The sequence below is a fragment of the Tachypleus tridentatus genome, chromosome 12 (assembly GCF_004210375.1).
Source record: "Tachypleus tridentatus isolate NWPU-2018 chromosome 12, ASM421037v1, whole genome shotgun sequence".
Taxonomy (NCBI): domain Eukaryota; kingdom Metazoa; phylum Arthropoda; class Merostomata; order Xiphosura; family Limulidae; genus Tachypleus; species Tachypleus tridentatus.
The window spans coordinates 70,885,530-71,029,708 of record NC_134836.1 but is presented as its reverse complement, the minus strand read 5'-3'; the positions used below and the strand labels follow the sequence as shown (position 1 = coordinate 71,029,708).

General features: G+C 33.8%; 4 protein-coding genes across 6 annotated transcripts; all 4 read left to right on the top strand.

Moving 5' to 3' along the window:
* Window positions 1-6,627: 6,627 nt before the first annotated feature.
* Window positions 6,628-21,028, top strand: LOC143233552 (uncharacterized). 2 transcript variants are annotated; one of them, XM_076469887.1, is made up of 5 exons: window positions 6,628-6,683; window positions 8,911-9,017; window positions 10,298-10,984; window positions 11,971-12,168; window positions 17,485-21,028. In XM_076469887.1, the coding sequence occupies exons 2-5, from the start codon at window positions 8,952-8,954 to the stop codon at window positions 17,488-17,490; spliced, it is 957 nt and encodes a 318-aa protein (XP_076326002.1). In that variant the 5' UTR covers window positions 6,628-6,683; window positions 8,911-8,951; the 3' UTR covers window positions 17,491-21,028. The 2 variants fall into 2 exon arrangements, with proteins under 2 accessions (XP_076326002.1, XP_076326001.1); XM_076469886.1 differs by having other exon boundaries at window positions 15,145-21,028.
* A 4,548-nt stretch (window positions 21,029-25,576) lies between these two features.
* Window positions 25,577-54,357, top strand: LOC143233551 (SPARC-like). Its single transcript, XM_076469885.1, has 8 exons — window positions 25,577-25,710; window positions 39,588-39,676; window positions 43,899-44,064; window positions 47,650-47,765; window positions 48,949-49,087; window positions 49,990-50,200; window positions 52,177-52,325; window positions 53,862-54,357. The coding sequence occupies exons 2-8, from the start codon at window positions 39,611-39,613 to the stop codon at window positions 53,912-53,914; spliced, it is 900 nt and encodes a 299-aa protein (XP_076326000.1). The 5' UTR covers window positions 25,577-25,710; window positions 39,588-39,610; the 3' UTR covers window positions 53,915-54,357.
* Window positions 54,358-63,923: 9,566 nt separating this feature from the next.
* LOC143233548 (uncharacterized) lies at window positions 63,924-107,094 on the top strand. Of its 2 annotated transcripts, XM_076469884.1 has the most exons (20): window positions 63,924-68,624; window positions 69,710-69,792; window positions 80,554-80,749; window positions 81,599-81,789; window positions 83,015-83,090; window positions 85,639-85,735; window positions 86,376-86,499; window positions 87,951-88,000; window positions 89,040-89,329; window positions 90,325-90,401; window positions 93,413-93,492; window positions 94,337-94,465; window positions 96,434-96,548; window positions 97,209-97,307; window positions 97,818-97,938; window positions 99,196-99,247; window positions 102,508-102,592; window positions 102,793-102,890; window positions 104,092-104,259; window positions 106,140-107,094. In XM_076469884.1, coding segments are annotated over exons 1-20 (6,003 nt in total). In that variant the 5' UTR covers window positions 63,924-64,753; the 3' UTR covers window positions 106,141-107,094. The 2 variants fall into 2 exon arrangements, 1 of the variants encoding a protein (XP_076325999.1); XR_013018207.1 differs by lacking the exons at window positions 94,337-94,465; window positions 96,434-96,548; window positions 97,209-97,307; ... (4 more) ...; window positions 104,092-104,259; window positions 106,140-107,094 and adding an exon at window positions 90,521-90,622 and having other exon boundaries at window positions 93,413-93,491.
* A 6,482-nt stretch (window positions 107,095-113,576) lies between these two features.
* rempA (intraflagellar transport protein rempA) lies at window positions 113,577-124,243 on the top strand. Its single transcript, XM_076469883.1, has one exon. It carries the CDS (start codon window positions 114,499-114,501, stop codon window positions 119,140-119,142), a length of 4,644 nt encoding a protein of 1,547 aa, XP_076325998.1. The 5' UTR covers window positions 113,577-114,498; the 3' UTR covers window positions 119,143-124,243.
* Window positions 124,244-144,179: the final 19,936 nt, after the last annotated feature.

The window sequence follows — 144,179 nt, the reverse complement described above, 5'->3', positions numbered from 1 at the left end:
CTCTTCTGGTGCTGTCACTGCTGTGCCTGTTCTGTATGTTGACTACATTGCTGTATTCAAGATTCAGCTGAGTACCAGTTGGCAGTCATCTTGGAATGAGCAATGTCATAAGTTTTTCCAAATCTGTTTCTGTTTTTCTTTAGCCATCTTGTTTCAGTAAGGATTGGAAGGAGGAAGTTGTCCTGGCTAGGCTATGCACTGTCACAGTTTAATAATCAATAATTTTGTTTTATTTGGGACTGAACCACCAATATGTGGCTTTTGTGACATTCAAGTCTTAGTAGCTTACACTTTACTGTTGAGCTGTTATGAATCTGAGTGATGGTGCAATTTTAGACATGTATTTTCACGGGTTTATCTCTGACCATGGACAATGTCATTATCAATGGTGACACTGTCAAACTTGTTTGTGTTTTCTAATATTTATGAGACATTGGCCTTTTTAATTCTATTTAAATTTTTTAGCTGCCTTTGGAACATTATTTGGTTTTTAACTTTATTTTTAACTTGTATAATATTTTAATTTAGTATTTTTACCACTTATTTACACAGATAGTGTTGTTGCTTTGTGTCATGAACCACCAATTGGCAAACCAACCAATGAGAAACTACAGTTATGAAAAATACGAATGAATTTATGTACTTTATCTATAAAACCTTTTAATGATGGACAAATTCTTCTCTATCAAATAAGTAAACGTTGTAATATAACTTGTTTGAAATATTCCTATTTACCAATGAAAATATTATAACTTTAAAAGTTTAACACAATTAATGATGGTGACATCTAAATCTAATTGGTTTGCTTTATTTCTATCAGAAAAGTTTTTTCTAGAGTGAGCTCTAGTCAATATAAAGAAAGCTGTGCCCAGAAAACCTTAATAATTTTGTATAATATTATCTGTATATCTGTAAAGCTTTACTATAGTCTGACTAATAAGGTTTGCAATGTAAGAAAATTTAGTCTAAATAAATAAAGATCTGCAACTTGTAGACTGAAGTTAACACTCATTGCAGTTTCTTGTACCAGTTTGAATACATGTTGACTAAATTGTATAAATGTATTATCAAGTAGAAATTTCATGGCCTGTAAAAATGTACTTGACTGGAACAGTGGTAATTTTCATCAGGCCATATACAGTTTTGTGTTTACAGAAGCAGAAAAGTCATAAACTTAAGTAATCCAAAAACTAAAGTATTTCATCAAACTTTGTAATTCTATAAACAGGAAAACTGGTGTAAAGATTACTGAACTTAAAAGTTTATACTGTCATGGCTTCAAAGCTTTTAATTTTTTGTTAACATTAAACTGAATTACCATTGATTAATACTTGTTCTCTCTCACTCTATTTTTTAATAACATTGTATTATTTCTTTAAAAGTTGTTTGATGTAATTCAGACCTATAATAATTGACGTTTCCTTGGTTATAGTTTTTTATTGCTGTAATAAAACCTGCATTTTTATGTAATTTTAGAATCTAAAGTAATGTAGGTTTAACAATATTTGTTCTGAAGAAATGTATACTAAAATCTAATGAAACAGAAATTTCAGTTTTATTGTTTATGAACTTTAATACCTGGATATTTTAATGTTTTAATGTATTTAAATTTGCTAAGCTTTGTCATATTTTACATCTGGAAGATATACAACAAAATGATATTTTAGGTGTTATAAAGCGATTTCAAAATAAGTAAGTATTGTGTTTTTGATTTGATAGTTATTTAAGTTGACTGGGAAAAGTGGTTCAAATAATTCACTGTTATTTGTGATGAAGTTGTTCACTTTGTTATTTTAAACAGGATTAGTTTTGATTTGAATTTTTGCGCATAGCTACACGAGGGCTATCTGCGCTAGTCGTCCCTAATTTAGCAGTGTAAGACTAGAGGGAAGACAGCTAATTATCACCACCCACCGTCAACTTTTGGGCTACTCTTTAACCAACGAATTGACCATCATATTATAACGCCTCCACGGTTGAAAGGGCGAGCATGTTTGGTGTGACGGAGATTCAAACCTGCGACCCTAAGATTACGAGTCGAATGTCTTAACCACCTGGCCATGCCGGGCCTTGTAATTTTAAAAAGTTAAACAAGAACTGAACAGTACGTGAGACTGAAACGTTTAGGAAACACTGTTTCAGACCATTGTTTTGTAACGATTATGTGAAATGAACGGGTGAGAACTCATCTACACTAACTTTCTAAGCACCCTGGTGCTAAATTGTTTCATGTTATGCAATACATTAAGTTTTAGGCTATTAAAAGGAGCAAATAAAATGTAATTTGGTTTATCTGAAATTTCGCGTAAGTCTACACGAGAGCTCTCTACGCTAGCCGTCTCTAATGAGCAACAAAAGGTGCGATTGACCCTTACAAAATAACCCTCCTACGGACGAAAGGACGAGCACATTTGTTGGTATACAGATTTGAAGCTACGATACTCATTGCGAGTCAAGCAACCTAACCACCTAGTCGGAAAAAAAGTATAAATAAAGGTAGAAAAAAACCTTGAAATCATCAATTGAAACGTTGATTTCAATAGTAACCTTGTGTTAACTTGCTTTTTATATTACATGGTCAAAGTACTCACGCGGTCAACCCAATCAGTCGCTATCACAAAATTTACTAGTCGCTGACTAGTGACCGATATAGCTGAACAATAGGGTAACAACGTGGTCATATGTTACACAGGACTGCGAATTTGAACTTCGTAATAGTTGATTTGGTTTAAGTAAAGAATTTTCCGTAATTCAGCTATGCAGGTTTCGAAAATAATATTCTTTGTTTTTCCTGTCACGTAAAGGTTTTTACAAATCGGGAGGAATAAGAAAAATTCTTACAGATTAATCACAAATATAACAGAATATACTTGGGTCATTTAGATAACCACTTACTGCCATCGCGAAGAATGCTACCCCGCCCCTGTAGCAGTATGTCTTCGATTTACAACGCTAAAATTAGGGGTTTGATTCCTTAAATGGTAAAGAACCATTTATATTTAGGTATCTAACACCATGTAGAGTGTCCCAGAAGTTTAGACAAATAGGGAAAAAGTATACAATTCTTTATTTATTATTCAAATTGCATGCTATTGACATACCGAGCACAGATAGCCCTCGAGTAGCTTTGTGCGAAATTCCAAAACAAACAAACAATGAACAGTTCGACATAAAAGGGCGCGAACCCACGACCCTTAGATTACGAAGCGCACGCCTTAACGCGCTAGGCCATGCCAGGCCCTACTCAAGGGCTAGCCGTCCCTAGTTTAGCAGTGTAAGACTACAGGGAAAGCAGCTAGTCATCACCACCCACCGCCAATTCTTGGGCTACTTTATTACCAACGAACAGTGGAATTGAGCTACACGTATAACGCCCCCACAGATGAAAGGGTGAACATGTTTGGTGCGATCGGGATTCGAACTCGCGACCCTCGGATTGCGAGTGGAACACCTTAACCCACCTGGTCATGCCGGGCCGCTTGAATGTTATATTGGCCTCTTCTATGGCATAAAAGAAGCAATTACTAATTTATCTTACTTCAAAATACATGCAAAATTGGAATTTAATGACAATTTACAGTCTGAGTATTAAATTAGTTAAATCGCTAAAAAATGTAAGCGAAATAAATAATTTATAGAAATAAGTTAGCGTTTCCTAATTATTATTTTATAAATAAATATGTACAATAAACAACTCAAATATAAGAAGAAAAAATAGTTAAGTTTCCTGCGATATTTGTAAACTTTTGTTTTTTTCATGACCGGCACCCCGCGCTCATGGCTGTTTGTTACCTATATGATGTCACATGATATGCAGGTGTTTTATTAAACGATGCTGTTATTTCTGTATGCACAGACTGTTTGTGTGAAGTGTCATCCTTCAGATTTGAATATGGATTCAAAAATAATAGGAAAATTTGTAGCTGTATTATTGAAAGCTTGTTAGTGAACAAGTTTGATACGAAGAATTTTAGTGATAAAGATTGTTTGTTTGTTTTTGGAATTTCGCACAAAGCTACTCGAGGGCTATCTGTGCTAGCCGTCCCTAATTTAGCAGTGTAAGACCAGAGGGAAGGCAGCTAGTCATCACCACCCACCGCCAACTCTTTGGCTACTCTTTTACCAACGAAAAGTGGGATTGACCGTTACATTATAACGCCCCCACGGCTGGGATGGCGAGTGATAAAGAAAACATCATCAAAAGCGGTAGACCGATGCCAGTTCTAAGCCTGACTGGTGGAACAAAGCAATATGTTCCAAAATGCAATGTAAACTAATGTGACAGGACATCTTGCCTAACTACTTGTTATAACTTATAGAAGCCTTTCTACTGGCCGTGTTTATTATTTAATAATAAATTTGGGACATGGAACTCAAGCAGGTTTGATGATTTACATAATATGCATAAGACAATTAAAAGATAAAAAATTGCCACAGTAATATATTTTCAACTATAAGGCCTAGCTGTATTTTGAAAATCATGGACTGAATTTTAACTAAATAATCAACATAAAATAAACGTTCAAATGCAGAATGAAAAAGTGGAGAGGAATACAGTCATTAAAAAGATTAATGGACGTAGTATGACTTGGGTGAGAATAATTAGCATTTACAGGTCATAATGAATCACTAGAGTCTGCTAACCGAGGCAGTTTTGTAGAATTGGTAAATATGTACTTAAAATATGATCCACTATCGAAATCCTATTAAAATAAATCGAGTGTTTCTTCTGGTCTCTCAAATATAATCCAGAATAACCTCATTAATTGTGTAGTGGAAATATTGTTAAATAAATTAAAAGCAAAATAAGTGATTCTTAGTTTGTGACTGATGCATCAGTAGGTTCCTCTTAGGTAAGAGTCACAAACGGAGAATCATTTATTTTGCTTTTAATTTTATTTTTACTCAGCTTTCTAATGTTCTGTGATATGTGACTGAAGATGGCGAAATTTGCGATAGATTTCTGGGGTTTACAAATGTTAGTGCAAATTGAACAGCTCTAGGTTTATCCAAGATAGTATTTAATTTAGTCGATGAATTAGATATTTGGTCAAAATCAGATGTGCAAAACTATGATGAGGCAAGTCTGATGTCCAGTGAGCTGAATGGGCTTCAAAAGAAAGTTAGAGATAGGTATCCAAAAGTTATTTTCATTCATTGTTTGGCACTTAGATTGGATTTAATGTTGTTATAATCTATGACGAAGATCAAGGTGTTTGACAGACTCTTTGCAAAACTTAAATCATTCCCTTTGTTTTTGCGAAATCAACAAAACGTGTGCACCTTTTAGACACTGAACTGACGAAAAGGTTCCCAACAGTAGCCCTGACTGTTTTGAAATAAAAGGAAGAACTCGTTGACTTATTTCAAAATAGTGTTGATAATTTTGGCAACTGGGATACTGAAACCTATACCTGTGTTCAAGCACTTTAATCGAATCTCAGAAATTTTGAGTTAAGTTTTTTATTGAATACATTTGCCAGTATTTTATCATAAACAAATGTTATATTGTATGTTCTACAGAATAGGATATTTGACAATATCCTATTGTATGAAAGAATTAAATAAAATAGTGACTATTCTACAAAAAAAAAGAAGAGATAGAGAAACGGTTTTGATGAATTTTTATAGCAGTCGATGGATTATACTCTCGACTAAACAAATAAAAAATGATCCCGGAGAAGACATTAAAATAACATACAAAACGTTATTTGATAAAATTTTGGATGCAATTTGCGGCCAAATTGAAATTATGTTTCAAAGCTTGAAAACATAGCATTCCTTGAGCTTCTTGACGCTGCAAAAACAGGAAGAAAACAAAAAATATTTCCTGAATTAGTATTAAAATCATTGGGAAATAATATGGAGAATACTTTGCTATTCATCACTTGAAAAGTGAACCTTCGGTTTTTTTTACACTGACGCTGATTTGAAATGGAAAGCAGTGAATGAATTACTTTATTGTTTACGAAATTCCAAGTTAGATGCAACCCTGCGGCAATTTCAAGTCTGTGTGAGTTAATCTTAACTCTTCCAGACACCAATTCTTCGGTTGAGTGTTCTTTCTCTCATTTAATAAGATTGCACAGCTACACGAGAAATGCACAACGACAAGAAGGACCTATAAGTTTAGCGTTAATCGCAATTGAGAAAAGCTTCTTGATTAAATAAAGACCAATAGTTTCTATGAAGATGTAATACATTTATAATATCAAATTGAAAGAAGATGGAATTTACATTCAAATAAAGTAAGTAGCCGAATATGTCTTGTTTTTATTTTTATTTGGAATTACTTACTCTTAAATATAACTAAAAGTAATTGATTTTATTAATGGTTCTGTAATTTTTTAATTATATTTTATAATCCAACTTTTATGCTTTTATTTCCTCCCTCAGGACAAATCGTCACACGCCTCTGATACTGTTACTGTTGCACATAAAGTTTGTTTGTTTTTGAAAATGTTATAAAAAATATCATTAAAAAATCTTTAATTTGAGTTGGGTATTCAACAATAACAAATCATGACTCTAAATAAACCTGAAATTATGTTTATATGATTGGATGTTCGTATGAGATATTATTATAATATATATAATAAATATTTATATTTCCCCCCTTGCGGAAAAGTAAGAAACATTTGTGTAAAGAAAATAGTATTGTGGTAGATGGTGTACAAAAGAAGGTAAAAAATAGTAATTATTTATAAATTATGTAGGCCTAAATGTTTGTTATTGATTTATATTAACGCTGTATTATTTTGCTTTTAATTAGTTTTGCTAATAACACTTAAAAACAGTTATTACACATACAATTATTAATATATTGTAGTGGCATGATAGTATTACAACAATACAAGTTATTTTAATAGTACGACTACTGTTATAGTGTTATAGTATATTTACAATTTAGAGACGTTCTACGAACAACTAACTAACATTTATTAATAATTAAGAGGTTATTAAGATGAGAAGTATAGAAGAGTTTCAACAAATGATCTAATAATAAATGTCATCAATGTAAATATGTTGCAAAGTAGCAGAGCTGAACTTAATTAGTTAGGTTTAAAAAGTGAAAGTGTGCATTACTGTTAATATTCAAATGCTCAGATAATTGGCTAATAAGTGAAAGTGAATTGCCAATTAGTTTTACCAAAAGGGGACGAAAGGCCACCTGAAGTATTTACCTGTATTAACCATTTGCACCACATTAGATTAATATGTTGACTGCCAGTCAGTCAATAGGCACTAAAATTGTCACATGAGGGATACTTAAAATTGCTCTTTGTGCTGTTGTAACATCAGTAAAATGTGCACATGCCATGAATCATGAGAAGAATTATAAACTCTGTAAGCTACGACATGGCAAGACATGAACTTTAGAGGAAAAAATTGTCAGTGTTGTTTTTATTTACTTTAAAAACAAACCACTTTTGGGGATCTTGCAGTAGTACATTTAGTAATATTTTTAAATTAAACTGAGATTGAAAGAGTTTCATTTGAGTGTTTGAATATTTTCCATATGTTTATTGGCTTCTAAGTTCTAGTGTTAAGGAATTTGAAAATAAGCTTAGGTTATTTGTATTACATTGTGAGGCTGTGCTTTACAGTTTCATACAAAATTAGAAAAATATTTGAATGGGCAGTGTTGAACTTTGTTGAATGTTTAAATGGCATATTTGATAATGGGCTTTGTGTAGTTTTTGTTAACATTATTACTTTTATTTTGAAAGCATATGTAACCTAATGTAATGAGTTTTTAGTACTAGTAAAGTGAGTAAACCTAATAGCATTTTTAAAAATATCAGTTACAAATCAGAAGAAGGAATTATAATAATCATTACTTAGTCATCACTGGGATTATTATGTGTAACCTAGATTACTATATCCTAGAAAGGATATTGAGTTATTACAAAATGTTCCGAGAAGGACAACTAGGATGATTCCAGGGATGGAAGGGTTATCTTATGAGGATTAAGATCTCTTAATTTGCTCAAACATTTCTTGAACTTGTGTCTGGATGTTTGGCATTGGACTTTACAACATACAAATTAATCCTGACATATGATACCAGTCTGTACAACATACAAATCAATCCTGACATATGATACCAGTCTGTACAACATACAAATTAATCTTGACATATGTTAGCAGTCTATACAACAAAGAAATTTTAACATAATACCAGCATACACAATATACAAATTAATTTTATCATATGATACCAGTCTATACAACATACAAATTAATCCTGACATATGTTACTAGTCTATACAACATACAAATTAATCCTGACATATGTTACTAGTCTATACAACATACAAATTAATCTTGACATATGATACCTGTCTATAGAACATATAAATTAATCTTGCTATGTCATCAATGTAAATATGTTGCAAAATAGCAGAGCTGAACTTAGTTAGGTTTAAAAAGTGAAAGTAGGCATTACTGTTAATATTCAAATGCTCAGATAATTGGTTAATAAGTGAAAGTGAATTGCCAATTAGTTTTACCAAAAATACAAAATACAATAAGGTCTTAGGTCTTATATATGTATATGTAATTAATCTTGACATATGTTACCAGTCTATGCAGCATATCATTTAATGAGGCTTTACATTGTATAAGTTAATTTGGACAAGTGCTACCAAACTATGTAACAGACAAATGAATCCAAACATTTACTACCAGTTTATTCAACATAAGAATTAATCCTGATATATAATTTCAACTTATGCACATTAATAAATCCAAACATATGCTAATTAATCAAACACTATGTAAATTAACGTGTCATGTTTGATAAAACAAAAAAGTATTCCATGTTTGTTCTGAAATAATCTGTGTAGGTACATAACTAGTATCACAGTTTGAGGTTTCATATATTTGTTTATGTTGTGTATCCTGCAGTGGTTTGGAAGATTGACAAACTATTGTTTGACTCTCTGAAGATGGGAAGTACAGACCATTTTGGAAATCTTTCTTATAATGAAAATGGAATAGATGGCTACAACAAGGTAGACCAGAATAAGATCCTACATGTTGTAATTAGAATCTAAGTCAGTTTAAGTATTCTCTATTTTTTAGGTGAACAAACAGTCTTTGAACAATAACATGTTTTAGTTCTTTTAATACGTCTTAGGTCTTTCCTTTTTCATGTGTATATGTCTTAACGCATCTTATTTCTGTTAATACATATCTGTGGATGTACAATTTGAATTTAGTGTTAGCAACAATAAAATATCTTTTGAATGAACAGTACATGGGAACATATTTATTCATATTAATTAACTAGCACTGGTTAAATGTGGTGACATTTGTTTTTGGTATGTTGTAAAATTTAAATGAGCTTTATTTAGTGAATCACCATTCACATGTATCATAATATTAGAAAAACTTGTTCAATTAACTGTATATTGATATTCTAATTGTTAGAAACAGCTTTCTTGTGTTTTCAATAATGTTTGCTAGTTTGGTTATTATGGTACCAGCTAGAAATGGTATTTTCTTATTAACAGTGGCTTATTTTAAAGTTTAATTTGATGGTGATGTATTGTTTGTAATTTTGTGTCCATGCAGTGGTATATGCTTCTAATTAGCTACTTCAGAAGATTACTAAAAATGTCTGTAGATATAATTTTATATGAACTGTTCATAATGATAGAAGTAAAAATGGATGTATAGTACAGCTGCTGTGAAAGTACCATATTTAATTGTTATCTCTATATTCCACAATGATAATTTATGGTCGTGGCAGCAGGGTTCATGAAATTGTTTATTGGAAATGGGTGGTCAAAGCTAGTTTGGAATGTGTGTAGAATTTATATAAAAATGATAAAACTATATCTCAAATGGAGGTGGGGCACAGCTCTTCAAACATATCAAAAACATTTTAAGATTTGTTTAAGAACTGCATTTTGTAAAGTATGTTATGACAAGGTATATGTCTAAATCAGTAAAAGGTAATTTACTGACACAAGTTAAGCTATAAATTATTGTATGTTTAATCCAGAGAATAGCAGGTAGTCAATCAAATTATTGTTTTTTATTGAAAATAGCCTTTTAGGACAGTGACATGACCATGAATATGAGGTTTTAAAAACGTACAGGAGTTCATAATACAAGATCATGTAAAATTTGTTTTTTCTAAAATTGATGAATAATATGTTTTTTTAGAATTATTAAGTTAAGAACCTTTGAAATAGTAATTTCTTTAAACTTAATGAAAGAAAAAGTTTACTTAAATCATCAGGTTTTTAGGTAAAAGAGAAACGTTTGTATCTTCATCTGATTACAGATTTTTACGGAAGTAAAAGCTACCTTTTCTTCCAAGATCTTAGAAAAGTCGTACGAAAAAGTTCAAGAAATTTTGAAATCTCCTGAATTTTCAGATTTAAATGTTATGAAAACAGATACAGAACAGACAATCTGTGGTAGTTGGCATTCTGTTGTGGGTGTGTACAATAAACTTTGTCAAGTTTTTATGACAGAATTTAACTCTGATGTGGAGCGTGGTGAGAATTTACAAGTAACTGATACAGCAGTGCTTGCATCGTACGTTCTAACAAGTAATCATACATCATGTGGAGCTAATGAATTGTCTCAATTCAAACAGCATGATGAGTTGGTACCACTCAGTGAAACTATAGTTAATGTTCAGACATCAGAAGAAGATTTATTTCTTGAAGAACTACATTCGAATGATTATCACCAAAACAACTCAGACCAAAGCCCATTAGCCATTGATTCAATTAACCATCAACTACAACAAAATCATAAGCCACTGAGAGATGTTACAAAACATGATGACACTCTAGAATCTCAACTTCCTTCGAGGAAGCCCATCAGAGAATTTCAGAAAGGAAAGAAATCTCAATGGAAGCTTTATGAGCTCACCACCCCCTTTAAATACTTCTGTGACGTGTGCTCGTTTAAGACAAAAAGAATGAGCCATTTCAACAAACACAAAGCCATCCACGAAAAGGTAAACACAAACCAGAATATGGAAGAGTTTGAGTTATGAAAAGTTAACTCTGATTGATAGCAATCAATAATTATCTGAGTTACTCAGTAGTTATATCATGTTATTGGTGGCATTAGACAGTAGTGAGATCAGTAATTAAATGTTAATCAGATTAGTCCACTTGTTAATCATGTTTCATGCTTTAAACTTTGAGTATTTTTAAAATTATATTGTTTCTGTAATTAAATTGATTTAATGTTTTTTGTACTACTCATAATTACTGGAAAGTTAATTGCTACTTTACCTCCATAACAGAATTATTAGAACTGCATAAAAACATAAATTTCTAATATATTCCAAAAATAATTTTAATTGTAACATTGTTTCTGAAGGTTTAATTTGATAGAGGGTCACCTTTCAAGATATTTTCAGGTCTTACTAGTACACACACACACACACAAAAATTACCACTTCATAAGCTTAGATTGATATTTAGATATATTTTCATTTTATTTCATTTTTACTTGTTTCAGTGAATGAATTCACAGCATCAAGTTTGTGCCTAACACGTTAACAATACAGTACTAAATTAATAAGTGACAATTTGTGATGACAAGAAACCCTCTTGAAGTAAAAACATATCTCAGGATGACTGGTATGGATATTAACACATTTACTAATAAAGCAGACAACAACGTTTCAACCTTCTTAGGTCATCACCAGGTCTTAACGTTGTTCTCTGCTTTATTAGTAAAAGTGTTAATACCCATACCAGCAGTCCTGAGATACATTAATAAGTGACAGTTTGTAAGTGTAGTGGTATTTATTGAAGACTATATAATACAAGTTTTTTTTTGATACAAGAAGACTGACCAAAATACTCTTGAAACATGAAACATAGGAATACCATTCTGCTTACAAATCATGTTGTGAATTTAAATATTATTTATACTAATTACATTTTTGGACCATGCACATCAGTCTAAGGATGATGTTTCTTTCCCTAGCTGAAGACTTTGTACAAATGTAACGAGTGCTCCTTTACCACTCTTCGTTTGAGCCACCTGCGACGACATGAAATAGCTCATAGCAGTACAATACACAAGTGTAGCCAGTGTACTTATCAGACTGATGAACTGAAACTTCTTCTCAGACACTGTAGACTTAGACACTGCACAGTTAGCCAGAAGAGAAAAACAGCACAGGTAAGGGGAAAAAAAAAAACTTTTCAAATCTCTTTTCTGCTATTATCAATGTTTATATTATATCTGTATATACAATAAAATCGTTTATTATAGAGGTAATTATTTTTCCACATAAATAAAATATTCTGAAAATTAAAGAAGTGTTTTTTTTTATTTATGAAAAAAAGACAGAAAATGGAAATGAAAGGAAAAATAAAGATGTTATTTCATGGCTGTTGGGTGTTTCTCAGGTGCTGCATTGTTGACTCTCAGACAGGGTGAAAAATTAAATAATTTTTGGATTCTTTATTGAGAGTGCAAAAAAAAAAATGTGGGTGTTTGGAAAAATATTTGCCTCTGTTTTATTAAGGCAAAATATACAGATTTCTGTGTTACCCATAAAATCATAATAATTTTATTTTACCACTTTTAGGGGGCATGTTCATAGTTCCTAAACAACTCTTAACCCAGCAGATCTTTATCCTGAATAAGTTCATAGGATGTTTATAACACATATAGTAGTTTAATTTTTGCACCAACAAGTGGCAAACTCTCTAACTGTTTTTGGTTCTGCTAGTTTTCAAATGTATTTTGAGTGTAATATATTAGCCTTCCTAAGTTATTTCCTCTTGTTTTTGCCATTTTCAATATTAACCTAATTTTACTGTGGTTCATATAAGAAATTTGACATATTCTCTCACAGTTTGTACCAGCTGTTAACACAGTATGTAGACTAATCATCATCTCCTTTCACCTAATTTGTACAGTGTTTTTATCCAATCACACATAGTTTCCTCACAGAATATTAGCAAGACAAAACTCTTTCTTGATGTCTGTGTATTGATGCTTATTACAGTACATTCAGCTTTAGTAAGCTTTATTTACACCTATTCAGGAACAGTTTTTGTCTTCTAGAGGTTTTTGTGTTTTATAATTTCAATAAATTGTTTAAACAAAGTCGTAAGATTACAACTGTTTTCACAATTTCAAACAATAAATTGTTACCAAGAAAAAAATGTGTGTAAAGTTTTTACTCCTAAAGCAGCAAGTTTCACATAAAACTTTATACAGTCAACAACTTTTTTAGTTATGTAGCATTTAAGAGATTTATATCCAACACCTAATTTTGAGTAGGTGATGTCCTTTAATTTATTCTAGTACCTTGAGAAAGGTTTAAAAGCCAAATAATTGTGTTTCATTACTATTTATACAAGGAACTCTTTTCCTTGCCATTTAAACAAAACTGTGGCACTGCTTCATAATAATATGCAGATATTTGATATTTGAACGTAATATTTTGTCTTTTGTCATGTATGTTTACATATATATCTCCTTTTTATTATATTATTTTTAATGAAGTAATTGCATATTTTTTCAATATTATTTGCTTTTCAATGCCTTGTTGAAAGACTCGTATCTTTGTATTTAGTTTAATGGGAACATACTTAACATGTTTAGCAAGTTGTGTGATTAATTCTAATACTTTTTCATAGCCAATTTTACAGTCAGATATAAAACAAGTTTAAAGGGTTAAGTAATAATTACCAGAAACAAAGCAAAGTAACTTTTCAAATTAAATCATAAACAAGAGATCAAAATGAAAAAAACTGAAAATTCATTTGCTGAATTTAAATTTGTAGATGTTGGTACGTGTATGGATATTTGTTTGTGTGTTTATTTATATGTGATTGTAAATATATACTTATTGTCGTGATCACTAGTCTATAAATTTAATTATTAATTAGTTACTAAATTGTTAGAACGTAATTTATAATTAGACTTAGGTTACCATATGAAAATGGTTTATATTTTATTGCCATAACTTTACTCTAAGTATGCCTATTTTGCCTACATATATTACTATAATGTAAATATTTTCTTTTATGTAAGAGTTATTTTCAAGTTCCAATGTGGTAAATTTGTTAAAGAATTTAAAAGCCTGAGTACACATCCATAACTTGTTCTAGTGCTATCTTAATAATAAAGTTAATCTATCGAGTTCTTATCACTCTGTTTGAAAATGTGACAACAAACTTGCTCAAGGCAGTCCAAAAATAATGATGTATTTTTCATAAGAGGATAATTTATGAATTATAGGAGTATAAATATTGTTCGTATACTTAAATTTAACTTCTCTATTGCCATGTGCACATAATGCCCTTTTATAGGTCGCTGCCATGTGAGTTTGTAATTTTTTTTAACCACCAGAAATACAGTATCCATTTTAAACTTGTCCTAGTTCTCCAGTTTTTACTGTATATCCAGGGAGGGTTGTTTTTTTATAAATATTACAATGAAAGAGTTAATAGTAGGATATGTTTTTGAAACTTTCCATAAAATGGATAGATTATGATCAATTCCTCACTGTTGAGTAAAACTATTGTTTTACTAATAATTTTCCTTAATTAACTATGCTTCAGTATACCTACATGCAGCTTCCACCATTGCAAGGTGAAAATTGAAATGGTGTTCCAAGTGTGACATCTCCATTTACTACAAAAATGAGCATGTATCTATGCATGTATATTACAGGTTCATTAATTTAAATATATATATGCTACTATAGCATTAAATACAGGATAATCGTAGACTTAAGATTAGTTGTATCGGTGATGGTGGCTGGAGCTATTGGTTCGAGAGCAAAGTTTCTTACTAACACTTCAAGCAGTGAAAGAAGTTTGTTTATCTCTTGAAATTGTTATCACTGATGTAAAGATATTTTGTGTAAATGAATGTATAAATTTTTTAACAATTGGTTAAAGAGATATTTTAAGAATTATTACTCAGATTATTATAGAAGATTCTTCCAACCGTATAGGTAAATATTATTATTCACTACCATGTTTTAAAAGTACACAAAGTAACCATCACTATAACAAAATGCATTTTAGCTTGTCTCAGCATAAGTCAGTGTGTTATTAACAGAATAGTTAGTGTGTGTGTGTGTTAGTGTGCAAACAACAGTTTCATGGCAAATGCGGGTTTCCTCTTCCACAGGTTTTGCACTGTTCTCATTGCTCGTATCGGACAAACTTTCCTCACAGATACGAACGACATGTCAAGACGCACGTCTCACAGTCCAGCCACAAGTGCGAACACTGCTGTTACAGAACCTGGAGAAAAGAACATCTTGTACGTCACGTGAATAACGTTCACTCTCACAAAAGGCCATACCTGTGTGACCTCTGCGGGAAGGCCTTCAAGCGTGGGGATGCTTTGCGACAACATCGCTTGACTCACGACGCTCGGGAGACGAGGGCTAATTTCCATTTTAGGTGTTCCATTTGTGACAAGAGTTTCCGTACACAGTCCCACTTGTTCGAGCATCAAGCTGTGCACACAAATGTTCGTACCTTTCTGTGCGAAATCTGTGGTGCATCTTTCAAAACTCGATCAGTACAGAGAAAACACGTACAAACAATTCATAAAAATCCTCGTGCTTATTCGTGCGATACTTGCGGGAAAAAATTCAACACTCAGTACACTCTGAATCGACATCAAAAGGTTCATAACAGTGGGAAAGATGGCAAGCCTGACATTCAAAATGTTGAACAGCCTAAAATCAACGAGGGGAGATTCAACCATAGTAACCTTAAGCACTGCATTACCCTTTCAGTTGGAAGAATTACAGACCATTTCCATGGAACAACTCTCAACTGCAGGAGTAGAAGCTGTCACTGTAACGGCTCAAGAAGTTGTCCAACAAGGAACGCATACCATCTTACAGATGCCTGAAACAACATTGTTGTATCTTACTAATGCCTGTTCTTTACCACAGATGTGTAATACCCAAGATGGAGGGCTGTAAAATAATTATCAAAAGAAAACAAAGATGTGATAATTTTCTCAATCATGAACAACTTGGTACTTTACATTTGCAAGCACTTATTTTTACATGGTTTAGCAGTTATTGTATAATGTGTACAAACAGAAATTGGACTTGTGATCTAGGAAGTGTCGTAACTTGGTAATTAGGTAGAATTGAACAATGTATAAACTTAAGAGTACAAACTGGGAAATTTTAAATGAAAAAGTAAAAAAAAAATGAACGTAATTTCTGGAAAATAACATGCAGTTTCTTCTTTGGGGCAGATCTTCACCTTCAGGATTGGGTGTAACTCAGATACACACTGTGTGGTCATGTATGATAGTCTTTATTTTAATGCACTTTCTAACATGACCAGAATAAAAATGTACTGTCAGAATTTCTTATAATAGGAGTATAATACTCTCACAAACAGAAATAGACATTTGAAACACGTACGTCATTACTTATGTTTAGTAACAATGAAGAATACATCAGTTTTGCTGTTCTTGAATTTTCAGATTATGACATGTAACCATAACATCTCATAACTAAAAATTATTACTAACTTTTGGGTAACCTTGCACAACTGTGATTGTTTACAAAGTACTCTCATCAGTTTCTCATGTTCATAATTTTAAAATTATTACAAAATAAACCACTGATTGTTTTTCATATACCTGTGGATTCAAACCAACTTTACAAATGTTGATAAAAAAGTGAGGAATCATCACAGCCACAAGTTCTCCTAGTCCAATGAAGGATGAAACGATATTTAAATTAGTTATTCCTAAAGTTCTGTCAAGCCATGCATGTAAATACTTATAAATCTCATTCTGAATGGGACATGCTTTTAATCTTCTAAGCTCTGAATAGCTCATTTTGAGCTTCATGACATTAAATATTTCAGTTGATCATACCCCCTTGTGTTTTTTTCTGCATATTACTTGATTTATTTACTGCCACATTTAGGGTTAGCTTTTTGTTCTTAACTTCGTTTTTACAAGCTAGGGAGATCTTCTTAGTTGTATCTTAAAGATTACTGTATGTTTGGATGTTCATAACAACATAAACCTATCCATTCAGTGACATGTAGATTATTCATTGGTAAATGATTCATTTGCTGAATCTTTACATGTAGTATCTTTAAATTTTAAAAACCTATTTGGCTTAGATTTTATTCATATTTTTAAGACTTTCTATAGGAGTAGTGGAATTAACCACTTTATCTAGCTGAAAAGCATTATATATATATTTTCAAATGAAAGAGCTGTCAAAATAGACTTACAAATTATTTTATTGTGTTTTTCTTTTTAGCGACCTTAGTATTTCTGTAGTTTTTGTCTTAGTATTATTTCCATGGCTAATGTACTAATTATGGGATACCATACATAACTAATTATTTAATTATGTAGAAAATATACATCATAATTAATTTAAGGCACATCTTACATGTAGCTTCTAATCATGTTAGAATATACATACAGTATTAATGGCAGTGTGTAATTTAGATTTTTGTCTTTTTTTTCAAGGTTTGAAATATTAACATCACCTTCTGACTTGTTGCTTTGCACATTTCTGATTGGATTGCAGCCTACGTGATGTGTATTTTGATTGAATTTTATAATTTGCTGTAATATTGCATAGAAATGCCATTATTTGGTAAAAAATGTAATGGAAACTGTTTTTACTGATAAGAAAATCTTGTATTTTTCATGTTGAAGTATAAAAACTACTTTGTAGATGACAAACAATACAGAACAAATTAATTCTGTATGAAACTGACACTTTAATTAGATGTTGTTCTTGTGTTTGCTGCTGAACTTTTGACTTTTGAAAAGAAAAAGAGGTGTTATATGAAGATTGTCATTAGTTTTCAGTGCATCTGCCCCCCGGTAAGTGAGCAAACATGCTTAAATATGGGGCTTGATTCCCATAACTGAACATAGTGTGGATGGTATAATGCATAGTTTTGTAGTAAAATCCCATAACTCATCGTAGGAGTTGAGCGTTTCTTTGTAAGCAGAGCTAGTTTTGTTTCTTTAACGTTTCTTCATTCTTGTTAAATACAAATTAAGGATTAGGATACTGTGTGGTTTACTATATGTTTGATATCCATTACTTATGAATACGTGAAGTTTTGATATATATGTATGTATAAATACATATATTTTTTTTCATATTGATATAATGTATTTCCTTTTGATTAAAAACATTGTTTAGTTTTAAAGATTGCACGATATTTTTAGTCCACTTTTTAACATATTGTGCATAATTCTTTTATATTGTTTGCAGATAGCTTGAGACCTTTTTTATGTTCGTACATTCAGCAAATTCCATGTCCCATAAAACTCGTTCATGTCAAACACATTTAGGAATATTCTAGAATACTTTTTTAAAAAGCTTTGATTGGTTTGTAAAGTTTTACTGGTGATAACTGCAAAATATCCAGTTGTTGTGTTGTCTCAGATGTAACGATAGCTTTTGTAACTTGCAAAGTACATTGCTTAAAGTGCCCGATCCAGAGCAGCTGTTAATGGATGTGTGTTGCACCATATAAGGTATACCTCAGCCAATGCATGTTGCAGAAATTGCACCATTAAATTATACATCAGTCAGTGTTACCCTTAAACGATGTAGTTAACGCAAACATGCATCAGTTTATAAACTTTAATAATATGCCATTACATTCAGAAAGGTTTGTGCTTTTATTGTTTGGACTTGTTTGAAATTATGCATCTAGTTTTATAATACAAATAACTTCCGATCAAAAACAGATAATATCTTATAATTCACAAATAAAATTATTCTAGTAACAAATTTAATTAGTTTTTCGTGATGACGAGAAACCCACGTGAAGTAAAAATGTATCTCAAGACGTTTGGTATGGGTATTAACATATTACTAATAAAGTAGACAACAACGTTTTGAACTTCTTAAGTCATCTAAACATTGTCCTCTGCTTTATTATGCCCGGCATGGCCAGATGAATAAGGCACTCGACTCGTAATCTGAGGGTCACGGGTTCGAATCCCTGTTACACCAAACATGCTCTTCTTTGCAGCCGTGGAGGTGTTATAATGTGACGTTCAATCCCACCATTCGTTGGTAAAAGAATAGCCCAAGAGTTGGCGATGGGTGGTGATGACTAGTTGCCTTCCCTCTAGGGACGGCTAGCGCTGATAGTTACTCGTGTAGACTTGCGCGTAATTCAAAACAAACCAAACCAAATTGCTTTATTAATAAAAGTAGTAATACATGTCCGAACCGTCCTGAGATAGATTGATTTATTGGTTAAATTATTGTGATTGTTTTTGTCTATAATCCTAGTATTGTAGTAGATACACATGAAATATTCTACAAATAGCTACTTTCAATAAATATATTCCAAAATTAATATTTGTAATTTTTCATTCCACCAAAATGTTTGCTGTTTCATTCTTGACTGTTCAGTATAACTTTTGTTTTTCTTTTTTGGTGGAAATGTTTAACATACTATTTCTAAACTTCTATAGTAGGACAAAATGTATTGATTTTATTGATATTGAATACTAGGTATAGTTTTCACCGAAACAAAACTAGTTTTAATCTCATTTCTCTTCCATTGCCCCCAAAGTGTGCCTCTGAACTTAAACTGCTAAAAACTAGGTTTCACTTCTCGTGGTGGGTAAAACATAGATATCCCACTGTATAGCTTTGTGCTTAATTTCAAACGGACCAAATTTCTTCCTTCATCAGATAATACTTGGCAAGATCGCTTTCTTCTTTTCGTATTTCATTTCTTGCTTTGATAAGATATGCCAGATATGCTATCATATCAGTTAATGTCCTTTGTACTGTGTTAAAGATTAGTTTAACCAGTTGATGTTTTATTTCATTTGCAGTTAAAATTTATTAATTCTTTTACAGGAACACAGATTTAACAATTTTGTAAGACTGTTAGTCCAGCATGCCCAGGTGGTTAGGGTGCTCGACTCGCAATCTGAGGGTCACGGGATCGAATCCCTGCTACACCAAACATGCTCGCCCTTTCACCTGTGAGGACATTATAATGTGATGGTCAGTCCCACTATTCATTAGTAAAAGAGTATCCCAACATTTGGCAGTGGATGGCAATGACTATTTGCCTTCCCTCTAGTCTTACACTGGGTAAATTAGGGACAGCTAACACAGATAGCCCTCGTGTAGCTTTGCGTGAAATTCAAAAACACTTAAACTTCTAAGACTGTTCAAAGATTATTCATGAAAGAAGGTATATTAGTATGCTTATGATTTTAACAGCAATAAGTTACGAGTTCTAATATTTATTTCAGAATTATGCAAGTTAAATGTTGGTTTTAATTTTTTAACACAAAGCCAGTCTTACTTAACCCTAATTGTTTTTGAATGCTTGAACCTAAAAAAACATTTTTGGAATTTTTTTATTATTAAAGGGACATTTTATGGTAAATAAGTTTATTATACAGGGTGTTCGGAAAGTCACTGTGCAGTTTTGTAATCATATTTTATTCAGTCTATTTCAAGCCAGCTACTGCTAGCAGTGTTAGAAACAAAATAATGATCCAGGCCTGAATTGATGCCAACGGGGGTCACTTTCAACATTGTTTATAATTGTCATTCATATTTACCTTTTGTATTCTATATTGAAACATGTCTGTTAATAAATACATAAGTGCACAAGGACTTTCCGAACACCCTGTATAACCAAGAGAACTTTGAAAAGAAAACATTTTGTTTCTCATATTTGATAAAATAAATTGTAACGTAACAAATGAATGCAATTGGATCATTCATTGTGTAATGCATTGTCAGTTGTTAAATATATTTGAATATGTTATATTATTGTGAGGAAAGTTACTGAATAAAATATTACGAGTCCACTCGGTACCCATATTTATTATATACTTTAATCTGTATAGTTTTGTTTCATCTTTTTAATAACAGTTACTTTTTTAAAATGTTCAATGGTCTGGTGTAATTTTTCATTATGCGTACGTAATATGTTAACAACGACAAGGTACATTATTGTCTGTATACATAAAACCATGTCTACAAATAAAATAATTCTTTAAACTATTTCATAACTTTTTATTTTTTTCAATGATAGACCTACTTCAGAAAATGTCGGTGGAATAAAAACTGGTTTCTATTGAACAAGGCTCTCGGTATTTATTTTAATAGAAATTCAACTAAAATAACCTTCTGTACACTGACTAGAGTTATATTTAGGAAATATTAGGTTTGCCAAAATTTTAACACGTTGTATCCAATGTTGAGTACCTTTTAAACCGATCTTGGCAGAACTAATAACTACCTGGCTATGTCGGGCCTGGTACCCTTGTGTATATTATATAAAGAAACAATGATTTATCTGATTTTTCCACTGGGTGCTCTTAACGAAAAAAAACCATAATATTAATGAATATGATTCAATGGTAAAAATAAGTTGGATATACGCTCGTAATTTGAGAGATAATTCATATTTGATGCTGCAAATAACCACTTTGTACCTTACAGAAAAACATGTATGCGTATGTATTTGTAATATTATTGGATATTTAGCTTCACTATTCGTTGGTAAAAGAGTAGCCCAAGAGTTGGCGGTGGGTGGTGATGACTAGTTTCCTTCCCTCTGGTCTTACACTGCTAACTTAGGGACGATTAACGCAGATAACTCTCGTGTAGCTTTGCGCAAAACTCAAAAACAAACCATCCCCAGGCGGAAACACCATCCATTTGACTGAGGGCCACTCTCGTGTCAACAAGGAGTGGGTCATACCTCCTGGAAATCACGTTGACTGCCATTGAACAGATCATAATCTTTTTTCTTTGTGTCATTCATACTACTATGACTTTCTTTGAAAGATACCACATGCAGTGACCTTGATAACTCATGGAGTCCCGTGAATAATTCTGAAGAGAGAAATTAAGTATTTCCTTTGATCAGTGTTTTATACTAATAAAAAACCCTGAAACACGCTGAGTATTAGTTGTTATAAGAGTTAGGCCACCAGTTGTTATAAAACTTTGGCCACAAGCAAAATTATCAACTAAAGCAGACATAAAATGGCGAAAACATCAGTAAACTGAACTTTAAGCCATCGATTAGCCTTCTCACTGTGCCTAGTGACGCCGTCATTACTACAACCAGAAGCGTCGCTTAGTACTGATAAGATTCGAGGCTTGAACTCATAGGCGCAGGAATTTTCGGCGTTTCAGTGTGATATCGACTTTGGTTTTCTATTGATTTTTCAAGACATCAGCTAGGGACACGGGTTCCGTGTACTAACGTCTAGCAACGCTTCTGGATACAAGAAACTGTTTTGGAAGTTTGTTTTCTTTGATTAGTGATAATACTCTGACGCTTATTCTCTCAAAACTAGTTCGATTTTGTACGAAAAAAAAAATTATAATGACATATTTATGAAAGATGAGGTGACCAAGTGGTTACTGTTAATTCATTGAGTTTTGTCTGTGTAGGGTTCGAATCCCATCTTCAGTGAAAGTTTACTTCTTACACTTAAAATAAGTAGGTTTAACATACATTTTTTTTACTTTCATAATTATTTAATACCTATAATAAATATTCTAACATTTGGTCGTATTTGTACTACACTCAAGTTTGTAAACAACTAATTTTTAATGTTCTGGCTTAATATTTATTTAACAACTAAGTACTCATTTACATAATTTTAGGCCTAGCGCGTTAAGGCGTGCGCTTCGTAATCTGAGGGTCGCGGGTTCGCGCCCGAGTCGCGTCAAACATGCTCGCCCTTTCAGCCGTGGGGGCGTTATAATGTGACGGTCAATCCCACTTTTCGTTGGTAAAAGAGTAGCCCAAGAGTTGGCGGTGGGTGGTGATGACTAGCTGCCTTCCCTCTAGTCTTACACTGCTAAATTAGGGACGGCTAGCACAGATAGCCCTCGAGTAGCTTTGTGCGAAATTCCAAAAACAAACAAACAATACATAATTTAAATATTTTTAAGGTGAAAATTTATTATAATTTATAATTTTCAACAGATCATCACAACACTGTATATTTTATTTAGCAAAAATAGAAGAGTAAATACAAGATAAATAAAAAGAAAGGAGTACAGTTGTGAAACTTGTGTTGAAAATAATCAAATAACGCAATTTAAAAAAACGTGTTTACAAAGAAGAGAAAGACGGTCCGGCATAGCCAGGTGGGTTAAGTCACTCGACTCGTAATCTGAGTGTCGCGGATTCGAATCCCTATCGTACCAAACATGCTCGCCCTTTCAGCCATGGGGTCGTTATAATGTACGATCAGTCCCACTATTCGTTGGTAAAAGAGTAGCCCTAGAGTTAACGGTGGGTGGTGATGACTAGCTGCCTTCCCTCTAGTCTTACACTGCTAAATTAGGGACGACTAGCGCAGATAGCCATCATGTAGTTTTGCGCGAAATTCAAACAAACAAAAGACAACACCTAGAATCTGATATAAAAATTAAATCACATCTGAAAAATGATACTTATTGAAAAGCCTGAAATGTTAAATTTTTTCTGCCCTATACAATTTGGTTTTCTTTTAAATAACCAGTTAAAGGATATTGTCTGACTAACCAATATTAATTTTGAGCTTTGAATACATTCTTACCGGCTGCTATGATTGTTCATGTGTTGGTTAACACGCTTGTGTCAAAAAAGCTGTTGAATCTAGAAACCATGAAATTTCCAATAAATGTTAATAATATCAGTGATTTGTTTTTAAAAGGCTAGTGACTGATTTATTAAGATATATTTATTTCCTATAGGTATTTGTAGTTTTAAATGTAGTAACTTGTGGAGTGGTTCTTTATATAGTTTCATTCGCAGTGAGCCAAAGATGACCATCCCATGAATTTCACTATGACTGCTAAAGAACCAAGATAATATCAACTAGGATATTAGAACACGTTCTACTCCCATGGATTGTCGAAGATGACTACATACTTGTATAGTATGGTTGCACTCGATGTACACGGCCATCATTCAGTGTAGCCATGTTTCATTTGTCATGGTGTGAATACCTTTTAGAAACTGGCGAAGCATGACTGTAATTAATTATATTTGTCATCAGACATTATGTTACGCCTGTTATATTTTGACACTATATTTTCAGTAATTTGTCTTTTATTATAAAGACCGTTTTGTGTTGTTAGCTAATAATTTGTATTTAGAACTAAATCTCCAAATCTAGCCTTACTACTTAAAATAATATTGGATTTACGGCCGAAAGCATCGTTAACAGTGACGCTATTCAACTAACAAAACAATGTATTACAATATATGCAAGAAAAGAATATTTAACTAGCTATACTGACACCCTAGTTGGGTTTTAGTTTCGCTCTAATCTCACAGCTAACTCTGATTATGTCTATTAGACGCTGCCATCTTGAATTCAAGAGCCACCTATGAGATCACTCCCACCCCACAGTCAAACTTGGTTGATCGTAGCAACCATACTGCTCTTGGCTACTGTTGGCCTCTTTCAACATTACTGGTAGTGCAAATAAGTCGGTGAAAAATAATGAATTAAATGTTCAAACGTTGCTACAAATTCGTAAGGCCTGGCATGGCCAGGTGGTTAAGGCGCTCGACTCGTAATCTGACGGTCGCGGGTTCGCGTCCGCGTCGCGCCAAACAGGCTCGCCCTCACAGCTGTGGGGGCGTTATAATGTTACGGTCAATCCCACTATTCGTTTGTAAAAGAATAGCCCAAGAGTTGGCGGTGGGTGGTGATGACTAGCTGCCTTTTCTCTAGTCTTACACTGCTAAATTAGGGACGGCTAGCACAGATAGCCCTCAAGTAGCTTTGTGCGAAATTCCACAACAAAGTAGAACAAAGCTATTCGTAACTTTTAATTGAAAGTTTTGTTTTTCTAACATTATATCGTAGTGAAAACGACCTTCAGAAGGTTTGTTTTTTTTTACTTTCGCGCAAAGCTACACGAGGGCTGTCTGCGCTAGCCGTCTATAATTTAACAGTGTAAGACTAGAGGGAAGACAGCAAGTCATCACCACTCACTGCCAACTCTTGGTCTACTCTTTTATCAACGAATAGTGGGATTAACCGTAACATTATAAATCCCTCATAGCTGAAAGGGCAAGCATGCCTGGTGCGATGGGGATTCGAACCCGCGACCGTCAGATTACGAGTCGAGCGCCTTAACCACCTGGTCATGCCGAGCCCCGTCAGAAAGTTGCCTACAAACTAAACCCGTACTGTATATGTGTTCATTCTTCCATCTATCTATCTGACGAAGTGGTTCTCAAAGTGTTTTGTTCTCGGACCACCTGATTTTTTTTTTTAATATCTCGGTGGACTACAATGGGATCTGTATACCATGCCACACTATGTTGTCACTTCTCTTCCGTTATTATGCAACATTTCAAGAACCATCCGAATGGAGCCATAATGGTAACCGTTGACCTACGGATTAAGGAATACAAGAAATGACACCAATGTCTCACTTCAAAATAATGCCTACGTTGTTATTTTTACGTTATAAGACTGTTTCGTGTAGGAGGTTTCAGTTTCAGTAATACAAAAAAAACATGAATGAAAAAGAAGAGCAAACAAAGCTAGAGCGCAAGATTTACTTTACAGTCACGTGCTGGTAGATAAACAACAGAGGGAACGACATAAATCTGCTAGCTTGCCCTCTATGATTATTTATTGTAACTAGTGCTAGAGTAGTAAGCTAGTATCCTTTGGATCGCTGAAGGGGTGAATGCCAGAGCTGCAGTTTAAAAAGTAAGTAATCTTACACGTATTAGTTACATTTTACGTTGAGGTAATAGCATATAAGTGAGAAAAAATCGTGGGAATTTTTTAAACTGCTCATTAAACGATTTTTTTTAATTTATGTTTGAACAGGAACCATTTGAAAGTATTTGTTATTAATTGAAGTTTCTAATACGTAGGTCCTCAGCTGGAACAGTGATAAGTCTACCGACTTAACAATACTTAAATCCGGGGTTTGTGTTCTCGCGTTATACCAACAAAGTAGCTTAATTTAGCTTTTCTCGAAAACGAACAAACTACAGAGGAAATATGATTGTAAAGTACACTGAAAATTTGTAGATAGTTTCACTTCATAAGAAGTGAGTGTAACTGGAAAGTTTGATTTTGTTCTACGTGGGCCTGGCATGGCCAAGCTCGTAAGGCGTGCGACTCGTAATCCGAGGGTCGTGGGTTCGCGCCCGCATCGCGCTAAACTTGCTCGCCCTCCCAGCCGTGGGGGTGTATAATGTGACGGTCAATCCCACTATTCGTTGGTAAAAGAGTAGCCCAAGAGTTGGCGGTGGGTGGTGATGACTAGCTGCCTTCCCTCTAGTCTTACACTGCTAAATTAGGGACGGCTAGCACAGATAGCCCTCGAGTAGCTTTGTGCGAAATTCCAAAAAAAAACAAAAAAAATGTTCTACGTGAAATGATCTGGAAGTCTTATCAAAATTATTTTATTTTTTCGAAATGTATAGTGCATACTAGAAGGATTACATATTGTGATAATTAAGTTGAAAAAATACGAACAAATCCATACAACGACATTTAGGGTTAGTGGTAGTTCTTGTTCTACGAGCCCTGATGAAGCCGCTTTAGCCGTCCTTAATTTAGCAATGACTTTTGGTTTAGTTTGTTTTGAATTTCGCGCAAAGCTACACGAGGGCTATCTGCGCTAGCCGTCCCTAATTTAACAGTGTAAGACAAGAGGGAAGACAGCTAGTCATCACCAGCCTCCGCCAACTATTGAGCTACCCTTTTACCAACGAATAATGGGATTAACCGCACATTATAACGTCCCCACGGCTGAAAGGGCGAGCATGTTTGGTGTGACGGAAATTTGAACCCGCGACCCTCAGATTACGAGTCGAAGGCTTTAACCCACCTGACCATGTCGGGCCCTTGCTGTTGAGAATTATTATTTTATTAGTATCGAACAAGAGTAGAATGACTTACAGAAAGTGAGTCTCACCCTTGTTCTGATGTTACGTCACACATCCTGCCACGTTTTACCAGCCTAAAACGTTATGTTATGTGCCATAATAATCTACATAAAGTAAGATATTCTTGATTTGTAAATCCATATAGGCTGAAAATTATTGTTGCGTCTATATAAGATTATGTAAACTGTTCGATCTTAACATACTTGTCCGGCTTGTGAACCCAAGGATCCGTGGTTCGCGCTCCATTGTCACAAAATCACGCTCTGTACTTTGGGGTTTGAGGTACGCTACATCTTCTTACTTTCCTTGTAATCTGTTAGTTTAGAATAAGAGATGGCTGTGCGCATATTAGCCCTTCTTAACCTTGCACGTAGTTTAAGGAGCAGTACTAATATCAAAACAACAAGCCAGATAGAACTTCCTTGGAGTTATCTTAATTAAATCAGTTTCCATATCTGTCAGGCCTGATGAATTTTAATGTCGCCATATTTCTTTCTGATCTCCCGCTGATAGTAAATCTACGGATTTACAACGCTAAAATTAGGGGTTCGATTCCCCTCGGTGTACTCAGCAGATAGCCCGATGTGGCTTTGCTATAAGAAAAACTTTTTCTGATGTCTTTGTAACAACTACTTTAGTTGTCGGCCACTAAATGAGTTTTAACCTGATTACTGTCAGTGCTAATTTATATTTTTGAAGAAACAATTTCTTATGACAAAATGTTCTGAAACAATAACTGTTCCTGAGGTTTTTAATCGTGTTATTAAAATAATTTACAAGATAGGTGAAAATCATAATGACAAGAAGAATGGTGAGAGAGGAAGTAGGTGTATTGTTTTATAACATTTTGTTTGTTTGTTTTGAATTTCGCACAAAGCTACTCGAGGACTATCTGTGCTAGCCGACCCTAATTTAGTAGTGTAAGACTAGAGGGAAGGCAGCTAGTCATCACCACCCACCGCCAACTCTTGGGCTACTCTTTTACCAACGAATAGTGGGATTGACCGTCACATTATACATCCCCACGGCTGGGAGGGCGATCATGTTTAGCGCGACGCGGGCGCGAACCCGCGACCCTCGGATTACGATTCGCACGCCTTACGCGCTTGGCCATGCCAGGCCCTGTTTTATAACAAATGTAATATCTTCCTTCTAGTCTTACACTGCTAAATTAGGGATGGCTATCTGAGATAGCCCTCGTGTAGCTTTTCGCGAACTTCTAACATTTTGAATTTTGTAATACCTGTTGCATAAATTTAGGGAACACGCGTTCTTGTTTGTTTGTTTGTTTTTGAATTTCGCCCAAAGCTACTTGAGGGCTATCTGTGCTAGCCATCCCTAATTTAGCAGTATAAGACTAGAGGGAAGGCAGCTAGTCATCACTACCCACCGCCAACTCTTGGGCTACTCTTTTACCACCGAATAGTGAGATTGACCGTCACATTATAACGAGCCAGCACGCGTTCTTAATTACAAGTTTTTATTTATTGAAATAAATGGAAAATGTTCACATCTTTCCTAAAGAGTCCATTGTTATACGTATGTGTGTGTGTTTTCATTTAGCAAAGCCACCTCGGACTATCTGGGGAGTCCACAGAGGGGAATCGAACCCCTTATTTTGACGTTGTAAATCTGTAGACTTAACGCTGTACTAGTTGGGGACTATGTTATATGTAATGATATTTATTGTTAAGGGGTACGAAGTAATTATAAAATATACGCCTCTCTAATTTTACTACTGTAAATTATATTTTGATTTAGAAGTTTGCTCGGGGTCACGTGACGTTACACCTAAGGGAGTTTATAAAAATAGTTTTAGAATTTTAATGATCAAAATATTTTGTAATTTTCTAGAAATAACGATACTTTATAAATATGAAAGTCAGCGAAGTTTTGAATCAGTTTTCTGTTCATTCAGTGACTGGAAAGTTCGTGAAGCGTCCACACCACAGTTAATTATCGGATATATTATGTTGTCTAGAAAAAATGTCGGAATTCTCATGATGATATTTAGAAGCTGAATGTTGAGTAACTTATCGTTGGTTGGTTACTCTAATCTAACGTTTGTCGCTTGGCTCCGGCATGGCCAGGTGGGTTAAGGCATTCGACTCGTAATCCGAGGGTCGCGGGTTTGAATCCCCGTCTCACAAAACAAGCTTGCCCTTTCAGCCATGGGGGCGTTATAATGTGACGGTCAGTCCAACTATTCGTTGGTAAAAGAGTAGGTCAAGAGTTGGTGGTGTGTTGTGATGATTAGCTGCCTTCCTTCTAGTCATATACTACTAAATTAGCAACGGCTAGCGCAGATAGCCCTCGTTTAGCTTTGCGCAAAATTAAAACAAACAAACAAACGTTTGTCGCATACTAGATGTCTTAATTATCAGCTGTTTCAACTCTAGTCAGAGTAATAAGTTTCGCAACCCCCAAATCAGCATGGACAAGAAGGACTTTCATCTGATTTTCTTGTGCGGCTTCAAACTTGGACGAAAAGCTATCGAAACTACATGGAACATCAACTAGGCATTCGACCATTGATTTGTCACTGAACGTACAGTTCAGCACTGGTTCCAAAGGTTTCAACATGTAGATGAAAGTCTTTAAGACCATGAAGGTCGTGGAAGGAAGCTACCCTGAGAGAAAAACACATTGAGGGAAGCAGTTGAGACAAACACTCTCACAATAGTACATGAGCTTGCAGAAAAGTTAGGCACAAGCAAATCAATCATTGCCAACTACATGAGTACTATTGGAAAGACGAAAAATTTGGATGAGTGAGTTCCGCATGAGCTGATGGTGTTAAGAAAATGGGTGTTATGAGACCTGTCAAGGATGACGCTCCAAAAACTGAACGAATTGGGAATCAAGGTTCTGCCTTGTCCACCTTATTCTTCAGATCTTTTCCCTACATAATTTGATTTTTCTCAAGCACTTTGACAATTTTTGAACAATAAACGCTTTCAAAACCATGCAGCTGCAGATGAAGCTTTCGGGGACTTCACTGACCATAGAAACTCTGATTTTACAGCAGGGTCATAAACAGCGTCGTTGTACGTTGACAAAAGCGTGTTGTAGCAAATGGTGCTTACTTTGATTAAAGCATGTTTTACAACATTGGGTTAGACTTTTCCAAACTTCGCAGTTCAAAAACGACGTTAATTTCTGGACAACCGAAAATCTAGTTGCTCGATTAATTAGCCTTTAAAATGCAGAGATGAGTTTATTTGTATGTTAATTATAGTATCATTAGCGGGTAAATTTCTGTTGAAAATCAAAACGTTATTTCTGGACTAGTACTTAGTGATAGTATCCCGTACAAGAAAGTAAGGAAGAAACAAGCAAATATGTTATATTTACGTGGACCGAACTTCGCGTTATTTTCACTAAATAATTTAAAATAACCAATCGAACAATCGAAGCGATAGAACATGTGATAGCAATATATTGTTTTTTTTATAAATAATGTATCTAGTATGAAAACTGACTCAACCGAGAAGTTAATAAAATAAACTTTCTTTAACAATAAGTTAGATGTTTTTATTAGATGTGAAACAATAAAAAATATGTTAAAATAAATTACATTGTGAATTAATCGGTATAACCGAATAAGTACATTATCCCAGTTGGCGTAGAAATATATATATACATATACATGCAATGTGGCTTTCTAATAGTAGTTCTACGTAGCTCTTAACCTAATACACGTGGACGTTTGTTTATCGTAGTAACTGTATTATTTTTATTTTTATGCACCAAATAAACTACTTATTTGCGAACCACAGTTTTGTAGTATAACAGTTATTATAAAACAGTTTCTACCCCGACTCCGTTCAGCACCAAAGATAATTTCACATTTATGTTATACGTATTTCGATAGCAATGAATTAGGCAATTATATAGCAAGCGTAATTTAATCAGAGTTTGCCGTGGAACTTTTATATTAATAATGTCTGACAAAACCATTGTTACTGTTTTGTGTTCATGATATGCTTTGTTAAGAAAGCCAGGTTTGCCACTCTTTTATTCACAATGTAGTTCATTTAGAACTTTACTGTTGTCTTTTTATGGTCCTATTGTTCATATATTTCATGGAAAACGTCGATACTGGCGTTTTAGGTTCTTTTGGTGCCGTTCACTAACAATATTATTGTTGCTGGTTCGTGTTCCTAGTGTAGTTCTCTGAAAATATTATTTTGGCTTGTTCATGTTCCCAGTGTAGTTCACTAACTGTATTTTTGTTGCTGGTTCATATTCCTAGTGTAATTCACTAACAATATTATTGTTGCTGGTTCATGTTCCTAGTGTAGTTCTCTGAAATATTTTTGTTGCTGGTTCATGTTCGTAGTGTAGTTCACTAACAATATTTTCTTGCTGGTTCATGTTCCTAGTGTAGTTCACTAACTATATTTTCTTGCTGGTTCATGTTCCTAGTGTAGTTCACTAACTATATTTTCTTGCTGGTTCATGTTCCACTAACTATATTTTCTTGCTGGTTCATGTTCCTAGTGTAGTTCACTAACTATATTTTCTTGCTGGTTCATGTTCCTAGTGTAGTTCACTAACAATATTTTCTTGCTAGTTCATGTTCCTAGTATGTTTATTGAGTGGATAAGCTCGAGGGTTCATCATGTTAAAAATTCTGTTTAAATATCCGAGGTGGGCACAACACAGATAGCCCATTGTGTAGTTTTGAGCTGTCAGCAAACAAATATTACTCAAAACCAGTAACTGATGACCTGTTAATGTAAAACAGATTGGTATCCATTTCTTTCTCTTTAACAAGTTCCTAGAGACACAACAGTCGTGGGTTCTTAGACGCCGTCATCAATATGCGTGACGTTAGTTGGTGTCTAGAGGTCAACAATCTTCTAAAAAACAGTGACTGTCTGTTACCCTCCAGATGACAGTAATCAATTTGTTTTGTTTAATGTACATCAGTATAAAATAAACCCACGCCATGCATTTGAATTGATGTAACCTTTTATAAGCTTTACTTTGAGCTTCTGTGATAAAAAACAAACAAACAAATACTTGAAGCACAAACAGACAGAAATATAAGACAAGTATATGTGTGGTTAGGTCTAGCGTGCATCACTAGTTCGAGACTGTGAGCACGAAGGTTCCTTATCATAAAGTAAAGACATTAGCCTTAGAAAGTTAACAGTTGTAGAAGTATCCAGGATGTCATTTCTGCATCATTGTAGTAATAACATCCGTATTTTGTTAAGTCTTCTATGTCTGGGTATACGTTACCATGGTTATTAAATAAATAAACATAGGACTCCTATAATAACTTGTTTATGTGATTTTTTTTCCAAAAATATTGAACATGCGGGTAGCTTTACCACCGTTGCGACATCTTTTATGGTTTTTGTGTCGTTGTTGTATTTTTGTTGTTGGCGGATTTAGTTCATTTTCTACATTTTATTTAACCCTTAATTGTATAGCAAAGACAAAGCCCAGAATATGGCTGATAAAGAAAACAAAACCAATTCAGAGCATATCGTCGTTCTTATAAGAAATTTTGATCGCCGAGTCAACTGTCCTTTCGCAAATCTAGAATGTATTTAGATCCAACCGTCCCCCGCTAATACAGCGGTAAGTCTATGGATTTACAACGCTAAAATCAGGGGTTCAATTCCCTTCGGTGGGCTCAGCAGATAGCCCGATGTGGCTTTGCTATAAGAAAACACACATACACACGTTTGACGTCTGGATAGGAAACGTTAATTTTCTTTTGTAATATTACGCTCAAAAACACGAAAAAAAGCTATTAATATATACATTTAATAAATAAATATAAATGTTTTATAATATCAAAAAATACATATTTTGATAAGTACGCCAATATAACTGACTAAACGTGTAATGAACAAATAACAACAGGTATCATGAATTAACTTTTATTGTCAATATCATTATTACAACTGCTGCCTTTTTAAAGTGCTTTCTGTTGAAACCGTCCTAGTGAGCACGTCCGCCAGGGGACTAAAGCACTCGACCAGTAATCTGAGGGTCGCGGGTTCGAATCCCAGTCACACCAAATATGCTCGCCTTTTCAGCTGTGGGGACGTTATAATGTGACATTCAATCCCATTATTCGTTGGTAAAAGAGTAGCTTAAAAGTTGGCGGTGGGTGGTGATGACTAGATGTCTTCCCTTTAGTTTTACACTGCTAAATTGGGGATAGCTCTTGCAGATAGCACTCGTGTAGCTTTGCGCGAAATTCAAAAACAAACAAACAATCGATTCACAATTTGCACTTTGGGGTCCGAACCCTGTCATCGAATGTGCTCGCTCTTTCAGCCGTGAGAACTTTATAATGTAATAGCCAATCTCACTATTAGATAGTAAAAATAGCTCAAGAGTTGGAAACGATAAATTTTCGTAAAAACGTTTGTTGATGTTGTTTTTTCTTGAGGTGTAAAATAAACATTATGAACATTACTCAGAAGTGTGAGGAAAATTCAGACCTACCGAAAAAATGAACCAACGAAATTGAGATATCTACTTGTTTCCAGAACACCAGATAAGATGCGTACCACTTATAGATTAAGAACGTCTAGCGCAAAATATCCCTCGAGTAATTTTGCCAGAAATTCAAAACAAACACTCAAAAGTGAACTAAGTCAAATCGATGAACTGTATTTTTATTAATTTATTTAAAGTTTAAACTCGTGAAAGCTTAATAGAAAAAAATAACCGTCCCAATAACATATCATATGTAATCACGTATGCTAATTGGATGTCACATTAATTACTTTGAAAAGTTATTAATCCACATATACGTACGAGACAGATTGTGTCTGTAAAATATGAATATATTTAAGTCCTACATTCTTTTCAAAATCAAATATAGAAACAGTTGATAAATCGTATAAAATGTAAAGTTGAATACAACAATGCTCAGTGTTGTTTTGTTTAATTGTTCCTCAGATTTTGCAAAGTAATCAATTACCGCAATTTGTGTAATTGTTTACTTGATATTTGACAGCTAAGACTAGTAACTGTTGATTTACAAGTGTTGCTATTTTAACATTCATAACACTATGTAGCAAAATTTTTACTTTTTCTTGTTCCTGGGCAGAAAGTGTTATTTCCCAAATGCTTATGCCTAAAGTAAATGGAAAAGACCTATTTTTCTCTTCAAACTTTGCTTTTGTGACCTGGGAGCATATAACGAAAACATGATGGGAGACTACATTTGGGGGCTGATAGGTGAAAGTGATTTACATTACAGTTGCAAATGTCGAGAAACTACCCACTTCTAAACATTTTTGTATAACTTTAGTATAAATACTTGCAAATCTTGATTCATGTGTTGTTTTATTCAGACATTATGTAAACGAAAATGTGTAAATTTGCCCGTTTTAACATAGAAAATAGGTTAACTTCTAATTTTCATTATCCAGGTCACAAAAGCAAAATTTGAAGGGAATAATGGCCATTTTTCGTGCTTTTACAACATAATCAATTAAGAAATAACACATACTATCCAGGAACAAAATTTGTGTTACATAGTGTAATCCGACACTCTCGGATTGCTACACCCAAAGTCTGATAATTTCGTTATCAAATTTCTCACTGTTGCGATTTGATTAGAAATCAGAAATATAGACATTTGTTTACACCTTAATTTCTTCCGGATTTTTTTAACAAAATGGAGGAACACGTCGCTGGAGCAAAAATATTTATGGAAACAAAAATAACACAAGTATTTATCTCATAACATGTGCTATCTACACTACTGAAAAAACAAACAACATCCACACACCGCCTCACTATGGCAGTTTTTCGAATGATGCCTTCTGATACTTGCGTCATTCAATATTAAACCCAGCATGGCAATCTGCGGGTCTCGGGCTCGAATCCTTGATACACCCAACATGCTCGTCCTTTCAACCGTTGGAGCGTTATAACCTGACGTTCAATTCCAATATTTGTTAATAAAAGGTAGCCCAATCGTTGGCGGTGAGTGGTGCTATCAAGCTGCTTTCCCTCTCGTCTATCACTGCTAAATTAGATACGGTTTTCGTAAATAGCCCTCCTGTAGCTTTGCACGAAATTCAAACCAATTCAACATTGTAAATATTGAGTGAGGTTGTTGGCGTCTAACACATAACCCAGAAAAGGGACAAACGCCCCACCACCATATTTTCCAGTTTGTGTTAACAAGTACATTAGACTAACTTAGTTTTTGTTTTATTTTTACCTGATGTATCTGTACTTCTAGTAAACGTCGTTAGAGGTCAGCTGTTGGAGAAAATATATTTAATTAAGTGTTTAAGTGCCTATGACCAAATGTTTAAATTCATATGATTAAGTATTAAGTGCATATTACTAAATGTGTAAGTTCATATGACTAAATATTAAGTGCCTATTACTAAATGTGTAAGTTCATATGACTAAGAATTAAGTGCTATTACTGAATGTTTAAGTTCATGTGACTAAGTATTAAGTGCCTATTACTAAATGTGTAAGTTCGTATGACTAAATCTTAAGTGCGTATTACTAAATATTTAAGTTTATATGACTAAGTATTAAGTGCCGATTACTGAATGTTTAAGTTCATATGACTAAGTATTAAGTGCTATTACTGAATGTTTAAGTTCATGTGACTAAGTATTAAGTGCCTATTACTAAATGTGTAAGTTCGTATGACTAAATCTTAAGTGCGTATTACTAAATATTTAAGTTTATATGACTAAGTATTAAGTGCCGATTACTGAATGTTTAAGTTCATCTGACTAAGTATTAAGTGCTATTACTAAATATTTAAGTTCATATGACTGAGTATCAAGTACCTATTAGTTAGTGTTTAAGTTTATATGACTAAACGTGTATAATTAAATATTTAAGTGCATACGACATGTGTCTAAAAACAGGAATGTCATAGTTTTGCAGAAAAAAGAAAAGAAATAAGATTATTATTCACATATATAATTATTTTTTGTACAAATAAACTCAGTAAGTGTAACATAACTAACACGAAGGTGTCACACATTTTATCCAAACTAGTTAACACACACACCTGTATATTGTGGAGGTTGTAAGTTGCTATTACTATATATATCTATTGTATGATATATATGGTACATAGCCTTGATACATTTGTCAGTCCTAGTCTACACTTTGTGATTAAACAGTACGTTGCAAACAATTCCGTAAGACAAATGTTTGGTTATTTTGACACGCTTTATGTGTCACCTCAAGGACGAGTGATTCCATGACACACATCATTGGTGAATACTTAGATTGTGTGTATAAGGTATCGTTTCATCGAGCAAATAAACAATAAAAGTGGTATAAGTGTTCGAAATGATTACTGAAGATAACTACATAAGAAATAACAAGGGCAGAGGCCAAGCCCTCTGTTTGGTGATTCAACAACTTTCTCTGTACAAACAAACGTACGTAACGCATTCCTTTACCAAGCATATATCCAAAGGCATTTATTTTTGTTGTCACATGTATATAGTGTTACATTTTGTTTTGAAAAGAAATCTATATCTAAATGTTCTGTAGTTGTGTCTCACACATCCATTAAAAACATAAGCCAATCAGAAACTGTAATATCACTTGTACAATTTTCATACATTAAACTATTTGAGAATTAATTTATTTTTAAAATAATGTACAATCACAAGCGGGAAAAAAATTATTTTAGGAAGATGAGTTATTACAAGAAACAAACAACTTTGATTTGTTTTACTGTTGTACAGATAGCACCATTTTCACTAATCGTTTGGCTTGGTATGGCCAGGCGAGTTAAGGCGTTCGACTCGTAATCTGAGGGTCGCGGGTTCGAATCCCCATCGCACCAAACATGCTTGCCCTTTCAACCGTGGGGACGTTATAATGTTACGGTCAATCCCACTATTCGTTGGTAAAAGAGCAGCCCAAGAGTTGGCGGTGAGTGGTTATGACTAGCTGCCTTCCCTCTAGTCCTACACTGCTAATTTAGGGACGGCTAGCGCAGATAGTCCTCGTGTAGCTTTGCGCGAAATTAAAAACAAACACAACAATAAAACAAAGGTTTCAAAGTCCTACATTTGATACCTTCCAAAGGAACTAAAAAATAAGAATGCTGTTCATGTATGTGAAAGAACTATAAACTAATCTTTCAGCCATCTTATAAAGGCTGAAGACGTGCATTTTATTCTTTTGATATCCATCCACGCAAGAGTTATTTTTATAATAACGAACATTGTCCAATCTGTCAGCCATCTCACGCAGAAGGCCTGCATTTTAAGCTCTTTGTTTTTATGGAGTTACAGTTCTCCACATAGAATAACCTTACTTGTAAACAAATGAAACGAAAACAGATGGTTGACATCAAACTTGTGTCATTTGTTAATAACTGCAATGTTTCGTAAAATCCGCTTGAATCGTAATTATGAAGTTTGACAGAGAACTGCACAAGATCACATACTTGTGATTCTAATCTATTTTATCGGTTTCGTTTACGAATATCCCTGTGAGTTTGCTTCTTTCTTTGACATAACTTATCTTTGAAAAAACAAACAACCGTTGAAGCCCAGGACGTCCTCTCCATAATTCACAGGTTTTTCTTACCTGTTGAACAGCCCATAGTTATGCGCAATTAAAAGGTCAGGTGTATGAAATGATGAATAGTTTTAACGGTTTATTTGTTTTTTAATTTTGTGCAAAGCTACACGAGGGCTATCTGCGGTAACCGCCCGTAATTTAGCAGTGTAAGACTAGGGAGAAAGCAGATAGTCATCACGTTCCATCGCCAACTCTTGAGCGACTCTTTTTACCAACGACTGACCGAAACATTATAATGTCCCCACGGCTGAAAGGGCGAGCATGTTTGGTGTAACGGGGATTCGAACCCGCAACCCACACATTACGAGTTGAGTGCCTACACAAATACAGTATGAAATAAAAGTGAATAATAGAACAGGTTAAGGGATGATGAAAAAAAAAACACATTTTAATCCACCAGTTTCGTTTTCTTATCTAACTGTAAAAAAAATAAAACAAAAACTTTATGTTTATATCCAATGGAGGCTTTCACGATTTAGGTTAATGAGAGTACTGTAGTCGCCGCTGATCTCAAACACAATTGTGACTAAGCTACACAAACGATAATGCGTTTCACACTCCTAGTGCAAGAGAAAGGTCATTTTGGTTAAAGTGTCGATTTTTCTTTTGAAAGTTATCACTAAAACACAAACGCAACTTCTCTTATCAGGGTTAAAAAATTCCAGTTTGACATCTAGGTCACCCAATTTTTTCATGTATGAGAAGATATTTCTTTCACGTTCGTCCTGTTTAGTCTCATATGAACCTTTATACACATAGTTGTTACGAGATATATGTTAATCTCAGACTCAGACTAGTGAATTTTTCTGTTGCATAGCTGTTCATTTTTCTGAATGAAGTTACTAGTTTAATTACTTGTTGGAACTTATATTGTGAAGAAAAAAACCTTGTTGTATTGTGTTTGTTTTTCAGTACAAAGCTACACAATTGGTTCTGGTGTTCTGGCCATCGTGAGTGTCCAAATTTTACTTTTAGCACAATAAATCTATAGACTTACCATTGAGCCACTAGAGAGCTCTTTTAAAATTAGACCAAGTCTTTCATATCTCGTGAGTGATTGTTAACTCTTATTTAAGGATCAGTCTAGAAGGCTTAAACATTGGACAATCAGTTTCTGATTGTTATTCATACGTAAGGTTTGCAGGCACGTCAAAATTGGCGTGAAAATGGAAAAGTAAAAGTCGTAAACGAATAGAACGTCACTGACAACCAATGAAAGTGTTTGAAATATTATTGAATAATTTCACACAATAACAAATATGATACATATAAACCGTAAATTGTTTGCTGTTTACAACAAATCTTAAGTAACTCAAGTAATAATGTGTCGTTTTAGAACCAGCACATACATTAAAGAGATGTACAAAAACTTTGGTTTGTACCAAAGTTTCGCGCGAAACCACACGAGGAAAAATCTGCTCTACCCGTCCCTAATTTAACAGTGACATAACTAGAGGGAAGGCAGCTCGTAAACACCACCCACCGCCAACACTTGGGCTACTATTTTTTACTAACGAATGATTAGATTGACTGACATTTGTTAACACACCTACGGTTGAAAGAGCGAACATTTCGATGACGGAGATTCGAACCCGAGATCCTCATATTTCGAGTCGAGTGCCCTAAACAGCAGGCTAGACCAGGCCCACAAAAAGTTGCCAAAAGTGTGATGTTTAGATTTTGCCAAAAAAACAAACTATTGTCTCCTTTCACTTTAGTTGGCGCCCTCAATTGGCACTGCGGCATGTCTACGGATTTATACTGACAGAACCTGGGTTTCGATACCCACAAGAAGCAGAGCACGGATAGCCCTTTTAGTAGCTCTATGCTTAACTGACAACAACAACTGTACATAAGTACGTATACCTGATAAAGCTAAACAAGTGTTTTTATGCCCTTGTTAAGTGTTTAAGGATGTAGTAGAAAATGGCGATAGGATTCTACATGTCACCGTGTCTGTGTTCTGACGTATTTTATTCTAAGAGTTTCTGTGTAATTGTACAGTCTTACTTTATCAAAAAGAAACTTCAGTTGGTCCAGTTTGTTCCTCTAAAAATGATTGTTATATTTGATTAAAGTGACTTGTTGTTCAATGTTTATATATGTATATTTTTCTAGCTACATAGCTGCACCTGTGAAGAATGAAGTTTATGTGTGTTCTGTTGCTTTCTATTCTTCTGTGTGGCGGCAGTCTTTCAGCCAGAAAGGTAGGTAATATTGAATAAAACGTCATCTGGTGGTTCAACGATAAACTAATGGAATTACAACGTTTAAACTAACAAACAAATATTTAGATTAGGCCATTTTCTGTTCTTAAATATAACTCCTGATGGTATAATTATTCGAACTATTATTATTTTCGTCTTTATTACCTGTATTTTTATTATTTTCACAAAGTTTCCACCAGTATATTCTTAGGCCGTCATCAGGTTTTATATCAGAATTTGAATGTGTCACAAAAAATGAAGATTTCTGTGCTTTAAGAGAATTCGAACTCCCGAACCCGACTATCCAGTGTAGAGTATGTAGATTGACGGTATTGCTAAATGACAAGTAAAACACATTTTTACCCTCAGTAAATATATTTTTATTTTATTTTAATCGTCCACATCGTATCTCGTCGCTATGAATGACAAAAATATGCAACAAAATAATCATATATGTAAAAACAACTTTAGTTACGAAAGATCAGTGAAATAGGTAGTAAAACAGTCTTGTATTAGAAAGTAGAGTGTGGTCAGTAGTAAAACAGGCTTGTATTAGAAAGTAGAGTGTGGTCAGTAGTAAAACAGGCTTGTATTAGAAAGTAGAGTATGGTCAGTAGTAAAACAGGCCTGTATTAGAAAGTAGAGTATGGTCAGTAGTAAAACAGGCTTGTATTAGAAAGTAGAGTGTGGTCAGTAGTAAAACAGGCTTGTATTAAAAAGTAAAGTGTGGTCAGTAGTAAAACAGGCTTGTATTAGAAAGTAGAGTGTGGTCAGTAGTAAAACAGGCTTGTATTAGAAAGTAGAGTATGGTCAGTAGTAAAACAGGCCTGTATTAGAAAGTAGAGTATGGTCAGTAGTAAAACAGGCTTGTATTAGAAAGTAGAGTGTGGTCAGTAGTAAAACAGGCTTGTATTAAAAAGTAAAGTGTGGTCAGTAGTAAAACAGGCTTGTATTAGAAAGTAGAGTGTGGTCAGTAGTAAAACAGGTTTGTATTAGAAAGTAGAGTGTGGTCAGTAGTAAAACAGGCTTGTATTAGAAAGTAGAGTGTGGTCAGTAGTAAAACAGGCTTGTATTAAAAAGTAGAGTGTGGTCAGTAGTAAGGCAGTCTTGTATTAGAAAGTAGAGCGTGATCAGTAGTAAAACAGGCTTGTATTAAAAAACCTCTGTCAAAATATAACTGAAGCTTTGAAAAGAAGTAGGAATCATGAATTATGATTCCATTATTCTAACGGTACTTTTGTTTCGTAGCAACATGGGTAACAAAAATAAAGACAAAAATAAAACATTAATTTTTCAGTTCAAGTTATCTTAGAAATAGACGCGAACATTTCTTTACATTTTTTTATGTTTTAGCCATAACAATGCACAGAACTTTTAAGCTAATGTGTATTGAAAATTATCTCATGCGTATGGAGTTAACCGTATTCAGATGTTTATACTTATATTAACTGGACTATAACCATCTTTTGTGATCCACACTGATTCTAAGTACTTCTGTTAATCGGACTATAACGATCTGTTCTGATCCACACTGATCCTAAGTACTTCTGTTAATCGGACTATAACGATCTGTTCTGATCCACTCTGATCATATGGAAGTGCGTGTGTAGGTAGCTCAGTTATGCTGAAACTGTTATTATTGGCCATGTATTTTTACCACGTGCCATTGGTGGAATGGAGCTCAAATATTTAAATTAATCCTTTTCAAATAAAGGAGAATATTAAATACACAATAATTATCCTGCTGTCTTTAAGGATATATTAGAACTAGACATACACAATAATTATCCTGCTGTCTTTAAGGATATATCACAATAATTATCCTGCTGTCTTTAAGGATGTATTAGAACTAGACATACACAATAATTATCCTGCTGTCTTTAAGGATATATCACAATAATTATCCTGCTGTCTTTAAGGATATATTAGAACTAGACATACACAATAATTATCCTGCTGTCTTTAAGGATATATCACAATAATTATCCTGCTGTCTTTAAGGATATATCACAATAATTATCCTGCTGTCTTTAAGGATATATTAGAACTAGACATAGACAATAATTATCCTGCTGTCTTTAAGGATATATCACAATAATTATCCTGCTGTCTTTAAGGATATATTAAAACTAGACATACACAATAATTATCCTGCTGTCTTTAAGGATATATTAGAACTAGACATACACAATAATTATCCTGCTGTCTTTAAGGATGTATTAGAACTAGACATACACAATAATTATCCTGTTGTCTTTAAGGATGTATTAGAACTAGACATACACAATAATTATCCTGCTGTCTTTAAGGATATATTAGAACTAGACATACACAATAATTATCCTGCTGTCTTTAAGGATATATCACAATATATATCCTGCTGTCTTTAAGAATATATTAGAACTAGACACACACAATGATTATCCTGTTGTCTTTAAGAATATGTTAGAACTAGACATACACAATAATTATCCTGCTGTCTTTAAGGATATATTAAAACTAGGCATACACAATAATTATCCTGCTGTCTTTAAGGATATATTAGAACTAGACATACACAATAATTATCCTGCTGTCTTTAAGGATATATTAGAACTAGACATACACATTAATTATCCTGCTGTCTTTAAGGATATATTAGAACTAGACTGTCGGTATTTTAAACAGTATTTTAGTTATAAAATTTAATAATGTTTTTGCTGCCTCCCCCAAAATTCTATTTTATCTTTCCTTTGGTATTATCGAAATATCTTGAATGAATGTAGCATTGTAGTATCAGTTATAGATGTCAAATTCCTTTATAATGATCCCCAGTGCCTCAGAGGTAAATCTGAGGGCTTATATATATAAAATCCAGGCTGCATTACCCGAGGTGGGCACATCACAGATAGCTCTTTGTGTAGTTCAGCATAATAACAAATAATACTTAATATCGTTCAAGCTGTGATAAATTTAAAATATAAACACAGTAAAGGTCAATCAACTGTACGTTAAAACGATGCCACCTACTTAATCGAGGTTGCTGAACAAGTTATTTAATCAGACATACAATTCAGCGGCATCGGATATGACGTTCTATACTCAACATGATTTTGTTTTAGACTAATATTATTCAATCATGTACATTCATAAAAACATAAACACATCAGTCATTAAGCAAGGTTTCACCTGAACTAAGAATTCTCTCCAGTTATGTTTTTTTCTGTACGTACATGTTATAAATTATGGGCTTTAGATTTAATGTAAAAATGTCTGTATTTGTACAGTGGGAAAAACAGTTGGGTGTCACCATATGTTTATCTGAATAAATACATGGATTACACGAGGTCGTTATGCAATACACTGGTAGCGTTTTGTTTTAGCACACATTATATACCCATTGCCGTGTTAGAACGCTAGTGCCACCTGGACGAAATATAAAATAATGATCCACACTTGCTTTAATAAAACAACTACATTTATTATTGATACACTATCAAGAAGTGAAAGAAGTATTTTTAAAAAGTAGTTTCTTATTATACACTTCATATTTTATTATTTATTAGCTGGGATTTCTATCCCCTAAAGTTAGGTAACTTCATTTTAATGAATGGTCATTTTATGACATGAAAAGTTGCTTTTCCTCATACGTTATTGTAAAGAAACAAAAAAATGCCCATAAAAACTACAAAACACAAAATGTGAAACTGTTTATTTGCACTTGTCTTTATAAGGATTCAACAAACCCTCTTGTGAATTTTGGAGAAGACCCGATAAGACAGTATGAAGTAGTGGTTAAATGAAACGACCATAAAAATCACAAAACGCAAAACTGAAAATTTGTAAGTTCCCCGCATGCACCTTGTAAACCTTCATACAAATTTTTGTGAATCTCCATATACCCCTTGTGAGGTAAAGTAGTTACTTGGACATACAACAGACAGTACTTTATATACAATATTAGCATACTCGCAAAGCGCGGTGATTCCCTGACAGTATTGGATTCTAGACAATTAACCCATTTACTCATTGGATAAAACGGTCCCATATAAAAGTTATGTAAACTTAACGTCTTAGCTTGCTGCGTCTCTGTATCACTCACTACACATATAAAGCTCATCCTCAAATTGTCTATTAACATAACTTTTATACCATCAAAGACTGTTTAAATATATATCTGATCCGTGCATAAGAAAGAAAGAAAAAACTTCGTGAAATTTAAACTGATTTTTATTGGTTTCAGCGCCACCATCGTAGTGAGAAGAAACTCGACGAGTGGGACATTGAATACACTAATGAAAAGGATGATCTGGACTATATTGCAGAGGATGACACTGATGAAAAAGATGGAGAAATAGCCTTCACGGACCATGATGATCTGAAGAGAGAAAATGGTGGATACGAAGAAGGTAAAAAATACACATATTTGTAATTTGAGTCGCAAGGTGTCAGGTGAACTATGTAAACTGTAAATATGACAATCAATTTATATTTGACGAAATAAAATAAATAAATTTCTCGCTCATGTATCTCAAAACGGCTGGTATGGGTATTAACTCTTTTATTGGTAAGGAGAGAACACCGTTTCGACCTTCCTAGGCCATCTTCAGGTTAACCGTTTCGAAATACATTTTTAGTTCAAGTGGGTTTCTCGTCATCAAGAATCTCTAGCTCATGGCACAGTGAAACGTTCTAGCAAAAACCTTGACAATAAAGTCCTATACATTATCCGTTTTGTCGAAGGAAGTTTTAGCTTTATTAATGAGAATAGCTTCTTTCATGGACCCTTAGATCCAGATTAATGCAAACTGGACTTGAAGTCCTGGATAGAGTCAAAGACAGTAGAAAATATCTGTGTCTCATTCTCGTAATTGCGGTATTAAAATCACGTGAATAGTTTAAACTATAGATACAACAATAAACGTAGGCACGAAAAGCTATTATGAGAACAGTCATATCCCAAGACAATTTTCAAAAAAAATCTTCGGTTAATTGATAATAAATATGAAGATCTTTATAATATCCATTATTTATTGAAGAAGATATGAAATGTTTGATGAGAACACCTACGTTCGTTCTTATCATCCACTCTCTGCAAGATCGGAAGATAATTCGAGAGTCCAAATTTGATGACGAGAGATCCACTTTCAGAAGATAAGGTTTGGAGACGGCTTTAATGGGTAACAAAAGAAACGTAATTACAAGTAACAAATGTGAAACGCTTGGACAAGTCACTAGATGTAGATGTACCTGCATCTATTTCCGTATTGGATTTGTTTTAACAATATTCTCTGACGCGTTGCTGTAGTTAACAACAGGAGTAACATCCCTAATTTAAACAACCAATGAGAACTACGATGAACGAAATGGAAGATTGTTGTTTGTTTGTAGTTTAGCACAAAGCTGAACAATGTGCTCTGCCCTCCACTAGTCTCGAAACCCGGGATCTAGCATGTTAATCCAGAGACATATTGCTGTGCCACTGAAGGGGGGGGGGCAAAACAGAAGAAATGTTTTGTTCAGTTATTCGTGCAACGCTACGCAAAAAAAAAAAAAAAAAACAAAAAAATTATCTATACATAGTCGGCCTAATTTTAAGATGGTTGACTAAAGAGAGAGAAGACACTTTCAATAGCGCCCACCATCACATATTTGGCTGTTTTGTTCGTATCGAATAGTGGGGTTTGATCATTATTCTTAAAGCAAACTGATAGTTCCAGAGTGCGGAGCTCGTTTTGGGGGGCGACATAACATTAATGATTTTCAGAATCATACTCTGCGATGTATGTAAATTACGTTGATAAAGATTTCTCGGTAGGTCAGCGATAATTTTACGAAGTTATGACACTGAAATCCGGGGTTCGATTCCTCTCCGCAGGTAGAACACAGATACGTCAATGTGTAGATTTATGTTTTCGAACAATCAAACAAAACATCGTTAGCTCACGGTAAACTCGATTCAAAAACTACTCTACTGACGTTATTGTTTAATTATCTAAAAATAGTCTTTTTCGACCATGGCAATCTGAGAGGCAATGGTTCGAACCTCCTTCCCACCAAACATACTCGCACTTTCAGTCATGGGGGCCTTATAATGTGACGGTCCGTTCTACTATTCGTTGATAAAAGAACATTCCAAGAGTTGGTGATGGGTGGTAATGATTAGTAGTTTCCCTCACTGCTAAATTAGAAACGGCTACTGCAGATAGGCCTCGTGTACCTTTGAACGAAATTCAAACAAATCGAAAATCGAAAACTTACGCGAGTCTTTTATCTCGGTTTTATTATTTATAAATCTACCTTATTTAAGTCTTGGTTTTTCGATTTAATTATCTACAAATCTGTCTTGTTGAAATGTACTGTTTATCACAATTTGCGAACCTCGTTTAGTAAGAACGTAAATATGTTTCATTGAAGTAGTTTTTATATCTTGGTTTTTCTGTATATAAATCTGTAAAACTGAAGTCCTTAATTATGTTTGTTTTACACGAGGGCTATCTGCGCTAGCCGTCCTTAATTTAGTAGTGTAAGACCAGAGGGAAGTCAGCTAGTTATCACCACCCACCGCCAATTCTTGGGCTACTCTTTTAGTAACGGAGAGTGGGATTGACTGTTACATTATAACATCCCCAAGGCTGAAAGGCGAGCAGGTTTGGTGTAACGAGGACTCGAACCCGCAACCCTCGGATTACGAACTGAGTACCTTACCCACCAGGCTTCATTATGTGAAAATCTGTATCATTGAAGTATTTATTTTTTCAGTTTATTTTTTATATAGATCTGTCTGATTGAAATATTTTACTTCGGTTTAGTTATGTAAATATCTGCCTTGTTAAAGTTATTATTATTTCATTATGCAGAAATCTGTCTTATTAAAGTTTGTTTTCGGTTTCATTTTGTTAAAATTTATTTAAATGCAGTATTTTTATTTTTATTTCATCATATATAGATCTGTCGTATAGAATTCTGTTATTTTGGTTTGGTTATGCAAATATCTGTCTTATTAAAGTCTTTGTTTAGATTTATTCATGGAAAGATATGTCTTACGGAAGTATTTCTATCTCGATTTCTTTACGTAGATATGTTTAAGTTATTGACCCTTCTGTTACCTGTATGGAATGTTTAGTTGTAAACTAAAACCGAACGTTATGAACATGTGTTTTTTTCGTAGTTTGTTTAATAAATACCAAGTTCTATAAACTATGATCTCGTGATGAATATCGTCCGAGTTTCGTTCTATAATGAGCCCGGCATGGCCCGGTGGTTAAGGCACTGGACTCGTAATTGGCGGGTTCGAACCCCTGTCACACTAAAGATATTCGCCCTTTCAGCCGCGGAGGCGTTACAATGCTGCGGTCAACCCCACTATTCGTTGGTAAAATAGGCCTTATCTAAAAGCAAACAAACACACTATAATACCTTGACTTAGTGATAAATATCACCTGAGTTTTACACTCTGTTTTAATTTTTAATTTCGCGCAAAGCTACACGTAGGCTATCTGCACAAGCCGTCCCTAATTTAGTAGTATAAGACTATAGGGGAGTAAGCTAGTCATCACCACTCACCTCCACCTCTTGGGCTACTCTTTTACCAACGAATAGTGGGATTAATCGTAACATTATAAATCCCCCATGGCTGAAAAGACGAATATTTTTGGTGTTACAAGTATTCGAACCTGTGACCCTCAGATTACCAGCCGAGTGCCATAATCACCTGGCCATGCTGGGCCATTTTACATTCCATAAAACATGATTTCTTGATGGATATCACTTGATTTCCACACTCTCTAAAACATGATTTCTTGATGGATATCACTTGATTTTCACGCTCTCTAAAACATGATTTCTTGATGGATATCACTTGATTTTCACGCTCTCTAAAACATGATTTCTTGATGGATATCACTTGATTTTCACACTCTATAAAACATGATTTCTTGGTGGATATCACTTGAATCTCACACCTAACATAACTCCTGTTATGATTCCTATAGATCCTTGTACTCAACATTACTGTGAGACTGGCCGTACTTGTGCCATGAACGATAAGGGAAAACCTTTCTGTGACTGTGTTACTGAGTGTGTAGTTGAAACAGATGAAAGAAGAAAAGTAAGAGATAAATAATTTTCATGCTGGTTTATTGACCCAAATTGCCCAAGATACGGTGCTTTTAAGACTGTTAAATGAAGCTAATTATCCAATAGTATTACAAATACATACGCATACATATTTTCTGTAAGGTACAAAATGGTTATTTGTAGCATCAAATATACATTATCTCTCAATTTTCGAGCATATATTCAACTTGTTTTTACCATTGAATCATATTCGTTAATTGTTTGTTTGTTTTTTGAATTTCGCGCAAAGCTACACGAGGGCTATCTGCGCTAGCCGTCCCTAATTTAGCAGTATAAGACTATAGGGAAGGCAGCTAGTCATCACTATCCACCGCCAACTGTTGAGCTACTCTTTTACCAACAAATAATGAGATTGACTGCCACATTATAACGCTCCCACGGCTGCAGGACAAGCATGTTTGGTGAGACGGGGGTTCGAACCCGCGACCCTCAGATTACGTGTCGAACGCCTTAACCACTTGGCCACATATTCATTAATCTTATGTTTTTTGTCGTTAAGAGAACTCAGTGGAAAATTAGTTAAATCATTGCTTCTTTATATAATATACACAAGGGTACGAGGCCCTGCAGTGCCAGATGGTAAAGATAGTAGACTCGTAATCCGAGGGTCGCGGGTTTAAACCTCCTTCACACCAAACATGTTTGCTCTTTCAGCCGTGGGGGCGTTACAATGTTGCAGTAAACCCAAGTAGCCCAAGAGTTGGCGGTGAGTGCTGATGACTAGCTGCCTTCCCTCTAGTCTTACACTGCTAAATTAGGGACGGCTAACGCCGATAGCCCTCCTGTAGCTTTGCGTGAAATTAAAAAACAAAGCATTTGAAGGCGTGTTTGTATTTTGTGATTTTTTATGGGAGAGCAACATTGGGCTATACAAAGTAATTTCTTTATCACTTGTTTGAACAGGGTCAGTTATCGTGACCTAGAAACACGTATTATATAATATAAATATCACGCACTGTAAGTGTACATGACATTATCATTAATTTAAAGCGAAAAATTAGCGAAGACTAACTGATCGTTCCATTATTAAAATATACGTGAGAAAGAATAGCCACGTTGAACCATGCTCAGAGAATGAGAAATATCATTTGTCGTCGTTAATTTATTATTGTATATATTTTCTGATTTGATTATTTTTAGTTTTTCTTTTACAGGTATGTAGTAATCACAACGAAACCTGGAACAGTGACTGCGAATTATATCAGATGAAGTGTTGGTGTGAGAACAGTTATAAAACATGTACTAAAAAGAAATATAAGCATGCTCATGTTGAGTACTATGGAACATGTAAACGTAAATATTTATCTGTATTATATTTTTGGCTATAGATGTCGCGCCTGTTGCTTTCCTTAGAAGTTTTAATGAAACAATTGTTAGTGTGTCCATTCTTTGCTGAATATTTGTTTAGATGATTTATCAAGAGATAAGATTCTGTGATTTATTGAAGGAATTACAAAATTTTCTTTTGCACACATCATCTTAAATATAAAACAATAATTTGTCGATGTTCTTACTTCTTCCTGTTATTAAATTTGGTTACACTGTTGCCTGTCTACACTTCGTTTTAGGTTTAATTAAAACATTAAACATTTACAGAAGTAAAGAAAAAAAAAGCCTCGCAACTCGCTGACAAAGTTCTGATTGAAAATCTTAAACAGGAACTTGTTAGATGTCAAAGAACTAACTCCAGTCCTCTTAAGTCCCTTTTGTTTTCAAAAATCAAACATAATTTCCAAAGTTTGGTAAACTCAAATTTCTCAGAGCTAAGCCTAATCAATATAATAATACTGGCTAAACATGTACGTCAAATCATGAGCAAATGAAAACCAAAAAACAAGCAATATGAGAAAATAAATCAGTAAATATCTTTGACATTCTCTATAAAACTTAAAATATACCAACATTACCTAAAAGAATATCATCTGTTAATATTTAAATATATCGATCACTAAACAATGCCTAAAGTTGCATGGAGTCACTTTTGATGTACATTCTTGTAATCACTAAAATTTCTATGTATCAAAGCTAGGCAAATGAAACACAAACTGTATGGTTTCAAAGTAAAGAAAGTTGATACTGTTACCTTAACCAAGTTTTTCCAAATACAGTTAAAGTTAAAGTAGTGTTTTACGTTTCCACCTTATCACTAACAGAAACCATTTATTTCGATCTTATTCATTGTTTTATTGAATTAGAAATCCCTAAATGTTCCGACGATGAGTTGGCTGATTTTCCTCGACGCATGCGCGAATGGCTGTTTGCGGTGATGCAAGACCTGGCCCGTAGAGAGGAGTTAAATGACTATTACACCCAGTTAGAGAGACTGGCGGAGGAAGATCTCAGTCTCAAGTGGGCGAACTCTGTTATTTGGAAGTTTTGCGACCTAGACTCACAACCAGAGGACAGGTAACGTACTAGTACTAAACACTAACAGTACCAGGGGCGTAGATCCTGGGGGGTATACATCCCCATTCATTTTAGGTGGGGGGTATGCTGCATACAATCGTCCCCCCTTACAGTTTGGTCTGTTGAATTGTTTTATAGCATCACAGGCCTACAAATTGAGTGTTTGTTCTTGTGATTCTCGTGTTCTTACCAATCGAATTACATAATTAGGCCTAGATGTAAGCTTTTTCAGTAGCCGAAATGTACATCTTTAATATAGGTGTGCTTCTAAGCTTTTCGATCTAAGTGATAGTTCGTATCAGTCAGTCGGCCTAAGTATACATGCAAGTATCGTTGCAACAAGATTACTGCATGTTTACAGCTTTCAGGTTCACGTAATCAGAGATTACCAAGTTGCAAATTGAAGTCCACAGTTGCAAAAATCATCCCCCCCCATCGGGTGTAAAAAGTCTACGCCCCTGAACAGTACTACTTAATTTACTAATGGGTCTTTGGTGTATAAAGTGAATTTATTGTTGAAAATGTGTTTCACGTAATATTCTGAATTTTAATTCATTAAGATTGTAAAAATAATAATTAGTTTCTCTGATCCCGCGTCTTTCGATTTTTCAGAGAGTGAAACAGTGAAGAATTTTGTTTATTTAAGCATAACAAATATAACAGATAGCTCTCGAGTAGCGTTGTGCGAAATTCCAAAACAAAAACTGATTACGTGAACCTGAAAGCTGTAAAAATGCAGTCACAGAATATCTTGTTACCACCATACTTGCATGTATACTTTGGCCTACTGACTGATACTTACGAACTATCGCTTAGATCAAAAAGCTTAGAAGCACACCTATATTAAAGATGTACATTTCGGCTACTGAAAAAGCCTACATCTAGGCCTAATTATGTAATTCGATCGGTAAGAACACCCCCCACCTAAAATGAAGGGGGGATGCATCCTACCCACCCACCCTCCAGGATCTACGCCCCTGTTGTTAACAACGGAAACGATTTGGTTTGTTTTCAGTTTAGCACAAAGTTACACGGACGGATATCTGAGCTCTTCCCACCACGGCTTATCCCAAACTTTGTTCACTAATGATAAAACTGTTAATTTCTAATGAAGAGCCTAACACTAGCAGTAACTAACAATTCTTTAATGATAGATTTAAACATTTCAATTGATACTTTCTTTTGACTAAGAAAGATAAATCCTTTAAATAAAGACGCTAATGTTTTATTGTATCGTTTCCTCTGACAAATTCCCCCCTTTTTACGTACTGAGTTTAGGCTATTTTAAAATTAACCATTTAGTGGACACGCAGCGTGTTTTGTTCAAATTATGTCTGATATTCTAAGTTTTACGCTAATATTATATTTCAATGTTTCATGTGTACGTCTTACATTCCACTAACGTACAGTCCTCTTTGTTCCGCTAACATTATGCTTTGCAGTTTTATATTCGTATATTATGCTTCGTTAACAATACATTTTGTTATTTAAGTGTACGCCGTGTGTTATACTATTATATTTTAACGGAGTTTTCATAATGTAACATAATGATTCTGTTACACTATATTTTACTGTTTCAGTGTGCATGTATTTTGTTGTTTATTTTTTTGCAAACAATTATTTACTTTTCTCAAATGAGCAAACTTTATCCTACTAAATTAATGTTCTACTATTTTTGAATGCAGTATCAATGTTATTTTATTCACATAAAGTCTTGGTGTTCTCGTAACTTGAAGCATTCTTGTTTTATATTGGGATAGAGTAACATTGTATTATATTATTGTAATATTGTAACGTTCGTATTGTTCTAGTAACGCATCATTTTTTGATTGCAGTAACATTATGTTACATTAATTTATTATTGTACTGTTCCACGTGTTAATATATTATTATCATAACAACACTGTATCTGATATGTTATGTTCTGATGACCTTCTAACTAGAGTTTCAGTATATTACGTAATCTGTGATTCCAGAGTTATTTCACGTCAGGAACTTTTCCCAATCCGAGCTCCACTGCTTTCCATGGAACATTGTATTTCTCCTTTCTTAGATAGTTGTGATACTGACAATGACCAGTCTATAACTCTGTCTGAGTGGGGATTTTGTCTTGGACTAAAAGACGGCAAGTATTTTAGACTTCACATATAAACTGTAACAAGTAGAAAATTTAATTTACCACGTGGATAAAAAAACAAAAACAAAAAAAAACTTACCTACATTACTTTAAAAAGTGTATAGTTTAATAGGTTTTCTGAAGCGTTTAATTACAAAGATTTTATAACGGTTTTTAACAGACCGGAAAACAACGTCGAAATAAAGATAAACAAGATCGTAAAATTAAACTTTTTAAATTAATAACATTTTAAAACCAAAAACTCATAACAAATGAACCATATAGTAAAATAAATGGTCTTAAATGCTTTAAAATGATAAATTTATTAAAATATTGCAGGATTTATTGTTAAGTAGGTTATATTTGTATACCAGCTTTCATCACCTTGTGAAAACCGTATCTTTGAAACAAAGGACTCATTACTTTTGCTAAACAAAATGTTAACTCTGAAATATAAGAGGCACCAATGATTTTCTCACTCAAGTTACTGGCTTTGAGTAGCGTGTATGACAACACTAACTAGTGAGAATAAAAACAATAGTGATGGTAATTTTGTATATATTTTTTTTTAATTATAAAACCACAAGAAATTTGGTGCATAAATATTGATAGATTCAAGACTGTTTCTATGGATAAAACGTTTTTCATGGCAGTTACAAAGTGTGTCTCACTCCTCAGGGACGTCGTCAAAAAAACTTATGGAACTGATTTTTGTTTTAAAAACAAACAAAGGTGGCGCATGGAAAATGCTACGAGTTAATATAAATAATTAGGCCTATTCAGAACACCTAAGCAGTTTTAGTTACTTAAGATATATATTCAATAGATGGGTTTGAAAAAAAAAATCGGAGTTACAATTATAAATTATAATAAGCTTAGGGTTTGTTTTTTTAGCTAGTTATAAACTTTTATGCCTTCTGATTAAATGTAGTGATGAGTCTTAACTAATAACTACTATGGTCAATATAGAAAATATTTAACGGTTTTTGATTAATAACTTTAAAGGCTATTTAAGAAACTGATTTTGAGAAACTTTTAGATTAAAGTATTTTTGCTTAGAGGCCAATATTTTAATCCACAAACCATAAGATAGTGTAATAATGTAAAGATAAACTTGTTACGTGTATTACTGAGAGTTGGATAATATTAATGTATAAATATTTTACACAGAATATCTTACTTTAACGTCTAATATTAGGTCACAGACTTTTTTCTTGTTTTAACTTTTTACGGCCTATCACAAACTGCTTTTGATGTAGTTGTAACGTTTTCCATTAGATCACAGACTGTTTTTTCTTGTAGTGTTAACTTTTTCCATTAGATCACAGATTGCTTTCCTTGTAGTTGTAACGTTTTCTATGGGAGTACAAATTATTGTTCTTAGAGTTGTAACGTTTCTTTACAGAAGAGAGATTGCTTTTCTTGTAGTTCTCCGTCAGAATACAGACTATTTTTATTGTAGTTTAAACTGTGGCCTGCTTTTCTTATAATTATAAGACTGTTTTTTCTTATAGTTATAACGTTTTCCATCTCCTTATTTTCCAGAGGAAATTCAAGATAAGTGTGCATCAGTACATGGAAGTCGAAATAAAGAATGACAACATTACGATAATAGCAAACAAACCACAACAAGATGAAAACGGTTTGTTTACGAAATCAAGACAAATGTCCTAAGCCACCAAACATGGCAATAATTCTATAAATTATTTTCTTGCTTAATTTCTTTTTATTTTAAATACGAAAATATATGCCGCGTTTTTACAAGACTTAAAGCGTGAATGTATAAATATGCTATGCCACCGTTCCATATGACCATGTAGGCCAAAATTCCACTACGCAAACAAGATAACTAAAGTAAACCAAACAAATTTTGGTGTAGCAAGAGTTCTATGTTCTTTCTACGAAAGGTTTGACAATTATTCTGATTGAAATTACATAATTCTTAATGCCAGTTTGTATCCCAATTCACAATAATTATAATTAAAGAATAACTATTCTTGCTTTGTATTTTGAATTATCTCAATAAACATTTTCATCCAAACTTTAATTTTCCCGAGTTCTTAATGGTGTAATTAGATATTATTATTAAAAGATTTTACAATTAGCTTGTTTTTATTTGTGTTGGGGGGCCATAAAAATGCGCTTTGCATTTTGAGGCTTTGGGACATACTTAGTTTTTAAAAATCTTAAGGCCCGGCATGGCCTAGCGCGTAAGGCGTGCGACTCGTAATCCGAGGGTCGCGGGTTCGCGCCAGCGTCGCGCTAAACATGCTCGCCATCCCAGCCGTGGGGGTGTATAATGTGACGGTCAATCCCACTATTCGTTGTTAAAGAGTAGCTCAAGAGTTGGCGGTGGGTGGTGATGACTAGCTGCCTTCCCTCTAGTCTTACACTGCTAAATTAGGGACGGCTAGCACAGATAGCCCTCGAGTAGCTTTGTGCGAAATTTTCAAACAAACAAAATTTAAAAATCTTAAACATTTAGTACAATTTTTGCTTAAAATTGTAAACAGTCCATAATTCAAACAATAAATGTCGCTACGTAAAAATCATTATTACTGATACTGATTCCGCTCGAACGACTGAACGCTTTCGAGCAAATTTTTACTTTAAATTAATACCTCGAAACTTTGGAATCGATTTGTTTGTTTGTTTTTTTATTTCACGCAAAGCTACTCGAGGGCTATCTGTGCTAGCCGTCCCTAATTTAGCCATGTAAGACTAGAGGGAAGGCAGCTAGTCATCACCACCCACCGCCAACTCTTGGGCTACTCTTTTACCAACGAATAGTGGGATTGACCGTCACATTATAACGCCCCCACGGCTGAAAGGGCGAGCATGTTTGGTACGACGGGGATTCGAACCCGCGGATTACTAGTCGAGTGCCTTAACCACCTGGCCATATTGGGTTTTGGGAATCGAACATTGGCTCTAAAAAACAAAAATATTTTGCATTCAACTGTTTCTTACCGTTTCGGCTGGTGAAACATCACGTGCTGAGTGGCGTATACAATAGTGACCAATTCATTAATTCATGATTAATGTTTGATTTGAATTAACCATAAAGCCACCAAATGGGGCTATCTATTCTCTGCTCACGACGGGTATCGAAACAAGGTTTCGTGTTGTGCTATTTGGGGGCCATGACTAATGTAATGTGCAGTAAGATTAAAAATTTATAAAAAGACAGTTTCAATGCATGTTAACATGAGTGATGAAAACAATTTAGATAGCTACACGATAATACTCAATGAGTTCATTAGACTTGTTGTTTTTGTCTCTAGAACTCAAAGAAACGATTAATTGAGAGCTGGAAGATTTATATGTGAAACTTCGGTGTTAGAAGAAGGACTTTACACATAATGAAAATAAAGCAGGAATTACGAATTTACCATGATACAGGCTTACCGCTGAGCTACAGGAAATGGAAATGCGGAAAAGGAACAACTTGAATAAGTTTTTTTCTAAGTATATTTTATTTAATAAAATTTAAATCTATAACCTTCATGTGGTAATATTACCACCAGTGATTGTTCATGGTACATTATAAAACATATATCTTGTTTTAAATTACTTTTAAACAAGTTAACTGAATCTAAAAATTGTCCCATAAATGAAAATGCGATACCAAATGAATGTTTTTAAAGTCTCAACTAGATGGCGGGGCAGACGTGTGCTGATTTACCTCTACATTAACGAAAACTGTCGAGCTCTTATTTTTACTTTGATTAACCATGTTCATAATCATGTTTTTATACATTATCATTGTACAATAGCTAACAAAATGTTCTGTAACGCATCTAAGAAAAAAACAAGCTGACTAGCTTAGCTTAAGAGTCTTGCTAAACTTTGTCCAGTAAAGCAATAAATGAGAACTGAAAATAACGAAGCCCAGTTTGTTAAAGCGTCCACCCAACTCACAGGCAATTAATAGTTAAGTTTTTTTTACGCCACGGGACGACGAATAACCTTTGAAATCTAGAGAGCATAAAAATCTTATACTACAATATATCATGAACAACTAACAAATTTATCAATGATTCTGGTGCACAATTTATCAAAAATTAAAAAGTCTCTGCAATGATCCATTATTCATAGATACAAATTATATAAGGTTTGATTTGTTTGGAAGTTCGTGCAAAGAACACGAGACGAGGGCTATGTTTGGAAGTTCGTGCAAAGTACATGAGGGCTATGTGCTATTGTACAGAATAACGTTTCAATATTCTTCGGTCATTTTCAAGTTAATTTGAATACATAGAGGGAAGTAAGATAGTCAATGTCACCCACAGCTAACTCTTGGGCTACTTTTTGCTAACAAATATTGAGATTGATCGTCGCTTTATAACACCCCCACGGATGAAAGGGTGAGCATGTTCGGTGTGACGGAGATTCTAAACCGCGACCTCTAGATTGCCAGTCACAGCCCTAACAATCAAATCATGTTAGGTCAATTCTATAAAGTGTTTAATAATTTAGAAATACAAATCAAATATTCCAACATGTATCCAGAATTTAATCAACAACAATTACTTTAACCGAAAATAAATCTTAAATAAGGTTCACTTGTGAAAAGTGCCACCTGGTGACCCAGCGATATTTGTAATGGCATATGATGTTAGAAATTGGAATTTGATCTTCGTAAGTAATTCTTTTTAAAGGTTTCACTGAAAAACAAAACAAACCTTTACCAAAAAAATCCAACGCTCATCTAAGACTCCATTATAGAAAAAAAAAAACAGATTAAATACGTATCAACTAAAAATATTCTGATTGGTGAATGAAAGGCTGTCAGAAACGTTTACTTTTTTAGGTACGTGTGATATATTGTACAGTAATGTAAATATATGGGTGTAGTGGACTAAGAATTATTGTGAACTGTTGTTGATAAATTCGACAACAAAGGAACAGCACACACTCCCCTAGTTTTAAAAATAATACATATATTCAAAGAAAATTAAACGCAAGTATAAAAAATTCGTTGCACTAAATCTACTTAGACCAATTCAATTATTTTAGAATTCAGTTGACAAGCCCAACTATTTTTCTCTATTTCCATAGCAATAGTATTCATGCATAATTCACTTACGCTGTCTGTTTGTTTGTTTGTTTGTTTGTTTGTTTGTTTTTTAATTTCGCGCAAAACTACACAAGGGCTATCTGCGCTAGCCGTCCCTAATTTAGCAGTGTAAGACTAAAGGAAAGGCAGCTAGTCATCACCACCCACCGCCAACTCTTAGGCTACTCTTTTACCAACGAATAGTGGGATTGGCCGTCACATTATAATGCCCACACGGCTGAAAGGGCGAGCATGTTTAGTCCGATGGGAATTCTAACCCGCGATCCTCAGATTACGAGTCGAACGCCTTAACCCACCTGGCCATGCAGGGTCACTTACGCTGTCGAGTGAGGTACATTACTTTCAATATTCGTCTGTTTTTCGTTCTTCCAAAATTGTCTGCTTTTTTGTCAAAGTTCACACAAACGGGTTCAATTAATTTATAATTTATACCACCCTTCGACAAGAGAAATTTATCTTCTTATCTCTTTCAAACTGTTAATTTCACTCTAACATATCAACCTTTCATTCCTGCGACGGTTGACTTAATGTTTTCTAACTTTTCTTTGACTGAACTTCTTTTTCCCGTACTTTTACTTTTACTATCTTTCCGCCAAACTAAACCAATTGAATAAGCAGTTAATCATTAGGGACAATCTTCCTTCACCCCGCTCAAGACTTATGATTAGCAATTAGCAGGGGGTAAGACTGGTAAGACGTTAACAAGCTTATTGAATTTACTATTACATGATTATTAAAACATTAATTGGGGTTGGCAGGCACAAGTGAAGGCGAAGTCAAAACAAGTTGAGGAGATGAATAAGAAGATAAGTTGACAACCTAACAAAAGACAAAACATTACAACAAACGGGCCTTATCAGGACCTGACAGGGATCAATAACTCCAAATGTCGAGGCTGTGTTCTATAGATCCGATGCCTAAAGTATTTTAGCGTAAGAGGAAACGGAAGTACCACGAGAAAACATACTTCCACTAGTCGGGACCGAATAAAACCCAACTTGTGTGCAAGTGAAGGAGTAGCAGAAATAGGTGAACCTGAAAATAGATTAAAAAGACAGGATGTAAACTGATCGTTCCTGCTATGTTTACATTATGTGCGAAATGTGAAGGGTGGATATTAAAATGAATCAGGTTATGAGGAAGTCAGGTGTGAGGGAGTTATTGTTGGTGGATTACTTGTAGTATTTAATGGCAAACTTTACGTTCTTGTACTGTTGATAGTAAAGTGCGCTTTTACACATAGCATGCTGGTGTGTATAGTGTAAATCCAAAGGTTAAACGTGTAACTCGGTTTTGTAACTGTTATAGCGTAAGGAATTGAAATGGTTTAGTATTACAACTTATCATTCAGCTGTAATCTAAAAAAAACATCTGATAAACGTTTTGCATATAAGTATAAGTTATTATTTGTGGTCTACACTCGTGAGAGTAATGGTTTAAGTTTTGTTGGTAAACTATTCTGGTTTCAAGTTTTTAACTAATTTCCACGACGTATGTGTGCCAAGTTAGATTATGGTTAACTGTAATGCACAATAATTCTGCAATTTTGTAAAATGTGATTGGAGGACTCTCTTGGAGCTCATCTGGTCACAGCTATTTATACATCTGTTACTTAGGTCTCCTAGAGATCTCTATTGCCTCGACATCAATGGAGTGCAAACATAAAATAAATAATATTATATTAAACGGTCTTTTATATACGACAAAAGCTTGGCCGGAGTCACTAGAACTCGAAAGTATATTTGGCTTAGAATGCCCAGGTGGTTAGGGTCGCGGGTTCGAATCTCCGTCACACCAACCATGTTTCCTTTCAGCCGTGGGTGCGTTATAATGTCATCACTATTTGTTGGTAAAAGAGTAGCCCAAGAGTAGGGACGCCTAATGCAGATAGCCCTTCTGTAGCTTTGCGTGAAAATTCCAAAAACAAAACATAAGTAAATTCAGTTACACAGTCAATATATTTACTTGAGTAATTATAGGATTTTTTTCAGATAACAAAACATTTTTTCCTCTTATTTTGGTTAATATCAGATCATTCCACAAGTAATGCTGGAAAATTTTAATACAGAAAGTGCATCGTCATTTCTGTCTTTATAAAAGGCTCTAATAACTAAAATATGTAGTAAGACAAATAAAATAAACTAACCCAACTCCACTTTTTCAGATCATTAATCAAATAAACCCTTATGAAGATGGATGTGTCCGAGGACACATTAAGCATATAATGCTTTATGAGTTTAAAAAAAGGTAATAGTGCAGCAGAAACTATATGAAACATTCAAGGTGTTTTGGTACGCAGTCTCTCAAGGAAAGAAAATGTCGAAGATGGTTTCAGAAGTTTATATCAAGTGACTACAACTTAAGTGATGCGCCACGTTCAGGTCTTCCTGTTGAGTTTAATGATGACTTGCCACTCGCTGCAGTTGCTAAAGATTATGCTGTAACAGTTAAAGAACTAGCAAATAAGCTAAATTCAACCAATTCAACAGTTCACCGTCATCTGCAACAGCTTGGAAAGGTGTCAAAACTTGGAAATAAGTCCCGCATGATTTGACAGAAGCCAACCTCAAAGCAAGAGTGGACATTTGCACTTCTCTGCACTTTCCTGAACGTAACTCATCTTTTTTGGACAGGTTAGTGACTGGAGATGAAAAATGGATATATTATAAAAATGTTAAGTGCCGCAAACAATGATTTAGTGCAAATAAACTGGCTAAAGCACAGCCTAAAATGGATCTCCCTCTGGAAAAGCCTTGTTAAGCGTTTGATGGTATATTGTTGGTGTGACCCACTTTAAGTTGCTGCCACTCAATGTAACGATTACATCAGACTTTACTGTCAACAGTTAGAGCGCTTGAATGTTGCACTGAAAGAAAACAGGCCTGCTTTGATCAATCGCAAAGGTGTTGTGTTACACCAAGATAATGCACGGACCCATACAGCAAGGTTCACATCTATAAAGATTGAAGAGGTAGACTGGAAAAAACTTCCAAATCATCTTTATTCTCTAGACCTTGCCCCATCTGATTATCGTCTATTCCGAAATTTGTAGAACTATCTTGTTGGAAAAGAGCTTGGAACACAGAAGATGCCAAAACTACCCACTCTTCATTCTTTTCCTCCAAACCCCAAGAATTTTATAGAAGTAACATTCATAATCGTTGGATGGAGGTAATTAGCAATAATGGAACATACAATATTGATTAAATAATATTAAAAGCGTTTGAAATCCTTTCTCTTTTTCTGAACTTAAAATCGGACATTACTTAAGGTATAATCTGATACTTTGATTTCTGGAGTTCTGAGGATCTTAACCTAGAAGGGAGAGGCATTGTCTGGTGGTTAGGGCACTCGGCTCATAAACTGTGGTTATCAGGTTCGAATCTCGTCACTGAATGAACTCGCCTTTTGAGCCGTTAACAGTGTAAAGGTCAATTCCACTATTCGTTGATAATGAGTAGCTCAAGAGTTGGGAGTAGATGACGTTGACTGGTTGTCTTCCCTCTAGCATTACACTACTAAATTATAGGCGTCTAGTGCAGATAGTCCTTGAGTAATAATGCGCGATAATCAACAACAACAATAAAAACAACCTCAGCACCGTTAGAAAGTATATACACGTTAAAGAAAGCAAATAAATTGGTCACACGTTACTCAGTTAATAATATTTTGTTAGTTTTTGAATTTCACGTAAAGTTACTCGACGGCTATCTGCGCTCGCTGTCCATAATTTGGCAGTGTAAGACTAAAGGGAAGGCAGCTGATCATCATCGCCCATCGCCACTTCTTGGGCTGCTCTTTTACCAACGAATAGTGGAATTGAACGTCATAATACAACGTTCCCATGGCTGAAAGGGAAAGCATGTTTGGTGTGATGGTGATTCGAACCCGCGAACCTCGAATTACGAGTCGAGCGTCTTAACCACCTGGCCATGCAGTGCCTCAGTTAATGATGATCGTCAGATAATTATTTTGTGTAAAAGCATAGTTCACAACATTGAATAGGCCCGGCATGACCAAGCGTGTTAAGGCATGCGACTCGTAATCTGAGGGTCGCGAGTTCTCATCCCCGTCGCGCCAAACATGCTCGCCCTTTCCGCCGTGGGGGCATTATAATGTTATGGTTAATCCCACTTTTCGTTGGTAAAAGAGTAGTCCAAGAGTTGGCGGTGGATGGTGATGACTAGTTGCCTTTCCTCTAGTCTTACACTGCTAAATTAGGGACGGCTTGCACAGATAGCCCTCGTGTAGCTTTGTGCGAAATTCAAAACAAACAACATTGAAATACACTGTTTAAAGAGAAGTTATGTATCGTGATTCAAGTGAACTTCTATTAAACTGAGTACACTTCTATATCACTATATATAAACACATAAAAATAGTAGCTAAACGGATGGATGAAACGGTATATTTAGACTGAGTGACAGCCTTGCTCTTAACGTAGCAATATGGAATTGCGAGTCAGTTTTCGTCACGAGCAGCCAACTATTTTAAGCATATAACGAAGCAAGTTACTTCGTTAGTCGTCATTTATCAGGAGCCATTCAGTACTTTATCGCTAAGAGTAGAGCTAGGCCTATGAGAACTTGAGTTTTGTTGACGTTGCCCAAACTGGTTTCTTGTTCATTTATTTTTGTGTGTACCTATTATCTAGTTATAAATGTATAGTTAAAACCGAATTGGGAACTTTTCTGTGAAATTGGTTATCTGATTAACCCTTAAATATATGTTGCTTATTTCTGCGTACGTTTCTGCCAGTGCCAACGTAAACTAAACATAAACAATAAATATTTAAGTTTTCATTGTTTCTGGGGCTAATTTTTTGTTTTAAAAAGAAAAAAGTCGTTTCTTCATGTATGAAGGCAAACCAATGCTCTGTCGAAAGATGTAGAATGTTCCATCATAAATAAATGACTTAATACTTATAAAGCGTTTTTGCCTAGTTATTATAGCTGGGACTAACTAGATAAAAAACACCAGTGGTTCGGCATGGCCAGGTGGGTTAAGGCGTTCGACGCGTAATCTGAGAGTCGCGGGTTCGAATCCCCGTCGCACCACACATGCTCGCTCTTTCAGTCGTGGGGGCGTTATGATATTACAGTCAATCCCACTATTTGTTGGTAAAAAAGTAGCTCAAGAGTGGGAGGCGGGTGGTGATGACTAGCTACCTTCCCTTTAGTCTTACACTGCTAAATTAGGATAGCCTAATTTAGGCAGATAGCCCTCGAGTAACTTTGCGCGATATTCAAACAAATAAAAACATGAACCCGTAATCCTACTCCAAAATTTCAACCTTGTGGTTGGTGTAACCATTAAATAGTTGTGTTCGACTGTCTTATGTGTAACTCACGGTGGTTCACCTTCATGGATGGATTGTAACACTTAAAATTTAAGCTAAATTTGGTTTTCGATACCAGAAGTAGGCATAATAGCCAGTTTTCTACCTTTGTGCTTAATAACCAAGCAGACAGTTTAAACATTTAACAATGGGCTACCTTCGCTCTATTCATTGCAGAGCTCAAACTTAACATTTTAGATAATATAAGCCTTCAAACTTACGGCTGAACCATTTAGGGAAGAGAACGGGGCAACTTTGTTTTTACTGCATGTTATAATCAAGTCCTCACTTCAAGTGAATACAATGGCATGCCAAATTCGAACGCAAATAAACAAATATTTGAAATAAAGTGTTGAGTTCGAAATTTAGTTTTAGCTATTACTAATAATTATAATATATAAAAAAAATTAAAGGAAAAATTCATACTTGCGATTTTATCTCTCAGTGGTTCCTTGATATAACCTATTAACGTTCCAAGAATATCAGTCGAGTGTTCTAGGTTTTCTGTGGACAATATGTTCAGAGTACGCGCTGTAACACTACCGTTTAGTAGAAAGTTGTTTCACTTTAAGAACACTTATTTGGAAATACCAGTGTCTAAGTTGTTTAAATATTCATTTTATTTGAGCTATGCATTAGATATCTGGCCCTTTCGCTGTTTTTTTTTTTTTATCTCTTTTATATATAATTACCCAAAGCGTTTACACGAGTTAATAACAATATATATAAAAAAATTATTTCCATTAATGTTTTTTGTTACTTTCGCGCAAAGCCACACGAGAGCTGTCTGCGCTAGCCGTCCTTAATTTAGAATGGTAAGACTAGAGGGAAGGCAGCTTGTCATCACCACCCACCGTCAACTCTAGGGCTGCTCTTTTATCAACGAATAGTGGGATTCACTGCACAATATAACGTTCCAACGGCTGAAAGGGCGAGCATATTTGGAGCAACGGGGATTCGAACCCGCGATCCTCAGATTACGTGTCAAACGCCTTAACCCACCTGGCCATGCCGAGACAACTTTCGTTAATGATCGTCCCTCAGTACTCGTGATTCAGGAAGTACTGGAGATGATTTACTCTATACTTTCCGCCGCTAGGCTGCGCGATCTTAAAATTCTTTCTACTCATACACTCAGGAAACGAGTTACTATATTATGATCTCCACTTCATACCAGACTATACTTGGCTACATGTGCACCATGTGTCTAAGTGGTTATGCGGGGTGGGATAATATCCTTCGATGTCGTGATTTACTTCCAAATATACTCCGTACATTCCCATTTCAAGAAGCCAGCCCTCAGTCAGCACATGAGGTCAGAGAAGGTAATAACAGCTAATATAATGTGTATATGCAAACGCTTTAAGTTTGGTTAAATAAGCTGCTACAGAGAAGCAGATGGTTGCTCTGAAACAATTAATGTGCTTACGTGTTCTAGACCGTAGGTGAATTTGGAATACGTGCTTTGGAATTTACCTTACGTTTACTCGGTACGAAACACGTACACAAAGTTGTTTCGTTAGTCATCATTAATCAGGGATTGCTTCAGTACTTTGTCAGTGAGAAAAGAGGTAGGCCTAACTTGAGAACTCAGAGGTGAAGCATGTGGGTTTTATTGGCTTTGCCCAAACCAGCCTCTTATTTATTTATTTTTGTGTGTACCTTTTAATCTAATGAAAACTAAATCAAGAGCCAGCTTAGATTTCGTATACGTTTTACAGGCTCTGCGCGATGCACAATTTCAACGATATCAAAAACGTTTCGAATTTGAGACATTTTTTAAATGGCCGTTTGGACTAAGGAACGCCTTACTGTTCACTGTGGCAGCAGAAATGTACTATATGAGCTAAAAATAGTGTATTGGAATAAGATTTCACCTTTAAAATAATTATTCGATGACGTCTATGAAAATAACTGATATATACAGATATTCTGTTTCTAACAAAGTTTTCAAACTCGACATTTGTTGTATAAGAAATCACATTGTCTTCGTATTCACTGGAAATCGAGTTCATTACAATGGAACATTGTAGATTTCCGATATATCGACCCTTTTCTAGTTTATTTAGAAGCAAAGGGACCCAGACTGAGACCTCTCGACAAAGTCAACGATCTGTCGGTGTCCAGACAGAACCTCTGTCAATGATCTTGCCACGTGTAAATCCCCTAAGTAAAAATACTGTCAGTGAATCTTCCCTTCACGAGAATATTCTTCAGAATACCAAGTCCGTTGGGGCAATAGTTCCCCTTATTTCAGAACATTGTCAACTTATGAACAATAATGATAATTCTAGAGGTCGCTCTTTAACCGAAAGTGACAAGAAACAAATACAAAAAGCTCCTTTGTTAACTTCAGGAACCACTGCGGACTGGATGTGTCCAACTTTAGCAAAAGATATTTCGAAAAAAGACATCTTAAGCCCCGATAGTAATTTTGACACTCTTACATTTATTGTATCTCCTAAAGACCTCGAAGGAATCGACGACCAATTTCCAGCTCAAACTACAGAATTAGAAAAATCTTTAATTGACAAACATTTTCGGAATTTAGCGCATCGGTTGAAGCTGACGTTGCAAACAGAATCTATTGACATCGACTTTGGTAACCAGTGTTCAACAAACGAACCACGTGATCTTAACGCAACCAATACCACCTGGAGAAGTAACCGCTCTTTACAATCCAATGAAGACAGTAGTTTTGGTTTCGGAAATTCTACATCACAGTTATCCCCTGCTAATAACAACATTTTTACAAGTACGTTAACTTTATATCCAAAAGAAATACATTCGAATAAAAGTGAGGATGAGGTAAGAGAAAATACAGAAGTCCCTCTTTTGAGTGTAACAGAAGAAAAGCAAAACACTTCCGATAAAGAAGAAAGGATGCCAGAAGGAAAAGGGAAATTTTCAGTTAAAGAAAATCTGTCTGATGTGATTTTCTTCGGTCATGAAAGCATAACCAGTGCGAATAGTCTAAGTAAAAAAGTTACAGATGACTGGAGGCCAAATCTTGATGAACAGTCTATAAGTAGTCGAGACTGTGAGAACTTAGGGACGATATCCATTCAATTTGGAAACGAGTTGTCAAAGTGTGAAGCCAAAAATGTAACTATGAACTCCAGCACTGCTTTAACGAACTGTACAGTAGTATTAAGCTCAACATTTACTGGCAACAATCAAGAAAAAAATCATATTAACGAAAAACATCTACGGATCCCATGTGTCGGGAGAAATAGCAGTTTAGAGGGAAGCATTATTGATTGGATACAACTAGACCAAGAACCTCATGAAAAGCACAACCTAGAAAACCTCTCAACTGATGTGATAGACAATAAGATTGGACGGAACGAGGATCACTGTATCGTTGAAAATAGGAGAGAAGAAGACTTGAAACGGGATCAACACGATAAGGTTTTGTCTGGAGAAAATGTTTGTAGTGAGAAGACTGACACAAACATTGAAGTTGCTATGGTTACTCAACAGAGAACTTGCAACCACTGTCCAGAAAGTGGAAAAGAAGTTACTGTTTATGACAAATTCTTTGACTACAGAGTGCATAATAACATAGAGGAACAAATTCCACACACAAGAGACGAATTTTTAAACATAAAATACGCGAGTCGAAAACAAACAATCGTCAAATCTTCGATAGCAGAAAATGAAACCGCAAAAGAAATAGTTCTGAAAAAATGTTCTCTTGAACCCAGAGAGTCATATCAAAGTAAAGTATCTATACTTCCACGTGTTTGTGAACATTCCTTGTCGTCTTTACTTTTTGGAAGAAAAGAAAAGACGGTGGAACATGAAAACTTTTGTGAGTTGCTGAATGGTACAAGTAATGATAATGGTAATGAATTATGCGAATTCGGCAATGTGATATCCTCTAATTTTAACGCTTTGTACAAAGCAAATCGCGATATATTAAAGAACCAGAGGAGTGAAATGATACATTACCGACGAAACAGACAATTCAATGCTCATAAAATTACGACTCAAAGAGGGACATGTGATACTTCCCATTTAAAAGGGACATGTGGTACTTCCAAGTTAAAACAAAAATTGGTTGAGGAATTAAAGGAGATATTGCATCAGAAGTCCACAAAAATGTTTCCCCCAAAATATATAGGCCCTCTCACCATCAGGTTAAAAGAACTTCGAAAGGAAGGCCCCAAGAATGATCAACAGGTCCCCGACAGTACCTTACTAGAAACCAGAAACAAGCTTACCTCTGCAAGGTATGCGCAAGAGCCCTGTGAAACTGCTGCAATGAAATTCAAAATCAAGGCTGAGAAACGATTACCAGGTACCACCGTTTTGGGAAAAAGGACCCGTCTTGCTCCTGAAATCTATGAGCAGCAGTTCCATCACATTAAGCCATTAGAAGTCAGAGACAATCTGGTCCATACAGAATGTGAGCCCAAGTTTCCTGGTACTAACGCACTGGAATACAGAGCTAATCTATCCCATACAGAAGATGTGCTGCAGTTTGTGGACACCAACACGTTAGAATACAACTTCTCCCATACAGAACATGTGCCACAGTTCCTTGACACTATTACTTTAAAAACCAAGGATATCACTATACCTTCGGAATATGGCCATCAGTTTCCTGACGGGACTACTTCCGAAGCCAGAGATACTATTGCAGTGGACACTAAGGACCAACTAAAACATCAACCACAGACGGTAAATAATCCAGCAACGCAAAAAAAGAATCATCTAGAACATGAGCAACGATTGGTTAGTCTTACAAAAAGAGAAATCAAAAATAAAGTTAAAGTACTACCACACGACCAACAGTTATTGGAAGAATTCAACGTTAGATCACGGTATGGGTTTCTGATTACCAGAAGAGATGAACCTAATGTGGTACATGACCAACATACGGCCGGTACTTCGCCATTAGACATCACTGATGAACCTAGGGTGGTACATGACCAACATACGGTCGGTACTTCGCCATTAGACATCACTGATGAACCTGGGGTGGTGTATGACCAACATACGGTCAGTACTATACCAACAGAAACCACTGAACAACCTAGTGTGGTACATGACCAACATACGGTCAGTACTGTGCCAACAGAAACTACTGAACAACTTAGTGTGGTACATGGTCAACATACGGTCAGTACTGTGCCAACAGAAACTACTGAACAATTCAGTGTGGTACATGACCAACATAGGGTCAGTACTGTACCAACAGAAACCACTGAACAACTTAGTGTGGTACATGACCAACATACGGTCAGTACTGTACCAACAGAAACCACTGAACAATTTAGTGTGGTACATGACCAACATACGGTCAGTACTGTGCCAACAGAAACTACTGAACAACTTAGTGTGGTACATGACCAACATACGGTCAGTACTGTGCCAACAGAAACTACTGAACAATTTAGTGTGGTACGTGACCAACATAGGGTCAGTACTGTACCAACAGAAACCACTGAACAATTTAGTGTGGTACGTGACCAACATAGGGTCAGTACTGTACCAACAGAAACTACTGAACAACTTAGTGTGGTACGTGACCAACATAGGGTCAGTACTGTACCAACAGAAACTACTGAACAACTTAGTGTGGTACACGACCAACATACGGTCAGTACTATACCAACAGAAACCACTGAACAAGTTGGTTTGGTACAATACCAGCCCACGGCCAATACAACACCAATGGAAACCAAAGACGGACAAAGCTTTAAACATTACGATCTGAGAACAAAATGTGGTATGACTTTAGAAATTAAGAAAGTGGTTCCTAAAGCGAACCAGTTGGGATCATTGGAGTGTCTCTTATCGATAAAAAACGAGCCAAACCAAATTTGTCAAGCAGTGGATCCAGATAAAAATCTTCAGGCGTATCCAGAGCTAATGATTCCTGGTAAGTTGTGTTATATTTGACTTAGATCTCTGGCTTATGTATTTCCAATAGCACGTAGTGGTTAAACAATGTCTTGAAAAACTATTGTTGCAACGGTTTGAATCTTAAGTTTCTGTTTCTTAACATTATTAACTTAACATTGTTTTTTAGTATTTCCATTTCAATAGACAATGTTTGAATTACATTATTTTGTTGATGAAAATATTGTAGATCATATGATATTCTCGTAAAACAACTCAAAATAAGTCTCCACCGCTTAATGACAGGATTTGGTTTATGTTAATACATGTATATGGAACCGTATAGATGAAACTGTAACAAACATCATTAGATAATTTATTAGTTTTCGATGGCCAGCAGCCTTATGTTTTCTTCAAGTTAAAAATTATAACAGAATAAAACTTACCGAGTAGAAATTAAAAATACGAAATTCAAGTGGAACTGAATTTATTTAAAGGGAAGACGAAGACATGATATTAAATGATGACTCTCTGACTTGGTTGAAGTGGGGTTAATAAAAACTAAATCAGTTGGACAACAGTTCTAATAATGGTGCATTTAGTACTTATAATAACTAAAACAAATATGGGGGTACGTGCCAATTTTTTACCATGTGACAGGTACGTGCCATCCACTAAGTTGTTCTTGGCCTCTCCCGATTAGAAACGGGTCCCTAAAACCGCCATAATGGTTTTAAAACTTCCTGTGCTTTCTTTAAGTCACACGTTGAATCCTGGGAATTCGGAAGTATCTGTATCACATCATATGACAGTCGTAAAGTGGTCTCACACTCGGGGAAATATTAGCTACAAACAGAACTATCCAATGATATGGAAGCTAATACCTACGACCGACTCTAGCTTATGACTCATTTAGCACACGGCTTTTCTGTTTCAATTAAAAACTGAACTGAGGCTAAAATTAGTCATTTTGTATCTTATGCATGAACAGAGATATAGACTAGCATAATATTTAGCAACTTCTCAGCATAACTCTACAATAATTTTGTTTCTTTATAATATTTCATTAATCGATTGATAAGGCCAAATTAGAAATCTTCATGATATATTTCCCGATTCAAACAGTTCAAGACGCTGTAGATAATGATGACCTTCAGTATACACTACAGGATCAAGAACATCGTGAGGACAAAAGATTCTCTTCTCAGGTAAACTTGAGTGTCACGGATATTTCCAAAAATGAAAATTTTAAAACGGAAATAAACTGTAGTCAATTCACTTACGCACATACTGTGTTGATTGGAATAACATACTTGAAACCCATTTTCGTAAGCCTAAAGTTCATGCAATTAACAAGCTTCTGAACATGTTCCAACAAAGTCCGAGGTAATCTGAAGTTACGATTTTGTTCGCTAGGGCAATGTTAACAACTAGTTTTTTGGTTTGTTTTAAATTTTCGCGCAAAGCTACACGAGGGCTATCTGCGCTAGCCGTCCCTAATTTAGCAGTGAAAAACTAGATGGAAGGCAGCTAGTCATCACCACCCACCTCCAACTCTTGGGCTACTCTTTTACCAATCAATATTGGGATTGACCGTCACATTATAACGCCCCAACGGCTGAAAGGGCAAGCATGTTTGGTGTGACGGTGATTCGAATCCGCGACCCTCAGATTACTAATCGAATGCCTTAACCACTTGATCATGCCGAGCCCTACGATGTTAACAAATTCTGATATTTGTGACAACTGCAGATTATTTTCTTCTATAATTTATTTCAACGTTTATGTTTCGTTTAAACTTTAAAAAATATCACGAAACTACGTTAAGCTAACTTGGTCATCTAAAAGCTTTTTAACCTTTTTCCACCTTGAGACCAAAATCAAATTAACAAAAATTGCAGAAAATGATCTTGTAATTTTTCCACACATCAACATTTAAACGACGCCCATCATCAATTGATGCTGCTACCTGCAACTTTCCCACTGTTTAAGGGTTAAGTAAAACAGAAAAAACCTCCATTGCTGAAGAGTATTCGATGACATTATTTTGTTTATCTAACTGTATGCTTTAAAAATTGTACAATCTCAGTTTGGATCGATTTTAGAACCCTCCCAACGAAATAATTAATATTTTAGAATATCCTGAATTTTTTTTCTTTGTTTCATATGACAGTTTTAGTCCTCTAGGAGGAGTCTTGTAATAGTTTTGATAAACATCTAATTTATTATTGGAACTTGAATTCATTTAACAATTTTGATAATTTTTAGCTAATCATTGTTTCTTAGTACCGATTGTAATATTGTAATGTAATTTTCTATATCCAAACTTCAATAAGTCATAGCTGGCCGATCTAAATACATTGTGGTTGTTCCGTTTCAGTTCATTTAATCTGTAACAGCAACGATGCAGCGGTTGGCCCAGAGATTGGAACAAAGTGTTAAATAGTTTACTTATATAACACCAATTGTTAATGTGTGAACTTCTTTTCTTTCTTTTTTTCAAGATAGAGAAGCATGGTTATAATTAATTATACTTTCCACAAGATTATATTGAACGAAACGTGTCTTCGGGAAATGGATATTGTAGATACAGTGATGTTAAAATACTTATAGATGTCCCGTAATAAAATAGACATGACAGTAAGGCTTTCGAAACATGCTACTAGGCCGCCATCTTAGAAGGGTCAATGTTCCACTTGTGCCACATCTCGGTATATTCATACATTAGATATGGATGCGCTTCTTTAGAAAAAAAAAATAACCTTGGTAGCTTTTCCCACTTGACTAACCGTGTAATTGGAATTCTCTTCCATTTACGGTCATGTGGTCAGTGTTTTATTTTTATGTGAATGTAAAGTCCATTATTATCCTGAGAAATTAATAGTAATATAGTACACGAATACAAACGAAGTGATACAAGCTTTAAGTTACAACATATGTTAAGGAGTTGGCTTTTTAGATAATTTTTTTAAAATAATCAACATAATAAAAGTTCCTATATCTCAGTTTGAATGCCATACACGTTTTAGATTCTATATTCGTTTCTTTATTCACATTCGACTTGTAATCCGAGGGTTGCAGGTTCGAACCCTAGTCACACCAAACATTCTCGCCCTTTAAGCCATGGGGGCATTATAATGTGCGGTCAATCTCACTATTCGTTGGTAAAAGAGTAGCCCAAGAGTTAGTGGTGGGTAGTGATGACTAACTGCATTCCCTCTAGTCTAACACTGCTAATTTAGAAACGACTAGCGCAAATAGCCCTCGTGTAGCTTTGCGTGAAATTCAAAAAACAAACAAACTATTCACACTCATTATTGTAATGTTTATATATTTTGTGTCCCTATTTAGCATTGTAGAGTATCTTTCATTTAAATTCTTCACTGTAGTTATTATTTGTGTTATTACGATAAGAAACGTTAAAAAAAGAAAACATTTTCTAATCTTTAACTTGATATTTTTACCCATAATCTGTACGCTTATAATACTCGTTAATTATTATTCTTTGTTGTAATGTTATATCGTGTAGCGGTTGAATTTATTATTGAATACAGTGTTAGCTGTTTTGTCTCACTACGCTACGTAAATTAGTTCATCTTATATGCATACTGTAACACCTCATTCTGAAAAGGGCCGTTCACCCAGTCAAGGGTATCTAATCAATTACAGTAAATTTTAAAAAACCAATTCGCCAGCCGCCAGGGTTCTCCATCCTCGAGCTAAAGTCTGGCTCACTTCACTTTCGCTGCTTTCGTCCAGTTCTCCCGTCCTTCCTCTCACTCACAAATATTTTTGAAATGTTAAAAATAAAGTAAAAACTCCATGGATATTTTAAAACATTTCTCACGTAAGGGGACGAAGAGGAACTATAAAGTTCCTGAACACCCCAGTTGGAGAGAGAACTCTTCTAATTTCTCTCTCTCTAAACTGAACCCCTGCCACGTTAGTTTAGTTTAGTCGTGTTTCGATAAGCCAACATGGAGACTACGGAAGTCACCTTGGAAAGATGTTAGAAGTTTTAAATTTATTTTAGCGTTAAACTACACAACAGGCTGTCAGCGCTATGTTGTTCATGGGTAGTCGGTCCTCAGGTTTTAGCGTTAAAAGTCCGTGAACTTAATGTTCACTGGGACGTAAGGGCAGTAGTCAAATCTCTCAGCAATAATAATTACTCAAGCAGTAACAATAGGGTTCTATCTCCTTAATAATTTGACGTCCTAATTACGTCTATTTTTTTTTATTTAAAGTTTTAATTCCATAACTAACAACCATATTTTCCTTTTTATATTTTTAATGAACACATTAAATGGATAATTTGTTTTTCATCAGTGAATGTGAAATACCATTATTTACTTTATACAAATATGCCCTCTTTTAAATAGTACTCCAGGGTTAGATTGTCATATTCACAGTCCTGTGTGTCGTCATCAAAATATACACACCTTCTTGGATATATTAATTTTGTGCAGTAAATAATATTTACTAAATCATGGTAAACGCCTAGTGTAAGATACTGGTAATATTATACGTGATTATAAGATATCCCGTACAAGATTTGAATCGGGAGAGAAATACAATATGTAGCATGTACAACATTGCACAAAATAGTAATACATAGACCGCATTCGAATTCATGAACAACATGGAATGAAATTTGACACAAAATCCAGTTACTTATGGCGATGGAAATCTATAATTACAACGCTACATTGTATTAGACCACACTACACCATACCATGCTGTCTTCTGCTGTACTGTACTGTATTATATTATATTTTACTGTATTATACATTTTTCTATTACTGACACTAATGTGATGAATATTTGAATTTAAATACTAAACTAGAACCAGCGCAGCAACAAATCCGTCAATACAATGACAAATCATAATCCCCAAATGAAAATATAAAAACTATGCATTGTTATAGATTTAAATGCCGAAGATGTTGCTTTAATTCCTCACAAACTGTTCCCCACCTTCACCCTAATAGCACAACAGTAAGTCTGTAGACTTACAACATTAAAAACCGGGTTTCGATAGCCATGGTGGACTCAGCACATATATTAAATGGAGAAGCCATTTAATATATGTGTTAGGCCACACACGTACCTTTTTTTTTATCCAAACGAAATCGCCAGAATGTAAATAAAAAATGAACTCAGTTCAAAATAGACAAGCAAAAAAAAAGGTGTTATTTGAATTATATTCAACTTACTTACAAAGTGATATAACCCATGGCAATGAATAAAGTTTTAAAAATACAGTATTTAAATGAGTAAAAAAAACGAATATATAAAGGAATCTAAAATGGCATTAAAACTTATTACAAATATTAAATGAAATATTCTGATTAACTTTTTTAAGTCGGGTTTTTATAATTCTTATAAAAAGTTATTTTCTGCATTCCATCTATTGTAGATACAGTGAATCTGCTGAGCTACTTGCCCTAACTTTCGAATCAAATCAAGCATAAAATCTCGTTTTATATAACAAAAATCCAACATCAAAGTTTGAAAAAATGTATGAAGACAAAAATCATTCATTAAATTTAAATAAAGATAAACATGTATACATGTATCACTGCGAGAAAAAAAATTGCTATTGTAAAGCTGCTAATTCATACAAATATTTTATTAAAATAAGATATTTCATTTTCGTACGATTCATAATTTGTAGAAAGTATTTTAGAGGTTTTAGATTATTTCACTGAGTAGTTTTTTTTTGTTTTATTTCGCAATATAGATTAATAAACCATACAACAGGTACGACACCTATACCTCAAAGTGAGCATTATTGAGTACCTCTATAATTTAATATAATACTATTATTGTTGTTTTGAATTAAACTCATAGATAGATATTGGGCTCTGTTCTATGCCAACCATGGGTATCTAAACCCTGTTTTTAGCATTATAAGTCCGCAGGCATACCACTATGCCACTGGTGGGCTAATACGATGCTTTAAATTGAACATTACTAAATAATGGTTGTACAGATTCACACAGATCCAATGTCATTTATAAAATAACTTATAGTAACTGACCAGAAATTTACATCGAAGAAACAGGTAGAAAATTGAAAACCAGATTCAATGAACATAATTAAAAAAAAAAAACTCCCATGTTTTGCACCATTTGCAACTAAGAAAAAAACATCAGTAAATCCATCCAAACAATGTAGTTTTAAACAAAGAATGTAACATTAATAAATGCAAAATAAAACAAGTTACCTTAATTGAAAAAAATAGCCCCACCGTAAATAAACATGCCGGGGTAACAAGATGCCTGTGAAGCAATATCCAGTCCTCTGACTTCTTTGTTCTGTACTGCATGTATTTAGTCTCGTGTATCTCTGTAAACTAGTTGTAACTAATTGTGAGAAAATCTTTTCAAAACACCGTACATTTATAATAAAGTCAAGTCACCGTAAAACTTTTATTTAATATGATAATATACATCTATTATAACTATAACTTAATTTTCTCGTTTTCTCTACGTTCTCATGACTCATGACCCATCCCCGCTTTTTTTTATCGTCGTTTACTGTATCTTTCTCTGTAGTTGTTTGGATATATAAATTTGTATACCCGGAAGGGTCAGGTACACTAGACCTCTTCTTCCTTCCTTTTCATTGTTAGAGTGGACTTGTTAGTATATTTAAAGTAAATACATGAGGACCAGAGTGATGAACATAAGTCAGACTCTTTTCAGGACAAGGCTAAATCATAAGGCCCCCTACTAATACAGCGGTATGTCTACGGATTTACAACGCCAAAATCTGGTGTTCGATTCCCCTCGGTGGGCTCAGCAGATAGCCCGATGTGGCTTTGCTATAAGAAAAACACACACACTAGATTATAGGTGGTCTGTTTTATTTTATTTTATTTTATTCCTATTGTTATTGATTTTATAACTTAATGATCTTATGTATAAATTAATTGGTGAGAGGTGTTTAGGACTCTTCATCATATATGCAATATCTGTCTAGTTTGCATAACAGCTCGTTTTTTCTCCAATTTTTATCAAAATATTTTATTGTACTATGTAGAAGTCTATCTGGTATTGTTTGTGTATTAGAGTATTTGTACATGAACTTTGAGGAAGTTGTTTTGGGTACTCTATATATTGTTGTAATTAATGTATTCTGTAATGATTGTAGTTTGGTTTGCAGTTGTTTTTTACTTATGTTAATCCATGCAGGAGCTGCATAGTCTATAACTGGTTTTATATATGTTTTGTATATTTTAAGGATGTTTTCAGGTGTTGTTCCATAATATTTACCAGTTAGACTCCTAGCATAGTTTATTATTCGCCAGATTCTAGTTTTTATGTTATTTACATGTTTTATTTAGGTAAGTTTAGAAATATATGTTAGTCCTAAACATTTTGTAGATGTAGCAGTCTGGAGAAGCGCTCCGTTCATGTAAATCTGGGGTTGTATTTTTGATGTTTCGTTGATTTTGAAAATAACACTAGTTGTGTCTTAGCTGTGCTTATTTTAATTCTATATTTTTGGCAGTATTCACTTATTCTGTTTAGTTGAGGTTGTAAGTTAGTGGCTGCTATTTCTGGTGTTGGGGCACTTTTTCAAATTGCTACATCATGATTGAACTGTAACGAGTATCCAAGATTTGGGTCTTTAAGAGACATATTATTCACATACATGATGAAGAGAATAGGACTAACCACCCCTCCTTGAGGGACGCCAGCTTCTGGAGTGAAGAACTCTGAGAAAGTTCCCTCTACATTTACTCTGCATTTTCTGTTTTCCAAAAATTTAGATAACCGGCGAATAATTCCACGCGGTAGTCCCATTTCATTCATACGGAACCGAAAACCATTGTGCCATACAGTGCCATATTTCTCGATATCGAGGAAGCAAGCGACAGTACATTCTTTTTTATTAAAGCTATTTAGTATCGTTTCAATTAACCTGATTAAAAGATCTGTCGTTTGTCTAAATTTTCTAAATCCGTTTTATTCCTCAGGTAATTTTGAAGTAATCTCCAAAGATGTGGAGAGTTTATTACTTATTATTCGTTCAAGAATTTTGCCGACACAACTGGTAAGACTGATTGGTCGATAATTATTTTGGTTATTAGCTGGTTTCCCTTTTTTGTGGAACATTAATATATTGGATTGCTTCTAAGAAACTGGGATGTATCCAGAGTAGAAAGATAAATTAAAGATATTTAATAGGTGGTGAAATAATTTTGGAGTGCCTTTTTTGAGAAGAGTTGTTTGTATGCCATAATTTCCTGGTGATTTGTTTTTTTTTTTAATTCTTGATTGCTCGTTTGTGTTCACACAGTGTGATTTTTTTGGTAAACAATAGACTATTACAGTCATAAGTGTTATTAGTATTATTGTTAATAATATTGATTGGAAAGTATGGTTTGTATAATTCTGTTATTTGTTACGTGATTGTTTACTTTGTTGTAGAAATAGTTGTTCATGTCTGGGTCATTATGTGTTTTGTAGTTGATGTGTGAAGGCTTCTGCTTTTTCTTTGTTGGTGCTTGCTAAGGTGTTGTTACGTTCCAGTGTTGTATATTTTTTTGAAGTGGCTTTATTGGTGCGACCAAAACTTTTTAGGGTCAGTTTGTTCATTTAGTTGGGAGCAGAAGTTATCCCATTTTTCTTGTTTTAGCAGCTTAATTTCTGCTCTGATTTTGTTTCTGATGCTGTTTATTTGTGTTATTTCTTGATCTCTTATTGCCATGAACTGTCTTCTTAATTGTCTTCGTTGTTTTATCAGTGTTAATAGTTGTTTGGTTGGTTTCCATGCATTGTTTGTGCTTGTCTGTTGTTGCTTTGGTACAGTGTCCGTAGCTGCTTTTAGTAGGCACTCCATTATTATTTGATTATAACTATCAATTTCTGATTCGTTGTTAGCTATATGCTTAATTTTATCTGGTAGTATGTTGTTTAATACTTTTTTATATTCCTGCCAATTAGCTTTTTTGTAGTCAAATTTATCTTGTTTGTAGATTTTATCTTTATGGGGATGAGATCGAAGACACACCATATTGGAAGATGATCGCTGTCAGCATCTTTTAATGAAACAGATATCATTTGAATTAGTCGCATAGGTAGTATGTGTGGGTGTAGTGTCGTTAATAAGGGTTATGTTATTATCATCTATGAATTGTAATAGGTGTCTGTCACTTGTGTTAGTGGATTTACATCTAAAGTTCTTATGTTTAATATTCAGATCACCTATTACAATTGCATTTTGGTTGTGGGAAAAGATGTTGTGGATTAGGTTTATGTCAATGCATTTAGTTGGTGAACAATAAATACCTGCTACTGTTATTATTGGGTGGTTTTCTGAGAGGATATCAACCATTATATTTTCGTTATTACTGTTCATTTTGATTTCAGTAACGGAAAGGTTGTTTTTGTACAGTAACATAATAACTGTTGGAGACTTAATTATTTGTTCTATCTTTTATTATTAATGTATAATTCCATATTTTAAATCTATTATTACGATAAATTAGAGTTTCGCTAATAATAAACATATCAGAGTTGGTATCTTTTATTATGTCTTCGATTTCGTGTTTCTTGGAAGCAAGTGCACCTTGGATGTTAATACTTAAAACTGTGAATTTATGTTTTTAGTATGTATCCCGTGATTGTTGTGATTAGTTGTGGTATGTGTGGTGTTTTATGTTTTTTTCGAAATACTTATGAGGAGATCTACGCATTTTTTAGATTGAGTCAGTTTTGTAAATTCTGTAAAAATGTTTTTAATTATATTTACTGTTAAACTTGTTTCATCGTTTGTAGTATCTTTTGTATGTGTGTTGTTTTCTTGGAGGTTTGTTGTATCAGTGTTTTTTGTTAAGTTCTTGTATATTGTTTACTGTTTTGGTTGTGTTTTGTTGTTCGCTTTTTAGTGATTTTTGTTGTGTAATGTCTTCTTTCAGCTTTTGTGCATATGTAACTGGACCTGTACTTGTAGCTGTGTTTGTTGTACAGTTGTTTTAGATGTGTTATCCGGTATTGGTTTTGTTGTTTTTATTTCATAAATACATTGTTTTGTCTTTTTGTACTTGTCACAACCTTTATAATTTGCTGTGTGTGTTTCTCCACAATTGGAACATTTTGGTTTATCCTGTTCTTTTTTACGTATAGATATGTGGTGTTCCCCGCCACATCCACAGCACCTCAGTGTTGCTAGACATGCCGCTGAAACGTGTCCGTATCTTTAGAAATGGCAACATTGTGTAATTACATATGCTGGTGTTTTTAACTGTTCTACTTGGAATTTTTGGTACCATAAAATGATACCATTGTTTATTAATTCCAAGATGTTATAACTTTGATCTATGTCTACTCTTATTAAATTTGTAGATTTGTTTGTGATCTTGGAGATTATTCTGTCGACTTTGCTGTAGGGTATATTTAGATTCTCTAGTGCTTGTTCAATGTTGTGTATTGTTATTGAGTAGTGCACCCCACGGTTACAATTGCCTTAGGCTGTGGCTTACTTCTTGGTAGGTAAATATTTATGTTTCCAGGTGTGAATGCGTCCTTGGGCCATTCTTGGGCTACTCCTTTACCAGTGAATAGTGGGACTGACTGTAACTATATAACACCCCCACGGTTGAAAGGGCGAGCATGTTTGGTGTGACGGGGATTCGAACACGCGATCCTCAGATTACGAATCGAGTACCTTAGCCACCTGGCCATGCTGGGCCTTACAATTTAGTAATCTCACACAAATGTACTGGTATAAATTGAAAGATCTTAGCTTTAATTTTAAGCTCTCTAGTGGTAAATTCTAGAGGCAGTACTTTACTTTCAGTAATTAGTTTTACGCATTACTTATTACATTTTTTTCTTTACAAGTTTAGAAGTACCTTGTACGACAAGGAGATTGTATCCAATGTTAGAATGTGGAAAATGGGCTGTATATTTGTTTCCCAGCATTGAGAACGTTTCACTTATGTTGACTTAGGCAGTAATTATTTTCTCATGGTTTTAAGTATACTTTACTGGGAAGGAGGAGTAAGGTATTCCATGTTTAGGCCAATTCCATTCTGTCCGGCCCTACAGAGGAAGTTATACCAGCAATATTTTCAGTTGGTGATGTTTTCTGTAGAATGTTCCTGAATTAATCAAGTTTAGAGTTGGTGCCTTATCGTGATGTTCTCTTACAATAATTCTTTATTATTCTTATGAAAGTTACTTGAAACTGTAGTGAATGAGAGGGTAAGGAGATCAGAAACATAATTCCTTACAACACGGAAGCTGATTAATTACAAGTACCATTTTTAATATTTCTAATGATTTTTTTTTATAACATGCATAATATTGATTTCTTATCTAACTATAAATATATAGGAAGGTTAATGTTTTAGTGGATTAGGTGAAATCCATGATAAAGTAATGCAAACTCTTTCCAAGAGTTCCCAATTTTTTGTACTTTGGAATTTGAACCAATCAAAGAGAAAAGTAAAATAAAATGCGACTGTAATATATTATGAAACATAATTTCACAGTTGTTTCATTACAAATTACAACTTTTTCATTAAGCAAGAATAATTATTAAGTTAAAAAAAATTACTGTGCCAAGCTAAATCAATCAAATGCATTTATTTCTTAAAGGTCTTCACTGGTAGCTAATAGTTATTATGTTATGTATTTTGCTGCATTACATTGTGAGAGTATTTACTTTTAGCAGGGTAATTTTTTATTTTGTGGTTTGAAATGTGCCACTCTATATTTATTACAGCAAGTATATATAGTATTTGTTAGAGCAACTTGTGTAATTAAAATGACCTGTTATGACAGACATATTATGATTCGTCATGTATTCAGAAAAAGACAAAATTTTTATCATGATACTGTTTTGCTACAAGAAAATGAAACATTAAGTTCATTTTTTGTTTCTTTGAATAAAATAATTTTTTTGATCTTGTGAATGTGTATTTCAAAAAGATTTTGTGATTGACATTGTAGGTAACAAATCAAAAGCAAACTGCACCAGATGTAAATTTTGCATTGGAAACTGTGAGAAGCTTTAATTTCAAAAATTGTCCTAAACCTATGCATGTAATTGAGAATCCTGAACAAAATCCACCAACCCAGCTGAAGAATTGGAGTTTACCACAAACTGATTTGCTACCAAAACTTACTTTACTTGAAAAGTTTCCAGGTATGAATTATATATACAATTATTACAACAAGCAAGAGATATATATTGACAAATGCATACACAAGAAAAACTTTAAAAATTCTAAATGAACTAAAAATGAAACCCTGAGATGATAAATGTTCTTCACATCACAGACTATTGTGTGCAACCAAAGATTACAAGTATTGAGAGTACCCTACTAGTGAATCAATGCACTCTAATAATCTACAAATAAAAATAGAATATTGAACTGTCTGTTTACTACTGGCCAGTAGTTAATAGTTATTATAATAGAGACATGAATGAAAACATGGACATTTCTTTTTATTTTTTACCTAAAGTATCTTGCATCACTTAAGAGTTGGAATTTTGAAAGTTAGTAAAAGTAAAATAACTGTTTATATTTTATCGTGTGCATGTGTGTGGCATATTAAATCTATCATTATAATATTTTAACTTTTTCAATGTACAATACATGGTGTTTCGAGAAAGATTTTCAGAAATAAGTAGTGAAAGAAAAGGTTATTGTCTTACTTGTGCCAGAACTCATTTATGAAATGCTTCTTGCACCAACTACATTACAGATTTGTGATGATACAACAACTTTTCATGATTAGTAAATTTTTATTTATTCTTTGGGTTAAATAATTGTTGTTGTTTTTTTATTTATATCCAACAATTTTGAATATAAGGCTCAAAACATGAAAATAAATTATAGTTCGATGTCAAGAATATATATGAAAGTAATCTAGGTTTCATGTGTGTGTGTGTGTGTGTGTTTGTGTATAAAACTTTAGACAGAGGGATCATTGTTAAGATAGATCGCTTTTTTTTTTTCTGTGTTTCATATTTGGTGTTCTGATTTTACAGAAGAACACAGTATCAGAGATGAAATTTTGACAGCTAGAAACGATTTGGTGAAAGAGGACAAGGAATATAAAGACAGTTATCATGATTTTTCAACACAAGATGTCACTTCAAGAACAGTATCCATTAAAAAACCACCAAAATATGAGTTCACTGGACGTATGGAAAAAGAATTTCCATTGGAGTTACCAACAGTAAATGTTTTGGATTAAATAGTACTGTAAATAGCCACCTAGTTTTTCAACAGACATAACACACTTTGACATTCAGATACACTGATATCCAGTAGGTCTCCAAAGATTTCTGTAAAAGTGCAAATACAAGACTGTTATGTGAAGAATGATTCAAATATTTTTTCAAATATATGTTTCTTACAAATATGGCTATCTCTCATCTGCTTTTGTCTCTTTTCGTCTGTTGGAGTGAAAGGGTTTTTTACACTTGTCAATAAAGGACAAAGACAGCAAGAATGATCCTATAGAACTCTTTCAAAATTAAACAATAGGGCCAAGTACAGAGTCTCAAACTTCATACGTTATAGACTATTTCAAATGACATTTAAACAGAAATTAACTGCACTTTGTTCAAGTATCTGTATAACCCCTTGATATACCATCCAGGGAGTGTACACCAACAAAGGGCCAAATTGGTATAAGTTTTTATTTGAAGGCTAATATCATGACTAATCTTTCTTAAGTCAAATAATTAGCACATGTTTATGACCTTTGTGTTATCTATTCCACGATAATAATATAACTGCATGCAGAATACCTGCATGAAAGTTTAGAAAACTTGTGTAAATATACCTGACTAAAGCTATATTCTTGATTCAGTTTAGGAGGGGTGAAATTGATAACTGTTTTGGCTATGACACACTTAGATCAATAAGCAATTTTCACATATTAAAGAAAAGACAATGAATGTAGTATAAACTTTTAAGTTTAATGCTGTAGAAGAAAAAAAAGTGGTTTCATAATTTCTTACATGGCTTTGGTGAAATGAAATTGTATTATATGGTAGATGAGGTTGTATTTGACACCTTTACATGAAAGCTGATGATGGTTATGGTTGCAAATGTGCTTTTATCCATCTTATTTTTTTATGTGATTATTACAATTCAATTTACACCTAAAAGTACTTTAGCAGGGCATTTGTTAAGTAATTGAAATTAGTAATAAGAAATGTTAGGTTGTTTTATAAACATCATATTTATATCACGACATGAAAGTAATAACAAACTTAATAATTCACAGGTTTTAATGAACAGTTTTAAATCCTTTGACATTACATTTTGTGTAGATGCATGTGGGAAAAGTGTTTCCCAAAATCAGAGGGCGACTATGTAAGTTATTGATGCGTAGGTTTTGTTATGCAATAAGAAAACTCACTAAATGTATTTCTTTCTTTTTATTTTTTCAGACTGTTAAAGAAAAGTATAGAAGTGATCGGTACAAACATGTGTTCAAATCCCTGCACAGACTGGACCAAACAAACGGTAAGTTGACAAAAGAAAATTTTTAGATGGCTGTATTAGTTTAAGCTAAGTTTTAATTTTTTGATAATTCCACTGATAATATTAACAGACATCCACTTATAAATGTTTTCTGAATAATATTAAACATTATCTTTGAACTATAGTTTCTTCACTTAATATTTTATTGTACTGAGGTAACAAAACCTTAATCATTTAAATGTTTGTTAAGAAATACAGTTCATGAAACACATGATATCGAAATGCATTATTTATAGCACTAGTTTTTACAACTTGATGAAATGTAAAGTTTGAAAATATTCTTAATTTGTTTATTGCAGGTTTTCTTCTTTTGATAAGTTACATAATGTGTAAAAGAACAAACAGTATGAAATGTCATATATGTGTACCTCATTTAGGGCATTTTATAAATAATTACACATTGTGTTCCTTGTGTTAATTGTTTCTCATCTGAATCAGGTTAAAAAAGGAAAGGTAGACAACATATATTTATATTAATGTTCTCTTCCTGTATGTGGCCAGGTGGTTAGGGCACTTTACTCACAGTTTAAGAATTGCAGGTTCATATCTCACCAAATATGCTCACTCTTTCAGCTATGAGGGTGTTATAATGTTATTGCCAATCTCACTATTCATTGACAAAAGAGTATTTGAAGAGTTATGGTGAGAGGTAGCAACTAACTGCCTTCCCTCGCTAATATTAAACTGTTAAATTGGGGATGACTAATACAGTTAGCCCTCGTGTAACTTTTCATGAAATTTGAAACAAACAAAATGAAACCCCTGCTGTAAATAAAAAAACGAAACATATTTCTGTAATCTGTTTTTGGATTGTAATTATATGACACCACACAAAGTATCTTCATAATAATTGTCAGATGTCTAAAGAAGTTCAAGATTCATAATTAATGTAAAAATGATTTTAGTTCATGCCTAATTAGTTACTATTTTAAAATCTTGTTCATGGTAACTGAATTTGTTTTTTACTGATCAAGCTGTTGTTTTTTCTGATATTGTTTATTTCTGAACAATCTTTCTGGACGTAAACTTACGTGAATATTTTACTGTGGGAATTTTACATTGAAAAAGAGTAATGATTTTGCATTACGGTAATTGGCAGTATCACTTGGAGACATAAATTATTTTTTGTTTGCATATACATACATTCATGATGTTAGGAAAACTCTTAGGTTCAATATGTCTCAATACAGAACAAAAAAAACCCTATAACCCAAGCACTATACCTCTGATGAAGAAAGGTCCACTTTTTGAAAGAGCTTGGGTTATAGGGTTTTTATTGTTTTACATATGTACGTAATGGTGAACAACTAGGTATTTCTAATATTTTTAGTATCAAATGAGCTATTGTACCTATGTTTAGTGGTCTTTAACTTGGGAAGAAAATGCACCTTATTGAAGGAGATTAGTTATCTACTTTTACATTTCACAAATTCAACTTGTTTTTAATTATAAACAACTTTTCTAATGTACCACAAAATACAAAATTAATAAAAATTAATTTACGGGTTACCAAAATGAAATATTTTATCTGGTAAGCTAACCATTTGTTAATTTTTTTTATTATTTTTAAAGTGAAAATAATTCTTCGTAAGTTGAGTTGCTCGTATAGTATTTGGGTACAGTGAAGTTCTAAAGGGAAGCCAAAGGTTCCTTCAAAATGCAGGATCATTATGTGACAAATAAATTGAATGCAGACACTGAAAAAACAAGAAAACACGAGTACAGTTGGAAACACAAAAATGATTTATTGGAACACACATATTTGGCTACTGGATTCAAAGACATCAACAGAAACATCAAGAAAGTCCAAAAGTCAAGAGACAGAACTATAGATGGATCCAACTTAAACACTGAAAAAAAAAAAAAAAAAAAAAATACTGGTGCCCTACAAATACAGATATCACATACTTTAAACAGTGTTCTACATTCATTCTTAAGCCAAGTTAGGTGTACAGATTTTGAAATTATCTTTTAAACAAGCTATTTTCCATAAAGTCTGTAAAGAAACATGCAAGTGCAAGCTTGAGACCTAAGAACAAAGTTGCCAGTGAAGGTAGTCTATATATGAGTAAAAGAATTATCATGTTTATAACCTTTAATCAGCTCATAGACAAGAACACCATAACCACATCATTAAACCGCATGAAATTTAGAAAAATATTACTTAAATGTGCCCAAATATGTCAATGTATATTATGTACAGTTTATAGATTGGTAAAATTTGTGACTATCATTTTTTACACACAGATCTTCTTAGTATTACAAGTGCTCTTGAGGTTTCAATAAGAAAAATGTATCACTAACAGGTTAGAGTAAACTAACTGTGTGGTTTATATTGGTTACTGATTTCATTAGTAAATAATAATTTGATTTTTTTAATTATTAGAATAATGTTATTTAATTATGTCAGGAAGAAAGAAATTTCTATTGATGTGAAATTTTCATTGTCCAAAGACAAACATATTTTTAAATTCTGTATAATAGTAACCATATCAAACTGAATAAATCTTCTCACTTTAACTTTGTTTAGATGAATATTCTTGTCACTCCACCTTATTGGACAATCAAAACATCAAGAAGATGATAGAAGACTTCAGAACTAACATTATTCCACGGAATACTACCAAGTATGTTGGTAATTGTTAGAATGGACAATCTTCTATAAAAGTAGTCGCATGATAATTCTTTACACAGCTATTGTTAGATTTCTAATATTATTACTGGTGTAACAGCAGTTGTGATAAGGCTTTGACAAACAATCTTACCTTGTCAGTTTCATGTAATATATTTTGAAACATCTTCCAGGAGCACATGAAGTCTTAACCTATACACGCATTAAAGAAAAGTATGTATTTGTATATGAGTGTAATCCATATATTCAAATAGGTACTTGTATAAAAAGAAAATGAATTTTTTTTATTTTGAGTAAGAAAAAAAGAAATGTTAACATTTGTGTAGAAGTTTATTTAATAGTCGATAACTGTGAACATGGCATATTTAATAGTTGATAGCTGTGAACGTGGCATACCAGTTTAACAAATCATCTCCAGAATGTCTCAAACAAGCTTGTATTTCTCCTTTGCTGTACATACACTATGAACATTAGAATTTGTTTTTAGATTCTTAACGTCAATATTTTTTTCTTTTATATTTCATTGACATTATCAGTATTTGAGTTAGATGCAAAAAAGACGCATTTGTAGTTTTAATATTCTTGTTACTTGAATCAGTAACAATGTAAGCTTAGTCACTGTCTTTAATGTTCAGATCAAATCAGCATCTGTCACCTCATTCATCAACAACCTCATTACAAGAATGTAGGAACCATTCACAAAGTATCATGAAGTGTGATACTGGGAACTCAGTGCAAGCAGACATTGAGGTGAAACTGGTAAGGTATCAATTTTAAATGGGTTGTCTTTTGGAAACCATAATTTTCAGGAATTGAAAATACAAATGTTTTAGTAATATAATTGTTTTACTTGTATACCAAAAGTGTGAATTATCTAACTTTCCACTGACTCCAAAACTATCCTCATTAACCAGTTTTACTAGTATTTTAATGGTTTTACTAATCACTGATGGCACCCTGAACTAACATTCTTCACGTAATGCTACCCAGCACATTACTAATTGTTAGAATAGACAATCTTCTATAAAGTAATCACATGATAATTCTTCACACAGCTATTGTTAGATTTGTAATATTGCTAATGGTGTAACAGCAGTTGTGACAATGCTTTCACAATCTTACTTTGTCAGTTTCATGTGAAACATTTTGACGCATCTTCCAGAAGCATATGAAGTCTTAACCTACCACAAAGATAAATGTGCCATTAATCTAATGCCTTCAAATATGTAAACTTGTATCCCTTGTGGGTCATGGCTCTGTACTGAAGTACTTCTTGCATTATCCTTGGTATAGCTTTGACTTACATCATTTGGTCTGACTTTTAATATTGAATAGTTTTAATTGGTTGTTGACAAAGAAAGAGTATTCATAGTAATTTATGATGAGACATAGCTGGCAACACCAATTTTGTTTTGTTTTTTCTGATGTAAACACCATTTCTTTGTTATACACGAGGCAGATACATCTGTAGTCGTGTGCAATTTGGGAATGTTTAAAGATTTTTATTCAGTTACATGCACCATCTTGGTGAGGATGTAATGAGCCAAAAAAAAAACAACTTTGTTTTTTCTAAAACATAATAATAGTATAATTTTAATTGTATTATGTTGACTTTCTAGAATTCCATATTCTTTGTTTGTTTCTTTTTTATTTTTTTGTCAAGTCTATTCATTTTCTTTTCTTTCTCATATCACTCTGATCCTGTGATACAAAAACAGTACATTTATTCAAGTTACAAATTAATAGAAAATGTTGTAGATGGATTAAGATGCTACAGCTAGTTAGTAAATTTATTTTGATACAAGACTTGGTAAGGTGTTAATCGAAGAGACAAGATTTGTCCAGGATAAATTCTTAAGACGTTTGATCAGTCTCTGTAGGGGACTAAAAACTAAGACTGGACAAGATAGTGAATGAAACATCAGTGAAGGACACAAAATTAAATGAATATGAAACTAATCAGAAAAATTAATATCACGTGATAAATGGGAGGTTACTGAGATCTTAACCATAAATATTTTCAAAGAAAACTAAATGAATAGTTTATTAAACATTGAAAGCAAGATGTGTTTTCATGATTTTTATGATAAATTTTCTGCACTGTTGAAGAAAAACCTAGCTTTCATCACAGACTATTTAGAGTGAATTAATCCTAAAATGTACCACTTACAAACGTGTAATTTATAGTTAGTTTATCTGGAATTTTCTAGCAGGGAAGACAGGTCTTATACCCTCGTGACGACCCTCCAAGACGAATGAAGTAAGTGACGCTAACGTTATTGTGGAGATAATAATTGTTATAACCATTTATCATCTACTGAAATGTATCTAATAGTCTTTGATAAAAGCAGTAGCATTTTTTTATATCTAGTGAAAGCCATTTCTCCAACACTGAAAAAATCTTTCAGAATTTAAATTACTAAATTAAGCTCTGTTTTTCAAGTATTATTGTATTAAATATCTTTATTATTATTGGATAACTATAATATTGTTGACAGCATGAAATGTTTCTTATATAGTGCTAAGGTAACACTTATGTGATAGTGTTACTGGCAACAACACAACTAGAATGAAATCACATAAGTAACAGTGCCAAAATTCTGTCATTGTGTTATGGTTTAAGCTATAAGTGTTCAATATTTAACATACTAAATGATGTTAAGTGCATATATAAAATATATAATTTCTTTATGTAATTAAACTATAATAATTCAGCAAAGGTTTTAATGAGATTATTATTAAATAGGAGGCTTGAGAAGTTTAACAGAGTACAACTGCCTCTTTAAAACAAAGCATTCTTGTGATTTTGTTTTCTTATTTCTGAATAAATCCACTATCACAGTCTATAATGTGATTTCTATAGGCTGTGTGTTCCTATGTGCTCGACCTTAATTAAGCCTTACTCTAAAGCAGTAAAGATTAAAGTTTCATGTGTTATTTGAAATTCATTGTAAATGGAAAAACAAAAATAAATGTTCTGTATGAAGCTTAGCTTTTGTCAAAATAAGTTTTCGTTTTTTTCTCTAGATCTCAAATTAACCCTTAAATAAATTTGCAATCCAGTGACTCAGCATTAAATCTGAAGAATTATACAAAAAATTGGGTTTTATTACCTATGGTGGGAAGAACGCAGTTAGCCCAGTAGTTTTGTGGTTCAAAGTAAACAAACAATAACTAGTGTTTGCACTTTGTAATGGTTGATGTACTTTGTATACTGGCACTTGGTGGATGATTTTAAGTACAAGTTGTTTTTTGATTTTTTCTTTTCAAATTTTTCAAGTTGCTATATTTTTTTGCAGCTATTGTATGGAAGGATATGAAAGTGATACAATGCTGGTAAGTAGAATTAGCAAAGATTCTAGGCAGAAGACCGGACATGAGAAAAACAAATACCAAGATTTTCAACAAAAGTTTCAGACCACCAAATATGAGGGGATCAGGTACCAAGAAGTTGAACAAAGGTTTCCAGATGCCAGACATATGGGGAATAACTATCAAGAACTTCCACAAGAGTTTCAGAACAACAAACATGAGGGGAACAGGTACCAAAAACTTCAACAATCATTTTTGCATAAAGATAAGCACCTAGGTAAGTGTTGCATTAATGTTCCATGTAATTTACAGTTCCTGCAAGTTTCTAAATTACTATTTTGGATTATATTCAGATTATCTTCTTAACAACAACAACAAAAATCCATAACTAGGCCTAATGAAAATGTGAATTATGAAATTCTCTTTTTAATTATTTATGTTGACTGTTTTGGCTATCAGCATTTTCATTATTAATTAATTTTTATAATACACCATACTAAGTTTGATCTTTTAGTTGTATATAATTTGCAGACACCAATAAATTTTAATAGTCATTCTAGTGTAAAAGCTTTAGTAAACTTCTCAGTGAAAGTTTAAAATAATGCTTAGGTCTGTAAAAGTCACTTGTGATTAATACAGTTGTAATTGAATAAGAAAAAATATTTGTTGACAAAGAAAGCTTTTATTTGTTCAAAGTAACTAAATAAAATTATTAAATGTTAATTTCTGTTTACATTTTTGCATACATAGACCAATGATTTGTTCACAACTTATTTGTGTCTGTTATCAGATAACTACTGATTGTGACAAGGAATCATAGTGATTTGTATATTTCTGTACTTAAAAACCTATTTGTTAAATATGTTCCTTACCTTGGTTTTTTTATACCTACTAACACGCATTGTATGGCAAAGTGGATATCTTTATGTATGTGCTTGAAAAACACAAGCCCTACCCTAATTCTGATATCAGTAGAATGGATGAAAAAAAATTACACGTCAACTTAGTACAGTTCACACTATTACATTTTTTTCAAGTAACAGATTAATATAAATAGCATTTTAACTGCCACTGTCTTATATCCCAGCTAGCCCAAAAATACTCCTGGTATTGGGTAAAAAGTTTAACTGGCATATATTGTGGTTGACATATTATTATACAATCTAATTTAATGTCACTCAGAAGTTCCTATCACTTATATATCATAAAGTTAATATTTATAACATGCATTTTAAGTTGGTTTTAATTTGATGCTTTTAAATCTCCTAACAGTTTTTTCAAACAATGCTCAGAGTTCTTTGGAGGAACAGTTTTATGGTCTTCTTAGATCATCTTCAGAAGATGATGAGGTAAATTATTTTAAAGTTGAAATAAATAAATTTATTACACTAAAATGCTAACCAGTGAGAGATGAGCTTCTTAAATGGACCTGAGCGCAGTAGTCTTCAATGTTTTTATCCCCTCACAGACTCCTTCAAAAATCAGAGACAACTGTGTACCACCCCCACACTGACAGGTCTGTCAGTGGCAGCTTGTTATATATGTCTAAACCTATCACTGACATAAACAAGTAAGTTAATGAAACTTTTAAATAAAACACTATTTTTATCTCATTAAACACTGTATTGTTGTTGGTTTTTAGACTATAATAAGGAAACAGTCCTTACTATCACAGATCTTCTTGAGTGTCTGAAGGTAACAGGTTGAGGATTATGGTCCTTACATTTTGTTTTTATGAATATAAATGAGTTTTGTAAAACAGGAACCAACTGAAACCATTTCTGAAAATACTGAGAGAGTTCTCACATGTATACTGATGCTCAAGTGTAAGAAACAAGTAACAATATCTGTAACTTTAAACACAGTTTGTGTGAGTATGTAAGCGTGTACAATAAGGTGCTTCATTGGCCTTACAAAATACGTGCTACAAAGTACACAAATTATGTTACAACAGTTTAGAAAATACAGTACTGTGCAGAAGTGTTAGGATAAAATAACATTTTGCGAATATTTCCGTTTTATGGGTATAGTATAAGACACACTTGTTTTCCAAAAGAGGTCTCAAAATCCCCCTGCATCCTACACATCGAAGGTCAAACATTTTTTGCGTTGTCTTGAAGGAGTTTATGATGAGTAAGCAGTTTTTTTGTTTTCTTAATGTTTATAGGTACCAAAACTTTTTTTTTTCCCCAAAGTGTGGAAATTGTTCTAAAGGTATTTAAAATCTGTGATGTGAGCAATTATCTTAATGGTACCAAAGATGATATTGTTTGAGGACAAGTGAGAGGGAATTTTGAGAACATATTTTAAGTGATGCATAATAAGATTTTGAAAGTTTTCACGATGCATGAACAATATTTTGATGTAAATGTATGAAATAGCCATGTTTTATTTTATTATGGACACTACGTTTGAAGTATTCTAAAGAATAATAAAATATTATGTTGATGTGAACAAATAAATAAATGATAACTGCGAAAAATATTTTTTCCCTGAAGATAGCCTTGAAAATAGGGGTCCATCTTATGTACCAAATAATACGGTATCTGTCGTGGTACCCCATGTAGTGTCTTAACTATATAAGAAGAAGCTAGCAAGGAACCAACTTATAGTACTGGTATATGCTAGAAAAAATCAACTTAAGAGCAGTGCACAGATAAATCTTCATAAAAACAGTGTTTAACACTATATATTAAGTTTTATTGTCGTGTCACATCCCAAAAAACATAGAGAATTGTCAGTAGAGCAGAGAGTTTGCATAAACCTTTACATGATCCTGGTTGGGCTCTCTGACAAATCGTTGCAGACTTGAAATGTGCTCTAAACACTGTCAAACGCACCCTAGATCATGAGACCAGATGGATAAGTAGGATAGGAGGATGTTAAGGATCTTTAAATAAGCAGCTTTCAGGACAGAAAGAAGACTGCCACTGATTTCAAGCATGAGAGCAACTACCATGTACCAAATAACAGCACAGTGTCCAGATCTATAGTATTAAGAAGACTGATGAGAATGAGTCATGTAGCAGTTAAAAAAATCTTTACTTTGATCTCCAAGTATTTTTGAGATACTGAAATGTGTTAAAAAGTACCAAAACTGGACTGTTGATGGCTGTAAAAGTGTGTTATCAACAGATGAGTCCAAGTTTGAAATATCGAAGTATAGGTTTTGTTCTGGGAGAAAAAAAAGAAAGATACTTACCTCATTGCATAGCACCTACCATGAATCATAGTGAAAGCAGTGTGATGATTTGGGAGTGATTTTTGCAAAGGTAGTGAGAGATATTTGCAAAATAGATGGAATAATGAATCATGCAAGTACATTCAGATACTGATTCATCATGGTATATCCAGTGGTTTGTGTATTATTGGTAAAGAATTCTACCACCAAGAAGATAATGATCCCAAACATCCAACCTATACAGAAATTACTTAGCTAAGAAAGAAGCTGCTGGAGTCATTCAAATGACACAGTTGTTTCCATAGAGCCCTAATCTGAATCCTATTGGCAGATCTGGAGTTTGATAGATCAAAATTTGACAAATCAGAAGTTACTTCCAAAGAGATTTTATGGGAGTGTATTAGAGGCATTCAGAGCAAAATCCCAGAGGACACTTTGATTAAATATGTTTCAACAATGCCTAAAAGATTGTCTGCAGTTATTAGAACAAATGAAGGACACACAAAATATTAACTATTTGCTGAACTCGGTCATTTCTTCTGAGTTTCTGTTGTGGTAAATATGAAGATTAATAACATTTTGATGTTTTACATGTGATTTACCTTACAGTGTTCTTATAAGTAGCCTGAAATCTAATTTTTGACTTTGTACTAACATTTTTTCACAGTAATGTAGACCTTCAAGTGTTTTTCTATATCATTCAACCAACTTATTCTTACAATGAAGATTGACCAATTATTTTTCTTCTAACATATCATTTAATGCCTGTATTTTCCAGCACATACTCAAAACTACTACCGTATCAAAGCAACAGCTGTTGTTTTAGATGTTTTTCTAGTCATGTACCTATCATATTGATGACGTTATATCATTAATTTTAATATATCAGATCTATTTGTCTTTTAATGAGTGAAATTTTCATAACAAATAACATATATAAATAAACACAATATGTTTTTAATGTGTTTGATAAAACCTTTTTTTAGTATGTTTATTTATTTCATGTATTAAATCTTTTACTTACCTTCTCTGTGGTATGACTGATTGTATAACATAGTTTTAAATGTTTACTTGTTTAGTTCAAGAGTTTTATTTCTCAGTATGTATTAGTTATGTGAATTATTAAATTTTCTTACTTCAAGTTTAACTTAGTTTCAACTTATGTTGTTTAATCTTTAGTTTAAACAGCATAGAGGGAAGAAAGAACATGAAAATTCAATAAAAGAGTTGGACATGGGAAGACAAAAAAATAATTTCATGTAGGTTTAGGTTGTTTTTGATATATAATAAATGATACTAAAGTTTTATATATGTCCATGAAATATACTGCATTCCCAAAATATTATGTATTACAAAGTTTGTTTTTCTCAGAACTGATAGATATTATAGAATATTTATCTGGATTAGATTGTTGTATCTTATCATGGAATCTTTTCTTTTAATTCTAAATTTAAAAAAAAAAATAGAAATATATATATTGGGTGGCCTGTAAGTCCCTACCCATCCATATGTTATTATAAACAACGTTATAATACTAATGGTGAGTTGAAGGCAGTTACTGTGGCATTTGGAACAATAACAATTTTCCTATGTTGTGGAAAATGTCTCACAGAACGTGGCATCGCATAGTATTATTATGCAGCGAGAATGAGGGACAGCACACAGATACACTGGATACATAAGATATATGGATGGATATGGAATTATGGGCCACCCTGTACATTAAGGTATTAACTTAACACTGTTTTATCGTACACTAATTAGTGCTGACAACAGTAAGCACAAGATACCATACAGGTGATTAATCAGATAGCATAGCTTACTAATATGATAATTGTTGTACTTACTGATGAACTCCAGAAACATTTTTATATTAATTAAAGTTAAAATTAGAAGCCTAATTAGTGGTTCATATAATTAGATATCATATATTATATTCTGTTGCATTTTTGGGAGAGACAAAAAACACAATGAGCACATTTTATAATTTATACACCAGCTTAAGGCTCCTTAAATACATGAGACCTCAAGTAGTTGCTTGTGTGCTTGTGATAATTGTTAAAAGTTTTGTCAATTATTATAGCCATTTCTTTACTTTTTTAGGTCATTACCTCCAAAACCCACAGTTCAATATGACAATCTGCATGAATGTTCAGTCATATTGCCATGTGAGACTTATGAGGTGTGTGATATAGCTTGTGTGCTTTTCAGTTTTACAGCCAAGACTCCAAGGTAAGATTCATTATTCTCAGTTGCTCTTCATTTTGATTAATTATCATAAGTTACGTATAGTAATGGTTGAAAGAATACATGCCACAGTGTAAACATTTAACAATAGGATAAAAAATTTATAAGGAAACTAATTACAACCAGAGGGATTCAAAAATTAATTAGTCAATTTTAGCAAAATTAGAACTTTATTTTCTTGTTTCTTATTGGTTTGGTTTGTTTTGAATTTCATGCAAAGCTACATGAGGGTTATCTGTGCTAGCCATCCCTAATTTAGCAGTGTAAGACTAGAGGGAAGGCAGCTAGTCATCACCACCCACTGCCAACTCATGGGCTACTCTTTTACCAACAAATAGTTGGATTGACCATCACATTATAATGCCCCCGTGGCTGAAAGGATGAGCATGTTTGGCATCATGGTGATTTGAACCTGTGACCCTTGGATTACAAGTGCCTTAATCACCTGGCCATGCCTGGCCTTTTATCTATTATAAAAATTAATTTATAAAAATGATGTCTCTTCTGTTACTCTCATTGATAAATTATAAAGGTATCATGTTTTAATTCTGCATGATACTTGAATGCTGCTTATAACTTAACTCTTGATTTTTAGTAGTGAGTTTTTAATTGTTTACTTAGTTGACATGCTGTATTCTAAAACTACTTTATTACAGTCAAACTCTACCCTTATTGATAAGTTTCTCTGTTTTCAGTCATGGCTCATTTTGTCTGTTTTTTGCTATATTTACCATATTAGGGTTTTTTTCTCATCTTCATTCAAGCCATAAACTCTCAATGCACTGTTAAAAGCTTGCATTTACCAGTGTTCATTTCTTTTCTTATGACTTAACAACTCTCACCTTGTATGCATTAGGCCTAAAACTATTGTATAAATAAGGGATACTTGCAAATAAGGTTCAAGAAAATTTTGATTCTTTTAAGGATTATGAAGAATGTCTTATGATACATCCTTGCAGCTTCTTACATCTTTTTTTGAAGTCACTAACCTGTACATGGATGCCAGATAGTGGTGAACAATGGACATTAACATAATTGTTTTTAAAGTTATTGATATTAAGCCTGTTTGTTTATTTTTGACTATCCAACAAAGCTACCTTAAAGCTATAGGCTCTAGCCATCTCTAATTTACCATTGTAAGACTAGAGGGAAGGCAACTAGTCATCACCACTCACTGCCAACTCTTGAGCAACTTTTTTACTGATGAATAGTGATACCCCCAAGGCTGAAAGGGGAGCATGTTTGGTGTGATGAGGATTCAAATCCAGGATATTGAGTCATTTCATTACATATATGTGTTGAGATTTTGATATAAAGTTGTATCTAAATAAACGTAGGTCAAATTCTTATAGTTACTACAAATATAACAAATTATTTTTGTTGTGGTACATTAAGCCTAGGTAATATTACATTTTGCCTTATGCATTTATGATACAGATAAGTGAAATTTTCAGTTTCTTGTAATTCATAAAACAAGTTAGTATGTACATATTAGAATATGTAGCCTAAACTGAAGGACAGCATAATAAAAACTAGAAAAAGTTTTCACTCATTCATCTTTTATTTCTACATTTTGTTGTGAGGCTACACTGAGATTATTTTGTCAGTGAATCTCTGGCATAAACCTTTCAGATATCCTTGCTACAGTTGGCTCAGTGTTCCAGTCATGTGCCTAATTTTGAACCAGTGTTACACACACACACACACACATAAAAAAATATTAAGTATTTAAATATTAGTTTTTTTCTGATTGACATAAACCCACACGATCTCTGAAAATTAAAAGAGTAAAAATGGTGTTCATGCAAGTGTCCTTCATGAGAAAATATAATTATCAGATAATACATACCACACACATAATGTTACAATCTATATTGTACTGGCCAACTCTTTGTAAGTATACAGATAAGGAACCAAACATAAAACAACAGATAAAATTTCATTCCTTCACAGAGAGCTGTCTTTGAACAAAGGAGATATTGTGTATGTAAATAAGAAAATTGACAAGAACTGGTGTGAGATTGAATACCTTGGAAAGACCGGCATTTTTCCTGTGAAATATTTAAAGGTAACATTTTATAAAATTGATAATAGCTGTCTTTTTTTTCTTTCACTTTGACAAATTATTTCGTGTGAATGAAAACATGGCCTTATAAAATTGAAATATTCTACAATGACTTCAATGGAAAATATTTCTGTAACTCTAACAGGCTTTCTAAATAAGAGTGTTTAGCCTTATTGTGATATGTAAATAGGAATTCTTACATGGAATTTATATAATTCTATTCTGGAATTTACACCTGATAGCATAATTAGAATTTAAGATAATTTCTGGTTTCAATATCAGACAAGTTTGTTTTTTTTACTTATTTATTGAAACTGAATTATGTCAAACAGAAATTGTGAAATAAAATTATAGTTTGTTATGTTTGTGTTACTGATATTTTTCTGGACTTCAGTTGTGCAATAATTTTTCACACAAATCTAATGTTCATTAACTGTATATTAAGCTTACAATGTTAATATGTTTATACTAATTAACATTGAAATTACTATTATTAGAATTACTTACTCTCCTTATAAATTTAAAGTGGTCTCAAACAGTTACTGAATTTACTGTATAAAGTTAATATATTACCAAATAATTTAATCGTTTAGATTCTCATAAACAAGCAATATTTTATAGAATACTGACATGTTTTAGTATTTGTTTCTCTCATTTTTCCAGATCATACCACTAGATGAACCTCAGAAAACCACAGAGGGGAAAGCAACAGTAAAACTCAGCTTTAGTGCTCAGAGTTCCATGGAACTTTCTCTGTTGAAGGTGATTTTTAAAGTTTCAAAACCAAAGTTTGAACAAGTTATGTATAGCTTCCTTAAGGTTTGCTATAGTTGTACAGAAGAGACTATGTTTTATGTTTTCAATTTATTTGCCAGCTTTTTCTCTAAATTAGGGTTACGTAAACTTTAATTATTTCTGTTTTACTTCAAAATAGTACATCAGTTATTTCAAAATGTAATATTAAAATTTATCTGAATGAATTTTTTTTTTGCTCTTACATAAAACATTACTATAATCTTGGTTTATCAAAATACATGCACTTGTAGTTGAAAACATTTTGACCATATTTACTTGATATGTACATTACACTTTGTGATTAATTATGGTAAGTATTGTACTTATAATGAAGTACTGTCATTAATGCTTAATTTTTGATTTAAAAAAACAACAACACAATGGTAGTCTCCACAAATTCTGTAAGAAACTGAATATGATCATTTATGTACGTCCAGTCTGGAACTAATCATTAAATTTAAATATATATGTTTTAAGGGAGAAACGGTTATTTTAACTGGAAAAGTAGATCAGAACTGGTACAAAGGAAGAATTGGCCACAAGAAAGGCATAGTACCATCTGCATACTTGGATGTATTATACGAACCTAAGGATTTGAGTGAGTTTGGGAAATCTGTTTTATAAAAATACCAGATTAGTGTAATGTGTTATACCAGAATGATTCACTTATGACATTTACCTCATTCAACATAACATAGTTGCAACATTCATTACAGTCAAACTCTGCCCTTATTAATAAGGAACGTTTCTCTCTTTTCAGTCGTAGTTCATCTTGTCTGTCTTTTGCTGTATTTACCAAATTAGAATTTTTTTTCTGACTTTCATCCAAGCCGTAAACTCTCAGTGCACTGTTCAAAGTCTGTTAAGTCTTTTTAACATTCAGATTGATTAACATTCCCAAACAGAGGCTAAAAAAATTTAAGTTGTATTAGAAATTTCATTGTTTATATAACTCATACAAGCTTAAACATTCAACTTGTGGCATTACTGAATAATTTGGTTGTGTTATCACTAAATTTTGACTTGGTGTTCTCACAAGAATTAAAGTGATATAAAAAATCAATGTACCTCTAGACTGGAGATTTGGAATCTTTATAGGATATCTAACAAATAGACGTATATATTGTGGACCACAATAACAATCTTCATGGTGTAAATAGAAAATAAAAACCATGTCTAGAATTTTGGGGTATTTTTTAACTACATGTAATCACTTATTCAGGTATTACTGAGCAAAATTGTAAGAAATGTCTAATCTTTAACAAATTAAAAGATTAAATAAATTAATAATACTTGTGTCAGTAACAATTAATCAAAAGAACTCTTCTTATTCATGATTGGCTCTTGTCATTCTTATGGAATAACTTGCTGGATGTGATGTAACATTCAAGAAGGATGAGTTACACACATTATAATACATGTGATGTTCAGTTTGAGCAGTAAGTTGTGCTATCTTTCTGAATATTTCCATAATTAATTCTTTAATTTTATATAACCTTACACTGTAAAAATTATAAGATTAAGAGAAAAAGTCTTCATTGCACCAAACTTGCTCACCCTTTCAACTGTGGGGGCATTATAAAGCAATGGTCAATCCCACTATTTTTTGGTAAAAGAGTAGCCCAAGGGTTGGCAGTGGGTGGTGATGACCAGATGCCTTCCCTTTAGTCTTACACTGCTAAATTAGGGACAGCTAGCACAGATAGCTTTTGTGTAGCTTTGTGTGAAGTTAAAAATGGACAAACAAACAAGAGAAGAAATCTGTCTGAACTTATTCAGTATTCTAAATAATGAAATGTTGTATTTCATTGAAAAAGATTCAGGATGTTTAAAATTGTAATAATGTTACTTCCAGATGCTGGTTCTTTACCTCCAGAATCACTTGGCCTTACTTCAAATTCTAGATAGTAAGTAAGACAGGTTTTGGGTTACAAATTTGTTTTTTATTAAAATATTTGTCTGTTTTTAAAATTTAGAATATCATAAATCTTTAATTGACATGTTCTTTCTTTATTAAAAATTGACAATGCAATGGCCAGAAAAAAATGTTTACGTATATATTTATCTTGTTATATTAACTGTTCATAATTTCCTGCTATCGTGTCTTCATCAGTAGAATAATTATCATAAAGTAACTACAGTTAATGTGCAGCGGGCTAACAACCTACTCACTTAAATACCTGTTGAAGAATCAGCAAGCGATTGTGGCCCTATGTTCCTTGATGGAATCTAATGGTGTTAACTAACTAACTAACTACAGTTAATGGATATTTATCTTGTCATATTAACTTGCTAATCATTTCCTGCTATTCTGTATTCTTCAACAGAATAATTATTATAAAGTAACCACAGTTGATGAATATTTATCTTGTTATATTAACTTGCTAATTATTTCTTGCTATTCTGTATTCTTCAATAGAATAATTATTATAAAGTAACTACAGTTAATGGATATTTATCTTGTTATATTAACTTGCTAATCATTTCCTGCTATCCTGTATTCTTCAACAGAATAATTATTATAATGTAACAACAGTTAATGGATATTTATCATATTATTTTAGTTAAAAACAAATGTATATGAGTGTTGACTAAATATTAAAGAAAATTTGTAAAGAAAAATTGAATAAAGTACATTGTTTGTTTTTATCATCTATTTAATCAATTAAATTGTATTTTTTTCCTCTATTAAATATGATTTGACATTTATTAATTTCTAGATTTAAACTTTTAAGAAATTTTTTAATGCAGCCCTATCAAAACTAGAAACTTTAATTTTTGCAGGCTAGCAAAATATTTGTTTTGGTTTTCAAAGTAAGTTATCTATGATACACTTAAATATAAAAAGTAATGTACAGATACAGATTTTTCTTTTTGAAAATTGTTTGGCATTATCTGAATTTAAAATGGTTCACAATTAGAATATCAGAATAACTTCTTTAGTCAAGCTTGCAAATTTTAAAACAAGCTGAGAGTTTAAATGTATTCTAAAGACAGCTGGTTAACCTGAAGATGATGTAAGAAGGTCAAAACATTATCCTGTACTCTATTTTAATTAAAGTTTAAATACCCATACCAGCCATCTTTAGAATATATTTTTACTTCAGATGAGTTTCTGGTCATCATGAAGTTGGAGGTTTCGTAATTATTTTAATCAAATTATGTGAGTTTTATTAGTTCTCTGCCTCAAACTAATTACAGTTTGCACACTGATGTTATTATTTCCAAATTATAAAAAGTCCCAGTTTACTTTTGCAGAAGTTTATTATATATAAGTTTTCATACACTGTGTTGCAATGTATATATCTTCAGCATGTTGAAGTGTTGTTATTGGTTGTCTAAGTATCATACAAAGAAAGGTGTAGTAATTACTCCAATAATTAGAAATAACCATGTAATACTACACATTTAATATCTTATGTTACAGTTTGTAGAATTGGGTATACAACTAATCTATGTATTCTATATAACTCCTTATGTTATTGACAGTTGTTTCATCTTTGAATGATGCTACCATTTTAAATTTCACCTGTGACATATTTTCATTTATTGTTTTTGTTTATTGCAGAAAATAAATTTATGAGTAATGGAGTTCAGACAGTATATTAAATTCAATGGATATCCATCACAAATGAAGGGTCAGATGTAATTAGTTGTTATTCCTAAACTAAAATTCATAAGTTGTTCATATAGAAATTGGTGTGTTTTAGTGGAAACATTGAACAAGAGAAAATTGTTAGACCTGTTTTTCATATAAAACTTTATATAATTTTAGTGTTTGGGAATTTATTTATTTTTTTCTCCAAAACAAAAGTATGGATAGTTCTGCTCAGAACCATTACATTTTGATGTAGATTTGAACTGTTTAAGAAATATTTAGTGACTTAATTGAGTGAAAAAATACTGTAATCTGAGACTGCCCCAATTTCTCTCAAAAACCTAAAAACATAGGAATTGAGGTACTGTATCACAAATCAGACCATGTTGTCTCTACATTTGTTTCTTTACAGAAATGAAATAGACAATGTATTTTTTATACACACGTTTGTAAATCATCACCTCATTCTTTTTTTTTAATTTGTTTATTGTAACATGCAGATTATAATATTTAGGGTTACAACATTTCATTTGGTTAATCTGGCATGATCAAGTACAATAACTACAAGAAGTGAACTAGGTTAACCATTGTAACCAGAGACATTATATTCTGTATAGCCGACAATAAACAAGTTTCAAGTTTCACATAATGGGGGAACTCCTCTAAGCATTTAATTACAAATATATATGTAAAAACAGCTGATATGGGTAGAGAAAACTCTGTGTAGAGGAGCAAACAACATTTCAACCTTCTACTGTCATCGTCAGGTTCACAAAGAACAAACTTAGTTGCATCAAAGAATACAGTTAGAGTTAATTCTAAATACTTACATAAGTGTTTGTATCTTGGCTGGGGAGAGAGAGTTTTATTGATGCTGTCTTACCAGTGTAGTAGTTTTAACTCACTAGTGCTGGAACTAAAGTCCCATCACACACAGTCTATGTGCTTAAAGATCTCTCTCAGTCTGGTACACAAAGAATGTCTTTCTCCTTTTCAAATGAGGGTTTATCAATATATACATCATATGTACCTCTTAAAATGTTTCTAAACAAGAATATTTTATTTATGTCTTACTATTTTTCCATGACAAAAGAAAACATTACATTGTATACAATTTCCCCCTTCTCAAGTACACATACCATCCATATAACTTGGAGTCACTCGTCTCAACAATTGGAGTGAACTACCTTAAGGCAATCCCATGGTTCATAGCTAGAACAGAAAACTACTTCTAAGCATAATGTTGCTCATGCTACAGTCATCTTTTCTAAGGAAAAACATGCGAGACAACTCTACAAATATTCAGGATGAAAAAATATGATAGTTCCCTTTGTTAATATTGTATTCTAATAGTGGACTTGCAACATTGAAAGTCTGGAAAAATACCTAGCAACTAAAGGGTAGAAAACACATGGTATACCCCCATGTCACAGGAAGCACTGAAATTGGTTTGGCCATTTCATTTATAAATAAATTGTAGTCCTAAATAATTAATCAAATTAATGCTTTTGGTATTTTCTATGTAGGTTAAAAACCTAAATGGGCTGTTAACTTTAGTTCATTTTCTAGCACAACAGCTTTGAATGGCATTATTAGTTACGAAAGAGATCATACGAATTTTTGTTCTAAAGCTGAAGTGGCATCTACAAGAAAGGTAAGGGTAATTTTTATCTAATATTTTTTAATATTCTTCCAAATATTACTCTAGATGAATAATTCAGTACCTTGTTACACAAATTTAGAGTGTATCAAAGTGACACAAATATTCAATTTATCATGTACATAAGTGTAAAACGTCAAAACCAAATGAAATATTTTTAAAATCTCTAAATCATAAATTGTTTTATCTTTCAGAAAACTCATGTCAAATCATCAGGTAACTCTCCACAAGAAGAAACAATACAACCTGTAGAGAAAAACATTCAATTGAACACTAATGCTAAACCTGTCTTGTAAGTGGATAATACATATTTGTCATTAGTAGTAGAGTGGAGTAGCTTATATAGTTCTGAAGATTTATTTGGAAACTAATAAAATATTGTGTAATAAGTGAAATAATCTGTAACTTTGGAAGCAACATGCTGGAAGTTTAATAAGTCATTCTTATCAGCATTAAATTATTATTTTACTTGTGATACTTCTAACATAATATATTTTGACAGAATGATGTATTAATTTATGATTTTGTGTCTTCATAAATATCAGTTTCTGACTGTGCTCTTGATTCCATGCTGAAACAGTAACGTTTGTCATGGCAAGTTATCTGGGATATCATACTTGTATAAAGTTACATTATCAGAGCTGTTTAATGGGCTTGTATTGTGTGCAAGAAATTTCTATGAAAGGCAGTGTAAAGTTTTTCTTGTAAAGTGATGTAACATTGTTTAATGAATGTTAAACCTGTGACAATACTTGAAGCTAATAACTACTGTTAGTGTGTTCTATAATGTAAAATATCATTTACCTTTACAAGTTTTTTATAACAGCTCATTCACCCTAGTTCAAAAAAGGACTACAAAAGTACTACATTAAAATTATTTATTGTCACATAAATATAAGGCCCAGCATGGCCAGGTGGTTAAGGCACTCAACTCGTAATGTGAGGGTCACGTGTTTGAATCCCTGTTTCACCAAACATGCTCTCCCTTTTAGCCGTGAGGGTGTTACAATGTGACAGTCAATCACATTATTTATTGGTAAAAGAGTAGCCCAAGAGTTGGCAGTGGGTGGTGATGACTAGTTACCTTCTCTCTAGTCTTACACTGCTAAATTAGGGATGGCTAGAGCAAATAGCCCTTGTGTAGCTTTGCATGAAATTCAAAACAAACCAAACTAAAACCTAAATATACATCAATCTACAACTACAATAACTAAAGACATTTGTTGTCTGTAGTTTGTTGTATAATTGATAATTCTTGTTTACCCCTGGGAGAACCCATTCACCCAGTTGAGAAGCACTTATCTAGTTAACCATAATGTTATTAGCGTAGTCAGTTTTGTGATGATAAAAAGAACATACTCTACAGTTATTTTCAGCAAACAAATATACTTAACAGAAACTTTCTGCAAGTTAAAAAACAATTTTCTAAGAATATTTGTAGTAATCTAATGAACTTATTTTTGCTATTTTTCATTTTACAAACTTTCCTTCAGATATCAAGCAGTATATAACTATACTCCACAATACAGAGATGAGCTGGAACTTCAGGAGGGAGACACAATCTTTGTGACAAAAAAGTACGATGATGGGTGGTATGTTGGAATCTCTGTACAAACAGGATTGTTTGGAACTTTCCCAGGCAATTATGTGGCACAGATCTGGTAAGTTTGTTGAAATGTGTGCCAAGAACTTTGTTTTTTACATTCCAGCACTTAAAAACTGTGAAGTGTCTTGACTAAGTTCCTTACTCTGTGGGATTTTAACACAGTTCATAGCTGCATGGCACTTTCGTTAGTGAATTAAATAAAGTACTCAAAAGTTTGTAGAAAGAAGAGCAGCAGTAAATCAGGGATATCAGCAAATTGTAGAAAGAAGAGCAGTAGTAAATCAGGGATATCAGCAAATTGTAGTAAGAAGAGCAGCAGTAAATGAGAGATATCAGCAAATTGTATATTACTAATTATAACTTGGATCAGAATGAAATTTTTCCAGTTCTTTTGCAACAGAGAATATTCATTGAATGTGTGTTTTTTTATAATGCTAGCTTACTCAAAGTACTTAATACTAAAAGAAAATTTAATAAAATAATATGTGAAAGTGTAATATTGTAAATTGAGGCTAATACACAGTTGTTTATATACAGATATTTTTGTATGGACACAGAGAAAGAAAAATACAGGAAACAAAAGTTTATTCTCTTAGTAACTTAATCTTAAACATTTCCTTTATAAAAATACAGCAAGAACTAGTGAGAAATATTCCTGAAATCATACAAAAACAGACATGAGTCTAAGAGTAATATTATCCAAGGAGATCTGAAGACATCTAAATATTTTATTTATTGTATACAAATACAAATTACAAACAGTTTTACTCTGTGGGGAATAAACAACAGAATGTGTTTAGTTTCTACTTGAAATGACTTTGCTTTCCACCACCTCTCATCCTCCTTCTACTAGTTTCTGTTTTAGAATTTGTCCAACTCCTACATTTTTTGGAAATTGATCAAAAATATAACTTAGCAAAATGAAGGGAAATTCAACACTTGTTAAGTTTTTCTGTTAATTCACCTGCTAAATAAAATTATATGAAAGTGTTAAAGGCATACTCCAACCTTATAAGTTGCCCCATAGTTGAAAGAGAAAGCATTTTTGATGATAAGATATGAACTCAGAGTCTTCAGGTTTTAAGATGAAAATAACAGTTCATTCAGAAAATACACTTGGAATAGCAGTATTTGTTATTTTGTTAGTTTTAAGCTCTGTGATAAGCTATTTGTACTCTGTCCACTGTTGGGAATCAAACTCAGGATTTTAGTGTTGTAAACCTGTAAATTTATGGTTCAGCAAATGATGGACTATTATACACTTAGACATTCCACATTTTGAACTTGTAGGTCATAGGGAAAGCAGATAGTTAACAGCACCCACCACCAAATTTTGGGCTATTCTTGTCTGACCAAATGATGGGATCTGATGGTCACTCTTATAGCACACCATTATTGTAAAATATGGGATGCAACCCATAAACTGGTTAACAGTATGAGTAATCACTGAGTTACGGTCAATCATTTCTTCATTTATAGTGAAAAAAAAAATGTTCAGCTTGTTACCCCAAACAGGAGTGCTTTATCAAGTGTGTCAGAAAATCTGTTAATAAAGCATGATGTACCAACTGGACTGTTAAAACAATTTCAGCAGAAATATTTTGATTTTCTCACCATACATCTGAACAGATACCACGAGTGTTAAAGAATACCAAAACATAGTTATTAGTTGCTCAACAGCTTATATATGTAACAATTTATTCAAGTGATATCTGTGTTTGTGTTTTTATGAAAAGGTGTTTTTTAAGTTACTTCAAAGCAAACAAGTTTAAAAATGAATTATATACCAATTTAAACTACTTAAAAATTAATTATGTATGAGTGTTAATTTATGTTGTTTTCTCTAAATATACACTATAAAATAGTATATACTGTCAACTAAATATTTATCAGATTGTTGTAGTTATTTTAACTGTCCTATATACTTCTCACCAGAGCCATCATACCCAAGACCAGAAGATGCGACAGTATAAACCACAATGAACTGGGCTGGTAAAGAAACAAGCTCTCTTTTTTCCTTCCACCTTGATTCCAGTTTGAAATTTTTTATGTCATCCTGGAATTGCACAGAACAAATAAAGTTGTACTTGAAATAACTGCAGTAGTTTAAGACATACAGTAAACAAAAATTATTTATTACCATTTATTTAAGATAAGGAAGAATAATTTTATTTCTCTGAATTTTTACTGAAATTCTTTTCTTCCAATTTCTGATAACTGAAAAACATGTATAGTTGTTTGAGTTCATTTTATTATAAAGTTTGTCTAGTTTTAACAAATTCTAACACAATGTTTTTTTTAAAAAGCCAGGGTTTGATTTTTATAATGATTCTTAAGATGTACTGAACAGTGAAATGATAATTTATAATACTAATAAAATTACGTAGAAATAAAATAATTCACAAAAGAAAAGAGTACCTCAGCAGTCTTGGAAAGTGGCCCTTCTGAAAATGGTTTTATTACGGAATTTCTTATTTTGTGAATTAGTAACAGTGTTACTTCTTATTGCATTTCACATGTTTGATTAGTTTTGAACTCCATAACAAAAGGGCTAACAGCATCTTTATTAAATTGTCATTTCAAGACTGTAGTAAGGTGTCAAAAAATAAAAGTTCACTAGTTGTAATCTTTCTTACATTCACTTACTGGATGGGTTGCTTATGTTAACTAAACACATACCTTTTTGTTGTTCCAAATGTCAGATGTAGTTTTTCTTGTACTTTGCTGTATTATTAAATAACTTGAGGTATACCAAATTATTTGATTTTTCAGCTTAGATGTTGACTTTCTAATGATTTTGTATCTTTTTAAACAAACACAAATAAACAAGAAGTGTCATGTTGCCGACTAATCAAATCAACCATTTGTAGGCCAGATGCTATAAAATAAAATATGTGAATTGAAAAGTCAAATCATTGTATGAATAAAAAGAAAAATGTGTACACCAATTGGCTACTTCATATTAGTTGGGACTACTTTTCTTAGTTTGGCAAACACTTTGAAAGATGTCTAAGTATAAGTGTAGCTTCTTCAAGTATGGTTTACAAGTCATTGGCAGATGTCAGCAGAGGATTAAGGTAGCAGAAGACATGCTTCAAACTTATCCCTAAGATTTTTCATTAATTGCAGTGGCTAAGAGAAATATCCTTTAAAATCAAGTTTTAACTAATGTGATTGAGGTAGATTCGGAGAAGTCTTTCGTGGTGGGGATCATGTATAGTAACATTCAGACACTAATAGGTAAGATGTTACACACCCTTCTTAAACGACCCAACCCCTGCCCTAAGATTACCCATGTCAAGCAATCTCTAGTAATTTATCCTAACAGTATAACACAATATGATCATATCCCTTATTTACATTTTCACTTTGCTTTTAAATGAAACCCCTGTGATAGACTGGTGTTCAATCCAGGAGAACTGCATCACCCTTCTCATCTTTTGTGCCACCTGAAATTGGAGTTCAAAAGCATTGGTTCTACATGCTTTTCAGGGGCACACCAATTATCTAAATAACTTAACTATAGATGAAACATGAGAAACCAAACCACATCACATAATTCCCAGCATTTGGTACACAAGGAAGGTATTAGACAAAGACTACTTGTAAGTTATATAGAAGCAAAGGTGAAATTGAGAATACTAAGTACACGGTAATAAAATACATTGAAATGTTTAAAACTTTAACATACGCAAGAGTCTACAATAATATCACAACATCCAGATGGTTTTAAAATATCTAAATGTTATGAAAGAGAAAGAGATTAAAAAATGAAAAATTAATCTATGTACCGTCATTTGCATTGCCCACAGTTTTTAACATCTAAATTTATTAGGATTGCATTCACAAAAGTATTTGAGGGGTATTTTAATATATAGAAAACAAAAGGATAACTAAATATGTAGCTTATTTCTTAACTACAAGTAGTTTTGAGTATATTATTATCATGAAATATTTTTGGTTATGACAGTAATTCTTAAGAACTGCAATCTTATAAATAACTCGAAAATCTCTCTCACCAGGGCAAAATATAAAGAAAATAAATTAACAACAAGTGTGAACAAAATAAAACATTGTGTATATAATGAGACAAAATAACGTGGCTCAAATTACAGCATACAAAGTTAAAAAGTTGACCAGATAATTATTACAGAATAAAACTATATGTACTCTTTACCTTATTGTACGGCCCGGCATGGCCAAGCGCGTTAAGGCGTGCGACTCGTAATCCGAAGGTCATGGGTTCGCATCCGCGTCGTGCCAAACATGCTCGCCCTGCCAGCCGTGGGGGCGTTATAATGTGGCTGTCAATCCCACTATTCGTTGGTAAAAGAGTAGCCCAGGAGTTAGCGGTGGGTGGTGATGACTAGCTGCCTTCCCTCTAGTCTTACACTGCTAAATTAGGGACGGCTAGCACACATAGCCCTCGAGTAGCTTTGTGCGAAATTCCATAAACCAAGCCAAACTTTATTGTACAGTAATTTACGTATGCAGAGGGAGTGACTGCAAAAAAATTAAAATATTACCCAGAAAACATTTAGTATCCGCGTTTTAACTCTCATTCACAAGGGAAGAAGAAACAAGAAATATTTTTCTTGTTTAATCGATACGATCTTTTTAATTCTTAACGATTTCGACTTTGGCCATAACAACGACTTTGTGAATATCGACGTAAAACACTTCAACACCACATGTAAAGTTAAATCAGTGTCCTAAACTACAGAAAATACCTTTATTCATGTAATTCTGTATTAATGTATTAAAACTGTCAACACTTATTTGCCTATGCGATTGCATTCTGCAGTAAAATCAAGAACCTTGTCAGATTCTAAGTTTTCCCACTGCGCACTGGGCTGAGGTATCACAGCCCCACAAGAGCAGCACCAAAAACAGGAAATCTCATTAAAATTAAAGGCCTTGAGTGTTGAACAAATAAACACGGATTTAGTTACTTTTCTTTGTCTTTACATTACAACTCACCTTTATCTTTACGAACACCATCACCTTCACCTACAGTATATAAATATATAATTTAGTTTTTACGTGCACCATCACCTTGACTTACACTGTATAATTACATACTTTAGACTTCACGTACACCAATACCTTGACTTACAATGTGTAAATATATAATTATATCTTCACACACACCATCACCTTGACTTACAGTATATAAATATATAATTTCATCTTTACGTACATCATCACCCATAACAACAGTACATAAATATATAATTTAATCTTCACGTACACAATCACTTGGACTTACATTACATAAATATATAATTTAGTCTATACGTACACCATCACCTTGACTTCCAGTATATAAATATATAATTCAGTCTTTACGTACACCATAACCTTGACTTACAGAACATAAATATATAATTTGGTCTTCACGTACACTATAACCTTGACTTGCAGCATATAAATACATAATTTAGTCTTTACGTTACCAACACCTTGACCTTCAGTATACAAATATATAATTTAGTTTTTACCCACATCATAATCTTGGCTTACAGCTATAATTTAATCTTTACGTTCACCATAACCTTGGCTTACAGCTATAATTTAATCTTTACGTTCACCATTACCTTCACTTACAGTGTATAAATATATAATTTAATTTTAACGAACACCACCACCTTAGCTTCCAGTGTATAAATATATAATTACATCTTCACGTACACCATCACCTTAACTTCAGTATGTAAATAAATAATTTAGTCTTTACGTATACCATCACCTTAACTTCAGTATGTAAATAAATAATTTAGTCTTTACGTACACCATCACCTTCACTTACAGTATACAAATATATAATTACCTCTTCACGTACACCACAACTTTGGCTTACAGTGTATAAATATATAATTTAATCTTAACGAACAACATCACCTTTACTTACAGTATATAAATATATAATTACCTCTTCACGTACACTTCACATAACCTTGACTTGCAGCATATAAATACATAATTTAGTCTTCACGTATATATAATTATATAATTTAATCTTATCTTAACTTACAGTATATAAATATATAATTACATCTTCACGTACACCACAACTTTGGCTTACAGTGTATAAATATATAATTCTATCTTCACGTACACCACAACTTTGGCTTACAGTGTATAAATATATAATTCTATCTTCACGTACACCATCACCTTAACTTCAGTATGTAAATATATAATTTAGTCTTTACGTACACCAAAACCTTGACTTACAGTACATAAATATATAATTTAGTCTTTACCTACACCATCACCTTGACTTACAGTACATAAATATATAATTTAGTCTTTACCTACACCATCACCTTGACTTACAGTATATAAATATATAATTTAGTCTTTACCTACACCATCACCTTGACTTACAGTACATAAATATATAATTTAGTCTTTACCTACACCATAACCTTGACTTACAGTACATAAATATATAATTTAGTCTTTACCTACACCATCACCTTGACTTACAGTACATAAATATATAATTTAGTTTTTACCTACACCATCACCTTGACTTACAGTATATAAATATATAATTTAGTCTTAACCTACACCATCACCTTTACTTACAGTATACAAATATATAATTACATCTTCATGTACACCATCACATTGACTTACAGTCTATAAATATATAATTACCTCTTCACGTACACCACAACTTGGCTTACAGTGTATTAATATATAATTCCATCTTCACGTACACCATCACCTTCACTTACAGTGCATAAATATATAATTCCATCTTCACGTACACCATCACCTTGACTTCGAGTATATAAATATATAATTCAGTCTTTACGTACACCATAACCTTGACTTACAGTACATAAATATATAATTTGGTCTTCACGTACACTATAACCTTGACTTGCAGCATATAAATACATAATTTAGTCTTCACGTACACCAATACCTTGATTTACAGTATATAAATATATAATTACATCTTCACGTACACCATCACCTTGACCTACAGCATATAAATATATAATTTAGCTCCTACCTACACCATCATCTTCACCTACAGCATATAAATATATAATTTAGCTTCTACCTACACCATCACCTTGACTTACAGCTATAATTTAGTCTTCACGTACACCATCAGTTTATTTGTTTGTTTTTATTGTAACTTTTAGTTTGACTTAGATATTTCGTTTCTGTAGTTTAACATGCGAGAGAGAACACATTGAATTCATGAGGAAAATGTCTCGTTAAGGTTTCACTTCCATTATCTATTTCATGAATCCGTCATCTTTACGGCATCCATTTATCCTGTTTTGTCTCGACTTGTGTTAGAAAAGGCAATGGTAAAACTTTTGCATTTCGACGTTTTTTTTGTGTTTTTTTTTCCCCCACAGAGAAAACTTAGTAAATGTTCACAAAAATAATGAGACCCACTATCTACTTGTAACTCGTAAACTTTCAAACATCTTGTTAGTGGGCCTTAACTGGCTGTTCTGCTGGGAATGCATGTACTAAAATAACACGGTTGCATAGTTGTCTGTCAAAAAATTTACTATTGAAACTTGTTCACACAAACACGCGATTCAATGAAAATTAATCGTTGATATGCAGAATTAACAGGACAAAAAATGTTTTATATCATACAAAGCTGATCATTATCGTATACAATACACTTTTAAAATGCTTTAATTTCAAATTCCAACTATTTTATTTCTTATAAGAACAGCTTTCAAAATTTGAAAGAAAAAAAGTGCTTGGAAAATTACGAATGTTTGTTTGTTTGTTTTGGAATTTCGCACAAAGCTACGCGAGGGCTATCTGTGCTAGCCGTCCCTAATTTAGCAGTGTAAGACTAGAGGGAATGCAGCTAGTCATCACCACCCACCGCCAACTCTTGAGCTACTCTTTTACCAACGAAAAGTGGGATTGACCGTCACATTATAACGCCCTCACGGCTGAAAGGGCAAGCATGTTTGGCGCAACTCGGGTGCGAACGCGCGACCCTCAGATTACGAAGAGCACGCCTTAACGCGCTAGGCCATGCCAGGCCCGAAAATTACGAAACATAACGTCTGTGCAGTTAGTGACTAGAATAACAACGTGCTTTCGATGGGCCTTTGTCGCTCGTGGTCCACCCACTCAGTGCACAGGCTCACTCCGTCACATTCTGCCTTTTGGTAAATGTAGTTTTTTAGCTCCCTATACATCGTTTCCAAGGATTTATACGCCTCAAACCTGTCCATCATAAGTCTGGACCAACCTAAAATATCGTTTCTGGCTATTCCACAAGCTTCGTATTTGGCTGCTGTTTACGTTTCTCAATGCCAGTGATGGTTTTGTTTGTTTGTTTTGAATTTCGCACAAAGCTACTCGAGGGCTATGTGTGCTAGCCGTCCCTAATTTAGCAGTGTAAGGCTAGAGTGAAGGGAGCTAGTCATCACCACCCACTGCCAACTCTTGGGCTACTCTTTTACCAACGAATAGTGGGATTGACCGTCACATTATAACGCCCCCACGGCTGAAAAGGCAAGCATGTTTGGTGCGACGGGAATGCGAACCCTCGACCCTCAGATTACGAGTCGCACGTCTTAACGCGCTTGGCCATGCCGGGCCGTACCAGAGATGGTAGGGCAGTATTTAAGTATACAACAACAGAAAATAATTCTGTAAAAGTTAAATTACCTGTAACTGTTAATAACTCATATTTTACATGTGCTGAAATTGTATTATCATACTTACTCTTGATATAATTATTTTGACAATGATGTGAACTTATGGAAAGTAAAGTTTATGGAAAAATAGTGAGATACAGCATATATTTGGAAGCAACAAAATAATGCCCATTATTTAAAATGAGGCAAATATTTTCCTTTTGTAAGTGGAGTATTTATTAAACATATAAACGAAATATCGTAATGATAGTACTTACTTTATTCGGTTGCGTTCATATAAACAGCACACATATTGTATGTGTATAAAAGTTTAGCCCAGTTCTATGGCAACGTGCTTGAGCGACAGTTTGCAGCAGCGTATCTGTTTTCTGTCAAATTTTACTACTTGGAATACAGCAGTTATCCTGATAACATATTTCATTTTGAGTGAACTGTCTTTTAATCTGAAGTATTATCTTATGTGATTATTTCGTTTTTAGTCAAATAAAATAAAACTGATACAAATAGGGTAAAATTAAATTACAAGCCACACAACAATATAGTTTCTCTATTTCTTATCCCCCGCTGGAACAGCGGTAAGTCTTCAGAGTTACAACGCTAAAATTAGGAGTTCGATTCTTCCAGCAAAAATAACCCGTTGTGGCTTTGCTATCAGAAAAACACACTCTATTTCTGTTTTTATATTATAAAACAACAGTAACACTAGAGGGCAGTTTTAAACATACCTTGTGTGTATGTTCGACGATGTTGTTACGTGACAACGAACAATCAACATTGTTGTTTTAAGGTATAATTATAATTATTGGATGGGATGTTTGTTCTCTTCATATATTAGCCTTACAATTAAATGATAGAATCCTTGGACTTTACCAACAATATTAATTTAATTCGAAAGTCTTTACAATGTTTAAGCATCGAACCTGAGGCCACACTGGAAAAAATGAAATATTCTAACCCTATCGTAGTCGTGCCGTACTGAATACCAAACTCAGTAAGCTTACGATCAGTTGCTAGTAATTACCGATAATTTAACTTAATTAATGACATTTCAGTAAGTATTTTTATTAACTATACATAACTTTGATGCCAAGTAATCCAAGGAAATTTGATGTGAAATAATGAAGTCAATACCAAATTACCTACTTTAAAAAAAAAAGAAAGAAACGATAATAGGAGTAAGTATTTTGAAACTTTAAAAACGGCTTACTAACTATATAATACTTTACTGGATTTATAGCAAATAAAGGGAAAGCTTGCTACCAAAGTTTTTTTTTTCATATTTTGATGGACAGTGTAAGGTCAGGCATGAATATCAAAATTCTGATCATGTTCCTACTGAGTGATATATACTTTTAAGTAAGCATAGAACATTGTCGTTTTGAAAGAAGTAGGCCTAGGTAACTACCTGTGGTATTTACTCTACAAAATTGATTAATCATTCTAACTTAGTAATGCGAATACTTTTCTCTATACAGTGTAAACATTAGATTATTAACAGTTATTGAGTTTGGAATATATACTGTGGACAGCATTTTATGAAGTGATTGTAATCAAACATAAATTTCAAACACTGCACTACTGAAGTCATAAATATGACAAGATCCATTTAGTTAGTGCTCTACTTATGAATGTGTCACTTTAAATATGAAGAAAACTTAAAACATTTGTGCCTTCTTTTCTTACAAAGTGAAATTTCACAACAAAAAAGGTTTAATAATAACCAAAAGATGGCTGTGTATATCGACTTAAAAATTGAAGATGGGCCATCTCTAAAAACTCATATATGTTGGCATAAGATACAAACAATTCTTGCAGTTGCATCATATGATCAAGAAAAAGGTGGAACTATAAATTTATATCAAGAGGATGGTTCACCTTTAGTTTCAGACATAAATTCCAAAATTGGAGTACCTGTAACATCAATTTCATGGCACCCAGTCAGAAAAATTCTTGCTATTGGGTGGGAAAATGGTGATCTGTGTGTATGGAATGACCACGACCAACAACAACATGATGCTGAAACCCAACATAAAAAAGCTGTTGCCGTGATGAAATGGAGTGAAAATGGTACCAGACTGGTTACTGCTGATGCCGTTGGAACCTGCATTGGTTGGAAAGTGGACTCAAGAGGTGAGATTTCTACTGTCTTTCACCACGAGTTGAAAGACTACTTGACAGATATAGTTTATCAGCAATATCCAGAGGAAAATATTGAACATGAAATAAGTAAGCTTGCTAAAGCTGCCGTAAGTGGAGATGAAAAAGCCTTAAATCTGTTTTCATCTTGGTCTTCACCTCCTGCTAAAGAAGGAAGAACTCATAACAGAATGTCTTTTGCAAGAAAAGAGTCTTATGACTTCTTTGTAGGCTCTGTATCAGGAACTATATATTATGTTACGGAAAATGGTAGCTGTAGTGATGTTTTGCATTGTAATGTAGCTATTCGTCAGTTACTGTACTACGACCAAAAGGATATTCTGGTCGTGGTAACTGATAACTTAACACAGTACAGAGTAGGGGATGAAGGAACACTCACTGAGCATGCAAGGGTAAAGCTAAGTGGCCGAACTTCTGAGATTAATGTTGCATGGATAGACAGTGGACTTCTTGCAATGAGTACTGGAGAACGAGTTATTCGTTTGTTGAATGTGGACAACAATGATAGTACAGTTTTATCTATGGATACTCAGAAGGATTTTAAGGAATATACAGAGGTTATAACATGCATATCATGTGAAAAAACCAAAAAGGTTATAGCAGGAGGGACTAGTCATGGAAATATTGTAACATGGAAATATGCAGGATCATTTAGGGGAGGAGAGACTGCAAATGAAGATATGTGGAAATTCCAAGTAGCTGCGTCTGTTCAGGGGGCTGTAAAATCTATTAAGTGGGGATCAATGAAAAAATTGTTGAGTGTGATAACAACCACTGATATTTACATACTCAATCAACAAGAATTATGTTGGAGTTTCAGAGACCAAGTTGCAGCTATTCAAGTTTCAGGTCGCCAGCTTTTAATTGAACTTGTAGAGAAAGATTGTCACATTGAATTGAAAACCGATATTCACATAAAATCTGTATTTGTGAGCTGGAGTCATGTAGCAGTTTCAACAGGAAAACGAATTCTTATCTATGAACTGGATGCTGATCAGAAATCTGCTAAATATGTAGGAGCATTTGATTCAACATCTCAAGCTTTAACTTTACATGAACAGAGTGCCTACATTATAGAGAATGGGAAAGTGGAGGTTAAGACCTTTCAAGGTACAACAAAACAAAGTTTAATCTTTACTGAGGAAGAAGGAATCCCTATCAGCATAGACTTATGTAGTACTTACCTTGTCGTTGGCACTTCTTCTGGATATGTTAAAATGTGGGATGTTAGTCGTAGAGAACCAAGACCACATGCTGGCCCAAAATCACTGGCATCAGTATTGAAAGATAATGGCCAAATCAGTTCTGTTAAATGTAACAGCAAAGGTGACAAAATTAGCATGATTATTTGCAGAGCAACTACTAAAGGGAAAATTTTTCCAGATCCTCTTTTATATGTTTGGGATTTAGAAAGTGATTCCTTGCTATATTTTGACTTTGCTTATGGAAAAGGAGAAGAGGATGGTGATAGTCCTCAGTCTGCTGGGATTCATAAGTCTCCAACTCGGAAAGCACATGCAGACATGGCTCGAAGAGTGTGTGGACGTTTTCCAACCTCTCATTTTTGGGACTTTGAAGATTCTAGATTTCTTGTTTGTGAAGCTAGCCTGTTACCTTCAGACAAATCAAGTAAAAATAGAGGTAGCTTATCACAGTCTGGCTTATTAAAAAAACAGTACTCATCATCATATGACTTGGAAATTGAAGAAAAACCTGAAATTCTAGTTGTTTCAATGTTTGTAACTTCAGAACAAGGACTTTTGATTCAAGACAGTTTTTCTCTTAATTTAAGTCAGCAGTTAATTGGAGTAAATGTCCCATATTTTTATCTTTTAGAAGAAAGTTTAGAAAATAATATAACAGATGAGTCTAGTAGTAACATGACTTCTCTTGGACAAAGATATCAACGAGCTGACTTAACTGAAAATATATCTAAAAAGAAGGAATTTTCCAGCTCTATCATAAGGCAATCAATGCGAGACTTTGTTGGTCTTGAAAAAAGTGATAAAGCAACTAAGAAGGCTATTATGACCTTTAGTTTCTTCCTAGCCACTGGAAATATGGATGAAGCATTTAAAGCTATCAAAGTGATAAAAAATGAATCTGTGTGGGAAAACATGGCTTGTATGTGTGTAAAGACAAAACGTTTAGATGTAGCTAGTGTGTGTCTGGGTAAAATGGGTCATGCAAGAGGAGCAAAAGCACTGCGAGAAGCTGTTATTGAGCCAGAACTTGATGCTCAGGTTGCCATTCTTGCAGTCCATTTGGGAATGTTAGAAGAAGCAGAACATTTGTTGAAATCCTGCAAACGTTACGACTTACTGAGTAAATTGTATCAAGATAGTGGTCAGTGGGGAAAAGCTTTGGAAGTTGCTGAATATAATGACAGAGTACATCTGAGGACCACTTACTACAATTATGCTCAGCATTTGGAAGCTAAAGGTGATATTACGGCAGCTATTCCTCTGTATGAAAAATCAGAAACTCATCACTTTGAGGTACCACGAATGCTTTTTGAAGAACCTCGAGCTCTTGAAGCTTACATCTTAAAAACTAAAGACAAAGAACTCCTCAGATGGTGGGCTCAGTACATGGAGAGCATTGGAGAGATGGAAACAGCTCTTCACTTTTACGAAGCCGCACAAGACTATTTGTCACTGGTGAGGGTTTATTGTTATTGTAATAATTTGGAAAAAGCAGCAGAAATAGCTAATGAAACTGGAAATAGAGCAGCATGTTTTCATTTAGGAAGACAGTTTGAAAACCAAGACAACATTAAGGAAGCAGTTAACTTCTTTACCAGGGCTCGAGCATATAACAATGCCATTCGTATTTGTAAAGAAAATAACCTTGAAGATCATCTTTTGAATTTAGCTTTAATGAGTGGATCTCAAGAAATGGCAGAGGTTGCAAGATATTATGAAGAAAAGCCTGGTCAACAAGATAAAGCAGTGATGCTTTATCATAAAGCAGGTTATATGACAAAAGCTGTTGAACTTGCTTTTAAAACAAGGGAATTTAATGCTCTGCAGTCCATTGCTAGTGATTTGAACTCAACTTCTGATCCACAACTCTTACATCAGTGTGCTCAGTTCTTCATGGAAAATGGACAGTATGAGAAAGCTGTTGACCTTCTTGCTGTTGGTAGAAAATACTTAGAAGCATTGGACTTGTGTGTGGAACATAATGTTGCTATCACAGAAGATTTAGCAGAAAAACTTACAATGCCTAAAGAGGAAGGGGACATTCAGTTAAGAAACAGAGTTCTAGAGAAGATAGGAGAGTGCTGCATGGTACAAGAAAACTACCATTTAGCAGCCAAAAAGTTCACTCAGGCAGGTAAAAGAGCTCAGGCAATGAAAGCTTTACTGAAGTCTGGAGATACAGAGAAAATTGTCTTTTTTGCTGGAGTTTCTCGTCAGAAAGAAATTTATGTCATGGCTGCAAATTATTTACAGTCTCTCGACTGGAGGCAAGATCCAGAAATCATGAAAAACATTATAGGATTTTACACAAAAGGCAAAGCTTTGGATTTGCTAGCTGGTTTTTATGATGCTTGTTCTCAAGTGGAAATAGATGAGTACCAGAATTATGAAAAAGCTCTTGGTGCACTTAATGAGTCATATAAATGTTTAACCAAAGCTCAGCCAGGTGGTGCTAATGGTCCTCAAATAGAAGCTAAACTGGCACAGATGAAACTTAGGATGGAACTAGTCAAAAGGTTTGTGCAAGCAAGAAGATTATACAGGGAGAGTCCAGAGGAATCCCTTCAACAGTGTAAAGCCTTACTGGAAGAAGAAGGTATTGAACTGGCGATACGTCGTGGAGATATCTATGGGTATCTTGTGGAACATCTTGCAGAAAAAGGAGATTATAAAACAGCTCATAGTCTTATTGAAGAGATGCAAGCTAATATACCAGGAGTCAATTTGCCATATTATATAAGTGTGGAGACCTTGAAAGCTATCTATAAAGCTTTAGACATTCAGCCTGGTGGCTCATCCCATCTCTTTGGCGGGAAACTGAAGAATGGACGCATTGAAAATGGAGCTGCAGAAGATGTGGAGTCTGAAGAAGAGGTTGAAGAGGATGTTCAGGAAGAGAATGGATATTAGTGCTCTTTCGTTAGCTCTCATAAGATAATATCATAATATGGACCTGTGTCCACTGTCACATGGTTTTCATGATTTAAAAAGAAATTATCTATAGTTAAATCACCTCAGATAAAAGAGATTAAAATATGATTAATTCTTTAAAAAGATAAGAATGGTTGGTTGAGTTAGTTAAAACATAAGATAACACAAGATGTATTATTTAAATGTGTGATCAATAACTTATAAAACTTGAATCTTTTGTGCTTTGTTCTTCTGGTGAAAACTGTTGATAATTATACATTGTGTAATCTAAGTATTGCTGTGAGACTCATTTTATTTAATCATCAGCATATTAATATTTACATATTTTTTAAATTGTTACTTCTGTTGTTGATATAAAGTTATTGCACACATACTGTGCAAGATAAATCAGATGTAGATATTTTTTGCATTGTTAAATCAGAAAAGTTGTGACATGCATGTAGATAAAAGCTTGTAATAGTTAAATGGCACTTTGTGAGAACTATAAATATTACAGTATTTTTTTAGGTATATCCGATTAGTAAAAACACTAACATTCCTAATGCAAGGCTTACACCAAATTATTACCAAAATTTGTTTAGATTTTTCATATTGTATGTCTGATTAATACAGCAGGCTTGGTTCACATTCAGATAGTTACTAGTCTAGAATTTTGTAGTTGTGGCCTAACAGATGTCGGCTATATTGTGTGTTAAAAAGTTCTGTATAGAAAATGTGTAACACCAAATTTCTTAAACTAAAACTGTAGTGTATGTAAGTTTATTTGATCAGTGAATTTTTTTTATTTAAAATATTTGAATTTTTATCAAAATGTTTTCTCATTAAATGCAAAACTACTAATTAGCAATTTTGTTTTTTTATACATTCATTCACTGACAAGAGATTCTGAAACAGGTACGCATACCACTGGTGGGGCATGGAGCTGATGTCAGTGGTACATGACACAGTTAATATAAAAAAATCATAAAACTTGTTATAAGCCCTATCTGAGCTTTCCACACACATGTATACATACTACTATCGTCAGTTATAGAACCGCCAGCCCTAAAAATTGAGAAAAATGGTACCACATATTCAATCATGCCAAAAGTGTATAATCACACACCTCACATTAATAGATGGATATTTAGAATATGGATTTTTTGTTGCAAGGTTTTTTTAATTTTTAATTAGGCCTGGGTCTGTATTCTTAAAATATTAAACAGAAAGTGGTATGTGAGCCTGAAACATTGAGAACCACTGGACTAGATTTAGATTCACTTGTAATTTTTTTTACATTATTTTTGAAATTTTTTTTAAACTAGGCAGAATTATAAAATATGGTTTCTGCAGAAAACAAAAACATGAGGAAACTTTGTGGTACTATATATGTAAAAATGTAAGTTTATTATTTTACAACAGAATATATTAAGATAAATTAAGTTATGAAATTCATTAAAAGAAGAAACTGATATTAACTGTTAAAATTTATACTTTTCATATGAAAGAATAAAATTATAAAAATGAGTTACTTTTCTCCAAAGAATTTTTTTCATATTGTTTTTCATTTTCTTGCATTTGTGAGAAAAAGTGTTAATAATTAGGTGTTTTAATTAAGTTTAAAAATGTAATTATATTTTTGAAAATCCTTTGTGTAAAATAACATCTCATTCTGACTTCCTGCATTACTCTGGATTAAAAAATCAGAAATTTCTTAATATTTGAAGTACAAGTATAGGTTTCTTAACATTGTAGAACCTTGAGGAACTTTTAGTTTTTGTATTTCAAATGGAATGATATGGACTTCTATTCTGTGTTAAGTTATGGCTATTGTGTAGTGTATTCTTAATGTAAGTTAATTCTTGGTTACTTCCAAATAACAAGAAGGTTTCATAACTCTAATAAAATTGGACTGTAATCTGTTTTGGAAGAAAGAACTACAAAGATTCATAGTATAATTCAATTCATGTTACATTTGCTAGAAATTGTATTAACAAATTATTTTGATGTACATAAAACAGATTGTTATACTTTATGGTGACAAATCCATTTTTATCTTGCAATTGTAATTTCTAAAATTGTAACAGAAAATTGATTCTTTTATTTCAGTATCTCTAAAAGGGTGTTAATTTTAAGACATTTCAGGTGTTCTTTTCTGCAACATGTAGTTTTTTTATAGGATTGTGGCACGTTTTAAGATAAAACTTAAAACACTTGTTAAATACAAATGTATGCATAAACAAAAGCCATTTATCTGAGATGATATCCAAAAATATTAATGTTAAGGATTTATATATTCTGGAAAACTATATTTTTGAGGTTTAGCTGTGGAATGTTTCCATATCTGCACATCTATCGTCCATAGAACTGCTGTAGCAATCACTTTCCCACTGTAAAAACAACCATGGGTCCAATGTTTATAGATGCCTTGAATTTATAAAGATTTTAGCAGCTAAATAACATAAATGAATAGTAAAGTGTGTGGGGAGTGTGGTACATTATGAATCCTTACCATAGTTAAACACCACAAGATATAATCATATTTAGTGTTGATAAATAGGGGCACCATTAATTTATCATAGTACATATTTCTGTAATGATTCTCTTTTGATGTATCTGTAGTGTTAACAAAATTTATCATACATACCTAAGTATACAAGGTAAGTATTATGTTGTGTGTTTATGTAAATATATGTATATCAATTTTTAGAATTACTTTGTTAGCATTTTGCAGAATGTTTAGAAGGCTATAATCTAAGGCTGCATCTTTCTTGTTAGTTATTAAATTGGTCATTGGTTATGTTTAATTATATATTCTTGTTTAATGTTGGAGACTTATTAGGTTTAATTTGTACATCTCTGAAAAAGCAAAGGCTTAAAGTCACAGAAATTGTACAGTTTTAATGTTTAGTTTCTTGTTACATGGTCCTCTGCTATACAAAATGTGGTCACAGTTATCTCTGGTAAGTAGACAATTGTTCACATGTGTATCACATGCATTATATTTTGTAGTAATGAATTCTGTCAGTTTAAAAACCAATCTGATATTCTATCCTTATATAATATAGAATGGACTATTAGGGATGTCTAAAGATATAGATGTGTTATTTAAAATTAATTTGCAGAACAATTTCAGGAAATATTTACAGTGAAGCCAACAACCTGTATACAATACCATTTGTTCCTACTTAGCCAAAATGTATGTTGTTCCTAATTTTGCAGAAATTTTGCTTGCTTTCAGTAAAATAAGTTTCTGTATATGGTTACAGAAAGTTTCATTCTAGTCTGTCTGTTAACCATTCTCCCACAGTATTGTTTACATTAATTATTCTTTGTAGAATACAATTTTAAGAGTAGGATATGAACCTGAAACTTTGTTTCAACATACGTGCAGTAGTTGTTTTAGTAATATGAATGAAACATATGTCAGTACTTAATGTTCATTATTTATTGCATGTGAAATTGCTGCAGTTATTCAGATCAATTAATAGGAATATGTGGTATTGCATAGCTGGGCTAAAAATGTTTATTTCTGTTGTAAAGTGACATTTAAGTATTTGAGCCAAAGACTTGCTTTTCAATTTTTTTTAGTATTACTTAATTGGAGTATTCTGTCATGATTTTAGATTATTTTATTTGTTCTTATGCTTTATTCTTTTAATAGTAAATTAAAAAATAGCATCCATGTGTTCAGGTCATATGTTTTGCATCCTACAAAAAGCTTTCCATAATATAATGTGATGTGTATGACTTGTAAGAATAATTTAAATAAAATATTGAATCCAGTTAACCATCATATTAAAGAGAATACTCGGTTTCAGATTACTAACCAATGTTATTACTGAGCAATAAATGGCACCCACTGATGTTTTATATGACATTAGGTGGTGAAATATAATACTGAAGTGTCATTATCACATTTTATATTGTTTCAAACTATGTATCTCATCTGGTCAGGGCAAGAGTTGTATCAAAATCTAAGTTAGTTTATTTTCATATGATGAACTTTTGAATGTTAGGTTTAGTTGGTAAACTGACCAGTTCAGATTATGTTATAATTGAAGTGTACACTGGTGACTGTTTAACAAAAAGTACAGTTATGGTTGTGTTCTTATTCATAGAGCAGTTTGTAATGGATATACATGGTAAAATTATTTTGAAAATAATTCCATTGTTTAAATTGTTACTTTGATGGATCTTTTTCTTTATATCTGGTTGTGAAAGTTTTGGAAAGAATGAATTTAAAACTGGCTTCTATGTTCTTGTCTAAATGCGTAGATGGACAGTTAGTTGTCTGCACTGTACCCACTGCATAGTTCAAACCCCTATTTAAAATATTATAAGGCCTTAAACTTCTGCTGAGGCCTCGGGATGAGGGACAAGGTAGAATTGAAGTACATATGAGTAAAACATTCCTCTGTGATAAATTTTAATGATCTGTATGTGATGGCTTTAATTATGTATGTATGATCTACACCTCATTGTGTATTTTAATGAAAGAATTTTAAGTTTTGTGAAACATGCATGGATATAATAAAAAACTTTGATTTATAAATCATTAGACAATGTGTTGGGGGAGCTGTGTTCACTTCAGCTTATACATTTAATGGCACATTACTTGTGTACTCCCTTTAAAAGCAAGGTAGCACTGTTGATGAATATATTTGTAAAAGCATACACACACACACACATAATCCAATGAAATTTGATTGAAAAAAGGTCTGCCTTATCTTTCAAAAAACAATATTTCTGGATTTAAAATCTTTTCCTGATTAGTGCCATGTATTTTGAGTTTCTGTACATGTATGTTTGTCATTTATTTACTATTATTATTGGTTACAACTTGAATGGAAATACAATTATTAGAGTTGTACTGTTGGTTGAATTTTGGCCTTTGTTGCAGTATGTATATGTGTCGTTTCTTGTTTTGTTTTTCTCAGTGATCCAGGTAGTGTCAAGAATTCTGATTTCATGTGTTGTCAATTGAAAACACAAATGCAAACATGTATATATTGTACCTTGGAACAAATTTTTATATGTTATTTTGATTATAATGTGATCCGTCCAATGCATACATTCAGTAAATAAATTATTATGTTTCAAGAAATCACTTTCTTGTTTGATTATTACTTTGTGAATGTTTTATTTTTACATTTCATACAACTTATAATATTACTATCACATCTTTAAATTTTACACATAAAGTCTTCATCAGTGTCTAGTTCACTTAACTGAGGTAAGACTGATTTTTTATAAAGTGAGTACAAGTGTCATAAAATAATATAATATTTTAAGAACATCAAAACCTACTGTCCTTCAGTATCTCATTAAAACATACTGTCCTTCAGTATCTCATTAAAACCTACTGTCCTTCAGTATCTCATTAAAACCTACTGTTCTTCAGTATCTCATTAAAACCTACTGTTCTTCAGTTCCTCTTCAAGACCTACTGTTCTCTGGTACCTTATCAAGACCAACTATCTTCCTGTATCTCACCAAAACCTACTTTTCTTCAGTACCTCTTCAAGACCTACTCTCCTCTGGTACCTTATCAAGACCAACTATCTTCCTGTATCTCACCAAAACCTACTGTCCTCTAGTACTTCATTGAGACCCACTGCCTTCCGTTACCTTACTCTTTTATATTGGTCAGGGAGAAGAGACACGAAAAACACTAAGGAAGCATATCGCAACAATTTTACTTGATATATCTCAACCCTTTTGGCCTAGGTGATTTTTTTTCTTGTACTGTCATACTCAAAATCATTGTCAGGTGATTCAAGTTTAGAGTCACAATCTCGTTTGCATTCATTCAATTGTGAAAATACTGGAACGATTTAATTACATTTTGAGCCCATTTTCTTATAAAATTCTATAATTTTCAGCTGCAAATGTCTCCGAAGTTTTGAATAACAACAATCGTCATCTGTGTAGGTTAGGCTTTATTTGTCTTGATTTTGTGCTCTCGTTTCGCCTTTCTGTCGGAAAATCCAAACCGTTTTGTGTGGTCGCCATACGGCAGTGGGCACGCCTGAAGGATTAATAGAACCTGACATGGCCTGATGTTTAGGGCACTAGACTCTCGGTCATCTGATCGAGGACTACTTGAATCCTTTTACTAAACATGATTGCCCTTTCAGTTGTGGGGACGTTATAATATTAATATGAATTCCACTTTTTTATTGATAAAATAGTTAACTAGCTGCTTTTCCTCTAATCTATCATTACTAAATTATAAACGGCTTACGCAGGTAGCCCTCAAATTGCTTTGTGCAAAATTCAACAAGCTTCGCCATACACATATATAATCCACCATTCTAAGATATCTAGTAGTGCTGCTTTGATTAGAAGACGTTTTCAAACAGTGTATGGGAACAAGACAAATGTATGTAAAATTTTCTGGTGCACAGGCGTCCTGAAAAGCAATATATGAGGTGCGCCTAATATTACGTCCTTCTAATATCATATTATAGTGTATATGTTCGTGAGGAATCCAATCGCGAATATTAGTGTTCAAAGTTCTTAGATTGGCCGCTGTACCGAGGGTTTACAACACACAAAAAAAATCAGATTTCAATGCACGCGGTGGCAGAATATAAAACAGACCACTTTGCGCTTATCAAACTTTCTGAAAATTTTTTTTGGTTGGTTGTTGCTTCAGAGCAAAGCCATGTTGGTCTACCTGTTGTGTTCACCTCTGAAAAGCGAACCCCGGATTTTAGTGGTGTAGGTTTTTATAGAGTAGCCGAAAATGATAAAAAATATCAAGTTATAAATCAACTATAAATAACGTGCTCGCCCTTTCAGCCGTGGGGGCGTTATAATGTGACGGTCAATCCTACTATTCGTTGGTAAAAGAGTAGCCCAAGAGTTAGCGGTTGATGGTGATGACTAGCTGCCTTCCCTCTAGTGTTACGCTGTTAAATTAGGGACGGCTAACGCAAATAGCCCTCATGTAGCTTTGCGCGAAATTCAAAAACAAAACAAACAACAAATAACAATTTGATCTCAAAAATTAAAAGAATTAATGTGATATTTCAAATTTAGTTTATCAGATAAAAATCCAAAAGTTGTTTATTTACTGTGATAAAAATGTTTAATTATCGAAATAATTAATATCTTCGTGGGTTTTATCAGCGATAATGAAATCGTTGGTTATCTGCGCTCTTAAATTGTCCTTTCACATGATTTTTATATCGAAAACATATCGTTCATAAAATCAAAGCAAGTCGTTCGTAAAATCAGTTGGTATTAACAGCTATGTTTAGCCAACTATACCAAATCTACAGATGGTAATAAGCCAGAGTTTATGACCACGCTGAGTCGTTTGTTGAGCATGAGGTTCGCTAACTGAAACCCTACTGACCTATTTCAAGGTATACTAGTACAACCTTTGTACAACAACAAAAAAAAAACAAAAAAAAACAGATTTTTGTCCAATGATTTAAATGACCTTGTTAGTGAAACATATCAGGCTTACTGACCTTGAATGTAAAACTCCATTGTTACTTCAGGTCGTTAAAAGATACTGGTTACACACATGATTTATTTTAACGTCTGTCGGCTTTTCTTCCTTTGGTGATATCAATTCATAAAGAAACTCATTATAAATGCATGTTTAATACATTGTCTTGAATTTAACTTGCTCGGTGGTTAAGGCACTCGACTCGTAATCTGAGAGTCGCAGGTTCGAATCCCCGTCACACCAAACATGCTCGCCCTTTCAGCCGTGAGTGGACGTTATAATGTTACGGTCAATCACATTATTCGTTAGTAAAAGATTAGCCCAAGAGTTGGCGGTGAGTAGTGATGACTAACTGCCTTCCACTGCTAAATTAGGGCCGGTTAGCGCAGATACCCCTCGTTTAGCTTTGCGCGAAATTCAAAAACTAACTCAAACAATCTTATAACGTCCAAGGCGAAAAGTAATTTTTAAATAGTTCAGCCATGGTAAGAGACGCTAAAATTTTGTTTTTTTTTTAACTACATCACGTATTGAAATTCGAGTAATAGTATGATTAATTACTAACAATTTGTCGCAGAATACGTGGCTTGTGAAATAAAACTTGGCATTAACAATATTCATGCCTGTTTTCGCGTTATTTCAGAAATGAATTTTGGGCCCAAATAATGAACTGGTAACAGTGCAGGTTACCCTAATGAACCAATAGGTTCGATGGTTTAAGTAAAAGTACCTCATGAAAAAACTGGTAGTGCACATCCGCACATTGCCTTGATAATAGTGCACGTGAGAAAATTGTTTGTTTTTGAATTTCGCGCAAAGGTACTCGAGGACTATCGGCGCTAGCCGTCCCTAATTTAGTAGCGCAAGACTAGAGAGAAGGCAGCTAGTCATCACCACCAACCGCCAACTCTTAGGCTACTCTTTTACCAACGAATAGTGGGATTAACTATCACATTATAACACCCAGACGGCTTAAAGGGCGAGCATGTTTGGTGTGACGGAGATTCGAACCCGCGACTCTCGGATTATAAGTTGAACGCCTTAACACGCTTGACCATGCCGGACCACGTATATAGATTGGAAACATTAGGGAACATTTATTACACGGTTTATTTGTTTCAAACACTGTCTAAAAACAGTTACAACATAGTAAAGCAAAACAAAATTAGCTTTATATTAGTACTTTCATTAACGATATTTGTTAGAATATTTAATATATAAATTTTTATTCTTTATCTTTTCTTATAAAATAGGTGGCAGCACTGTCTATGTATGGATAACTTTGAGTGTTCATCAAAATGATATTTTTTATATCTCCTCAATTGGTCATTAGAACTTTACAATATCTATGTAATGATTGAATCACAAGTTCTAGTAATGTCTGTATATAAATATCATAACATAATAGTTGGATTTCTTGTTATTCTTTCTTCTGTTTGTCTTTATTACGTGATAACTGAAAAACCAAAACAATGATGCCAGTTAATTTCACTTGACACAGTTTTCAACGGACTATCCACTTTTAAAAGTACCATTGATGATTAGTAGTAATCTGAAAAAAATACTAGTGCAAAAGATGTTACCATTAACCTTTGGAGTCATCTTTCTTACAGAAATTTGGTGTTCCTTTAGAAAGCTTACACACAGGGTGAAACAAGAATTACCAGCCAATAACCTCATTGGAACCTCATTGTATTTAGAACGTGGTTACAACTACAATATTCCTATGTCTCGTGAACACTGCATCAAAAAACAAATGGAAACAAGTACAGAAAACCTTTTCAAAGAAGGTGATAAATGTATGGGTGGCTAATATTAATCCTTCCAAAACAATGTAAACAAGATAGTAGAGAAGTCATCTGTGTCATTCCTACATAATAGTACTGACAAGAATTAATGTACAGCAATATATGTAACTATCCAATCACAGTTAAGTTTAATTTACCCTATTTTTATCTGTTAACATTCTAATACACTGTGTATCTGTATTATTATGTAAATATCATCCCTACAATACTGTTTGCTTGTTTTTGAAGTATCGATATTAGCCAATCCTACATTTACTTACTTTATTGAAAAGTTTTTATTTACTTGCATATTTTTATTATGAAAACTATTTTTGTCGTATTTACATGTGCATATCTGCGGCCACAACGGGATTAATTGTTATTTTGATAACGCGTCCAAAGCCGAAAGTACATGTTTTGTTTTTGGGAATTTCGCACAAAGCTACTCGAGGGCTATCTGTGCTAGCCGTCCCTAATTTAGCAGTGTAAGACTAGAGGGAAGGCAGCTAGTCATCACCACCCACCGCCAACTCTTGGGCTACTCTTTTACCAACGAATAGTGGGATTGACCGTCACATTATACACCCCCACGGCTGGGAGGGCGAGCATGTTTAGCGCGACGCGGGCGCGAACCCGCGACCCTCGGATTACGAGTCGCACGCCTTACGCGCTAGGCCATGCCGGGCCGCCGAAAGTACAGATATTTGTTCAGTGGCACAACCATACGAACACGCAGCCCGATACGTTAACCATTACCTCATTCTCGGCTCACGATTGGTTGGACTTTTTCTGTTACGTAAATGCTAAAAGTCAAGACAAACTAAACTACCAAGATAATATAGGTGGGTAGATAGTTAGGCTAGATTAATGTGATATTGTTTTCAAGTTAAAATTACATAATACGAAGCCTTAATATCAGCCAAAAGCCTCTAATTTTGAAAATCACTACCACAATGGGAGTGTCATGTTGAATGTGCTCAAATTAAAAAAATCCAAGCAACATATACACACCCCATGTCTGGTTTCTCAGAGTTGAAGGTGCAGCTACGGAAGATGGGAGGGGTGGGGTTCTTGCATAAATTTCTTGTATTTCCTGCAGGCCTGAAATGACCCGGATGAACACTTTAATACTTGAGACTACATATGAAGTAAGAGTGTCGCTCCACCCACTACTTCGTTAATTTATATTAGATATCAGAATAGAAGGCGATGGAAAACTTAAGGTTTGTTTGTTTGTTTGTTTAAGAACAAAGCCACATTGCGCTATTTGCTGCGTCACAACGGAGAAACGAGCCCCATATTTTAGCGTTGTTCCATTGGGGGAAAACCTTAAACTAGCTCCTTTTTTAAATCGTAAATTACACGTATATGAGGAAATGTTTAGCAGTTATGACTCATTGTTATATTGAAAGCAAATATTTAAATGTGAACTACGTTTTCAAAAGATCGAGATAAATCAATTCGCTTTATATGATAAATAAATTAATATATATTTTTAATTACTTCGGTTTGGTTTGATTTTCGCACGAAGCTACACAAGGGCTGTCTGCGCTAGTCGTCCATAATTTAGCAGTGTAAGACTAGAGGGAAGGCAACTAACTAGTTATCACCATCCCCCGCCAACTCTTGGGCTACTCTTTTATCAACGAATAGTGAGATTGACCGTCATATTATAACGCCTCCACGGCTAAAATGGCGAGCATGTTTTGGTGTGATGGGGATTCGAACCCTCGACCCTTGAATTATGAGTTGAATGCCTTAACCACCTGGCTATGCTGGGCCTAATTAGTTTGGAACAATAGAAATTAGAAGAAAAATTGTCACAAGTATTTGTTGATAATGATCGTCGAGTAAAAATATATTTTAACATCTTAAGTCGATAAAGATGTTCTGGTTTTAAGCTATGAACAAAAAGAATTAAGTTGTCAGGTGGTTATTTGAATTCCCTGCATGCCTAAATTACCTTCTGTTTATAAAAAAAATCATGTTTAAGAAATTTCTCCAGAAAGACTACTTAATTAGTGGTTCGAATATGAAACTTAAAACAAAACGTTCTACATCTCTCGAAGTTTTAGATAAATTCCACAAGGGTTTTAAACCATCTTAATGGCAGACATTTGACATGAGTTATGCTCGACATTTCTGATGTTACATGCTTGAAAAATTGTATGCTTGTAAGGGCGCACGTGCGCGATATGTAAAGGACAAAAGTTACACGACAAGTCTGTTGTTGTTTTTGTTTTTCGTTCAAGGTTTTCTCGATTGTTAAGCGGTTATTCCGTAGTGTTATAATTAAAGATATAAAAATTCAGGTAAGCCTACAATGGTTTGGAGTTTTGTTATTATGGCGACGGTGCTCTTTTATGTTAAGTGTGGTGGTTGTATCCAATAGGGTTTATAAAATAATTTATAGTCTGTAAGTAGGTATTATATACATCCATCAAGTCCGGTATGGCCAGGTGGTTAAGGCACTCAACTCGTAATCCGAGGGTCGCGGGTTCGAATCCCCGTTACACCAAACATGCTCGCCTTTTCAGCCGTGGGGCGTTATAATGTGACAGTCAATTCCATTATTCGTTGGTAAAAGAGTAGCCCAAGAGTTGGCGGTGGGTGATGATGACTAGCTACCTTCCCTCTAGTCTTGCACTGCAAAATTAGAGACGGCTAGCGCAGATAGCCCTCGAGTAGCTTTGCAGAAAATTCAAAACAAAACAAACTATATCCATCGACTACGCTAAGCGTGTAATGTTCAGTTTACTTGTTTAAATGGTTTATGACTTCTAATGACTCAGTGGAAGTCTCAAGGCTTATGACGTTAAAAACCGGGTTTCGATACCCCTAGTGTAAGTTTGTGTTTAACAAAATTTATTATAAATAATTTAATAGATGTGAGATATTGGTTTGTCGTTAAATAGGCCGGAGGTATTAATCGTTTGTTTGTAATTAAACAGAAAGCTACACCACACGGACTATATGTACTCTACCTATCACAACTGTCGAAACCCGGTCTATAGCTATGCAAGTCCGTAAATATACAGCTGTGCCGCTGGAGACCCAGGAGGTATTATATAAAAAAGTTTGTTTGTTTGTTGAACACAAAGATTCACAATGGGCTAACTATGCAATGTCCACCATAAGTATTGAAACCTGATTTTAACGTTATTAGTCCTTAGACATACCACTGAGCCACCGAGGAGCTATCTGCAAAGTAATTTGTTTGTTTTAAATTTCGCGCAAAGCTACAAGAAGGCTATCTGCGCTAGCCGTTCCTAATTTAGCAGAGTAAGACTCGTAGATTAGAACCCAGGATAAGTGTTCAAGGATGCACATTTTAATTCTGGTAGCGTTTTGTTGTTGTTGTTTTTTTTCTTGGCAGGACTCAATTAATATTGGTGATGTTTGCGAAAAATTCTTCCTCAAACGGTCATGGATAAACTATCTTTCTCCCCCCTGCCAGTACAGCGGTAAGTCTACGGATTTACAACGCTAAAATCAGGGGTTCGATTCCCCTCGGTGAGCTCAACAGATAGCCCGATGTGGCTTTGGTATAAAAAAAAACACCAAACACTATCTTTCTTCGGTTATTTACGTAGGCTGAACCTTTTTAATCTTCTCGTGCACGCCATCCCTACAATTAACAGTTATTTATATGAACGTTGAACACATTTCTTTGGTAAAACCATAATTCCTGGTACTGAAGTCTGTCAAAAAAAATAAAATACATAGCGTAGTCGCATATGTTTGAACGAATTTTGTGGCAATGCTTTAATGATTTCTAGATACATGGTCAACCTTAAGCAAGAGTATACTCTTGTTCAGGTCTTAGAGGAGGACTAGTGTTTGCCACTGCTGGTTAGGTTACAAAAGACCATAGATCATATTTCAGTTGATGACTTCAGGACACTTCTAACCTGTTTACCTTTTTAATCACCTAACTTCCTATTATTCTTGACTGGTGGTCACTTTTCAGTGGAATAGTTGGGACCGAACATAACATCTGTTTCAACTCCAGTTTCCTTGAAAAATCAAAGCACGTGATTTCTTCCTAAAGTAGCCCCTGGTAGTGCAGCGGTAAGTCTACGGGTTTACAACGCTAAAATCAGGAGTTCGATTCCCCTCGGTGGGCTCAGCAGATAGCCTGATGTGGCTTTGCTATAAGAAAACAAATCTTCCTAAAGTCACCATTCTTTCTCTATGACAGACAATGTGAGCACTTGACTCCTATTGCGAGGGTCGTCGCACTAAACATGCTCGCGCTTTCAGCCGTTGTGGCGTTATAATTTGACGGTCAGTCCTACTATTCATTGGTAAAAGAGTAGCTCAAGAGTTGACGGTGGGTGGTGATGACTAGTTGCCTTCCCTCGGTCTGCTCTCGGTGTGAACTTGCTTGAACGACCAGACCTGAGCATGTTGGCAGTTGTTTTGAAAGCCCTCCACTTGTTGACTATTTTCCGGACAGTCGAATGGCTGATTTCAAAATCAGGTAGCCCTCGTGTAGCTTTGCGCGAAATTAAAAAACGAAACAGTTTTCAACAATCGTAAAAAGAAGACAATGTTCCTGAATGTGTTTTGAAGTAATGTAAAAGTCAGACGCTTCCGTTTAAAAAACCTAATTGTTATCATGGCCAGTAACGTGTTTTGTTTTTTACAATAGACTTATTAGCATCACGAGACAGTTAGATAAAGGTTTTGATTATTCATAATGTTTTGTTTTTCTCCCTCATGGAAACGCGACGCGACTTTTAATTTTTTTCAATGTGACGAGTTCAATTAATACAGGAGTGGCCGACCGCCATCACCGCCTATAAATTACTGCGGAAGAAAGCGAAGATTGATTCTTAAGTGTTGTGAGTGTGATTGCATGCGTTGCAGTTTAGACAACATTTCTTGGTAATATTAGGGTAGAAGTGTGTGCGAGAAACATCAAACAATGGTTCTGTCCGACGTTTTTGGAAATTTCATTTGTATTCACAAGTAATGCCCCCTAGTGCCCCCTAGTACTCACACGCTAGAAACTGGGTTTCGATACCCGTGGTGGGCAGAGCACAGATAGCTCACTGTGTACTTAATTCTAAACAAACAATCCATAAGTAGGCCTAGATATAATTCCTTCGGTTTCTCATAGTTTCTTCATAGTTTCGGTTTCTGAACGAACAATTTACGAAAATTTCGTGTTTTTAGGATGAAAATTTTTCAGGATGAGAAAATATGATCAGGCCCTGAAGAAAAGTTCAGAACAAATAATATTAGCAGAATAATCATGGTGGAATAATAAGACCTATAACGTTTTAGAATGAATAATATCATAAGGTGTTGACTGAATGCTGAGAATAAACAATATTATTAGAACAGTCTATGTGGAATATTTAGACTGAAAAATATTCAGAATTAAATATTATTAAGACAGTTTGGATGAAATGCTAAGCCCTTTCAGAATATTGCTGCTTCAACTTAAGCAGAAAACGGCCCAGCATGGCGAGGTGGTTAAAGCGCTCGACTCGTCATCTGAGGATCGCGGGGTCGAATTTCAGTAGCATCAAACATGCTCGTCCTTTCAGCCGTGGGGGAATTATAACGTGACGGTCAATCTCACTATTCTTTGATAAAAGAGTAGTCCAAGAGTGGGCGGTAGGTGGTGATGACTAGTTGCTTTCCCTCTAGTTTACACTGCTATATAAGGGATGGCTAGCACAGATAGTCCTCGTGTAGCTTTGCACGAAATTCAAACCAAACCAGTCTTCAAAACGCGTACTGACCAAGTGGAGGCGAGGAGCTTTATAGTAAATGAAATCAAACTAATGAATTACCAAAGTTTTATAAAGTTGTACTTACCAGTTTATAACTCTAAAATTTAATTTCAGAATTTATCATGTTATTTTTAATACCAAATCCAACATTAATATAAATAAATCCGATATATATTTTAATTTTCACCTATCCGTGTGCTGAGGCCCGGCATGGCCAGGTGGGTTAATGCGTTCGACTCGTCATCTGAGGGTCGCGGGCTCGAATTCCCGTCGTACCAAACATGCTCATCCTTTCAGCCGTGGGGCATTATAATGTGACGGTCAATCCCACTATTTGTTGGTAAAAGAGTAGCTCAAGAGTTGGCGGTGGATGGTGATGACTAGCTGCCTTCCCTCCAGTCTTACACTACTACATTAGGGACGGCTAACGCGGATAGCCTTCGTGTAGCTAGTCTTGTGCAAAATTAAAAAAAAAGAAACAATAAACAAACCTCTGTGTGTTGTGGCCGTCTTGATAGTTTTGTTGTGAACTTAAACATGGAGTTTCATTATATCAACGTGGTTTGATCTGAAAAAAATTCTATATTAGAGCGGAAACATATATCTAAATTTATTGCAGCTTTTAATACGTTTTATTTACTGTTGACGTGAGTAGAAATTATGTGGTGTCGATAGTTATTTCCCAAGGTCACAACTGCATTTCATTTTCACTTTATTATTATTGTTTCGAGCACGCTACGTGTGCCATCTGCGCTCTGTTCATCGTGGAGACTTAAGCCCTGGATTTTAGCATTTTAGATAGTAATCTTACAACTAGCTGGACCACCCGGATGACCTGTACTAGTGTGTTTTCTTACAGCAAAGTCACATTGGACTATCTGCTGTGTCCACCAAGGAGAATTGAACCCCAGATTTTAGCATTATAAATCCGAAGAGTTATCTCTTCCCTAGCGAGGGTAGGACCCATATCATTCCTCTGACAAACATGACTTTGAAATAATACCAAGTCCCTCGGTGGAAAAGCGGTAAGTCTACGGATTTGCGACGCTAAAATTAGGGGTTCGATTCCCCTCTGTGAACACGGCAGATAGCCCGATGAGGCTTTGCTGTAAGAAAAACACTCACTCTCAATTATACCAATTTAAAATATCTTGGTTATAAAGTTATGATATTTATTATAAGAATTAAAATTTCAGTTTCTATCTTCATATTTCTAAGTAAATATTCGAGCAAAAATTAAGACAATTTGAGAAACAGTCTCAGTTATCGAGTGTTGAAAGTTTAACATTGTATGTCCCTATTGTGGTAGCAAAACACTTTATTTCTATTCAGCTAGTTTTTTATAGCAACTAGAGTTGGGTTCCTTGGAAAAAAAACCCGTATTGTAACAAATAATCCACGACTAATATTTTATATGTGATATTTTTTCAGCCAATGAAACTTGTTTTTCTTCTGAATATTTAAGATATTCTTGCTACGACCGGTTATTTATACCGAATACAAGTTTTCGTCTTATACTGTTGTTTTATTTAATCCCCGGACGAGCCCCCATACAAAGGCCTGGCATAGCCAAGCATGTTAAGGCGTGCGACTCGTAATCTGAGGGTTGCGGGTTCGCATCACTGTCGCGCCAAACATGCTCGCCCTTTCGGCCGTGGGGGCGTTATAATGTGACGGTCAATCCCACTATTCGTTGGTAAAAGAGTAGCCCAAGAGTTGGCGGTGGGTGGTGACGACTAGCTGCCTTCCCTCTAGTCTTACATTACTAAATTAGGGACAGCTAGCACAGATAGCCCTCGAGTACCTTTGTGCGAAATTCAAAAACAAAAACAATTTTATTTCATTACCACGTATCATCATTTAATTGACTGAACTTGCTTATTTTTATATAAATTTGTGTAATAAGATTATTTTAATTTTCGTTTCCACGTTGATCAAACTTGTAACGCTGAAATCTGGGTTTCAATTTTCCGCGGTGGACAGAACGCGAATAGGCCATTATGAAGCTTTGCGCTGAAAACAAGATATAAGGATTTGCCGAATTTAGCTCTTATAATACCTTTTCGGAGAATTTTAGAGTTCCCTTAATCTAAAAATATACTAGCTTTCAGATACATTACTAAATCTTTAAGATATATCAACTTTCAGACGCAAGATTACTATTAAAAATATCGTTCTTTAGATGTAAGATTACTCTAAAATAACATAAAAATACATCAACCATAGATGCAAGATTGCTCTAAAATAATAGAAAAATATGCATCATCCTTTATATAGATTGGTGTATTAAGTAAATACTTTAAAATGGATTAACCTTTAAATTCAATGTTACTTTAAAATGAGATGAAAATATATACGACCTTTTGGTTGTAGCTTATACAACTTAAAATATCTGTAGATGTTTTTACTAATTTTATAAACTAAACATCAAATATAGATCTTTTTACGACATGTTTACGGAATTAGAATTATTTATATATTATTTATTAATATTAAATTTATTGTGTTTATAGATCATAATAAAGTTTTAATTCTTACTTTTAACAGTTTATAACTAACTGGATAATAAATTTGGTCAAAATCTTTTGTACTCATAACGTCAACAATCGTATGGAATAAAACGGCAACGTATTTTACAAATCCAACAATATTTAAACCTTTTTATCTTATTGTTTTTATTTCCTAACTAGTTATAAGGTGAATTAGTTAAAGATATACCAACTTCTTACGTTGCCGTACTTTTGGACGATGAAATCTTACTGTGCAATTTGACGATTTTTAAAAGTACTATTTATTTATCAAAATTAAACAAATTAAATATGTTCTATAATTCATATTTTAACCACTAGATGACAGTAAAATATATTTTTTGTTGCTCTTACAACTGGCTTAGGCCTTGACTGCAAAGGCGTTACTAGCTATTTATTTTGATATTACTTTACACTGTATTAGCAGTGTGGGCGAAGGTGTTTGCAGAAAACTGTACTATTATACGGCTCTTCAAGAGAAGCTAAGTTATTTGTATTTGAATACACACACACATATCTATAAGTATTTTTCCTAGATAAGGTTTGTACATTTTAGGTAATTCAAGTAATTGAGCTATTCGTAAACATTAACATTAAACAAATTGAAACAAATAACTAGATGCTACCATCATAGCCTGTAGCCCTAAATTTTTTTATTGGAGAGTTTATACGATGTATTTAATTTCTTCTTAATTAACATACATATTGATGACGTATAAATATTTGCTTGTTGTCCTCCCGGATCTATTGGGAAAGAGACCATACACACCTCAACGATTAGAACAAAAACAAACCTGAAGTTATTCATAAACCATAGAAGGATGACATTTTAAGTGAGTTAACTACGAAGACATTGTTTGGTATCATGAGTGTAACTGGGAGATGAATTCTGTGAACGACTTAACCAGATGATCATGTAACATTGATTGTATAGGCTTTCTGTATTTGTTGCTAAACGCAAAACTGCACAACGGATAGCCTATGAAACAACGCTGAGTAATAGGCATTTTGGTGTTACAGTATATAAAACAACACTGGGGAATAGGTTTCCTGGTGTTGTGGTGTATGAAGTGTGTATGAAACAACACTGAGGAACAGGCTTTATGGTGTTGTATTGTATGAAACAAAACTGGGGAACAGGTTTCCTGATGTTGTCGTATAGGAAACTATCTTTTTCATCGTTCATACTTAAATTAAAATTTTCAACGTAGTTTTCACTGTATTACGTTATTGGTAATAAAAATATTAAAAATTCAATAATACCAAAACATTTGTAATTACGTACGCTTCGAAATTGTTTCAAATTTTATCATCAGAGTTAAAACCTGAAAAAAGTTAGTTCACAGTATTTTAAACTACAGAAAATAATATATTAAGCGAGTAATTTTTTTACAATCAAAATTTAGAATAAACAGATTTAAACAGTAATAATGTAATACAATTAATTTACAAAAATAAAGAATATTTTTAAAACTGGCACAACGTTTTGATCATTGGAGCGATGATTTTCAACCACACACGTGTTATCAATAAATCTTTAGTTTTACATATATATATATATATATATAAAACAGCCCACATGAAAGTTCATCATTCTTTAAACAATTAAGCTAATGCCCTTCTTTCTAGCCATCGCAACCATGAAATTGTGGTCCAAATTTTTTTGTGTGATAAAAGTGTTACATGAAGTAAGACGGTGATATTGTCAGCGTGACTGCGAAGATCATTAAAAAATAACTTGTTTGTTTGTTTGTTTTGAATTTCGGCAAAGCTACACGAGGGCTATCAGCGCTAGCCGTCCCTAATTTTGCAGTGTAAGACTAAAGGGAAGGCAGCTGGTCATCACCACTCACCGCCAACTCTTGGACTACTGTTTTACCAACGAATAATGGGATTGACCTTAACATTGTAACGCCACCACGGCTGGAAGGGCGAGCATGTTCGTTGTGACGGGGACTCAAACCTAGGACCCTCAGATTACGAGTCGAGCATCCTAACAACCTAGTCATGCCAGGCATCTAGCGCCTGCAAACTGGTTTCGAATTACAAGAACAGCATGTGGAGCACATTATGTGGAATTGGTTGAAGAACGTATGGTTGGAACACCTTTTTTGCTTTATAATATTCTTCATGGGCTTAGCTAGACGTAACTAATTATTTTGATTGCTATTTCAAGAAAGTGAAATAAAAAAACGAGATCATATGTGCAAGGCTTCATGAATATGTTAAACATGTACATGAAAGTTGTGTCAGTGTTGTTCACCTTATTTGTCTGTTTTGACGGCTATAGGGAAAAGCCAAAAAACGTCTTGTGCAATATCCGGCAGTAAAACTTTGTGTATCATGAAAACATGAGTCATTAACGTGAGTAAGCAGTTCCAGTTTAGTTCGAAATACCGAAATTCAACTGAGGGTGAAAGAAAGGAAGAAAAAAAATTTTATCCGTAAAATGGTAAACGTTTAGCATTTCTGTCCGGGTGGTTAAATTTCTGTAATGAAGAAATTCATAGTAATTCCTGATGACGAGAAACCCACTTGAAGTTAAAATATATTCAGTTATTAACACTTTTACTAATAAAGCAGAGAACAACGTTTCTTAGGTCATCTTCAGGTTAACCTGAGCTATATTTAAACTCGTGGTAAGATGTAAATTTCTGCTTTTTATGCCAAAGAGCCTCTTATTAACTACACCAGTTAACTACATTAACTGAGAGGCAGCGAACTAGTTTTCTGCGTATCTCTGTATTGGAACTTTGCTCGTAATCTATGGTTCACGAACCCAAAGAGGTGAAAAGAATTCGTAAGGGGTCTGCGACGGTAAATATGAGTTTTTAGTATTATAAATTTAAATAAAATACTCTCATAAGAACCCACGAGTGAAAGTAAAATAGACTATGTTATAATATGTCAACTATATTACATTTTCGGGGAAAGAAAAGTCATACTACAGCGACAATATGACTTATGTTGTTGTTCAAAATTTTAATGTAAAGTTACATAAGTTTTGTAAGTCGACTAGTCAACAGTATCCATTAACAACACCTCAGGTATTTTCCTCTGATCCAATAGAGGAATTTAACCATAACTGTTTAAACGCACCCACTGCCCCAGAAAGCGGGGTACATTTTCTTGGCAACTGAACACAAACCACGAATCCTTGGATTCACATTGCGAATGCTCTATTTACTGGGCTACGCCAGACCCAACTTATTATATTCAAAGCATTGTTTTTTGAAGTTCAATAGAGAAAGCTACTCGCCACGTTTATTATGATTTTTACGAGATTCAGTTCTACAATATAGACGATACCACTTTCATACCTTCATGCATTTTATCAGTTTTGTTATTTCTTGTATTCACTCTTTCTATCTCCTAGGTATGGCCAGGTGGGTTAAGGCGTTCGACTCGTAATAATCTGAGGGTCGCGGGTTCGAATTCCCGTCACACCAAATATGCTCATCCTTTCAGCCATGGGGGGCGTTATAATGTGATGGTCAATCCCAGTATTCGTTGGTAAAAGAGTAGCCCAAGAGTTGGCAGTTGATTTTGATGGCTAGCTGCGTTCCCTCTAGTCTTACACTGCTAAATCAAGGATAGCTAGTGCAGATAGCCCTTGTGTAGCTTTGCACAAAATTCCAAACAAACAAACTTTCTTTCTCCTTAGTTTTAATTACATTTTTTATTTATTACTGTATTTTTCAGTTTATTTTCGTAGTTTTTTTTTTAATTTTAAATGAATATTTGTTGACAATGTCTTTAACAGAGTTATGTTAACGTATTGTGTAATGACGTGTCATTAACACTTAATTTTTTCACTGTTTTCATTTCTATTCTTTATAACCGTTTAACGTTCATCGTTAAACTACGTTGCTTTAAAAGTTGGTATGAATTAATTTCCATAAATGGTACAGAATACACAAATAGTTTTCATCACCAGGATGATAAAAGAAATGACCGAAAGGCTGGCAGAATCATAATTTATAAAAACTATCTTTCAAAACTGTGAAACGAGGATAATGTGTTAAGCAAAACCTAAACTTGTAAAAGTTAATAAAACAAGACGAACGCGATACCATCATACTGCGTTTAACGCGGTTAATTCTTTTGTAATGAACGCCATGCCAAAGGAAAACGCGCTAATTAGAGAAACCAGTTATGTGTAGTAAGTCGAAATGCGTTCGCGACCGAAAATATTTTGGAGATAGAAACTTCTAAACGTATTTTCACGATGTTAATCAGACACTCGAACATTAAATAAGTACACGAAGCCTGAAAATAAGAGCATACCCTGCCCGAAACGATAAACTAAGTATATGACACATCTCACGTCTGCATATGTGCGTCGTTTGCATCGCAGGTTTAATAGCACGGAGGTCCTTTACGGGATCTTGGAGGGTTAGGTGTGATGTTCCACCGTCTCTCCCTCTTGTACTGGTGTTTAGCGGCTTCGCGATTTTGTGTTTTTCATTACTTTCTCTGTTCCGTTTTAATTTTCGTACTTGAATCGCCGAAGTAAGAGTACGCACTGTTCAACTGGCGAACGTCACACTAAAGAGGGCATTGATATCACGTTAAATCACTGTTCTGATCTCAATATTGCTATCAAAAACATGTCCGTTCATGCACTGGTTTACATTTTACATTTTTGGCATGCTCAAGTCCGACATATCTTAAACAGTCTCGTGTACTCCAGTGTTTGTTCATTTCTTAAGCGTATTGGCATATATACCCATTTTTAATACACAATGTATGCAATAAATAAATGATATAGTAAGTAAGTCGAGCTGGTTGCAATGGTTACAGTGCAGAGGTACTTAGGCTTAACAGCTAGGAGGTCTGTGGGCCAACTACAGTAACGAAAAAAATACTTATTCGGCCTAACTGGTCCGAATAGAACTGTATTTCCTTATTTTGCCTTCTCATCAAACGTGCATTTCTGTTATTTTTCTCTCTCTAAAACTATAATAGTATTTTCGTCTCGTAAAAGTATCACTTTCTACAGTCTTCTTCGCAGGGTCCCTATCTTTTGGGGATCCTTGCCAATTTTATCAAATATTATCTGCAACTCCTGAAATGAAAAGACGGCCCCTGAAACATGTGGATGGCTGAACGGATTCAAAAGAAGTGTGATAAATACCGACACGTCACTGGATATATATATATATATATATCTTATGTATTGGTCAGTGTTAAAACTGTAATCTTTGTTTACTGATAAGGTGATAATTTGAAACACAGAAAACCTGGTATTGATAACTGTATCGATTAGCTTGTGTTGTCGGTATAGTTAAATAATTACATGTGAGTGGAAGATAATTTATAGGTAACATGAATGACTGATGGTATAGTTAAATAATTACATGTGAGTGGAAGATAATTTATAGGTAACATGAATGACTGATGGTATAGTTAAATAATTACATGTGAGTGGAAGATAATTTATAGGTAACATGAATGACTGATGGTATAGTTAAATAATTACATGTGAGTGGAAGATAATTTATAGGTAACATGAATGACTGATGGTATAGTTAAATAATTACATGTGAGTGGAAGATAATTTATAGGTAACATGAATGACTGATGGTATAGTTAATAAATTACGTGTGTCGAAGATAATTCATAGGTAAGGTGAATAAGTGACAAATCAGTTTTATAATTGAAGCGATTATAAAAACGATTATTTACAACAACAGGAAAAATGAAATATCTTTTAGAAACAACAATTACCCTGGCAGACCATGAAAAAAGGCCGTACGAGGCTAATCACCGAACGTAGGGGCGTGAAAAAAAAACACTCGTGTCTCCATTTTGTTAAAATTGTCCTAGAATAAATGTTTTTTGAATATTCTCTGAGTGTACACAAAGAAAGAGTCAGTGTTTCTTTGAGCATATCTTAACATTTAAACAACAAAAGAGTCAGATATTCGGTTTTTTAAACTCCGTGGAGGGTTTATTTTAGCGCTTAAAAGTAATTTTTTTTTTTGCTTTAAAGTTTGATGATCCTTTTAACAAAATTAATTCATTTCTGAGAGCTCGAGTTTTTCATCTCGGTCATAAATGAAATGTTTTGTTTTAATACGTTAGAAAATGAAATTGTTCTAGATCGTGAGAACCAGTTTGAAATGTAGCCACCAATCAACCCCCGAATGACATATCTGAATGACTTCAATATAATTTTCCGCTTCAGAAGGCTGTCGTTTGTAAAAGCACGTGCTGTTGACACTATCGTTATGCTGGCGATCTTGAACTAGTTAATGGTCATTAAATCGACGACATTGTAATATGTATAATTTTTTTTAGCCAGAATTAATTACAAAACTACAGATGTTTTGCTAAATGAGTTTTTGTGACTTTATCTCTGCTGTCCTTGCAATGTGACTGGTATCAATATCATTAGATCCACGTATCACAACAATCAATTTACGACTTTATTTCTGTTAGGTTTTAACCTAACCGTCAGTAATATCTCATTGTCAATATACTTTGATCACATTTCACAACAATCACAGTGTCAATCAGTGATATACGTCCAGAAGTACACCTCTTTTTAATGTTCCGGTTTTAAAACCTAAACAACGCGTATGTCGAGTTGAGCTACATGTCGTGTATCGTGAGATTTATCGTACTTTGTGAACCAGTTGCAAAACAAACGTTCAAACACTTACTTCATCAGTTTACATAACACTGTTTAATTTATTTATTCCACATATTTGACAATTAAAAACATCGTTTGATCTTTCCGCTCAACTATTTATTTAGTTTTGTGTTTTCTTTGTTGTTGTTTTTTTAGTGTTAAAATTACAGCTGACCAGATTGTCTGAAAATGACAGAATTCAACATGTAGCTTATTGACACACAGTTGACTAGAGAGCGCTGTCGTCGTTTCCATAGTGATCGATCTAACGGCCTCTGAGCGCTGTTTACTTTGTTTCGTGTTAGATGTCAATAGGTCTGAGGTGATAAGATGAGATGTAATACCGTTGTTGTTTTTAACTGTCATTAATCAAGATGTGGATTCTGACACCTGAAGAATCGTTTCTAAACCACTGGTTAATTTATACCCCAGTTCCTGTGACATGTTCAACCTGTCTCTATAATTGTCAGTTTGATATCTTTAAGTGTGTCCATGCATGTTAAAGTGTGTGGCGATCAGTATTATTTTCTTTTGAATGGTGAGTTGTAGTTATTAAAACGATCCTGGATAGTTGTGTTGGTTTGATCTACGTATTGGAAGTTACATTTTTGACATTAAATTAATCAGATAACAATGTGTGTAGAGCAGGTTATGGATATAGTGGTTTTGAACCAGTTTTTGTTGTCTTTATCGGAAAGACCCGGCATAGCCAAGCGTATTAAGGCCTTCGACTCGTAATCTGAGGATCGCGGATTCGAAACCCGTCGCACCAAACATGCTTGCCCTTTCAGCCGTAGGGGCGTTATAATATGATGGTCAGTCCCGCTACACGTTGGTAAAATAGTAGCCCAAGAGTTGGCGGTGGGTGGTGAT

Bases quoted from the DNA above. Each gene is read 5' to 3' on its own strand.
- LOC143233552 (XM_076469886.1), top strand. From the start codon at position 8,952: ATGGGAAGTACAGACCATTTTGGAAATCTTTCTTATAATGAAAATGGA. The intron at 9,018-10,297 runs GTAGACCAGAAT...ATCTGATTACAG, and splicing joins GAATAGATGGCTACAACAAG to ATTTTTACGGAAGTAAAAGC. The intron at 12,169-15,144 runs GTAAGGGGAAAA...CCTCTTCCACAG, and splicing joins AGAAGAGAAAAACAGCACAG to GTTTTGCACTGTTCTCATTG.
- LOC143233551 (XM_076469885.1), top strand. From the start codon at position 39,611: ATGAAGTTTATGTGTGTTCTGTTGCTTTCTATTCTTCTGTGTGGCGGC. The intron at 44,065-47,649 runs GTAAAAAATACA...TGATTCCTATAG, and splicing joins AAATGGTGGATACGAAGAAG to ATCCTTGTACTCAACATTAC. The intron at 47,766-48,948 runs GTAAGAGATAAA...TTTCTTTTACAG, and splicing joins AAACAGATGAAAGAAGAAAA to GTATGTAGTAATCACAACGA.
- rempA (XM_076469883.1), top strand. From the start codon at position 114,499: ATGTGTCACTTTAAATATGAAGAAAACTTAAAACATTTGTGCCTTCTT.
- LOC143233548 (XM_076469884.1), top strand. From the start codon at position 64,754: ATGGAACATTGTAGATTTCCGATATATCGACCCTTTTCTAGTTTATTT. The intron at 90,402-93,412 runs GTAAATTATTTT...TTTAATCTTTAG, and splicing joins CATCTTCAGAAGATGATGAG to TTTAAACAGCATAGAGGGAA. The intron at 99,248-102,507 runs GTAAGTAAGACA...TTCATTTTCTAG, and splicing joins CTTACTTCAAATTCTAGATA to CACAACAGCTTTGAATGGCA.